Raw genomic sequence first — 144,179 nt, 5'->3', positions numbered from 1 at the left:
GACTAAATTTGCATGCAAACTGTTTATATGGGGTCGATGGCATAAATTAAGTTCTAAAATTAAATTAACGATTCTTTATGCATGGATAGATCGTTCCTAGACGCATATTTTTGGTATGAAGTGCCATCCCTGAAAGAGGGTCTATTATTATCGTAAGCATGGACGTATTTTTGCATCTCATTTGCTCATCCCTCTTCTGGGAAATCTTCCATAAGACGTTCACTCTTCATTATTGATCTATCCACGATTTGTTACCGTCTGGCTTTGCCATACAATATAGACATGGACGATCCCAAAAGGTAGAAAAAGGTAACAAACAACACAGATTAATCGCTAGGCTTACGATGTCGCACAATGATGGTCCCAGCTGAACGATTAGCTGTCCCTTGAAAGTATCCCTCGTTTTGCAAGTAAAAAAATGAAGCGTTGCCGTGGAGGAGGGTAGGCTTCTCTCAGGAGGCAATTTGATCAAAGTGCAGGATGTGAAAAAGGGGTCCCGGCAGCAGCTCAGCTGTGCAGACTGCTAAGCATAGATTACAACCACCACAGTCCTTGGGACTTGAGTCACAAACCATCCACTCTCATTATTATTTAATCATGAAAAGACACCAGTTTCAAAGGAAAAGGATTCTTCCTACCGGAGAAAGTTGAATATTTATTTCCGTCTCATTATTTCCGCTGTGTCATCAGCAAAGCACAACCCACAATGAGTTTTATCAGTCAAGAAGCGGTTGAAACTTCCGCATCGGGTCGTCTGAAACTTTTTACGATCCCTCGCAATAAAATCCCAACCACCGGTTTTAAAATGGTCCATTCAATTCTAGAATCGAAATTGTATCCAGCGTAGTTTTCACCATGTTCTACTCGTTGAACTGTAAAGTCGTAACCATTTCTATAGATCCGAATGGATTCACTTTCAGTGTACATTTTCCCTGATGGTCGCCTGGTAATTATTTTCCGCCATTAGAGAAGCGTAAATGGCTGATATAATCGCTATCGAGCGAAAAGCGGCTGATGCAATCTCCCATTTAGATGACCCGGATTGGTGAAATTAATTTGCAGGATGTGCACTCGGCATTTACATATCCTGTGTGCTGACCATCACAGGTGTAGAGCATATGTGAGGTTCGACGTTGTAGATGTTCCTACGCATTAAGCAGAGAGAATTACGACGATGATGATCCTCTTTGAATGTGGTGTGAAATGCAGGCACCCTTTTTGTGGAGCATCTGTCCGTACACTGTACCAAAACATCATCCTCTGTTCGAATGAAACCGCAGACGGTTGTTTTGTAATCAGATGATGCTCCTCTTGAATACAGGATGAATATACGAGAAGCGAAAGGACTTCAGTTGAAATGCTCTCTGTAGAACGATTGTCGTCCCATATTGAAATGTAGGTATATGGTACCAGTTCAGTTCCATTAACGCAAATCATCCAAAATCATGAGGTAAATCATTCTATCGAACGTCATTTGTTGATCTGAACATGGATAAAGCGTGGAAACCTAAGATAGTCTATTTCGTGGTGGAGCAAGTTTCCTTTATCAACAAACGATTTTTGTATCCATGATGGAATTGCTGTTCATGACTATTCAATATCAAAATGTAAACAATCGAATTATAAATATAATTTAAAATATTGTCAAGTTATCCTATTCTTAAATTGTTGTCCTCTGAGCGCTGTATGTTCTACAACCAATTTTCAAACTAATATCATCCTTATTTGGATGACAGTCATATGGATGGTCATCAGCTGACGACGAATTCAACCATAAGGCAATCATCCGGAATTGGAAAGCATATTGTCAAAGGGCTCGAGCAATGCAATAATCATTCGAAGTATTGTGGATGGTTTCGTTCAGTGTAGGCAGCCACGCGTGTGATGGCACAGATGTATCAGATTTTATCGTTGTCAAGTAATATGCCTAACCCTTTGAGCAGGGACATATTATTATATGCTGACAAACGTGCTATTTTGGATTGCTGTAAGCGATGCTTTGAGCATAACATCAGTAATTGTTAACTCATATACACCCAGTGTCATAAAAGTAGGACAGATGCTCTAAACGCCCAGCGTCCTTTATGTAGGCTATTGCTTCTACTGTTATTATTTTGATATTGATACAAGAAAGATGCTACATGTTTTCGGTAGAGTTGTTCAGCAGACTTTTGCCTCGGTCATGGTGAACATTTTGCTTTGTAATCCACTCGCTAAGTGGTGCATACTTTAAGCCCCCTTTTGTATAATTTCTACGTCAGAGAAATTGACAATTGTCTAAGTGACAACTGCACGTTGAGACAACTTGCAGATGACGGCGTAGTGTCTATGACAGGGCCCAAAGGGACACCTTAGACCTTAGACAATTTGTCTACTTGGGCTATCCAGCTAGGTATCGAATTCTCCACGGAGAAAACTGAGTTGGTCGTTTTTTCTAGGAAGCATAGCCCAGCACAACCGAAGCTTCAACTTTTGGGTAAGCCGATCACTCATTCCATGTCTTTCAAATATCTTGGGGTCTGGTTCGATTCCAAATGCACCTGGAGATCCCACATTGAGTATCTGAGACGAAAATGCCAACAAAGGATCAATTTTCTCCGAACAATTATCGGAACGTGGTGGGGAGCTCATCCGCAAGATCTTCTAACGTTGTACCGGACAACGATTTTATCGGTTTTAGAGTACGGTAGTTTTTGCTTCCAATCGGCGGTTAAAACTCACATCATCAAACTGGAACGTATCTAGTATCGTTGTCTTCGTATCGCGTTAGAATGCATGCACTCGACTCATACGATGAGTCTAGAAGTGTTGGCGGGCATGTTGCCACTATCGGATCGGTTTTCGGAAATGTCCCTCAGGCTCCTCACCCGTTGTGAAGTTATGAACCCACTGGTAATCGAAAACTTTGAAAAGCTTCTTGAGCTGAACCCTCAAACTCGTTTTATGTCATTGTACTACGTGTACATAACACAGGATGTCAGCCCTTCACAGCATAATCCTCATCGTGTATGCTTTTCCGACTTCGGCAATTCAGTTAGTTTTGATTTATCTATGACGCGGGAGATTCGTGGGACCCCAGAACATCATCGTTCCATGATTGTTCCGTCAATTCATGCTGCAAAGTTAGGCCAAGTTGATTCCGCAAGATCGTTCTTCACAGATGGATCATTAATAGAGGCGTCCGCTGGTTTTGGTATTTATAACAAATTTCTTAGCGCCTCTCGAATGCTTCAAGCTCCTTGTTCCGTATATATTGCTGAGTTGGCGACTATATACTATACGCTAGAAACGATCGCCTCACTTCCACCAGATCACTATTTTATTTTTACGGATAGTCTCAGTTCTGTCGAGGCTATTCGCTCTATGAGGCCGGTAAAGCACTCCTCGTATTTTCTCATGAAAATACGAGAGTTTCTAAGTGTTTTATCTGTAAGATCATTTGTCATCACCTTTGCATGGGTCCCATCACATTGCTCGATTCCGGGCAATGAGATGGTGGACTCAATAGCTAAGGTGGGCGCTATGGAAGGCGATATTTACGATCGACAAATCGCCTACGATGAATTTTTCTTCATTTATCGTCAACACACACTCGTCAGCTGGCAGAATAAATGGAGCGAAGGAAGTTTAGGACGATGGCTATATTCGATCATCCCTAAGGTGTCAAACAGTCCTTGGTTCAAGGGGTTGGATGTGGGTCGAGTCTTCATTCGTATGATGTCTCGCCTCATGTCCAATTACTATTCGTTAAACGCTCACTTGTTACGTGTTGGGCTGGAGGACAGCAATCTCTGTGAATGTGGACAAGGTTACCAGGACGCAGATCACATTATTTGGTCTTGTGCTGAGCATCGCGGAGTCGGATCTGAACTGTACGATTCCCTTCGGGCTCGAGGTAGACAACCTAATGTTCCAGTTCGAGATATTTTGGGTAGACGCGATCTGGAGTTTATGAAACTCATATATGTTTTCTTTAAGAATATTAACCTTAGATTGTAAGTTTGACTAACCTTGTGTTAAGTTTTTGTTTTGTTCGTGTGGGGTGTTTTTAATGTTTGTTTCTGTAATAAATGTATAATTACACTGTGGATACCAAATTGAATAGGAATAAGTTCATGTTTTAGGAATAATGAAATACTTGTATCGTAAATCATAACTCAATCCTCCTCCTCCCTCTCCCCATCCATAAAACTGTAAATCTCTAATAACCTCGAGATGACCGCGAGTAATCGGTTCAGTTCCTTTAAATTCAGATTTAAGACATCAATTATGTATAACGCAAATGATAACTTGGCTCTGTAAAGTTTATTCGATTGAGCCTGTACAAATAAATTAATAAATAAAAAAAAAAGTGGTGCATAGAGAAAGTTCGTACTTGCTTGTTTTCTTTTACTTTAAGTTACTGCAACTTTTTGTAAGTTGCTGTTAGAAAATAATATGATTCAGAAAATAAGGGGAACATACTCTTGCTTTTTGTTGTAGAGAATCTTGCAGAAAAGCAAGTTCTGGAAGTTGGTATATTCTTCAATAAATCAATTCAATAGCATAGCAATAGATTATATTGCTAAAAGATCATAATTTACTGTTATTTTGATGTTATGATAGCTTGAAATATGCATTTTCCAGAGAAAAATATTGTTTCTCTATTTTATTTTCTTCAAACTTATTCAAATTGGTATTTTACAAAATGATATTTATAGCTTAGTCTAGCCAATGTAGGTATTCGGAGGAAGATAAAATAATATAATCACTTAATAAGTTTGCAGTAAACTAAATAACTATGCATGTTATTGATTGAAATCATATGAATAAACATCAGAGTAAACAGCAAAAAGAGTGAAGCAATGAAATAAGGTTGTTAACACTCCGGTCATGATGCCTCCGGTTAAATGTGTAACGGCAAATTGGCAATATTTGTAAAGTCATTGCTCAGCAATTTATCGATCGATCTTAAATCTTTTGACACCGAAAAAAAAATTTAAATTCCGTAGTTTCATATGGCGCCATTATATTTGAAGTTTGTCAATAAATGGCTGAGCTATAATTTTTCAAACATTGCAAGTTTGCTGTTACCGTTTTATTTATGTATTACACCATCTTCGACTGACTTAGTCGTACAGACTGAATAACTTATAATTAAACATAAACCTTATCTTTAATCCTATTACTAAACACATTTTTAGACAAATTCAAATCGAACTCATCGCTAACGTCATTGAATGCTCGAAGACACTAGTCGAATGGATTATTATGGCCGTAGTTTGTCCTATGATAAGGAACCGCAAGGAGTGGCGAGTGGCGGAAGCGTCTGGGTGGAGCATTCAGTGGAATCTGTTCGAGAAGTGCAGGATAATCGATGAATCCTTTGATGAGGTCAAAGACAAACAAGCGTTGCATGTTGACTCGCCTGGCAGAAAGAGGTTCGAGTTTAATCAGCTGGCATCGATCGACGTAGGGAGGAAGATTTTCTGGATCGTTCCAAGGAAGTTGACGAAGAGCGAATCTTATGAACCTTTTCTGCACACGTTCGATCGTCAGAGTCTGTGTTATGTAATACGGCGACCAAACTGGTGCAGCGTACTCCAGGATACTGCGCACCAACGAACAGTAGAGTGTTTTTACAACATATACATCGGTGAAGTCAGAAGCGTGTCGACGGATGAATCCTAATACCGAAAAAGCTTTGGCTGATATAATCCCTACATGATCGTTAAACCTCAGCTTTGAATCGATGGTGACTCCCAGATCGCAGATCGAATTTACCCGTTCGACTGTATCTGCGTCCATATAGTACTGATGGTGAGTTTGACCGATACAGCGAGTGAAAGATATTATCTTGCACTTCTTGCTGTTAACGCGCATGCCGTTGTCACCGCACCAGATAAGCATGACGTTTATATCCTCCTGCAAAGCGTCACAGTCTAAAGACGAGGCAATGATGCGATACACTTTGAGATCATCGGCAAAGGAAAGTTTGAATGATGAAAGTTGTATGCACAGGTCGTTAATAAAAATGTTGAAGATTAGAGGACCGAGAACGCTACCTTGCGGTACACCAGACATGATATTGAATGAATGGGATCGTGCAGAGTTAACAACCACATACGCATTTCGATTCGATAAGTACGACAAAACCACTCTGTTATCCAATCGGGGAATCCTATGTTCCTCAATTTATCAGTGACTAGAATGTGCGGTACAGTATCGAACGCTTTAGCAAAATCAATATACACCGCGTCTACTTGCTTTCTTTGTTCAATTTCACGAGACAGTTTGGTGACGTAATACATCAGATTTGTTGTTGTAGACCGATGTTTCATGAACCCGTACTGGCTCTCCGAGATAATCGAGGAAGAGGCATCATGCAAGACCTTGTGGACCAACTTTTCCAAAACCTTGCTTAGGCAGCAAAGTTTAGACACCCCACGATAATTATCCACGCTATTACAGCTGTCAGATTTATGGATTGGTACTATCGATGCCGTTTTCCACGCAGTTGAAAAAGTCCTGTCCTGCAGCGAACGGTTGAACAATCGAGCGATTGGAGATGTTAGTGTGGACGAACATTTTTTCAATAACAGTGGAGGAATGCCGTGTGTCCCAGGCCCTTTGTTCGTTTCTACATCTTCAAGAGATTTTTGAATTTCCTCTGAAGAAAACTGGAGAACAGGAAGCGTGATGTTATGTGTAGTAATATGGGCAAAGCTGTCATGTCGAAGTACAGGTGACACATTAGTGAACACACTCTCGAAGAACGTCGCAAACAGGTCAGCAGCTTCAGCGTTGGTGCAAGCATGAGTTCCGTCGTAATGAACGTTACATGAAATCCAGGTGGAAGATTTCTGTTTCCTAACAAAATCCCAGAAAGAAGCAGGGTTTTGTTTCACACAATATTCAATTCCCGATACATAGTTTCTATATGATGACAAAAGAAGTTCCTTGTACGACGTTTCCACTTCGCGGAGGTTAACTTTGTCGCTATCAGTCCTTGTTAAGAAGAACCGTTTGCGTGATTTCCTGAGATTGTTTCGGAGACGTCTCAGCTCTGTAGTCCACCATGGTTTGCTGAAAACTGTGGTAATGGGTCGCCTTTTCCGAGGTACATGCTCGATAAAAACTTCGTACAGCTTTTCATAAAAAACTGCAAGTGTTTCGTCCACTGTTCTGTTCTACAGTAGAAGATCCCAGTCGATACCAGCAAACGCGTTGTTTAAGAGATCGTAGTCGCATGCTTTAAATTCGAAGTTGAAACACTCGTCTTGGTCGTCCATTGCAGCCAGATCGTCGCTGTTCTCGTCGAGCAGTCAAATGAATGGCTCGTGATGATTGTCAACGGGTAACAGTGGAGTACAGGGTGCGATGACGTCTAGATGCTCAGGTAGGTTGACAAACACGAGATCGAGAAGTCTACCGTTCATGTCATTTTACAGGAAGCATCGTGTTCGGAGTGTTAACAGAACTTAAATAAAACGGCATAAAGCTTATCTTCATTTAATTTCCCTTAAATAATTCTGGAATCCATGACAGATACGTATTTCGACTATAATGTGTAGTCTTCATCAGTGTCATTCCCACTAAAAACTTATTAAAATCTGAGTACTCATCCCTAGCGGATGCAAAAATGTCAAGATCACGTTTTCGCTTGTTGAAGAATTGTATAGATTTTTCTCCTTTAAATCTTTGGTTATTAGTTAAGTAGGTTCCGTGGGCTACAAAATAGTGAGTTGACAACCTGGAACGAGCGGAATACCTAGCCCTGGTCCTCACAAGCTCATACTTCACGCCTCCCCGAGTCATATGATAACAAAAGACTACCAGCTGAAAATGAACACAGCTGGGCAATGTTGCCAGTCCTGCAATAGCAAAGTGAAGAGGTGCGACGCGAACACTGGCGCGGTAACCATAGTACGGTGATAGAGGAAATACTTCACCAAACCTGAGCGTCTGTTCACCATGGAGGTGTGGCTCAAAACGGCGTCTGTTCTCCATGTTAGGAGCGGCTGATCACCGTCCTAGTGCCAGCGTGGGACTCTAAACAGAGCTGTGCACGATGGTCCCCCGATGAGACAGGGGGTTGTGGCAGGCTCAACAAGCCGCCATGGAAAAAAATAAAGTTGCAAATACCGATGAAAGAAATAAGGACCGGAACAATCGGCACAGACCTACGCAACGAAATAAGGACTACGATTGAAAACTTGGAACATGGAACTGCAAATCGATCGGCTTCCCGGGCTGCGATAGGTTAATCTATGACGAACTTCAACCACGCAACTTCGAAGTCGTAGCACTGCAGGAACTTTGCTGGAAGGGACAAAAGGTATGGAAAAGCGGGCATCGAGCAGCTACTTTCTACCAGAGCTGTGCCACTACTAACGAGCTGGGAACCGGCTCTGTAGTGCTGGGTAAGATGCGCCAACGCGTGATTGGTTGGCAGCCGATCAACGCGAGGATGTGTAAGTTGAGGATAAAGGGCCGTTTCTTCAACTACAGTATCATCATCGTGCACTGCCCACACAAAGGGAGACCCGACGACGAGAAAGAAGCGTTCTATGCGCAGCTGGAGCAGGTGTACGACGGCTGTTCGCAAAGGGACGTCAAAATCGTCATCGGCGACATGAACGCTCAGGTAGGACGGGAGGCAATGTATAGACCAACAATCGGGCCAAACAGCCTGAATGCCGTATCGAACGACAACGGCCAACGATGCGTGAACTTTGCAGCCTCTCGAGGAATGGTAGTTCGAAGTACCTTTTTCCCCCGCAAGGATATCCACAAAGCCACCTGGAGATCACCTGACCAACACACAGAAAACCAAATCCATCACGTTCAAATCGACGGGAAATTCTTCTCCGACATTATCAACGTCCGCACGTACCGCAGTGCGAACATAGATTCGGACCACTACCTAGTTGCAGTATGCATGCGCTCAAAACTCTCGACGGTGCACCCATCGAAGTCGTACGCCGCGACCCAACATTGAGCAATTACGGGACGCTGGAGTTGTTCAGGACTACGCGCAGCAGCTGCCCACGGAAGAGCAGCTTGGCGCAGCTTCTCTTGAATACGGCTGGAGGGATATCCGTTCCGCCATAGGTAGTACCGCTGCTGCGGCACTAGGTACTGCAATCCCGGACCGAAGAAATGACTGGTTTGACGACGAATGCAAACTGTTAGTAGAGGAGAAGAATGCAGCACGGGCGAGAATGCTGCAATACCGCACGAGATTGAATGTGGAACAATACAGGCAAGCGCGGAACAGACAAAACTCGGTTTTCCCAAGGAAGACGCGTCAGCAAGAAGACCGAGATCGCGAGGCGATGGAAAATCTGTACCGCGTAAATGACACATAGAAGTTCTACGAGAAGCTAAACAGTTCGCGCAAAGGCTACGTACCGCAAGCCGATATTTGCAAGGACTTGGACGGTAACCTTCTCACGAACGAGTGTGAGGTGATTGAGAGGTAGAAGCAGTACTATGACGAGCACCTCAACGGTGAAGCAGCAGAAAACGAAGGTGGCACGGCAACAGACCTTGGAGCACGCGCAGAAGACGACAGGCTACCGGCCCCTGATCTTCAAGAAGTTGAGGAGGAGATCGGTCGGCTGAAGAACAACAAAGCAACTGGTGTAGATCAACTACCAAGTGAGCTATTAAAATACGGTGGTGAAGCACTGGCTAGAGCGCTGCACTGGGTAATTGCCAGAATTTGGGAGGAGTGGATGGAAGGTGTCGTAAGCCCAATCTACAAAAAGGGTGACAACCCAAGTAACATTGCAAGTTTTATGGAGTTTTAAAAGCATGCTACAAGTCTAAATGATGGTCTAAATAACCCTTATAAAACCTAAATTGTTACTTGGGAAGTTAGATTGCTGCAACTAACGCGTGATCACACTTCTGAGCGCCGGCTACAAGGTACTCTCCCAAATTCTATGCCGCCGCCTGTCACCATTTGCAAGAGAGTTCGTGGGGCAATACCAGGCGGGATTCATGGGTGCCCGCGCTACTACGGACCAAATTTTCGTGATTCGGCAGGTTCTGCAGAAATGCCGCGAATACAACGTGCCCACACATCATTTGTTCATCGATTTCAAATCCGCATACGACACAATCGATCGAGATCAGCTATGGCCGATTATGCACGGGTACGGATTTCCGGATAAACTGACGCGATTGGTCAAGGTGACGATGGATAGAGTGATGTACGTTGTTCGAGTATCGGGTACACTCTCGAGTCCCTTTGAATCACGAAGGGGGTTACGGCAAGGTGATGGACTTTCGTGTCTGCTATTCAACATCGCGTTAGAAGGTGTGATCAGGAGAGCTGGGATAGATACGAGTGGCACGATCTTCAGGAAGTCCATCCAGCTTCTTGGCTTCGCCGATGACATTGACATCATGGCACGGAACTTTGAGACGATGGCGGAAACGTACATCAGACTGAAGGCTGAAGCTAGGCGGATTGGACTTGCCATCAACGCATCAAAGACAAAATACATGAAAGGAAGAGGTTCAGGGGAAGTCAATGTTAGCCTCCTACACCGAGTTCAGATTGACAGTGATGAAATAGAGGTGGTCAATGAGTTCGTGTATTTGGGCTCACTGGTAACAGCCGAAAATGATACCAGCAGAAAAATTCAAAGACGCATTATGGTAGGGAATCGTGCCTACTTTGGACTCCGGAGAACGCCGCCACACGAAGTTGACTGTCTACAAGACGCTGATTAGACCGGAGTACCAACGCGCCCTTGGTGTTTTCGAACGGAAGGTGTTGCGTACCATCTACGGTGGAGTGTAGATGGATGACAGAACGTGGAGGAGGCGAATGAACCACGAATTCCACCAGCTGCTAGGAGAACCATGCATCGTCCACATTGCAAAAATTGAGCGACTACGGTGGGCTGGGTACGTCGTAAGAATGCCGCACGACGACCCAGTGAAAATGGTTCTAGAAAGCGACCCAACAGGAACAAGAAGAAGAGGCGCGCAGCGGGCAAGGTGGATCGACCAAGTAGAAGGCGACTTGCGGACCCTTCGCAGACTACGAGGCTGGCGAAGTGTGGTCATGGATCGAGTAGAGTGGAGACGACTTCTTCGGACAGCAGAGGACAATTAGGCCTTAGTCTGATTAGTAAGGTAAGTAAGGTTCCGATTCTGTACGTTGTGGTTTCAACTAAGTAAAAGCAAAGTAAGCTATTGACAATAACAAACCATTATCATATTGAGCTATTAGAGAAATAGCCGGCGCCGGTGGTGTAGTGGTAAGCGTGACTGCTTTCAAACACCCCAATGGGTCTGGGTTCAATCCCAGCCGAGGTCGGTGGGATTTTTCTGAGGCATAAAAATCTCTGGTCACGTCTTCCTTCGGAAGGGAAGTAAAGCCGTTGGTCCCGGCCCATGTGTGTTGTGAATGGGTGCGATATCCTACGCAGGTGTGGAAGCTGCCTTCCTGCACATTCGGTTGCCGTCAATTGATGGCAATCGATGTCCGTCGGTGATTGGCACTAGATTGCGGAACAGAGACCGACGTTAAATAAAGGAAAAGAAGTATTATAGAAATATAAATTTTAAAAAAGTATTCAATATGGATTCAAGGAGTGTTGAAGTTTAAGTAGTTTACTTACACAGTTAAAATTATTTTGTTATTTTAACAAGAATTTCCATGTACATAAAAAGAGCATGCATTTTCATGTAAAATTAAATTGGTTAAATTTAGACAACTTGAAATTTACATGAATGCAAAATTAAACGTCACTTGAATCTTAAATCGATGACTTTAGATGAGCTCATCTTGTAATTTTACAGGACATTTAAAATAACACACAACCGTCATTGTGCTCGTTGTCTTTTTGTAGAGGAATCTCAATTGCGGGACTTTTGTTTTTTCTACCGAGCTGTGCAAATCCCGACAAAAAAGTTTTACTGAGATCTCAGCAAACATTTCATTTGTTTGCTGATATTCAGCTAAACACTATCCGAAACTCAGCAATCAAATGTCACTTTTGTTGATATCTCAGTGAAACTTATTTTTGTCGAGATTTGCACAGCCGAGCTCGGTAGAAAAAAACTAGGTGTGTACATATTTTTTAACGTAGAATTAAAAAAATCAAAACTCAGACATGTAGTGAAAAATCCCAAACACGGACGCAACAATAGAGCGCAAATCGAACACACGAAAAATTGTGCATGCTCACATGAGCGAGGTCAATGCTCGGCAGGGCTGCCAAAAATACAAATATGCACGTTTTTTATTGGGTAAATGTACACACTTAAAATAACTAATTTTACACGTGACGGAATTCATCTTTGACATAATATATCAGACGTAAACAATTATTTCATAAAACATTAAGTGCTCCGAGTCTGAAAAGTTCGTTACTCGACGAAAAGTAGCTTGGATTGAGTTGAATTGCGTGTCTGTTATGACTCAATTTTATGTCAAAATTGACGCTCAGAGCACCTTAATTTACATGATTTTTTTTAAGTGTGTATATATAGATATGTTGAGGTCTCCTTCCCGTCCTTCTTGAAATTGGGTAAGGAACAGGATATGGAAAATGAGTTCCGTGGTTGATCTGTGGAGAAGTTCTCGTCACCGGAACTTACCTTTTTAAATATTTACTTAAATTTGACAGATGAGAAATTTAAAAATAACTCTGCTATTGAGATTCCTACGTCTGGTTGTATTGGCACCGACAAACCGACGTGAAACAGAAACTTAACTCTTGATCGAGAATCCATAACGGCCGATTCAAATGTGCAGCGATCCCATCCGTCAAAACCATATAAATTTTTTATCTAGATAAACCTATTGTGTTCGAAATAGATAAGACACGAACCAATTCATAAATTTTGTACGCGTTTTCGTGACTAAGATAAATATTTTCCATGAACACGGCGGTAGATGTCAGTTTTGTGCTTTGATTAGAAATTTCTTTGTTATTTGTATGATGCTTTATGTCGGTTTGTCAGTGGTATTGGTGCTATATATGAGAGCGTGTTAGTAAAGATCCGAGGACAATACAAAACAAATCACTGTCAAACGCATTTGGACAAATTTAATTTCATAAATTGTTTAGGTTAGTTAGAGGAAAATAATAAACAACTTTACATGGTGATGCACCCGCTAGTGTGCGTCCGTTGAACGTCGCTAAAGGGTGATACGGTCAAAATTTGGTCAATATCAACTTGACGTATTTCTTTCAATTTTGCATTTAAAAAACCTGAACACCCCTCATTTTGAAGGCGTGTGTGTGTGTAGAATGTTGCTCCTATTTTGATTTTGGAATTCACTCTTCAGTTGTCAAAATGCCGTCCAAGCAAGAAGAGCAGCGTATCAAAATTTTGCTCGCGCATCGCGAAAATGCGAGCTACTCGCACGCAAAGTTGGCAAAATCACTAAAAGTTGCCAAATCAACCGTTACAAATGTAATTAAAGTGTTTGGGGAACGTTTGTCGACAGCCAGGAAGTCTGGATCGGGGGGAAATCGAAAACCGGAAGCCGCTGAGACGACAAAGAGAGTTGCCGGTAGTTTCAAGCGAAACCCTAACCTCTCTCTCCGAGATGCCGCAAATAAGCTGGGTGTATCGTCTACAACCGTGCATCGAGCCAAAAAACGAGCCGGACTATCGACTTACAAGAAGGTAGTGACTCCAAATCGCGATGATAAACAAAATACGACGGCCAAAGCGCGATCCCGGAGGCTGTACACGACGATGCTGACGAAGTTTGACTGCGTGGTAATGGACGACGAAACCTACGTCAAAGCCGACTACAAGCAGCTTCCGGGACAGGAGTTTTATACGGCAAAAGGAAGGGGAAAGGTAGCAGATGTTTTCAAGCACATGAAACTGTCAAAGTTCGCAAAGAAATATCTGGTTTGGCAAGCCATCTGTACCTGTGGCTTGAAAAGCAGCATTTTCATAGCTTCCGGGACTGTCAACCAAGAAATTTACGTGAAAGAGTGTTTGAATAAACGTCTGCTGCCTTTCCTGAAGAAACACGGTTGTTCCGTACTGTTTTGGCCGGATTTGGCATCTTGCCATTACGGTAAAAAGGCCATGGAGTGGTACGCCGCCAACAACGTGCAGGTGGTTCTCAAGGACAAGAACCCTCCCAACACGCCAGAGCTCCGCCCAATTGAGAAATACTGGGCTATTGTCAAGCGGAACCTAAAGAAGACCAAAAAAACTGCTAAGGGCGAGCAGCAGTTCAAGGCAAACTGGCTTTCTGCGGCGAAGAAGGTGGACAAGGTGGCTGTACAAAATCTGATGGCAGGGGTCAAGCGTAAGGCCCGGCAATTCGGATTTGGAAAAGCGGAAGCCTAACTGAATATTTTTCCTGAATTTTATACTAATTGAACTTGAAAAAGAAATTTAATTTGATTTTTTAAATAAACGATTTCACCGATTTACACGCGTTTTCCCTTGACCAAATTTTGACCGTATCATCCTTTAATGTCTATGAAAGCATGTTCATTTCTGACAGACAAATGCTTAAATTTGACAAACACTGAATTGAAAACCATTCGATCATCAAGAAAGGGATTTTCGGCCATCTTTTTTTGAAATGTCTTGAAATATCTTTTCTTACCCGAGCAGGAAAAAATAACTTACATATTAATACCAAATTCAGGTATGAAAATAGCATAACTGGCAACCTGAATATGGTATTAGTGAGGCTGACATAAGAGGTAAAATACCAAAAATAATACCTCAAAAATGTTCTACGAATAACGAACTAATAAATAATTTAGTTATTACAATAACAAACGGACAACAGACGTTTTTTTATGCCAGAATACCAAAGTTTGTTATTTTCTAATACCAATTCAATAACTCTCTAAGGTGTCATTGTCTAAAAACTGAAAGATCATATTTTGTTATTTTGGTATTCATTTGATATTTTACAAAATATTTCGATAACTGAATAATATCAAAACAAGGGTTTATACTACAAGCATACCGGAATCTGGTATCATACCATACCCATCCAACGGGGGAGTTTGGTAAAGAGAGATGATCAAACCGATTTGTACCTTCCTTAAAAAGTTGTCCTTGCTCGCTTTCTATTCTCTATATGCAATTTTCACACTGCCGTACTCTAACGGAACTATAAATTCTATACTTTCATCTCCTTATCTATAATATAAAAATTACCACTTCAGTCTGTTATTTGAAATTAGCATCTTCAACTATGAAAATCGTTGACTTCACGCAGAAGTAATACTAAACATATAGTCAAAGCTGAAAAATACTGTCAAATACCCAACAATATGGGTATTTTTGGAATCCTTGTGACGTGTAAGAACTGAAAACCCATGTCAGAATCCATTTTGAATCCAAGATGGTGGCTGGATGCCATAATGTCGGGTATTTGATAGCATTTCCAAGCTTTTCTATAAGCAAAATCGGCCATCTTAGATTACAAAATGGTGTCAGACATAGACCTGTGCTCCGCCACGCCACACCGCTGCCGCCAACGATTTTCATACGCCGCCGCCACCGATGAAATTGAGCCGGCGCGCCGCCATCGTAAAATCTTTCACGCCGCCGAAAAACTGTATGTCACGCCGATGATAAATTCGTAGCACCTTGCATCTTGAACGCGTTGAAATTAGAACTTGTGTGTGGTGCAGCGATTGTAATTTAGTTTTTTGACGTTTGTTCACACTTTCTCGATCTAGCACACAGGAATGAATCATTTTTAAAAACGTTTAATGCTCAATAAATGAAAGAATTCCTAGAAGTGGAAAGGGGACCCGTACAGAAGGCCGAATCACAAAAGGCCGAATCACAAAAGCCCGAATCACAAAAGGCCGAAGCACAAAATGCCGAAATTATTCTAATAAATTTATCAAAACCCGAATTTGTTGAAAACCGCATCCAAACAATCTGTTACCCTTTCTGCTCGCACAACTGGCTCGGCTCGTTAAATGGTTTGCATTCACAAAAAATTAAGCCAAGATGAAATTAGATATAGAGGTGTTCTCACTTGCTAAATTTTTGGGAAAATCCAGTAAGCGGTAAGCTGCGGGTAAGACAAGGGTAAGGAAATGAGAGATGCGATAGAGGTGAACGGTTTATTTACGCATACACAACATTCTGATTGGGTAGCGAGTTGCGCAAGCAGTTGAATGCGTGTAACTAGAACGATCAGCAAAACCGACCAAGAGAACTATCGCTGCTAATGACGATTTTCGATTTGAGAATACCTCCCATATTGAATTTCATCTTGAACGAAGCCATAATCGTCATTGCATACTGGAAAAATAAAGCTAATTATCACTTTCTCTCTCATTCAGCATCTGAAGCCTTTCTGCTCTTATAACTGAGTCACCTAGTTGAATTGTCCGCATTCACAAAAAAACGAGCATTAAATCATCGATAAACACTCAAACAAACATAAAACTATAGCTACCCAAATTGTATGTTTTTTTTTCATGTCCTGCAACGGTACCTTGTGCAAGTACCGAAGACCCGATGGGCCTGACCCAACTGTCCGCCTCGATGTTCCCTGGGATCCCGCAGTGTCCGGGAATCCATGCGTATGTAGTGTTTGGTGGCGCAACCTTCAAGATGCCCTGGATCCAGGAGTGAACCGGAACTTCCGACGAAAGGACCTGAATAACACTGTGGGAGTCCGACAGGATCAGGATTGGGCGATCCGCATGAACCGTGACGGCATGAAGAATAGCCGCTGCTTCTGCCGAGAACACCGAACATTGTTTTGGCAGACTTCTACTCGTTGGGGAAATGTCACCAGCGATTCCCATTCCGACTCGAGCTCTAGATCTTGACCCGTCCATGTAACGATGCATGTAGTTTGGGTACAATCCGGTCAGCTCTGCTACCGATCTCCTAACTTACTTAAGGGTCCTGTGCACCACCAGCGGTGCAAAGGGCCAACGTGAAAGACTTCCATCCTGGGCGGCTGCTCGCTTTTGCCTTGATCTGGGCCCAGGTCAGATTTCTATCGACTTGCTTAATTTCCTTATTGAGGCTCCGCCGCTATAAGCCCCTGGGTCTGCCTCTGCTGCGATGTCCTGCTGGATTCCAATCCAGCGCTTGCTTGCAGATTTTGTTTCCGCCCCGTCGAAGTGTGTGGCCGACCCACCTCCACTTTCGCTCTCGAATTTCTGTTGCTATCGGCTTCTGATGACATCGACGATGGAGCTCGGCATTCGAGATCCAGTGGTGAGGCCACCAGGCACGAATTATATACCGCAGGCATCGGTTGATCAAGACCTGCAGCTTTTGAGTGTTCTCCGCTGATACACACCACGTCTCGCTGGCGTATAACAACACAGATTTCACGTTCGAGTTGAAAATTCGGATTTTGGTGCGTTGACTTATCTGGTTGGATCTCCATACGTTTCGTAAACTCGCAAAGGCAGCCCTAGCCTTCTTGATTCGTGCACCTATGTCGCTCTTGGTCCCGCCGTCCGACGCTATTTGGCTGCCAAGATATTGGAAACTTTCGACCTTCTCCACTGCTTGCCCCGCTATCGTAAAGTTGGAAGGGTTGCCCGTGTTGATATGCAACGATTTGGTCTTGTTGACGTTGATGGTGAGACCCGCCGCAGAGGAGCGTTCGGCTAGGTCATTGAGCTTACTCTGCATATCAGAGCACAGTTGTGCTAGTAGAGCAACATCATCTGCCAAATCGAAGTCGTTGAGATGCTCCATGGTGATAGGTTGCCAAAGCAGCCCACGGTTCGGTACACCGATCTCCTAAGGGCTACGGAATTGTCCCCGGCTCTGAACTTCTCCTTTATCCGACTGTCAATGTTTGGTGCGGGAGATTTCCAACTCTTATCTCCGTACTAGTGAATCTTGGCCACTGGGGGAGCTCTGCGTTGGCGATTGTACGGAGAACTCTGTCCCCCTCGCTGAGGAGGCAGATTCTGTCGTTTACGGCGGTATTTACTGAAAAAGCAACGGCTTTGTTGGCAATGGCTGCGTAGATGCGGTACCGGAAAGGGATAGTAGACCGGAGATATGTAGCTATTGTACACCGGAGCGAGTATTTGTATTGCATTTTCCGGTAGCGATGTAGGTCAGCTCCAGGCCATACATCAGCCGGCTGTCTACGAAAGCCCGGGCAACACGGAAACGTACTTCTCTGTTGTTGGACCGTTGGGGACGGGAGATTGTGCGGATGAGGTTGATCCTGCTGCGACAGCTGGCCTTGACTCCTTGAAGGTGCTGGTCAAAACTCAGCGACCGGTCAATGACAACCCCCAGCAGTTTCACAGTTTTCTTCAATGGGATAGTTTGATTGCCGATCTTTATGGAAGGTCCGCAGACCCGATGTCAGTACTGGCAAACGTGGCACCAGCAGACAGCTGAAAACCTTTCGAAGCGGCCCTTCTAGCTACGGCGGAAACCCCTGCTTGGACTCCACCAACAAGCACTTGACATACTTTTCTAAACAAATTCTGCATGGACGGCAAATGAGAACGACTCAAAATTGAGTAAGAGTAACTCCACTGGACATGGACTTCTTCTTCTTCGCATTTCAAGCTTATTGCATATCGCACATTAGCTTAATGCGTGCTCTCAACTTAGTGTTATAGATGCACTTCCACAGTTATTAATTGAGAGCATTCGATGCCTATACCATTTTTGCATTGGTATAATTGTGAGGCAAGTCCAATCATACTTATATGTCCAGGGAAGTCGAGAAATTTTCCAACCCGAAAAATTCCTAGACCGGACCGGGAATTGAACCCAGCCACCTCCAGCATCGTCTTGTTTTGTAGCTGCGCCTTTACCGACTATGCTAAGGTAGCTCTTTGGAAATTCGGATTCACCGGGAAAATGGTCAATTCCTGAAAAAAGACCTAGAGATCCGCGATTTTTTCCTAAATTGCATACAATCATGAGCATAGAGGAAATATACCATCACCATAGCTATTTTGCAACCAAGTGGCCAGAAAACGGTCCTCTGGATATCCGGAATCACCGGAAAATTAGTCAATTCCAGAAAGTAGACCTAGAGATCCACGATTTTTTCTAACTGGATTTTAGTGCTTTAGCAGAAGTTTCTTGGGAACTTCTAAAAAATAAAGACCATTTTTCAATCACATCGAGTTAAAACTTAATGCTATTTTAGGACATGTCCCTTCCATTTCGATGGCTTTTCCACAAAAGCTGAAAATGGGTTATAGCTCGATCCCAGATTTTTTTTTTTCATTCAGAAGGATTATCCCTAAATAAAATCCTTTCCATGTAGTCACTCTCTCCTCCTAACACATCACCATCAACTTGCATCCATTCCTCCGTTCTCTCTTTACTTCATGCGTTGGTAGTTTATCATCAACGTGGATGCGTGTGGCACCACTTGATTGCCGTTCCTACATTTTGGAGCTCGGAAGTGCGTGTGCTTCCTCGGCATCTTCATAGGTACCTACATAGATGGAACCCAAGTGACGTTCGGCAAATATTAATACAGAGAGGTAACGGTTTTGGCGGAGGGAGTTTTAGCCGGTATTATTTTCTCTGGACACCATTTGTGGTTAGTATTCTTACTACCATAAGCTAGGCAGCTAGGATTTGGGAAAATGGAATACCGGCAAAAAGCTCTATCCGCAAACAACGGTACCTCTCTGTTTGAACCCGCTCATTCATCGTCCAGATCGCTACGGAGCAGTCGGGGAATGCGCCGCAGGTCGGTGGCGGTGAAGAGCGTTATTATTTATGTCGCAGCTACATTATCGTCATGATTAATCTTAATCTTTTTTTATTGAATTTTGACATATTCTCTCCGCATGTGGTGCGTGTTCACATTGCGTACGTGACAATCCCGGATAAGACATTGTGGGACGTGAGTGGGTGGTGTAATAGTACAAATCATGTCGCTCGGTTGTCGTCTTAGTGCTGCACTATTTTTCTCCGATAACACTTTTTTTTTATCCTGAAGGAGCCTTGTTTCAACATTCCAGACCAGACTGGCTGGCAGGCAGAAAGGAGGCCATTAGGAGCCTGATGACGGACGATGACAACGTTGGCTTGAGAGTGAACATAAATTATACGATTTCCTTGTTTTTCCTGGACTCATTCAGTCATCGTTCCATCGGGGTTCACATCACACTGTCTCAACGGGAAGTGGAACGTAACTACATGGGACAGGCGGAGGGATAAATCCTACACATAAATATTGACCTGTCTCTCGTTCGAGCACTCATTTATTCATGATGGGACAGTGAGCACTCTGAGCTGGCTTTGTCTGTTGTGGCTTTATGGCCACTCCGCCTGGTGTTCAATTTTGCAAATTTTATGGGGTTGCAATCTGATCAGTGTCAACGGCTGGGTGTGGGATTGGGGTTCGATTTGGTTACCATCAAATAACTGGGTCAAGTGAGCGATCCGTTCGGATTGACAATTGAATTGAATTGAAACAGTGTTTGTTGAGCCATTCAGACGTACACTAATTGTTATCAATGCTGATGTTCATGGAATGGAAGGATTACAGGATTCAATAGGCTGCATAAGCATATCATCAACAATAGGGAACAATCGCTTTGACCCACAAAGACTCCAAATTACACAAGCCTTCAAGTTTAAAACTAGGGCGTTTGCAATTGCATATCCATTATTAATCGCTCCTGCAGTAATGCCTGTTGAATTGTGAAGATAATTTAAAGTAAATTTAAGATTAAAATTAAAATTTCTTTACAGAAGGAATACTTTTGGATAAGCTTCACTGGGTAAATTGCCCAGCGCTTATCTTCTATAGTGCAAGGTAAAAGTGGTTGTTGCTGATCACATCACATGGGCTTGTGCCTAATCGTAACTGATAGATGTTGGGCGGAACGCTTTGGAATGTTTATAAAAATAGGGTGCACGCTTTATACAGTTTAGGATACATTATTGAGTGCTTTCGAGAACGTAATTTCATTTGAATAGCTTGTTTAACCAGAGATTAAACAATCATCGCATCGGTCATAGCTAGCTATTATGGAAGAAGTAATATAGCCTGAACAATGCGTAAATAGTTAATCGAAACATTGAACGTCGCGTGAAAGTGAAACTTGATGAAGGCCTAAGTGTTATTTCATAGCTTTTAGTTTTTGGATTTGAAAGATCGTCGGTTGTAGTGGTTTGCTTACTGAGCAGAAAAAGGCAGCTCCAGGTCCTTTAATATTAAAGAAATTTATGCTCAAATCGCTTGTCATCGTCATCGGTGCCGGGTTTGCATGATTAAATCAACTCGATATGATATGTGATATGAGAGGTTCGGTGGCCTTAGAACGACCGTTTTTGCTTACTGAGAAGAACATCATGAGTCTAATCTCAGGCTCATCCACATTCAAGATTCTTCAATCGCTTTATTTGTTCACTACATGGTAATAACAGCAACTCGATGATTAAAAAGGGCCTCGTTTGCCTAGCGGCGTGCTGTGCAGAAGACCTTGGGTTCAATCCCTAGCTCCTTCACGTTATATGACTTTTCTTGACTTGCGTTCTGGCGTGGCCGGCGTTGGTATTGCCTAGTTTGAAATCACCAAGTTTTAGAGATTGAAGATGAATTCCAGTCCCAAGCATCGTCTATTAGTTCTCTGTGCAATTACAGCTGATTTGGCAATAACATAGTAGCAACTATGAGCGTTCAACCCTGCTCATCCTCATGCTCATCTTAGACTTAGTAAACTGAAGTAAATGTTAAACTTCAACATTTAATGGTTCTGATTGTAAAACTATTTTCTGGAAACGGAATTTTTCATTAATTTGTTTGATAAGGCTCAATCGAATTAACATTACAGAGTCGAGGTTTTTTGTTCACTGAACAGAACATCTTAAAACTATAGTCAAAGATACAACACAATAAACACTTTATCTTCCGCTATCCAATAAGCCTCCTTCATCAAAATAGGATTCGCTTCCAGTGGTTTCATTGTATGGCAGTATCGCCAACGATGGGCAGAGCGCTTCCATTGCAGCAATGGACGCAAAATGCTGTCATCACTCACACACTCATCACGAAACGGTTGCTTTCCAAAGTCGACGACGCTTCGACCGAAAGAACTGCTGATGAAGAACAATGAGGAGGACCACACAATGGTTGCTGCCGAATAAACAGACGATCGCGTGACACGCATCGAGAGTGGCCTGGTTCTGTCGACAGCCGAGTGAACACTGTTCTGGAAATGGATTGTCATGTGTTAAAATCATTTGCGGAAATAAATTTGTTGCGTTACCAAAATATCATAATTTTATCGCAAATAAAATAGAGCATCGGCGGGCGTTGACGGAAGATGACCGGAGACAATCCGAACGTAGGTATTGAAAGTTGGTGTTGGTATCTGCACGAGCTTTTCGGGGGCGATGCACGTCATCTCAAGACCGTACAGTAGGCGACTATCGATAACGGCTCTTGCAACCCGGAAACGAGTGTCGCGATTGTTAGACCGGTGGGGGCGAGAGATGGTGCGGATCTAGTTGATCCTACTGCGGTAGTCGTTCTTGATCGCCTTAAAGTGCTGCTCGAAGTTGAGGGACCGGTCAACAAGTACCCCCAGAATACGGACCGTCTTCTTCAGTGGTATGGACTGGCTTTCAACTTTAATAGGTAGCCCGCTGACACGGTGCCGGGATGGACACACGTGGCACCTGACGCTTTTGATGGCCGAAAGCTAGAAATCTACCGCGCTGGCACACCTGGCTACAGCGGAGACTGCTGCCTGGGCCTTGATCCTGTTACGTGGTGCTGTTGGGCCGGTAGTTAAGATAAGTATTTCGTCAGAATACACGAAAATGTAAACATTTTTCGACAGTCCTCCGAAAACTCCGTTCATGGCCACAAGGAAGAGGGTAACGGCGATAACTGAAACTTGTGGGACGCCCGTCGCTTCTCTGATCGGACGATCGGTCAGGAAATTTTTGATGAAGTGGACACAGCCCCCAGTTGACAAGCTGCTCTAAGACGAGGGCGTCCACGTCCTGTTGAAGGCCTTTGATATATCCAGCGAGACGATCTCGGTGTGGAGACTGCTATCGTTGGCACTCGTGAGGACCTTCCCTAATGTTGCGAAATAAGTTGACGTTCCGTACCCTTCACGGAAGGCGTGCTGTTGATGGTCTAGCAGGTTTTCAGCTTCAAGGAAATGCTTTAGCCTCCTGTTGACTATTCGCTCCAGGACCTTGGACATAAAGCATGTCAAGACAATTGACCGGAACGTGCTAACTTCACGGGTTGTTTCATTGGCTTTTGGGATGGGAATAACTAAGCTCTCCTTCCACGACGCTGGATACGAGTTGGTGAGCCAGAGCTTGTTGAAAAGCTCCAGCATGCTTAGCTGGCCTGGCGTTGGTAACCTCTTGAGTAGAGGGTACCCGATTTCGTCAGGACCCGCCGACTTTCCGTTGCTGCAGCGGAGGGCATGCTGTAATTCCTGCCAGGAGAATGTCCGAGTTCCCAGCGTCAGAAGAAACAGAAAAAACTTGCAATGGATGACGTCGAAGGCTTAGCTTTCCGCTTGAATTTATCTTCGACTTCTCGGTGGCTGCGAGATCGGCAAACTACGAGCCAAGTTCGTCCGCTACAATTGCAGGGTCAGAAACCGCTTCACCGTTAATCTGTACGTGGAGCGATGTCATGCGCCGATTCCCACTGAGGGCGTTGACTTGCCTCCATAAGTCGGCCGAAGATTGTGACGAATTCATTACTTCCAGAAAGTCCATCCAGCTGGTTCGTTTGGCGACACGGATTTCTTACCGGCATTTATTGTGCGACTGATGGTAGTGACGGAGAGCATCCTCGCGGTCGGGATCTCCGATAGGAAGGCGCTTTACTCGGCGAAGTGCTTTACGCCGGGCTTTAACGGCTTCCACACCTGCGTAGGATATCGCAACCATTAAAACACACATGGGCCGGGACCAACGGCTTTACTTCCCTTTCGAAGGAAGACGTGACCAGATCCAAAAACCCCACCGATCTCGGATGGGATTGAACCCAGACCCACTGGGGGGAGAAAGCAGTCACGCTTACCACTGCACCACCGGCGCCGGCTCATAATAGCAAACCTGCTAAATGCTTGTCGATTTTGTGACATAGCACGCCTGTGCCGTTTTCGTGATGTGAAATTTTTACAGCATCGCCAAGCATCTTGCAAGTATGGTATTATGACTTTAAGAAAATATTGCATTTTATGATTTATATAAAAGTTCAAACTGTAAGTATCTGCATCATTCTGTACTGGTTATCATCAAAATATTTTCCTATTAATATGAAAAAAACTGAATAAAGGGTGATACGGTCAAAATTTGGTCAATATAAACTTGACGTATTTCTTTCAATTTTGCATTTAAAAAACCTGAACACCCCTCATTTTGAAGGTGTGTGTGTGTAGAATGTTGCTCCTATTTTGATTTTGGAATTCACACTTGAGTTGTCAAAATGCCGTCCAAGCAAGAAGAGCAGCGTATCAAAATTTTGCTCGCGCATCGTGAAAATCCGAGCTACTCGCACGCAAAGTTGGCAAAATCGCTAAAAGTTGCCAAATCAACCGTTACAAATGTAATTAAAGTGTTTGGGGAACGTTTGTCGACAGCCAGGAAGTCTGGATCGGGGGGAAATCGAAAACCGGAAGCCGCTGAGACGACAAAGAGAGTTGCCGGTAGTTTCAAGCGAAACCCTAACCTCTCTATCCGAGATGCCACAAATAAGCTGGGTGTATCGTCTACAACCGTGCATCGAGCCAAAAAACTAGCCGGACTATCGACTTACAAGAAGGTAGTGACTCCAAATCGCGATGATAAACAAAATACGACGGCCAAAGCGCGATCCCGGAGGCTGTACACGACGATGCTGACGAAGTTTGACTGCGTGGTAATGGACGACGAAACCTACGTCAAAGCCGACTACAAGCAGCTTCCGGGACAGGATTTTTATACGGCAAAAGGAAGGGGAAAGGTAGCAGATGTTTTCAAGCACATGAAACTGTCAAAGTTCGCAAAGAAATATCTGGTTTGGCAAGCCATCTGTACCTGTGGCTTGAAAAGCAGCATTTTCATAGCTTCCGGGACTGTCAACCAAGAAATTTACGTGAAAGAGTGTTTGAATAAACGTCTGCTGCCTTTCCTGAAGAAACACGGTTGTTCCGTACTGTTTTGGCCGGATTTGGCATCTTGCCATTACGGTAAAAAGGCCATGGAGTGGTACGCCGCCAACAACGTGCAGGTGGTTCCCAAGGACAAGAACCCTCCCAACACGCCAGAGCTCCGCCCAATTGAGAAATACTGGGCTATTGTCAAGCGGAACCTAAAGAAGACCAAAAAAACTGCTAAGGGCGAGCAGCAGTTCAAGGCAAACTGGCTTTCTGCGGCGAAGAAGGTGGACAAGGTGGCTGTACAAAATCTGATGGCAGGGGTCAAGCGTAAGGCCCGGCAATTCGGATTTGGAAAAGCGGAAGCCTAACTGAATATTTTTCCTGAATTTTATACTAATTGAACTTGAAAAAGAAATTTAATTTGATTTTTTAAATAAACGATTTCACCGATTTACACGCGTTTTCCTTTGACCAAATTTTGACCGTTTCACCCTTTAAATCTGGATGATTTTAAACTTTAACTGTTTGACTGGATTCGTCCAAAGAAACAGGAAGAATCCAGGTTGAACTGGAATGTTGGCATCACTGCTTCTTGTATATCTCTCCATTAAATCTCTCCAAACACACGTAAGGAACATCGGCTGATTGCCACGGATGCCAAGGCCACCACCACGTGAGTTGGTACTAAATATTCAGGTGGTTATGGTGATTACAAAATACCGTGAATAGAATGCCAAACAATGTTGATGAATTAATTCGGTTAAATGGTAAAGATTGATGATGGTTTAAAGGCAATGTATCTTAAATTAATGCTAGTTAAATGTATTGTCCCTATTTAAGTAAAGAACCCGCTCCAACCGATAAAAAGGACATTTCAAAGCTAAACACGAGAAAACCAACGGAGCAATTTGCTCTGCTGCTTGATTGCTTCCCTTAAGTAACGGCAATTTACTGCAGCAACTCGCAGATGGAAAAGAAATCGTTCACGTCCACAGCAGTTCCAGAGCACGCACGACAAAAGGACCAGCCACTTCGTACCACACTCTTTCAACCGCTGCCTCTTCGATTCACAATCACCAACAACCGGAAACCGGAAAAAAGACAAATCCTCACCGAAGCTCAGCTCTCCCAGGCAGAAGCTCTTTTTCTCCTTTGTTGTGTCGAGAAATCTTGACGATTCCCGTCATCAGCTCCGCCGATGCCACCACACAATCAACCAGAACCCGAAAGGGGGTGGGCGGCCAAAAAAAAAAGCCACTTAGGATGAATCTCATCTTGGAGGGAATGGTCAATTCCGTCGTCCTCGTCGTCGTCAACACTCTCTGCCACTGACGTAAGACGGAAATTTATAACTCAAAAGTACTTGAAGCTTTGGTTGTTAGTGTTGGAGGAGGGAGGGATATCCTTCCTTTTTCCTCTTTATAGTTTAAGAATTCACACTACCAGCCGGTTGGCTGGCGACATAGGCGCCAAGCTAGAGGGGGCATGGCACTTTTGCCCCTTCCCAATAATTTTCAATAGGGGCAAAGTATCATTTTGCCTCCAATGATTTTCGTACATTTTTTAAATTTTTGACAATTCTGTCCAAGTAACAATGATGGTTTTGTGAGGGTTCTGTAGACATTTTTTTTTTTCTTTGATTTGTTTTCCGTACTGAGTACCAATGCTACCGACGCCAGGAAGGCAGCTCCCACATCTGGACCCTACCTATCGAGCCATCAACTGTCATGTACCGGGTATCAACAAGCTTTACGTGATCAGAGATTGTATGCCTCAGAAAATCCCGACGGCGCTGACTGGGATTGAACCCAGACGCTTTGGGTTGATGGGCAATCACGCTTACCACTACATCATCGGCCCAACTGTGGCTACTACTCACCATCACTGTGGCTATTCTCCGACAGGTGTCGAACAAGCCGTGGTTCAAGGGTTGAGCCGTGACTTTATACGTGTGATGTCGAGGCTCATGTCCAATCAATACTCGTTAGACACGCATTTCTTTCGAATCGGGATCGCAGCCAGCAATTTGTGGGCTCGTGGTAGTGGTTATCACGAGATCGCCCACGTGCTTTGATCATGCACCCTCCATTGTGTTTCTAGATCCGAGTTATCCGCATCCCTCAGGGCCCGAGGAAAACAACCTATGCGGCCCGTTAGAGACATCTGGGCGAGCCGAGATCTCGACTATTGTTTTATTGTTTTAATGTTGTTTTACATCAACAGACTGGATGATGTCCCAATGATGTTAACCTTATCAACTATAGTAAAAATAAATCAAGTATGGTCATAACATAAAAAAAATATCTCTTATCGTCAGTTACTCCTTCTGGTGAAAAACAGAAGAAAACTTTCAACGAAGCGCATCACGTCAGAGATGAAAGTCGAAAACAGATGCAACTCTGTTGAATATTCTCTGCAGTCCACAAATCGCACCGTATGATCCATAATTTGTGCGACGTAGCACGTAGTCTTAGCATAAGGTTATTACGAAGCGGTCGGGGTTGAACATTCAGGTCAATTTGCCTCAGGATAGCCTCGCACCCAAGTAACATTTCAAGTTTTATCGAGGTTTTATAGCATTATACAAGTCTAAATAATGGTCTGCAGAATTTTCATAAAACCCAAATTGTTACTTGGGCAATATGTCCTTCCTTGTAGGATATCGGCCACGGTAGGGCTCTGCTTGAGTTTCTTCTAGTCCGGAGAAGTTCTAGGTTGATAATTTGACAACGGCTTTCGTAACTGGGTAATCGAAACGGATAATTCCAAGACAATCTACGCAACGCAAAACGAAGAAAGTGAAGTTGAACAGATTCAATTCTCTCGGCACCGTTGTTGTAGATTGGGTTCCAAACTGCTGAACAATTCCCAAGCGGCGATCGAACAAGCGTACAATAGAGAAATTTTAGACAGTAGATATCGGTGAAGTTATTTGCTATGCTAAAAATGAACCCTAAAGTTCTTGACGCCTAATCGACAACATCCCAAGTAACAATTCAGTAACCATTTGGCATCCACTCTGATTTATGGTGGTTTTAAAACGGCAATGAACAATCCATTTAGGTTTGTGTGGGGAAAATCACAAATCCCAATTGATATTTTCTGTGTCAACACACGATATTTTCTGCAAAACGTATTAGTTGACCATTAAACAGCCACCCACGATTTGTACAATCGCATATGCTATGCTATGCTATGCTATGCTATGCTATGCTAATGCTGCAGATTTTACTGAAACTGATTCGGGCATATTTTCATTCAAGCTTCAAGCTAAATCTTACAAAATCTTATAATGAAGAGAGGGGAGGATGGTCGAAAAATTTGATAAAAACCCCTTACGTAATAAGTGCACGGTCCCTTACAAGACGCTCACGAACTGGTTTTTCAATTAAAGTTGTAGCATACAAGAATGGCAGAAGGTACCTTAACATCAACATCATCAGTTCTGTCTGACTCACTATCCCTTGCCATTTTGTAAAAGGATCTATTATCAAAAACATCTTGCCCCCCTCCCCCCAGAAAATTTCATGAAGTTGGCGCTTCTGGCTGACGAAGACAATTGCAAATAAATGAAGTGCACGCTTCAAAGTGGCGGAAGGCTGCTGCTGCAGATGCTGGCTGTGATGATTCTCATTTTAGGATTTGGAGCAAGCTGCAGGGGTAGGGCGAAATAGATCACAGACAAGGGATGGCTTCGAGTGTTGAACACTTCATGCCGACGACGACGACGACGGAAGTGGACATTACACGGTTGAGTGAGTGCTTTCAATTGTCCGGGTTCCGAAGGAAATGAGAACGAAGCCGTCTGTTGCCGACATAAAACTAATATTCTCCTTGTGGTGATTAAATTTGCATCACAGCTGTAAGAAGTAAAAAAAAAAACAGCCCGAGAATGTTAATTCCACAAACTTTTTTTTTATCACTTCAGCCCTTCTTAAGAACCCATAAACCCATTGACATTATGACAGTAACGATCAACATACGTTCTTAGCGTGGAGCAGAACAAAGAAGCGCTTCGCAGAAGCAGCGTAGCGGGAGGTTTAAAAGAAAAATAATCCGCTTAAAGGGAGTGAAGAAAGACTTTTTCTTTTGCATCCTCACGGCGACGCATAAATTTCCGTTGGTTGACGAGCCAGAAGCTGGTAAGAGTACCTAACTCCTACCCCTGCCCACAGCAGTACGAAAGATTTGCTTACGCAATAATCATCGTCTTCCCATGTCGCGGGGGAGGAATTCCGCAAAAATTGCGATGGGAAAGGATGAGCGCTCATATATAAGATTTTGTCAAATTTGTGATTGTCAAAATATTTCATTCGTCATGCTTCGCATTATTCTGGTGGGGAAGATCATATGGATACAGAGAAATGCTCTCAGTTTTGATAGAAATCTTCATGCAAGACGAAATAATATTAAATTAAATTTGAGAACTTCTAAATTGCACCTGGAATCAGTGCTGCAAAATCTCTACAGTACATGGTGATATTGACAATTCTGCTTTGGTTACTCATTTGAGCTAACAGTCACAGTCAAGGCAAACCATGTCAATTGTGAATGACAATACTGTCAGTGACAAACATGTGTAGATTTTTATATTAACTAATTTTTTAACGAAATCAAATGACTTGAGCGACAAAATTACATGAAGCCGTTAATGTTAACCAGCAACTACGTCCTGAACTGCTTGGATAACATTAATGTGACACAAATGTATAATATTACCAAATATTATAAATTAACAATATGGTTCACTTCCAGAATTTCCATATGTTTCTGAAAAGACGCATAAGTAATACCCTCTCCCGGTGAGAAAGGTGACTAAAAATATTCGTGGCCGTATTATTTAAGCGTGTAATCAATTCATAAGTAGGTCAAATAAAAGGTGTGGCAAAAAGTATTAGCTTTCTCATGCATGTTACACGCTTACCCTGACGTCATACAATGTCATGTTCAGTCGTTCAGACTGTAGTTGATATTAATAACGTAGTAACGTAATATAATATGATATCAAAAATGGCTAAATTACGTGATATCTGCTAAAGTTTGAATGTACTGTTAGTTTAGAGGCAAACCAAACCAAATAAAGAAAATGCAGATTATATCTGCCATCCCTCTTTACATACCACATTGGCAACTGACAGGAAGAAAACTTTCAGCAGAATTGTTAACTCGATTTTGGGTAATACACGGTTAGAAAAAAGTACCCAAAATTAAGTTCTTTTCACTCATCTCGGCACTATAGTGCAGGAACCCAAAAGTAGGTAAAGCGGGTCAAAGTAATTTTCATTTACTTGTGTGCAGTTCGTATGGAATTTTCCACTGGCTTTTTAACCAAAAGTAAGTTAGTTGTACCCAACAGTAGGTAAATATGATTATACTCAACGTTGGGTTCCCACACTTTACTACCCTTGTTGGGTGGTTTTGCTTCTCCGTTTTTGACAACATTAGAAGGAGAAAAGGAGACAAACTAGTCAAAAGTAGGTAAAAGTGAACTGGCCGTTGGGTACTTTTTCTTACCGTGTAGATTAACAAACACGGTAAGAAAAAAACACTCAACATTGAGTTAAAAAAGCTCAAGAACATTAAAAAATAAAAAATAATTAAATTTTTGTTAAAAGTACTCAACCGTCATGTTTTCACCGGTATTTTTGGATGAAAATCATAGCAACCTGCGCTGCCTTTGATGCTGTCATTTTTGTGTGCTTCATCGCCTTCTCTCGTGGTCCATTATTGGCGTTAAAGGCACCGTCGAAAAATTGTCTCTTCTAGAAAAGATTGACAGTTTCTCATGGGATTTTCGGTGAAGTGAAAGGAAAATACGAAGTCCGCCATGTTTCAGACGTTTACTTTCACTCAATGGATTATTGATGAAGATTTCTCAAAATTTAGTTTTCATCATTAATTTAATTTTACCTAGCCCCATGGAAGCCACATGATGAGTAAAAGTGCTAAACTAACTGACATACAAAATTACCGAGGAATTGCTATTATTTCCTGTATCCCAAAGCTTTTCGAAGCGATTGTCAATGAAAAACTATTCAATCAGATCAAAAACAGAATCACTAACATGCAACATGGTTTCTTCAAAGGACGATCAACTAATACAAATTTACTTGAATTCGTCAACTATTCTTTGGTTGCAATGGATAACGGAAACCATGTAGAAGCACTCTATATTGATTGATTGATCGTATTGATATAACCATGCTTCTTTTCAAATTACAAAAAATAGGAATTGAACCTGGACTTCTCAAATGGCTTGAGTCATATTTAACTAATCGCCAACAAATAGTGAGATTCAAAAGTGAAAAATCAAACCCTATTACTGTTACTTCTGGAAGCCGCCATCTTGGATTTCAAAATGGCGTCAGACATCGATTTCCGGTCCCTACACGTCACCCTGATTCCAAAATTACCCATATTGTGGGGTATTTGACAATATTGTCAAAAACCTCTTTTTACGAAGTAAATCGCTAATAACGAGGTTTTTTTTACGAACTAATTTGATTTACGAACCCCCGTTTTGGTTCGTAAATGGAGGTTCCAGTGTACTCTAAAAATAAAAAATAAATGTTCAGGAAAATATATGACTGGCTAAAACCTATCGAAAAAAAAATGATGGCTTCTTGGACCCGGAATAGAGCCGGTTTGCCAATCTATTCCAATTTTTAGTAGACCATAATTTCGAACATTTTTCTACTCACTGTGAAAATTTCAGCCAATTTCATAGTTCAACAAAAAAGTTATCCCCATGCAAACAATGCTATTCATATGCCTTTTCGTAAAAATGAAAACCAGGGTAGTTCTGATCCACATCCGGTCTGGAGCCAAGATGTTCCCAATACTCCAAAGGTTTTACATTTTGTACACGAAGAAAATCGACCAACTAAAGGGCCAACTAGCGCCACGAATATGAAAGTGGCTCGCTCTCCCATACATTTTGTAGATTTTCGCCATACAAACTTCAAGCCGTTTGAGCGAGGCGTTCCCGTGAACCAAATAACTTCAAATTTTGGCAGGGTGTTTCTGATCCCCCATACTACCATTCCAGGGAGTAGCGTTTGAAATCTCAGAATTGACCTATTTTGAAACACTCTATTGTGCATTTAAAAGATCATGTGTTTAAACACTTCGATCAGACATGTGATTTTTTTTTTTAATTGTACTAGTAATCTGTGTTGTTTTTTTTTCCTTTGGTTTGTTTTTTCCGTCGATCTTGTTTTCCGTGCTGAGCACCAATGCTACCGACGTGCCAGGAAGGCAGCTCCCACACCTGGACCCTACCTATCGAACCATCAACTCATGAACCAGGGACCAACGGCTTTACTTCCCATCCGAAGGAAGACGTGATCAGAGATGTTATGCCTCAGAACATCCCGGCGGCGCCGACTGGGATTGAACCCAGGCCTGCTGGGGTGAGAGGTAATCACGCTTACCACTACACCACCGGTTAATAATCTGTGTATTGTTCAATAAAATTAGATCTAAAGACGTTCCGTCCATATGAACGTAGGGTAAATGTTGGCTTCGGTAATACCTTAACCTATTATCGTCAGGAGGGTAAACAAAGTCTTAGAGCACTCAAATTTGACCAATAGGTGCTCTGAAACACAATATATCCACATGTCAAAATTGAGCTCTCAAGGACGTTGTTTACCCCACTAACGATAATAGGTTAAGGTATTGCCGGAAGCCATCATTTACTCTACGTCCATATGAACGGAATGTAGTTCGATCTAATTTTATTGAACAATGCACCCATCATCTTGATAGCTATTAGAAGTTAACCGAATATTCCATATAAATGCTTCGAAAGGCTTTAGAAGCCCTGTATCAGCGTACCTTCTAGCCAGAAAGATCTCTTGGCTTTTCCCAGATAGTTTGTCAAGGTTTAATATTGGGCGATAAAACATCATTCAAAAAATTACCGGATAAGAGCATTCAACTGTATTTTAAATCGTAGCACATCGATTTTCTTTTCTCATCCTCAACACCACAATGTGGGCAAGTAAAATCGTTGATCACAGGCCAATTTGTCAACGGACTACGCATTTTTCACACCATATCATCGCTGGGCCATCTGTCGCTGCATCCAGCATTCATCTGGGGGGGAAGGTTGACTCCTTTCAACGAAATCCGTGATAAACTCGTCATATAATGTCTCTTCCGATTTTGTGCCTTGTATTGAAAAAATGCGAACCACTTAGAAGCCAACAAAGAAGCGTGTATTCTATGGGGCACGACATAATCGAGAGAAGCGATTTTTTTTTGATAGAGAAAAGGACATAACCTTTCTCCGTTCTCTCGGCAAAGGCCGGAGGTGCTTATCTCAAGCAGTTGCACAGCAAAAAAAGAAATCACCCCCATTTCCCTTTGGCACGTTTAAAAATTTCCCATTCCCTCATGAATTCACTCCCATTCGGTAGCTACCGGGGGTGGAGATATCGATTTATCATTAGACGCTTTTTTATGCTTCACCATCATTTGCTTTCTTATCGAATCGGTTCCAGTAAGGAGGGTATTCTTCCCCGAATCGAAAATCAATCAAAGTCGTTTTCGGAAGATGAGGTCCTTGTTTGGAGGCAAGGTCAAACATTCACGTACATGCACGTGGTGATGACCAACGACTATCGTAGTTTTCCCAGGAATCAACTTACCCACACGGTATTGTGATCCGTCCATTGCTGGAACTGATTTCTAATTAATCTTTGTTGTCATAGGACCGGGGCATGGAAAGGTGCCACACTGGAGGCTATCATATGCGCTTGTTCGTTCCCGGGAAGCACAAGGTGTGCAAATAATTAATTATTTGGGGTTCAACGAGAGCATGGTCTGCTTGTTTACTTTGACTGACTAGCGTTGACCCGGGATTTACAGATTATTTACACGAGGAGGATACTATCGATTGGCTTTCGTGGTCAATAGCTATCTCAATGGCTGTTGGCGTTGGATACACAGTTGAACAAGGTTGGTATGGGTCAGATTTAGTTGCATTTTTAACGTGGTAGGGGAAACATTCCAAAACTCATGGACCGGGGCCTTACTTCGTGTGATCAGAGATTTTATGCCTCAGAAAATTCCGTTGGCACTGACTGCGATTGAGCCCAGGCCCTTTGGGGTGAGAAGGAATCATGCTTACCACTACACCACAGTTGCCGCTATAGTTCAGTACGTGAACTAGCATGTCTGCTAAAAAAATCCCAGAATTAGGCATTTAAATTCTACATCGGGCGTTTTGCCCCGGGTGACTTTTGCCCTGTTCTACCCTACTATAACATACCAAATCGTGGAAATATCGAAATACGTTTGAATACAAATGAACAATCGTTCGGAAGAGACATAATGAGAACCTAACAAACCAACGCTTTCAAAATTAGTCTCGCTCCCTCAAAGGGGAGAGGGTGATGGGTTACTTTTTCCTGAACTTCGCGTTGTACTTATAAGGATGCTTGTTTAGTCCTTTTCCCTTATCCTTTGTAGTAGTTATAATTTTGGCTGACTGCCACAGATGTCTAAAAAAACATTTAATGAATGAAGCACTCCACCAAATTCAGGCATGTCTCGACTACAGTTCTATGTACAAAGTCGCATCTCATGGCTCCACTGCTTTTCGCTGAAAAGCACCCAATTTTCAGTGGAGGTGCTTTCTAGAGTGCACATTTCAGGCTCGCCTTCGTGGAAATGCTTTTGGTGTTGTAAAGAGGCGAATAAACTCTTTTCTTCATAATAATGCAGCAGCTGGAAAGGATGTAGGAATGCAAGTGAGTGTGTGTTTGCGAAAGCCAGGTCTGGTGGGAGTAGCATAAGCACATCCCCTTCTTAATGCCATATTTACGATGACTGAATTAAAAAGTGACTGCTCTGGTGGTGGAAGAAGGGACTGAAAAAATAATGGGAGAAGGACGACAGCTAAATGCTTTTTTTTTAAATACTTTTTACTTGGTGAGAGTCATTTCAACGATGCTAGGGGTGTTCAACAGGGTAAAAAAATTCAAAAACCTCTCACCCTCTCATCAACAAAATAGTATAGTAATAGAACCTCAAAAGCGAGATTCATAAACGTCAACAAGAAGAGCTTCTGGTCAGAGTGCAATGTGGTAGATCTTAACGTACCACGAAAAGGTGATCTACCCAGACTACGGGGCAACACAGGATACCTTAGACAACTTGTCAACGTGGGCTGTCCAGCTAGGTATCGCATTCTCCTCGGAGAAAACTGCTTTGGTTCTAGAAAGCATAGCTCAGCAAAACCATCGCGATCACTCATTCTATGTCTTTCAAATATATTGGGGCTGGCTCGATTCCAAATGCTCCTGAAGATCCCACATTGATTATCTGAAGCGGAAATGCCTACAAAGGATCAATTTTCTCCGAACAATTACCGGGACGTGGCGGGCAGCCCATCCGCAAGATCTTCTAACGTTGTACCGGAAAACGATTTATCGAGTATGGTAGTTTCTGTTTATTCAGCGGCTAAAACGCACATCAGTCTCGAAGTGTTGGCGGGTATGCTGCCACCCTCGGATCGGTTTTCGGAATTGACCCTCAGGCCGGTATGAAGTTATGAACCCACTAGTAATCGAAAACTTTGAAAAGCCGGTCACCTATCGCGGCAACCTGCAACGAGAGTGGAATGCTTCCTTTCGATCGACTGACCACACAGACTAGGGCCCTTGCATTAATTATGTCACGCTAAATCGAGGAGAAATTTACCCCCCCCCCCCTATCGTAACGTTTTTCCTATACCTAATGCAATGCTTGTCACAAAAACTTAGACCACCTCCCCCCCTCCCTAGAGCGTGACATAATATATGCATCAACCTCTATCTGTAAGCGGGTAATAAGTTTCGCCGAGAAGACAGTTGGTCCTGACGAGGGAGTTTTCCTCCTCACTGATGCAAAACTACTCTTTTCTGCAGTTATGGGCAGAGCACCGGTACAGAACCGGTACGGATTTCTAAACCATAACCAATGTGCTGATCTGTTGTACCGAGTGTTTGGTGCTGCTGTCGGTTCGGTTTGGTAGTTGTAAGCAACACCGCACCATGTTCACCATTTCGCTGCACACGGTGCGGTTCTGATTTTCCAGCACCGGTGTTCGTGTTCACAAATATGATGTTTTGAATTCAAGATCGATCCGGTACTGTTGTGTGTTTATGTGCGTGGTGCGCATTATTTAGAATTGCCAGTGATGGCATATAACTAAACAGAATTTGTATTTGATGAATAAAATTATGCAGTGTCATGTCGAAATAGCGGTTTTTGAATACAGAAAAACTGTGAATTCGAATGATGTATTACGCAATGTGGGTATTTCCAGAATCGGGGTAACGTGGAGACCGGAAATCGTCGACCAACGCCATCTTGAAATCCAATATGGCGGCTTCCGGTTAAAGAAAAAAATTGAAACACTGTCAAATACCTTTAAATATGGGTATTTCCAGAATCAAGGTGACGTCCTGAGACCGGAAATCAATGTCTGACGCCATCTTGAAACCCAAGATGGCGGCTTCCAGTTGAAGGAAAACTGGGAAATGCTAGCAAATACTCTTCAATATGAGTATTTTCGGAATAGGGATGACGTATAAATACCGCATATCAATGTCAGACGCCATTTTAAAATCCAAGATAGCGGCTTCCGGTCGTAAAAAAATTGGGAAATAATGCCAAATATCCTTAAATACGGGTATTTCCGGAATCGGGGTGATGTCTAGAGACCAGGAATCAATGTCTGACGCAATTCTGAAATCCAAGATGGCGGCTTCCGGTGATAGAACAACTGGGAAATAATGCCAAATATCCTTCAATCTGGGTATTTTTGGAATCAGGATGACGTTTACATACCGGGAATCAATGTCTGACGCCATCTTGAAATCCCGGTCATAGAAAAACTAGGAAATAATGCCAAATATACTTCAATATGGGTATTTCCAAAATAGGGGTGATGTCTAGAGACCAGAAATCAATGTCTGACGCCATTTTGAAATCCAAGATGGCGGCTTCCGGTTATAGGAAAACTGGGAAATAATGCCAAATAGTCTTCAGTATAGATATTTTTGGAATCAGGATGACGTATACATACCGAAAATCAATTTCTGACGCCATTTTGAAATCATGCTTATTTCAGTTACCATGGGACGTAATTTGTGATTGGGACTAATCACAAATTACGTCCCATGGTAACTGAGACCGGGGCTGGTCCCTTTCAAATTGTATCATTATTTATGTACGGCCTTAAATTTGAAATGACGTTTCACATTCATCTAGTGATGGCCGATTTTCATTCGAATAGTCGATTAATCGATTAACGAACCGACAAGTAAAATATGTGTAATCGGTTACATCATGCTGATATAAGCATTACCTTCTCCAGAGGATCATCACCCATCGTTTCAAACATATGCTGCACTCTCATTGGTGGAAAAATGACAGCACAGCGAACAAAAAATAATCGATTGGATGTTAATCAAATAATTTAAAAAATGGGACATCTCTGATTTTGGTGTGATTGCTTTGATAAAAAATGAGCGCAAAATTTCATCTCTACCGAAGGGGCAGCAAAATCACAAAATTACCTTGCATACGGGGGGTATTCATTGGATGAAAGGGACCGTGAAAGAGGACACTAAAATAGAAAGTTTTCTTCCGACTGTTTCATCTTAGTATTCTTCTTTGGAAATACTGTCTAATACCCTTCAATATGGGTATTTCAGGAATCGGGGTGATGTCTAGAGACCAGAAATCAATGTCTGACACCATGTTGAAATCCAAGATGGCAGCTTCCGGTTGTAGGAAAACTGGGAAATAATGCCAAATATCCTTCAATATGGGTATTTTTGAAATCAGGATTATGTATATATACCGGAAATCAATGTCAGACGCCATTTTGAAATCCAAGATGGCGGCTTCCAGTTAAAGAAAAACTGGGAAATAATGCCAAATATCCTTCAATATGGGTATTTTTGGAATCAGGATGACGTATATATACCGAAAATCAATTTCTGACGCCATTGTTAAACCCAAGATGGCGACTTCCGGTTATAGAAAAGCTGGGAAATAATGTCAAAAATCCTTCAATATGGGTATTTTTAGAATCAGGATGACGTATTAAACCCGGAAATCAATGTCAGAGCACTCTTGAAATCCAAGATGGCGGCTTTCGGTTGTAGGAAAACTGGGAAATACTTGCAAATACCTTTCAATATGAGTATTTTCGGAATCGGGAAGACTTATACAGACCGGATATAAATAGAAGACGCCATCTTGAAATCCAATATGGTGGCTTCCGGTTGCAAAAAAGCTCGGAAATACTGTCAAATGCCCTTCAATATGTTCGGAATCGGAATGAGGTATAGAGACTGGAAATGTATTTACGAAGCAATCCTGAAATCCAAGATGGCTGCTTCTGGTTGCAGAAAAAACTGAAAAATAATGTCAAATACCCTTCAGTATGGATATTTTTAGAATCGGACCGACGTAGAGACCGGAAATATAGAAAGTTGTATTTTTGGATTAGGAACGACTTACACACTTAGATTATTTCACCAAAATCTGTGAAAATTTACCGAAATTTCAACAGCAGAACGTTCGGTTAACAGTTCGGTGATTTTTCACAGATTTTCTGTATTTTTTCACCGAATATCTGTGAAAAATTACAGGAAATCTGTGAAAAATTACAGAACTGCTTACTGAATGTTCAGCTGTTGAGATTTCGGTAAAATTCACAGATTTCGGTAAAATAATCTAAGTGTGTAGTGACCGGAAATATAAGCAACCGGTTTTTTTTCGGAATTGGAGTGTCATATTGAGCTAAAGTTCTCTACTTGTGGATATATTGTTAATTCAAGCTGAACATTGCATTAGGTCCTAAGCAGCATTGACAGATTCTCCTAGTCGACTTTCTCTTTGTATCCCCACGGCCATGTAATTGAACTGTCTTTATTAGTGATCAAAGATTAGTGGTCAAATATCCGTTGTTGTCGATCTTATCTCATTACTCTAGTTGAAAAGATTAGCATTCAATTTTACAGACAACACATTAGCCAGGTTTACGTCGGTTAGTCTCAATCGCTCAATGTTTGCTAGTATTTCCCAGTTTTCCTTCAACCGGAAGCCGCCATCTTGGATTTCATAATGGCGTCTGACATTGATTTCCGGTCTTTATACGTCATCCCGATTCCAAAATACTCATTTTGAAGGGTATTTGACAGTATTTCCCAGTTTATCTGCAACCAGAAGCCGCCATATTGGATTTCAAGATGGCGTCTGACATTGATTTCTGGTCTTTATACGTCAAGCCGATTTAAAAAATACCCATATTGAAGGGTATTTGCTAGTGTTTCCCAGTTTTCCTGCAACCGGAAGCCGCCACCTTGGATTTCAAAATGGCGTCAGACATTGATTTACCTTCTCTAGACGTCACCCTGATACCGGTAATACCCATATCGAAGGGTATTTGACAGAATTACCCATTTTTCTGCACCGGAAGCCGCCATATTGGATTTCAGGATGGCGTCTGACATTGGTATCCGGTCTATAAACGTCATCCCGATTCCGAAAATACCCATATTGAAGGGTATTTGACAGTATTTCCCAGATTTCCTACAACCAGAAGCCGCCATCTTGGATTTCAATATGGTGTCAGACATCGATTTCCGGTCTTTATTTGTCATCCCGATTCAAAAAATATCCATATTGAAGGATATTTGACAGTATTTCTCAGTTTAACTGCAACCGGAAGCCGCCATATTGGATTTCAAAATGGCGTCTGACATTGGTATCCGGTCTATAAACGTCATCCCGATATCGAAAATACCCATATTGAAGGGTATTTGACAGTATTTCCCAGTTTTCCTACAACCAGAAGCCGCCATCTTGGATTTCAATATGGTGTCAGACATCGATTTCCGGTCTTTATTTGTCATCCCGATTCAAAAAATATCCATATTGAAGGATATTTGACAGTATTTCTCAGTTTAACTGCAACCGGAAGCCGCCGTATTGGATTTCAAGAAGGTATCGGTTATCGATTTCCAGACTATAGGCGTCACCCAGAATCCAAAAAATACCCATATCCAAGGGTATTTGTCGGACTTCAAAATGATTTCCAGTTCCTTCCCTACCAATATTGTCTATCAAAATATTTGACAATTGAATTAACAACTGTCGCTTGGTACAAATATTTCACTCACCTTTTTGGGAGCACAGCTATTTAATTCATGCCAATGTTCTGCACCAAGAACGGTGTACCCGGGTTTGGTTACATATAATTGAACCGTGCACACGGTTCAGATCTCGTTGCCCATCAATGCTGTCCAGGGTCCATTGGTGCGGAGCCAGGAGTTAGAGTCTGGCAATTAAGAAAAAAATTGGTACAGGATCCAACTCCCCCGCACTATTGAAATCGTTAGCAGAACTTCAACGAACCGTATACAACGGTCATACAATCCTGTATTCCGAAGGCTCCGCAGCCCGCGGGCGTGTCGGTATAGGAATTTCAGACTCTCAAATGTCTGTATGCCACCGGCTACCGGACGTCTTTTCGGCAGAGACTGCCGCTGCTTTCATCGCCGCGGGACCCGACAAAAACCGCGGTATTACTCGGTTCCCAAGTGACAATTTTGGTTGTATTAGGGTTCTGTTGGCCATGATTTAGACATGTAGAATGCTATAAAACCGCGATAAAACCATCAATGCTACTTGGGTTTTCTCCGAAAAGCCGGACTACTGGAAAACATCAAACACTTGTGTATTGAACCCGATCCGATTCCACACAACCCCACAAAGATCAACCTTAGCTTCTCACCTGAAAACGAACATGGACGACTGGCAATACCAGACCCACATTCTATTTCTCTTATGGATATCGCCAACGGATGATTAATACGGCAGCAACAACGGGACGGCAGTCATCCCGAGCAAAGTCGGTTAACAAAATGAAAGCAAATCGATATTAAAGATTGCAGTTCCTATCATAATGAATACTCATTTTGATTACAATTGTCACGACATTAGTCTGATATCATATTGTGCTTTCATTATGCAGTCAAGACATTTTAAATGAAAGCAACTTAACTTGAAGTTCTGCTGTTAACGTCTTGTTTAAAATTTAAGTTAAGCTTATCTGTCGTTGAACTAATGATTATTGTTTAATTGTTTTGTTTAATACATTTTAGGTCATTCGTAACCAACTCGAGGTGACATTTGAGCTCAAGTCTTTCAGCGTGAGAAGCTTGGATGCTAACCATTTACACCAGGCCCGTATTCAGTCAAACATTATGAATGCAAAATCAGTAATCAAATTGATTTCATTGAAAGCAGGATTAGTTTTCCGTTTGATTCAACAGTGTAAAATTTTGCTCTCATTTTTGATGTGTTAACCGTTAAGTCAACCAAAATGAGATCAAATGGAGTATTCAAAATAAGTTACATCATAACAGCAAATTCTGATTTCAATTTGATCTCTAACTTTGCTCGGGATGACAGCAACTACGACAGAAACAACTCGGATAAAACTGTAACTATGATTTTAGAGAGGGCTCCCACCTTCTAAACTCTGTTATTAGGGGGCTTCCACCCTAAACTCTGTAACTAGGCAAACTCCAACTACTCTGTAACTTAGGAGCCTCAAACTACGTAAGAGACGAACCAGCCCAAGGCTGAAAGTTTCGTTAATAAAGAAAACTAAACTAAACTTTGAAAAGCTGATTCCTCAAACCAGTGATTCCATTGCAAATCGTTTTTTTTTTTTTTTTTTAGAAAGAGAAAGCATAGTTTGCTATCTTTTTTTAATCTTCACCGATGGCAGACGCGAAAGGACTGCTGCAAGCCGTTGTGGAAGTTTCGGTTGCATTCGAGTGTAAAGCAAAAATCATTAAACTCAATCTCACCACAGTTTGGTGAGATTTGCAGTTGGTGAGTTTTGTTAGCTTGATATTCCGAGCTGTGATATCCATTGGCGTAGCTAGAAAATTAATCTGGAGGGGGCCGAGGGGGGGCCTGCTGCATTTTTTAATTTTGCAAATTGCAATCACTCAAATTGCGTCCAAGGCAATTTATTTTTGGGTAAATTTTTTTTCTGTAACCAATAATATGACATTGAGGCTTACTATTATTTTAATGGTTAAACAATAAATTTGATTATATTTATTCCATAAAAACGATAAGGACCTCGATTGGGAGAGCCGTAAAAGCTTACTGATTTTGAACAAGCAATGATCGTTTGTTCATGTTTTTGTAATAAAATCACAGTCCAGATCTTGTAAATGTAAGCATCTCAAAGTTAAGAAAATTCTCAGAGTAAGATAATCTCATGAATTTTGTAACTAGCAATTTTTTTAGATTTGGAACATTTCACCATCAGTCAAATCTCAGGCATAGGAACCAACATTAAATTCTGGGAGTTTTAATGTTATAATTTTATAAAATTTTGACTGTTTTAAGGTAAAGTGCACACAAAATAAATTTAATACATTTAGAACGTAGGAAAATGTTCAAAATGCACAAGGGTCTTACGACTACGTCTGTGATTTCTATATGGGGGTACACTTTGTGAAACCCAAAAATAGAACATGTAACGAAATTATGAAAGATTTTGAACGTTAATAACTCAGCTGCTCCTAGACCAATTTCATTAATGTTACCACCAATCGATCAGAAAGATTTCTACGCATCGGAAGCAAAGCAAGAAATTATTTAAAAATGGGGAATATCAAGCATTGTTAAAAAGCGTCGAAAAAACTAAAAAAATCACTAATTGCGTACATGCATATGCTGCAGATGCACAATTCTTAACATTGTTAATGTTACAATAAAAATAGTTATGTTTGTAAGATTTTGCAACTAATAAAAAAGGATATCTCTGATACAAATTGTAAGCATAAATTCTTTGAATACAAATGTTAATAAAATTCAACGAATTTAGATCAATTATAAGACTATAATAAAATTGCAATATCCTTTTCCTGGGTAGTAATTAAATCAAAATTCTAGTATATTAATATTAAAAACAAATAAGAATTTAAATACTAATTGTATGTTTGACCTAATCAAAAGCTTAAAAAAAAACTCCACAAAATAAATATACCTTTTAAAAAATGTGGACGAAATTTTGTTCAAAATAAATTTAATGGATTTAAAAAAAAATCGATGTCATAGGCTTCGACAAGTTTTTAATCTCCTGGTCTTCAAAATTCGTAATTCACGATCTTAGGAGACTTACGTAGATTCTGAGAAATAAAGAAATAAGAAAGTAAGAAAAAATTAGGAGTCAAAAATTTCGAAAAATATTGACATGTGGCAAACATTGTGAATAATCAGGTTATAATTTAATTTCATCGGGGTTTTAAGATAACGGATTTTGAATGTCATGATTCCGATATTTGAAGTGAAAAAAAGTAATAAAGCATTTATCCAGAACATTTTTTTTTTATTTTAGAACTAACTAACAAAATCAAGATTTAACTATATTTCTAATCGAAAGGAATGAACTCGAAACTTGCATGAGTGTGTTCCTGTTTATAACTTGATAGTAATTTAACTTATTTTTACAAAAGTTGGGATGTTTATAATATTCAAAATTTAATTAGTTGTATCAATTTATTATTTACACAGGAAAGAGCTTTTTCAGGTAATTTATTTAATCAAAAAATACACACAAAAAGCATGGAATTTTTTATGTGCTGATCCATGCAAACTATCCGTCAGCTGAATCCCGGGCATACAATTTATCGAAAAGAAATAAATTTATACATATTAGGTATATGCAGAAATTGAAATTTCTTGCCGGAATTTAGCTGCTGGAGTGCAAATTTGTGACAATATAGCTAAACCACCAAAGTACGGGTCTACCTTATAGAGAATGTACAAATATGGCCATAAAATCAAGATTCATCATTTAAGATTCCATCTGATTCCATTAGATGGAAAACTTTTGAAAACTTCCAGATCAACCTACAACCTACCAAATATCCAGTGAACTTAACTAATATCTTGGACCATATGGAGATCTTACGAATATTTCCTGATGTCTAGGAAGGATGTTTGAAAGAATATCTTGTAACTTATACAACGTTTCCTGAACATCTACAAAACTTAGGGTTTACAAAATTTTCTCAACTTCTACGAAGTTCCCTAAATTTATTCCAAATTCCATATTTTTTCCGTTTCTTTAAATGCTACAAACTGAACATCTAGAAGTTAAAAGACACCTAAGACATCTACAAATATTCTTGAACACCTAGAAAGTTCCTTGAATTTGGCGAAGTTCCCAAAACCTCCAAGAAGTTCATGGAGCCTTTTTGGAGTAAGATCTCTGAAAAACTGCAACGAAGTTTCCTAAACTGAAGCGAAGATTCCTGAAGTTCTTAGAAGTTTACTGAACTATTTTTAGATCTTTTAAAAAATTCCTTACACTTATATTAAGTTTTACGCAGTTTTACGCGATCAATAATGAGCTTCCCTAAAATAAAATAATGTTCCTTTAACTTCTACGAGCTCCTCAAATTAAAATGAATTCTCTACTCCTACGCAGTTTTCAGAACTCCAACTTCCTTTTTCTACGAATTTTTCTGAAGGTCTATGAATTTCCCAGAATATCTACCAAGTTTACTTAATTTCTACGATCTTCCCTGAACATCTACGTTTTACGTTACGAAGTTTTACGAAGTTTCCACATGTTAAAGAAAAATTCCTGGGCTCATGGCCAGTTTTTAGAGCTTGAAGACGTCTTATTGTCATCGATTTGATATAATGTAATTTCTCAAAATTGTTTCTTCTAGTCCAGAACATAACAAAAGTAATCAGCATAAAGGACTTTAAAAAATCTTTGTTGGTGGTCCAATTTTATGAATCACTGTTAAATAGTAGCATTGAACTTAACAAGGTTGACAAAATATAGGTGAGTCATAAACAAACACCAAAAAATCTGGAGGGGGCCTAGATAATTCTGGAGGGGCCTGGCCCCCCTGGCACCCCCATTAGTTACGCCAATGGCGATATCACAGCTTGCAAAATTAACCGCAGTAGTTTGCTTGTTGATTTTTGTCTACGAAAATCAAGCGTGATCTTGGGCGTTGGTGAGATTTGATTTTTTGATATTTTCCCAACACTGCCTCAAACTCGTTTCATGACTTTGTGCTATATGCATAACCCAGGGTGTTAGCCCTTCACAGCATAATCCTCATCGTGTATGCTTCTCCGACTTCGGCCTCGACAGAACTTGATCTGGTGCGAGTGCGGCGATAGTTTCTAGCGTATAATGTATTGCCGTCAGTTCAGCAACATATACGGAACAAGGAGCATGAAGTATTCGAGAGGCGCTATGAAATTCGTTATAAATACCAAATCCAGCGGACGCCTCTATTAATGATCCATCTGTGAAGAACGATCTTGCGGAAGCAACTTGGCCAAACTTTGCAGCGAACAATGAAGGAGCAATCATGGAACGATGATGCCCTGGGATTCCGCGAATCTCTTGCGGCATAGATAGATCAAAACTAACTGAATTGCCAAAGTTGGAGAAGCATACACGATGCTGTGAAGGACTAACATCCTGTGTTATGTTCAGCTCACGAAGATTTTCAAAGTTTGCGATTACAAGTGGGTTCACAACTTCACAACGGGTGAGGAGCCTGAGGGATAATTCCGAAAACCGATCCGAAAGTGGCAACATGCCCGCTAACACTTCGAGACTCATCGTATAAGTCGAGTGCATGCATCCTAACGCGATACGAAGGCAGCGATACTGGATCCGTTCCAGTTAGATGATGTGCGTTTTAGCCGCTGACTGGAAGCAAAAACTACTCTAAAACCGAAAAAAAACCTTGTCCGGTACAACGTTAGAAGATCTTGCGGATGGGCTCTCCACCACGTTCCGGTAATTGTACGGAGAAAATTGATCCTTTGTTGGCATTTTCGTCTCAGATACTCAATGTGGGATCTCCAGCTGCAGTTGGAATCGAACCAGACCCCAAGATATTTGAAAGACATGGAATGAGTGATCGGCTTACCCAAAAGATGAAGCTTCGGTTGTGCAGGGCTATGCTTCCTAGAAAAAACGACCAACTCAGTTTTCTCCGTGGAAAATTCGATACCTAGCTAGATAGCCCAAGTAAACAAATTGCCTAAGGTATCCAGGTCGACCCCTTTGGGCCCTGTCATAGACACTACGCCGTCGTCTGCAGTTTGTCTCAACATAACAATGAATAATGAATTTTTGATTGATTTTTGTGCAACTGAATTTCGCAAGGCAAAACTCAATAATAATCGAATAATCTCACGCATGAGATTTGAGTTTTTGAATTTTTCCTAACATTGGGTGTCAGTGCACAATAAAGAGTGTTCACTAGAGCATCCCTAACGGCATGCCTGAAGAGCTTGCGTTATCTTTTAAAACCATTCATGTGTTCACTATTGTATTGAAATAAAAAAGCGCCGAAATTTCACCGGTACTCCGGTACACCGAGGGAAGGCCTCTGATTCACTTCAAGAATAATTAGATAGCAGACAAGTCGCAGTCACGTGTAACAGTAAATAATGCGAGCAATTCTTTTTTCTTCATCCACACCTACACATGCCTTTGAATTTAACCACCAGAAAGTTATACAGCCAACTGGTCTAGATATCAAGAAGCTTAAACGAGTGGCAGTGACGTGCGATTTTCACGTCACAAATGAGAGCCCAGGATTCCCAGGAAGTAACAACGGTACATGGGGTCGGATGTTGAATGTCCAAACCGGACAGGATCCAGCTTTGCAGTGGAATAATTACCACAATCAACCGCAGACCGCTCCGGACGGTTTGTGCTGATGACGGAGATAAGTATGACCGTAGAAGATGATTGGGGGGAAAAATCCATTTTTCCCAACCTTATCTTGTCCAGCATCAGAGACCCCTTTGTCCCACGCAGAACACATTGGCATAACCAGCATACCATCACGTCAAGGATCGTGCCTTTCTCTCTCGTCGTGTATTTTCCAGCTATTTCTTTTTAATATTAATTTCATTCCACTTGGCCAGAATCCTGACATCCATTTTTGTCCCTTTTTTCTCCGGCAATTCATCCTGTCGCCATTATACCTACTTCATGATTGGTTCATTAAATATGAATTCCGATCCTGGTGGGGTCCCACCAATCATATATTGAATAAACAGTGTGAGTGACGTCGATGTTGAAGATGACGACCCATCAGGATCAGTGTTTTATATGATTCGACTGTTGTGAGGATGAAAAGAAATGGGTTTCTCAGCTCAGTTATATTGGTAGGAATGGGAAAGGAATTTAATTTGCTGCCTGGAGTGGAACACCTGGGTTTGCATTAAAATCTTCTGGAGGAAGGCATCGAGTGTAGTGCGATGAGGTAACGTTATCAGCATGATGGAAGTTAGAAATTATTACAACTGTAAGTCACGAGTGTGTGCACGTTCGTTCATGGATACTCAAAATTGGGTGAAAACCCATTAAATTTCATTAAAACAGGACCTACTCTAAATTTAGTAACATAGCCAGAACTAAATTTCGAGTAAAGTGGCAAGGACTCATTCCCATAGATTCCAAAATATGAGCATGAGCATGAGCATGAGATTGACCGCCCATGGTTGCTACTCTGTTATTACCAGATCAGCTGTAATTACACAAACAACCAATATACGATGCGTGGAACTAGCAATCATCCTCAATGTGTAAAACTGGTTATCTCAAACTAGGCAATACCAGCGCCGGCCGCGCCCGAACGCAGGTCAAGAAATGAATGGGTAGGAATGTGTTGACGTGACACTCGCTTTGATGGAAACCGAGAAATCCTCTGCACTTCCACGAGGAATTACTGGGATGTTGGGTAAGAGGGTAGGGTTTGCAGCAGGGTTCGTTTTGGTAAACGATAAGCTGAATTGATGTCCTAATGATCATATAACGCGAAGGAGCTTGGGGCTAAACCCACGGTCTTCTGCTCAGTAAGCAAAAATGTTTGCCACTAGGCAGACGAGCACCTTTTTAATCACCGAGTTGCTGTTATTACCATGTAGTCATATTAACAAATAAAACGATTGACGAATCTTGAATGTGGATGGGCCTGAGATTAGACTCATGATGTTCTGCTCAGTAAGCAAAAACGGTTGCTCTAAGGCCACCGAGCCCCTCATATCACATAATACCGTTGCTCAAATTTGTGTATCCATTCAAACCCGGAACCAACGACAACAACGAGTTTCGCAAAATACACGATACACAAGCGATTTTACCATAAATCTCTTTGATATGTAAGGACCTGGGACCGCGTTTTTCTGCTCAGTAAGCAGGTCACTGTAACCGACGATCTTTCAAATCCGAAAACTAAAAACTACGAAAAAGTACTTAGGCCTTCATTAAGTTCCACTTTCACGCGACGTTCAATGACAGGGTCCTATCCAGGATTACATCTGAAAAATCCAAATCTGGCCAACGCCCACCTAAACCTGTTCTAATCCACCTGAAATGACTAACGAATAGAAGACTTTGACTACCCAGCCATGCAATAGTCTCATTCCGTGCCTTATGGCAACTTGATGATTCTATTGCGCTCATCTTTTGGCACCACCCAGGGGAGACTTGGTCCTGTACCCAATGCTTAACTTATCTTCATTCCACTCAGCTACTCGCAATCTCTTGTGATAAAGTGGGCGGAATATTATTATATGAGACAATTCAATGCAGACGTCTTTCCAAATTTGGCAGATCAACAGGTAATCGGTGAGTTACCACGATAGTTGCTATTCAACAACTCGACAACGTCCCATCGTCAACGCCTGCTATGAGAATTTCCCATTGCAGACGTCAACGAAACGACGTCATCGAGCTATCGATAAACTACCCTGGTTATCGCCTGGTACCTTATAGCACGATGCTAGGAGACGAACCGGAAGAATCGATGAGCTACCTCTCTCCAAAAAAAAAACGAGTTGTCGAATTATGTACTGAAAAAAACCTCATTGAGATCGATAGATGCACAATTATTCCACTGTTTGCTCTGATCTGATTAATATTCTTATTAAGAGCTATATAAACGTTGACTGTCTTCGCAATTCAACGCCAGAAGATTGATCTAATAACAAACTGAATAAGTGTAATTTGCACATACATACGTTGACGCTTTAATTCGTCTATTTTCAATTGATTTAATAACATACTTTATTAGACGTCTTAAAAATGTTTTCTATCTCCATTAAAAGATTCCATTGCATTGTTTTACAATATTGCTGAATAAAGGTGGATACAGTTAGTATAATAGCTTTTATACCACTATGCGTCCATGTTTTAATCGCATGCCTTGTAAATGTTTTATAAACGACGTATTAGATTCATTATTCCGCAACACTGGTTCAGTCTAGCAACAAGACGAAATAGTGGTTACCGTTTCCGCTTTCCAAGTAGAAGATCGTGAGTTCATTTCCAAGTTCAACCGTTTTTTTTTATTTGTGTTCTGCGCCTAATTAATTTAAAAAGTAATTGTTGGTGCACGAGACGCAGACGTAGATGTCACGGTTCTTTTAGCGAATCCATTTATTATGCGAATGCTTTAAAGCTAAAATATATAACACGATTGTAATTTACAGAATACTGATAGTTATGCCCTAGGAGTACTCACAATTCTGTGACTCTAGTCGCAATACCCTGCGTCCTAGTGACCTCCCTGTGATAGCCAACTGTGATGACCTGTTTTTAATTAGTTTATCGTCTTAGTCATAAGTCAAACATTAGAGTTAACGTTTACTTACTGTCTGTCCGTATTAGAATTAAGATTATCATAAATTTTAGTTCATTTAGTGGAATGTTCACATGAATCTAACCTATAAGTATAATTCAAGTAGAATAAGTAATTCACCGGTATTTTTCTATAATATTTTGCATGAAAACTCACGAGACATTTGTAAGCACAGGAAAGGATTCACAAATGTTAGGAAATATAGCGTAATAACTTCAATAAATTCACTTTTAATCCGAACAACTTTCATTGGCATGCCATTCATTCTAGCACATTTGACTTGTTATTTTCATCTAATGAAATTTCTACCCTGCATCGGCAAGCCTATTGTGTGGTTCCGGATCTATCAAACTGGTTCAGCATCCCTACAGAACATTTCGTTTGGAACGCTGACGCTTGTAACGCCTCCCGCTACATCCCCCTCTCCGTAATGCTGCTCCGGTCCAGCAGGATTACCTGTCGGAAGTACATCAATCACGGCGAGTTTCGCCACGGGACGCCGTAGAACTCCTGCAATCGTCTGGACGTCTGCCTGCCGAATACGACCATCTTTTCCCCGGGATGACCTCCACTACTTTACCACGAGGCCATTTATTCCGGATGGCTTCACCTACGATGAAGACTAAATCTCCTTCGTCAATGGGTTTCGCTTCGTCATGCCATTTAGTTCGTCGAGCCACCACCGGCAGATATTCCCGGATCCATCTCGTCCAAAAGAGATCCAGAACATAGCGACATAGATTCCATCCATTTCGTAGTGCCCCACCTTCTGTTGTAGGCACTTTCTCCTGCTGCTTGACTCCATTCGAGCTCAGGAGAATGAAGTGATTCGGAGTTAATGCCTCCTGGTCCACTGTCTGCAAAATAAACTCAAATAAATTCCTTCATAAAAAAGCGTAAACAGTATATTTAACCCGGCTTCAAGAGAAAGCTGTGTAGTGATTATTTGATTACCGGGAAAAGGTTGAGTAAGCGCCTTTCAAGTTCACACACAAATAAACAGCAGGATAACAGCTGTATAGAAGCGTTAATGGATATGAAATAAGAGCTTGTCCCAACCGTCCCAACATCCATAAGTAGCTGACTAAGTTCGCCAGATTTGCTTGTATAGAGGTTGAGAGTAAAGGTTTCCTCATATATTGTATAACGTTTGAATACAGCTTGAGGCTGTATAAATGAAATGAGTAAAGCGTTTACATTGTGAAAATTGTTAGTTGGGGGGATATTCTTGCTTTTGAAGAATCAAAGTGACAATCGACTCGCAGATGGCAAGCGAGTGAAAATGGTAGTGATGTTTTGCTATCTGTCAAATCACGTGGATTTTGTTTTTAGTTCATCATCATTTTTGTAACTGTGGATCTGAAAGTTGGGTGCCGCATGACCAGTTTTAGCTTTGCTAGGATTTGCCAATATTTTTTTTTTAATTTCAAGGTAGATTTTAATTTCAAAATGAAAACAAAAGAACAAATATTTCGAAAGCTTTCAACAGTAAAAACTGAAGATTGAAAATTAAAACACGTCCATTTTTTTGGCAAGATTTTCCTTGATTTGTTTTCCGTCGATCTTGTTTTCCGTGCTGAGTACCAATGCTACCGACGCCAGGAAGGCAGCTCCCACACCTAGACATTTGGAAGATGAGAGTATATACAATGGTTGCTATGATGAGTTTTCACCGTTTGCTCTCCAGTTTTCAAAGTGACGTCCAAGCAAGAGGAGCAGTGTGTCAAAATGTTGCTTGCGCAGCAAGAGAATCCAACGTTCTCACACGTCAAGTTGGCAAAATTGCTGGATGTGGCCAAATCGACCGTGACAAACGTTTTAAGAGTGTTCGGGGAGCGTCTGTCGACCGCCAGGAAGCCTGGAAGCAGCGGCAATCGTAATCCGGACGTGGCAGCGACGACGAAGAATGTGGCGGTGAAATATAAGCGGAATCCTAACCTCTCCATCCGGGACGTCACTGGAAAGCTAAATGTCTCCCATACTACTGTGCAGCGGGCCAGGCGGGTTTGTCGACGTTTAAGAAGGTGAAGGTGGCGAACCAAGAATACAAACAAAACACGTCGGCAAAGCGGTTCCGAAAGCTGTATACGAATCTGCTCACAGAGTTCGACTGTGTCGTCATGGACGACAAAACTTATGTGAAAGCGGATTTCAAGCAGCTTCCGGGACAGAAGTTTAATACCGCATCATGAAAAGGGAAGGTGGCTGAAATTTTCAAAACCATCAAACTATCGAAGTTCCCTAAAAAAACCTCCCGTCTGGCATATCATATGCACAAGTGAGCAGTAAAGTGATCTGAGGCATAACGGGTCCCGGAACTCATCGGCAATTTTGAAAATAAAACCCAGTTGGCGATTGGCTCGGTTGTTAGGTTGAGGTTGTTATAATGGATTTTGAAGGTGAGCCCGCAGTCCAGAGTAACACCGAGATCCTTTATTTGTTCTACACGGGCAATGCAACGTCCAAAGAGCACATAGTCAAACATAATTGGTTCGTTTTTACGGTGATAGGAGATGACGTTGCATTTTTCGATGCTCAGGCCCATCAAATTTCTCGTGCACCAGTCAGCGAAAATACATAGCATACGCTGGAGATCCCAATAGTCCGAGAGGCATTTGATAATTTTGTAGTTTTTTGCGTCATCTGCGTAGAAAAGACGACATCCAGATGGTAACAACAGAGCGATGTCGTTTAAAAAGATCGAAAACAGCAGAGGTCCCAGGTTGCTGCCTTGCGGGACTCCCGAGTTGTTTGAGAAAACATTTGAATCCGTCGCGCCAATCTTGACTCGTACAGAGCGATTCACTAAGTACGATCTGAACCATTTCACAGCCGTAGACGAGACACCTAGTATCTCCAACTTAGCAAGCAGGATTTCATGATCCACCCTGTCAAAAGCGGCTTTTAAGTCCATGTATGCAGCATCAGCTTGCCATCCAGCATCCAAGCTTCGCAGACAGTCAGAGGTAAACTGCACCAGGTTCGTGGAAACCGATCGCTTGGGGTAAAAACCATATTGGTCCGTATCGATATAATTTTTACAGCACATAAACAGAGCATCATTTACAATAATCTCGAAAAGTTTAGAGCAGGCGCACATGGAGGTATCCCACGATAATTAGCGACATTCCGTTTGTCTCCTTTTTTGTGAATTGGAAACAGATAGGAAAGCTTCCAGCGGGAGGGGAATTCACTTTGCTGTGCCGAGAAATTAAAAAGTCGCGCAAGTGGAAGGCAGAGGTTGACTGCACATCGTTTTAAAACTGACTAGGGAATTCCGTCAGGACCAGCGGCGAATGAGTTCTTCATTTTGCGTGTTGCGGCTATCACCATGTCTTCAGTGATGTGAGGTATGTCAAAACTAAAAACATCACGTGGCATCCCGGAGGTTGCGACCAACACCTGTGTCGGTGAAGCGGAAAAATCGTGGAAGACTTGTTTGAATTGACGAGCAAACAAGCTACATTTTTCACTTTCGCTGCAGGCCGTATCAACTCCGAGGAACATGGAACAAGGCAGCCCGGATTCTTTCCGTTTTGAATTTACAAACGACCAAAAACCTTTCGGGTTCGACCGAAGGTTCGCTTCCGTGCTAAACTTAAAATGATCTTTATTTCTTGTGTTTGTGTGGTTTACATTTATGAATTTTTTCAAGTGACACAGATGCGTCTTTTCAACTTTAGTTCATTTGAGATTTTAATTATTATTTACAGTTACTAGTCCTATCAGGTCTATTTTCAAGTATGACCACCTTGGTGGGATTGGTTTGATTTGAATTGGAAAAAGGAGACTACTTATAACTACTATTTACAACTACAACTAACCTACAACTACTATATGCACCTAACCTACTATATACAAGTTGCTTATCAAAGCATGTTCTGATAAATTACATTTTTCTGCAAATTTAGTCTTAATTTCGTTAATTCTTGAATCTATTTTGGCAATTCCTGCCTCTTCGTGTAAATTTGTTATTCTAGTGTCGAAAGGACGATCAAGAACCATCCTCAGCACTCTATTTTGTGCGACCTGAATTTTGTTCCTGTGAGTCTGTGCACATGATTCCCACACCGGAGCTGCGTAGAGGATCGCAGGTGCTATGATTTGTTTGTAGACGGCCAGTTTGTTTACCCTTGAGAGGCGAGATCTGCGGCAAATCAGCGGATACAGACTCCTAACCAAGGCGGAACACTTGACTACGGTTTTCTCCACATGCGAGCGGAATAGGAGCTTTTCGTCAAACAACATCCCGAGATAGGTTACTTCGGCGGACCACTCAACCCTTGTGCCATCCATGATTACAGTACAAGAGGGAGCCGGTTTCAGTTTGGGCGATTGCCGATGGAGGAACATGATCGCTTGTGTTTTGGAGGCATTGATTTTGATTTTCCACATGGTGGCATAATCAGCAAAGGCGTTAAGGCATCGTTGAAGTTTGTTCGTTATTTCGCGAGGCATCCTTCCTTTGACGGCTATTGCGGTATCATCTGCGAACAGGAAAAACACGCAACCGTCACCGAGGGGAGGAATGTCGGAAGTGTAAATGCTGTTAAGCAAGGGGCCCAGCAGACTGCCTTGCGGGACTCCTGCTGGGATGGAAAACGTGTCTGAAAGACAACCATTCAACGATACCTTAAACGACCTTTGCTGAAGGTAGTTTCGGGTGATTTTAACCAGATGTAATGGGAAGTTGAAGTTACAAAGCTTGTACACAAGTCCGTCATGCCAAACATTGTCAAACGCCTTTTCAACGTCTAACAAGGCCATGGCTGTGGACTTGGATACAGCTTTGTTACTTCGGATGTTATTCATCACCCGTACTAGCTGATGATTGGTAGAGTGCCCCTTTCTGAATCCAAACTGTTCCGGAAGGAGAATGTTGCTTTCCTCCACAAACTTGAGCAAACGATTGAGAATGAGTTTCTCGAACAATTTGCTCAGCGCTGAAAGGAGGCTGATTGGTCTGTAGCTTGAAGACAATGTTGGATCCTTACCGGGTTTGCGGATTGGTATGATTTTTGCTACTTTCCAGATGTTTGGAAAGTAGTGCAGTTCCAAACATCTGTTGAAGATAGCGGTTAGAAGAGACTGCACTTTCATGCTGAGTCTCTTCAAGATCAAGTTGAATATGCCGTCAAACCCGGGGGCCTTCATGTTCTTGGTGCATTTCAGCGCTGAGCAAATTTGTTGTACTGTAATCATATCCACCGGAGGCACGACACAAGGGGAGGCATCTAGGTTTTGAACGCATTGCGCAACCTGATCTTCGAGCGGACTTTGGATAGACGAGCCAAGCAAATGCGATGAAGCGACATGCTCGCCGATCGCATTTGCTTTCTCCTGTGGGGTGATTAAAAGCCGATCGTCATCATTTTCGACTCTGAGAGGTGGAACGGGTTTGGGATGAGTTTTCAGCACCTTGGCTACCTTCCAGAATGGACGGGAGCGGTCATCCAGATTCTGGACAACACGCCCGAAACTTTCATTTTGGAGTGAGTCCATTCTGGAAGCAATCTGCCTGTTCAGATCGGCCATTTCACGTTTCCTCGCTAGATCTCCAGTCCTCTGAAACTGGCGTCTACGCACATTTCTCAAGCGAATCAGAATTGGGTGTGGGAATCAATGGAAACAAACTTACCCCTCACAGGAACTTGTCGAACATACGTCTCGTCAGCCACGGATATGGCCTGGTGGAGCCCTTCCAGTGCCCGGTCGATGTCCTCTACGGTGTCAAGTGGCGGATTTTCATCGATGTTTCTGTCGACCACATGCCCAAACTGCACCCAGTTGACATGATGGTAGTCTTTGCGCAGGCTTTGAGCAGGTTCCACGTGGGTGCCGACTTCAGCCACCACCGGTTGATGGTCGGAACTGAGATCGTTGATCGCCATCGGTTTGGATAGTCCAATGTTCGATAGAAAAAAGTCCAACGTGGAAGGGTTTCCCGCCGGAGAGATGAATGTCGGTTCATCAGGGAATTTCACTGTATACAGCCCATGCTGCGAGTGGTCGAAGAGCAGACGTCCGTTCTGATTCCGCTGATAGTTCCGCCATGCTTCGTGGCGGGCATTTAAATCGCCCCCAATGACGAATCGTGAGCTCGTGCGAGTGATGGTGGTCAGATCATGCTTGAATTGGATGCCTAATCCATTACTGGCAGCACACTGACGAGGGCAGTATACGGCGACGAACCGGACGTTTCCGGTTGGTGATTCCACCTCGACACTAAGGGCCTCGATGATAGAAGTGCGAATATGCGGCAGCGTGCAGAACTTGATTCCTTTCTTGATGATGATCGCAACACCACCCCCCCTGGAGTCAATACGATCAAGCCGGATAATGTGGTGATCAGGCAACCAAAAGCTGTCACCGGATTTAAGATGGGTCTCTGTTAGGAGGCCCACGTCGATACTATGCTTGCGGAGGAAGTCAGCAAGCTCGAGTCTTTTTGCTCTTACAGAGCATGCGTTCCATGTGACGACAGGTATCGGTTTAGACACCATACTGAATAATAAACTTACCGAGCACTTGGATCTGTTCGGGCTTGCTGCGGCACTGGCGAAGAGCGCTGGTCATGTCGACGAAAATCTTCATCAGCTCATCCGCAGAGAAGAGATCGGGATTGGCGTTTTGTGCTGGTGGTTGTCTCCAGAATCCAGGGGGGGATGGAGAGCTTTGTCCAGCTGAGGCACCAGACGTTTCTTGGCGGGGGCCGGATTGCACCCGTGGATTTGCTTGACCGTGTTGCGTAGCAGGAAGAGGCGGGAAATCCTCCAGTCTGAATGCCAGCGTATTTTCCTTCTTTCGTCCTGGTTGATTTCTTGTGGACGCCTGCTTTCGGATCCGTTTGAAATCTTCGCGTTTGGGGCACTGTTTGTCGGACCCTTGATGAGCGCCATTACAGTTGGCGCATTTGGCCGCTTCCGACTCGTCGACAACACACTCGGAGGAGATATGGTTTTGGGCGCATTTTCCACAGCGCGGCTTGACGAAGCAGTTTCGGGTGCCGTGCCCGAAATTCAGGCAACGTTGACACTGGGTGACGTCGTGACGGCCGCCACGGTATGGCTCCCATCGGACAATGATGGAATTGATGGAGCGGATAGCCTTCAACGCATTGAGCGTCACCGTTCCCTTCTGGAAATGCACCAGGAAAAGACAGTCTGGATACCTTTTGACGTTCTCGTCCCTCCTTGTCATCCGGAAGACGGCAGTTGGGGCCAGCTTGTAGCGGTTCTTGATTTCCGCTTCAATCAGCTTCGGGTCAAAATTCGGTAGACCCCTGATGACGACCTTGAATGGTTTCTCGCCGGGAATGTCGTGGGTGAAAAATTCCACCTTGGTAGTCCTCAGGTGGGCAACGACCAAGTCATACTCCACTTTCGTGCGGAGCATAACCTTGGTGCCGACTCTGCCCAACTTGAATTCGGCTTTAACGCCCAGCGAAGCCAGATCTGCGATGAGATCGTTAAGATGGGCATTTTTTACTACCAACGGAGGTAGCTTTACTTTTGCCGTGCTTGTGTCGGCAACGTCACCGAAATCTCCGACATCACTACCGTTTGTCGCAGTAGCATCGCCGCGAGAAATCGTGCAATCGGACTGGCTCCGATTCTTCTTCCTCTTCTTGCTGCGCTTTCCTTTTGCAGCTGGCTGGGTATGCTCATCGATGGGAAGAACAGCAAACCTGTTCGATGTGGACACACCGGAGCTTCCTTCACCGGCGTCCTGGTCCTTCACCGGGCTTCGCGAGCGATGCTTCCCCATTTCGGGGCACACACACACGCGCGACAAATCACGTACGAAAGAGCGCGAACACTATCTCAAAAAATATCTTTCCGAACAACTCACGAGAGCGAGCTTAAACCGAACTAAACTGCTTGCCGTTCAAGCAGAGAATGTCTTTTCGCTTCCGTGCGTCTCACATGCCGATTATAGAGGAAGTGGTTGTAGTTTCGGTAGCGACGACTTGCAAAATTAATCTGTTGCTTGTAGAACGGTGAGCGAGAGCTGCAGTACCTTCGGAGTGCGGCGGAGCGCTGACGTTTTAGTTTACGTAGGCGTGGGTTCGACCATGGAGGCTTCTGCCGGGGATGTCTTGCTGGGACAGTGTGGAAAATAACTTCTTCCAGCGCAGAGCTGAAACAATCCACAGCATCATTGACACTAGCGGCCGTTTCGATACAGTGCCAATCTATTTCCGCAAGCGCATTGTTCAATGCAGTTTAATCGGCACGGCGGAAGTCCAGAAAGCAGCACTCGGAAAACGGTATATATTCAATTGGAGTGGATAAACTTAATGATCGACGAGAGCGGGATGGTCGGCATCTAGATCGATCAGTGGCTCGACCGGTAGAGAAACAGAAGTGTCTGATAATGCTGAGTCATTTGCCAGAACAAGATCTAACAAACGTCCATTACGGTTGGGAGAAATGTTCGCCTGAGTGAACCCATGAATGTTAAATCCGTCCAGAAGTTCACAGCAAGCAACCGGCATATGCGATAGCAGAGGATCAATGAATGGTGTGCCACTGTCAGAGAAACGCCACTGTAAACCAGCTTGGTTGTAGTCGCCAAATAGGAGAGCGGGAGAATTGGGGCACAATTGAGACGAAATCGAGCCAACGAATTAACGTGCTCATGGATGATCGTGCAGTCGTTTTTTTCGGTCGGGGGGGGGGGGGGGGGGTAGGTAGACTGCGCCTACACTGAGCTTGGTTCTTGGCAGATCCACAAAAATCCAGATTTGCTCTAGCAGACTTGAAATGGGCTGGTCAGTTTCGTTGTGACGGCGATCAGAACCCCACCACCACGCATTTTTTCACTGTTTAGGGGAGAGCGGTCGGTTCAGAAGATGGAATAATGCGATCCAAACAGCTGCGGTGAGTAAATCCAGGCATCCAGCCACGTTTCTGTCAGAACAATCAAATCGTACTCAGCCTCCGAGACAGCCAGGAAAAACGGTTCGATTTTAGTCCGCAGCCCACGCACATTTTGGTAGTAAATCCGGAGACCACTCAAGATGCCACTACACGAACTGGAAGTAGAACTGTAGAACCCCACGACAGGAATTGCAAACGAAGAGTATCTTTCCAGCTGATAATGGTTCCTTCAGATTGCGGATATTAATACCGCAACACTGCTGGCTGATGTGGTAGAATGTTTCGCAAAAACCACAGCGTAGCGGCTCGAGCTCGTTGATAACGAGCTGACATTCTCCGAATTGTTTTTGGTCCATTCTGCTTTGACGGGGCTGCACAGTGAAAAGATGGAGACGGGTCGGGATTCGATGATGCGAGGATGACGTGTTGATTACAGCAAACGACAGCACGAAATTCATCGATATTCCACACATTTCGGAGAGATTGTCGAAAAAAGGATTGTTTACGCACAATTTTGAACACTAAAAACCAGATTTACCCACACAAATTCTATGGTAAAACACGAACGAAAACAAGGCGAACAAGGCGAACAATTGACGTCAATATAGACCTGTGCTGTTCTGACCGGACTTGGCGAGCTGCCACTATGGGAAAAAGGCAATCGAGTGGTACGATGTGAACAACGTGGTTGTGGTACCCAAAGACCACAACCCTCCCAACAGCCCAGAACTATGCCTTATCGAACGATTTTGGGCCTTGGTCAAACGGAATCTCAAAAAAAAAATATATTAAATCCATGGAAAACGAGCAGCAGTTTAAATTTAACTGGCGTTCGGCGGCGAATAAGGTTTTATAAGAGGAAGGCACGACAGTTCGGATTTGGCAAACCAAACGAATAAACGAACATTTTTTCCTTTAAATATATGAACTGAACTATTAAAAAAAAAAAAATAAGAAGATTTTTGTGATATGAATTTTGACTGAAGGAATCGATTTTTTTTTTCGTGTTCCAGTCTTTAAAAACAAACAAAAAAGCGAAAATTCATTATTTTTTTCTCTTTGCTTCGTAAAACAAAGCATTATTCCCTCTCCCGTTTGTAACATCACGATATTGCTGACCCCCCTATAACCGTTACGTAATGTATGGACGCAGCTTATTGGATAATTATCTGAAAACTGTTTTCTTGATCTAGCAATTTAAAGAGAAAATCGATGAAGAGGATCAATCATTGCAATTAGACCCTTTTGAATGCTCATTGCAGTTTCCTTTTCAAATAATATCAGAATCATTCAATAAACTGATAAGTTTGCATACCTTTTATGGAAACTCTTCCACAACGAACTTCTTCATCTTACTTTCATTTCTGGTTTTGAATCTAACAGTTTTCATTTGGATTATCTCGTTAAGTTAATTCTAGTTATTTTTTACATTGTTTCAAGCACAGATTCGCCATCTACCGTAACCGTGTACTTATCCCACTTCACAAACGAAAGCTATCGTCAGTTTCTCACGTTTACCACTAGGAGACACTGCCTTACAAGCTCTCGCTTCGAAGCTTTTTCATCGATTCCAAACGCATGCGCCTTACTCGTTCATCGATCCAACCATCCGCCAAACCGCGTTTCCATGAGCCCACATGGCGACGTCGAAATCAAACCAAACCGGTAGCAGTAATGTCCAGTCCAACTCAGGAGAAACTCATTCATTCGGAAGATGGCTTTAACGTATACCTGACGAAACAAACCACTTCGAACATCGGTTTTCGCTGGGACTTTCCCGTACCACTGGAAGCCCCATTCGATCTGTTCAAGGTGGAGAAATGCTACAGCTGCAAGCGCAACCAATGGCAAGTGGTGCACTGGGGAACGGCCTGGTCCGCCACGGTACGCAACCTGGAGCAGAATCTGTGCTACTCGTTCCGGATCAATGTGCTGTGGCAGAACGAGGAGGACGAGAGTTTCGTGTGCGTCCGGAAGTCACAGATCTTCAAATCGTTCACCCTGCCGGACGTCCCTTCGACGATGTCAATTTTCAGGGCGGTGAAAAAGAGTCAACCGGCATTGATAAGGAAGCTATTGAGTATCAAACCGGAGCTGGTCAACGTCCCGGTTAATGAGGAAACGTTGCTATATCAAGCTGTGCGGAACAACAATCTGGAGGTGATCGATTTGCTGCTGGAATTTGGAGCGAATGTCAATCTCGGAGTGCCGAGCAATTCGGAGACTCCGTTGCATGTGAGTATGACAATTGACGGTTTGAAAAAAAAATCATATTATTAAGATAACAATCTCCGTTTGTGCAGTTGGCCATCTACAACAAAAACATCAAGATCGCTAGACTTTTGATCGAACACGGAGCGGATATTAATGCCGGAAATTGCATCGGAATGACTGCCGGGCACTATGCAATCGACACTAACGACCTGCACACGCTCAAATTTGTACTTTCGCACGGTGGTAGCACCGAGGCACGCGATCGCTGCAGTTGGACGTTGATCTTCCGGGCAATCTACATGCATGCCAGCACTGAGATCATCAAGCACCTATTGGAGAGGAAGTGCCGGTTGAAGATTCGTGACAAAAACCGGCTGATGCCACTGGATTACGCTCGGTTGACGGATCAACAGGAGGTCATCAATCTGATCAAGCGAAGACTCAAGATCTAAGTGGAACGCCATCGCACGGCATCTTTATTATTATTTACAGTGTGTAAAATTTCTAGCACAATTTTGTAGCACTTTCACGTTAGCGAGTGCTTTTTTAAATAAAACTTATCTAACAATACTTAACCCAAAAACAAGATTTTAAGCAAGACGCACTGCGAGATGGTGGGATATTACAGCGCTCTTCGGAGGAGTATTAGGGGAGTAACTGCGGAGAGCAGAGTTGCCATCGTGTTCGTCGCACTGTTGGCACTTTTGCCTTGCTCCTCCCAGCCGTCATCGTGGCTGTCTCCATGATGATCGGGATGGTGGTGAGCCTCTCGCTTTCTCCGGGATTCTTCTGGATATTCTTCCACTGGTTTGATGATCGACAGCTTCGTGGAGATCGGTTTCACGCTAAGGTCTTTGCTATCTTGAAGGTTGATTCCGCCGGGAACGAGGGGGTTGGCGTATTCGGACACTGGCGTCTGTACGGAGTTCGGTCCACGGACCCCGTAGATCGGGTGCGAGTCCGGGGCAACGTAGTCGGAAATCGGTGGAATTTCACCACGGAACGGTCCGAACTGAGGAGTGTTGCGGATGAATTGTTCCGTGTTGGAAACGGATTTTATCGCTTCTTGCCGGACGTTGCTTGGCGAGTTCAGCAAGGACACATCCAACACGGCTTTACCATCATAGGAAACGACCGATCCCTCTGGGTAGACCTTAACAACATTTTGCGTCGTCGTGGGGGGTAGGTAGAACGAATCAACTCGATCGTCAGCCATTGCCATTTTGTCTTCACCTTCTTCGACGTTCATTTCCCTCAGATCTCCAGTCAATCTATCCATTGCATCCTTCCGTTCCTGCGCCTCGGCTGACTTATGTGCCATAGCCATACTGTCTAGTGGTGATGGAATGAACATCGGTTCAAATGCCTGCCTCTGTGGTTCTCCACTGCCGATCATTAGCGCATCGCTTTCGATCGCCTCATCAATGTCGTAGTCCTGTCGCCGTTGAATCATGTTTCCGTGATGACGCATCTGGTCGTCGTACTCAGCGTTGATGACTCCATTTCGGCGATGGATCGGTTTGAAGCCACTTTCCACCACTACGGAGCTCGGTTCGAAGCCACTGCTTGACATCGAATCAGAGGAAGCTCTGTTCTCGTGGACGTCATAAGGTATTTTGAAGATGGGTTTAATGTTCAGGGGTTCCTTCATTATGGGTCGCTTGGTCAGTCGGATCGGGAGAGTGATTGGAGCAGGTTCGATTTTCTTGAGATTCATGGTGAGGTACGGTGACACATCGGGGACCATATACGGGACGGATTTGGCCGGTTTCATTAGCATCATTTCCATTTGCTGTGGCCCTTGTGACTGTGGTGGTGGAAGGCCTTTTCTAAATGGTTTGATTTCGGTGGGTTCTCCCAGAAGAAGGATCGGGGCAATCGCTTTCATGGGTAGTTTGGACTTGGGCATGAATGGTCGCATCAGAGGGTTGACCGGTTTCTGGTAGTGGCTGATGATCATGGAGGGTTGTGGAATGTTGTACGGACGATTGGGACGGCCATTGACAGGGCGTCTTTCTACGGCGATCGGCCGTCGCATGGGTAGCTTTACGGGTCGGAACATGGGTCCACTGTTTGGCGGTCGGAGGTAAACTGGCAGGCCTGAGGACGACAGAATCGGTTTACCGTGGTGCATGATCTCCGATTGAGTTAGAGGTTGATGTTCGTTGACGGTGTGGTTCGCATAGGTCTGATTGCTCTTGAGCTTCTCTTCAAGGTCTTCAGCGGCTCGAATGCCTTCTTCGATAATCTTGGACATTTCGGGATCATTCTCCAGATCCAGCTTGAAGCTCTCCGTCGGTTGATCCGGGGTCATCTTGTGATTTTTGATCAGTTCGTTGTCACTCTTGTGCACGAAATTCTCGTGCTGCTGAAGGAACGAATCCGACGGCAATAGTTTCGATTCGTGTCGAATGGAAGGCTCTGCGTTGATACCTTCCTCATTCGGATCGACATAGACTTCGTCGATCTCGCTTGGGGCTGCCACATCGCACGAATCATGAACATTGATGCGCCATCCGAGATAGCGATGGGTGAAGCACTGGTAGTAGACGGTGTCCGGAGTGTCGGCATCCGGTGTCCAGGAGATGACTCCGGGTTCTCCTGAGTCACATTTCAGGGTGAGGCTGCGTTGGTATGCTCCGAACGACGGGTACGAATCAGCTGGTGGACCATCGGGATTTGGAGTCCAATTGCAGAGACGACCGACGCCCGTTGGCATCAGTTGACCATTTCGGGTCTGGTGGACTCCGGCGAAGATGCGGATGTTCTGCGTTAAAGAAGCATGATAAGTATTAAAATTTCAAGAAAGCAACGAAAGAAGCACCTACCTTTCGAACGTCCTCTTCCTGGTGCTCGTAGCCTCCAACGGAATCATCGGTAATGTAGAATGGATGATACTTGGCTGGTGTTTCCGGGTCATGTCCACCCTCAACCACAAACGTGTAGGTTTTTCCACGAACCACATTGATCTCCGGGATGAGCAGTCCATTGATGTACCATGAAATACCCCAACCAACATGACCTGTGGTAGAAATTTGTCATGAGACTAGTAAATCGGCAGCAAATTTGGGTTACTCACCAGTGATTGCCGGGTATCCTTGTTTGCCTCCAGTGGGTCCCATTTGTGCGTAGAATACTCCGTCCTCCGGTTCGTAGCATTGGACTGGAGGAATTTCCCAAGCGCCGGCCTTCGCTGGTGGTCGAGCCGTAGCCGGAGTGTTCGGACGCTTCATTGCATCCGCGCGACGATTCGGTTCCAGGCTTTGTAACTTCTGCGGATTCTCCTGGTGCTTCTGCTGGTCCGCCTCGGGTGTCGGGCAGTTCCAGTATGGTTGACGACCAAAGTCCACCTGTTTGGTGTTCTTCAAGTATTGCGAGTGGAAAGAGACCTCGTAACGCTGGTTCAGTGGGCCGATAGCCCAAATGATTGCTTGAGATCCATTGGTGAAAATCGGTAGATCCAGGTGATCGGACGCCTTCAGAGGCCTTTGGTAGGTCACAATCGAGTATCCGTTAACCATGGCAGCGTTCAACAGCCGGATAGAGCTACTGTTCTCAGTGATCCTCGTGTCTGGGCAGCTTCCCCGAGCTCCGGAACATTGCGACTTGGCATCCAGGTAGTAGTCCTGAGCGTATCCCTTTCCGGTAGCCTTGTCAACCCAAACGACCGCTACGTCAGCTCCGATCATCACGCTATGGGCATGATCCGGGGAGACTCCAAACGACATGTACTCGCCATCCTCTGTGTTGAAAGGCATGGGAAGGAGAGGAAAGAGAATGGGAACATGTCAGTCGCTATCATCATCATCATTATTTATCGCCAGGGTGAAGCTGTTAGGTAACAATTAGATAACCAGCGGCTTTCAACGAAGTCAACGGACTTTAATTACAATGTCGTTATGCATACCCCTCGACATTCTGTGTGTATTCATTTTTTTTTTTGCGCTGGATACAGGTCACGAGAGTGCATAAAGCAGTTAAACTGCGCTCACGAACGATCACCTCGGAGACCGCCGGGTGTTGAGCGCGGGTAATAAATTGAGCTGCGTCTCGCTGTTTATGGGAGGAGAATGACATCGTTTTGACGTGTTCGCGCGCGCCCGCGATCTCGATTACGTGATACCCTCGTCAGCACTTTCTCGCCACTAGCCAGGTATAAGTATTACTGCCCCAGTGACCTTTGCGTCAAGTGACGAACGACGACTCGGTTACGAAATTTCCCAATTGAGCCTAATTGGAGAACCGTAACGAGAGCCGTTCGGATTTGCATTCGTATCAAGGCTAGATAATGAACAACTGTTCCGCAGTTTGAAGTGGTTTTGATTTTGGCAAGTCACGGTCGAGACGGTACCACACCAATTAAGAACCGTTCTACGATGGGAGTCGAAAAGGAAAATGATGATGCTACTTACCCAGTTTGGCTACCAGTTGGATGACGATGCTCTCGCCGGCGACGGCCCATCGCACTTCGAACGCCAGGTCATCCAGAAGCACTTCGCAGTTCAGTTTGGACTGGTTGTGTGTGTTTGTTTGTTTGTGCGTGGTTTGGTCGAAGGGGGAAGAAATTGGAGCAGCGTATGAGTGATGACCCGTAGGGGATAATAATAGGAAATGTAAGAACAAGAAAGATGCGATTTCGGGACACAAGTGGAATGTGAACAGTGGAATTTAGAACAATAAGCTATTTACACGAAGGCGGTTAGTCATGAGGCAACTAGATTAGCTGCTGGTAGGAAGAGTGTTTGACCATTTCCAGGCCAAATTGCAAAACAAAAAAGTGAATTTCAGGCTCGACCTTCTCCGGTGGAAACTTTCCACAATTGTTTGTTATGGTCAATCATTCACATTTGAGCTCAAATTCAGCCTTAATGGGGTATGCGAGTTCAGCAAATCATGACTCGAAAACGTCACTTCTAATCGAAATGACGTCTGAGACAAATTTTTAGAAAAAGTATACATGAAAGAAAATTTAAAGTAAATTTGGGTAAACATTTTTAAAAAAATGGTTAAAACTTTGAGAGCAAAAAATTTACCTCTTAAAAAAAATCAAGATGGGCAATGAACAACTAACGAAAATTCCTAAACATCATCTTTTACAAACATTTTTGAACTATTTGTCCTAACATTCTTTTCGTAAAATTTTGCGCTGGAATCCATTTTAAGACATTCAAAATGGTTTTACGCAGTATTCACTAAAAATATGTTTAAATAAAAAGTTTAAAAATTCGTCCAAAAGTTGTTGTTTAAGGATTTTTATTAATGTTTTGGTGTTCAACGTGAAACTTTCTTAGAAGGCATTATTTATCATAAGCTTTTAGTTTTAACCACTATTAAGAATTTGGTACACAAAATTTATTGAAATTTTCCACTGTGGATACTTTTCTTCTTATTATTATTTTTTTGAATGTAGTGACATCTATCACTGCAGTGGCTATGACTATATGCCCTTTATTTTTTCCTGAAAAGGAATGATTTGTACGTACAACTTTGTCTCAGACGCCATTTCACTTAGAAGCGACGTTTTCGAGTTGTTGTTGTTGAAAAATCTCGAATACGCCATTTTTTAAAGATTTTTGCAAAATTCAAGGTAGCTCAAATGTCATTGATTACCCACATAAAACAATTACACAAAGTTTCATGCAAATCGTAGAGGTCCGTCAGATCGATTCGACATTTGGCGTGGAACTGATCATTTGTGGTTATACCTTAGCTTCTGATGTTCGAATTAGGTTATGTACAATTATGGTTGATCTATGATAATTTTTAAAGGCCAAAAGAGCTGGCAGAAGATGAATAAAACATTATTCTAGCACAATATCGGATTTTTCAATTGGATTTTCCGAAAAAGTATCCATTTTCTAAATTGGCCATAAATACCTAACATTATTTATTTGCTTCTTAAATTGTAAAGAGGGAAGCACAGAGGATTTTTACAAAAAAACTATAAGATAAATGTACAGTTTGAATAAAACAAGCAACCAAAATTCCAGTTCAATGGGTTGGTGGGGGTAGGGTTTATTGCACAATATCTCAGTAAAAATAATCTCCAGGATGTCTGTGAAAAAGGAAATCCATTAAGGTTTTAGGGGAAGTTTTCAGGATTTCCGGAATAAGTTCCAGCCCAGCAAGTTTTATCATGGTTTTAAAGATTGGAGCCTCCCTTAGCTCAGTCGGTAAAGGCGCAGCTACAAAGCAACACCATGCTGGAGGTGGCTGGGTTCGATTCTCGGTCCGGTCAAGGAATTTTTCGGGATGGAAAATTTCTCGACTTCCCTGGGCATAGAAGTATGATTGGACTTGCCATACAATTATACCAATGCAAAAATGGTACAGGCATCGAAAACTCTCAATTAATAACTGTGGTAGTGCATCTAGAACACTAAAGTTGAGAGCACGCAATAAGCTAATAGAGTAGTTCCACACAGATTCGCAAATTGTTTCGGATCGATGTTTATAGAATTACTTGTTATTTTACACAGTTGTTTATTACTGTCCAAAATGTCATTTTACATACTTGGTTCCCTAGTTTTGTACACGACTAACGCTTGAAAAGGGCTAATGCAAAAATGATACGCATCAATAGAAAAGTTGCGGACAAGTGTTGTTGCTTTTCAAGAAAAAATATACACTGTAGAAAAATATTTTGTTATTTACAAAAAAATCAAAATTATAAAAAAAATTAAACTGCTCCAATCGCATATATTTTTTTCTATTTATTTTTTTTTATTTATATTGTAGTTTAGATAAAGTGCTACTTATTGACAATGTGCGTTTGCTGGACAATTCATAAACAAAAAAGTTATGAATTATTGGAAAAAGTACTATTTTCCAAAATACTACCTACAGTTATAGAATATCTTTGAAATGGTGTTATTATTAAAACACATTAAATTTACAACAAAAAAGCTTCTAATGCTTAAATTGCCCAATGTTGTTATTTTCGAGATACTCGTAGGTTAAAATTCTCTTATCGCATAATTTGAGCAATTTTCACCCTTTTGAGGTGTTGTTCGTGAGTGTTTAACCTTGAAAATATTTTCAACGAAAAGCCCAATCCATTTCCTTAAACTTTGCTGTCCACAATTTTTCAATCAGACGCACAAGTCTCTATACAACAAGCGTTGAAAATCAAGTCACTGAATGTCTGGTACCTAATTGCATACTTAGGTACCATCTAATTCTTCATTGATGCCTAGCAACTTGGTAAGAATATTTATTTCGGTAGCAAAAACTGATATTTAAAGAGCTACCCAAGCATATCTTCATCAGTCACTAACAGTAAGCAGTCTAAGTCGTTATCTGTGGAAAATGGAATTAGTTTGAAGGACGGTGATTCAGTCCTGTTATACAAAGTTTCGTTTCTGTTAAGGTAAGCTTGTAATACAATATAAATTTTATAAAAATACCAAACAGAACTTGAACACGATTGGATATTCCAGAGAAACAATGAATTCCAATTTACGCATCTGCGGATCTTGCCATCGAGAAGTTGAAAGACGGGCTAGAAGAGGTGAAAAACAAATCATCGCTGAAAACTCGGAAACTGTTGTTGGAAGGGTTTTGCCTGAATTACGCAGCCTGTCAACGATATCATCAACAATATCAGTGGCACAACTGCAACAACTGATGATGAACTTTCGCGATCTGTTAACATCGAGCATCTTTTCCAACTAGGACCGTTGGAGGACCAAACAAGTGCAACACAGGATTTTGAAGAAATAATTCTTCAATTGAAAGAAAAATTTGGCAGACAAGATACCACAAGGAGTGAAAAACTACAGATTTTAACTGTGTTGCCCAAGTCATGGACAATACAAAAAATAATGGATGAATTTAACACCACAAGATACTTCGCAACAGCAGCTAAAGAATTATTTGAAGCTGATGGAGCACATTCAGCAGTTCACAGAAGATCGGGCCATGGCTTAAATGATGCAACGAAGGAACTTGTTGTTCAATTTTTTGAGGACGATGAAACAAGTAGGGTGATGCCTGGCCAGAGAGACTACGTGTCAGTGAAAAACGATGGAGAACGGAAAGCAATACAGAAAAGGTTATTGATGACGACACTTAAAGAAGCATACAAAAGATTTGACTTAAAGTCTGACTGAAAAACAGCATATTGTTATCTTATATGTGGTGAGGATTGTCCAGACTTTTCGTCAATTGAGGATGTTTTAACACAGCAATTAGAAGAAAAAATGATTGTTCAACTGTCATTCGAACAGTGGGTAACTACTGAGAGATGTGATATACAAACTATTTCTAACGAGCCTGAAGATTTTGTTTCATATTTTTGTGAAAAATTACTCAAAGATTTCATTAAAACAGAACAATCTAAATTCTTAAAAACAACGGAAAACAATTTGCAAGCAGGGGAACTTTTAGTCATTTGTGATTTTATGAAAATTACTCCTGCAGTACGATGAAGTACAATCTCATCATTGGAATGTACAACAAGCTACTATCCATCCATTCGTTATCTATCTATCTATCTATCTATATCTATATATATATATCTGTCTGTCTGTCTGTCTGTCTGTCTGTCTGTCTGTCTGTCTGTCTGTCTGTCTGTCTGTCTGTCTGTCTGTCTGTCTGTCTGTCTGTCTGTCTGTCTGTCTGTCTGTCTGTCTGTCTGTCTGTCTGTCTGTCTGTCTGTCTGTCTGTCTGTCTGTCTGTCTGTCTGTCTGTCTGTCTGTCTGTCTGTCTGTCTGTCTGTCTGTCTGTCTGTCTGTCTGTCTGTCTGTCTGTCTGTCTGTCTGTCTGTCTGTCTGTCTGTCTGTCTGTCTGTCTGTCTGTCTGTCTGTCTGTCTGTCTGTCTGTCTGTCTGTCTGTCTGTCTGTCTGTCTGTCTGTCTGTCTGTCTGTCTGTCTGTCTGTCTGTCTGTCTGTCTGTCTGTCTGTCTGTCTGTCTGTCTGTCTGTCTGTCTGTCTGTCTGTCTGTCTGTCTGTCTGTCTGTCTGTCTGTCTGTCTGTCTGTCTGTCTGTCTGTCTGTCTGTCTGTCTGTCTGTCTGTCTGTCTGTCTGTCTGTCTGTCTGTCTGTCTGTCTGTCTGTCTGTCTGTCTGTCTGTCTGTCTGTCTGTCTGTCTGTCTGTCTGTCTGTCTGTCTGTCTGTCTGTCTGTCTGTCTGTCTGTCTGTCTGTCTGTCTGTCTGTCTGTCTGTCTGTCTGTCTGTCTGTCTGTCTGTCTGTCTGTCTGTCTGTCTGTCTGTCTGTCTGTCTGTCTGTCTGTCTGTCTGTCTGTCTGTCTGTCTGTCTGTCTGTCTGTCTGTCTGTCTGTCTGTCTGTCTGTCTGTCTGTCTGTCTGTCTGTCTGTCTGTCTGTCTGTCTGTCTGTCTGTCTGTCTGTCTGTCTGTCTGTCTGTCTGTCTGTCTGTCTGTCTGTCTGTCTGTCTGTCTGTCTGTCTGTCTGTCTGTCTGTCTGTCTGTCTGTCTGTCTGTCTGTCTGTCTGTCTGTCTGTCTGTCTGTCTGTCTGTCTGTCTGTCTGTCTGTCTGTCTGTCTGTCTGTCTGTCTGTCTGTCTGTCTGTCTGTCTGTCTGTCTGTCTGTCTGTCTGTCTGTCTGTCTGTCTGTCTGTCTGTCTGTCTGTCTGTCTGTCTGTCTGTCTGTCTGTCTGTCTGTCTGTCTGTCTGTCTGTCTGTCTGTCTGTCTGTCTGTCTGTCTGTCTGTCTGTCTGTCTGTCTGTCTGTCTGTCTGTCTGTCTGTCTGTCTGTCTGTCTGTCTGTCTGTCTGTCTGTCTGTCTGTCTGTCTGTCTGTCTGTCTGTCTGTCTGTCTGTCTGTCTGTCTGTCTGTCTGTCTGTCTGTCTGTCTGTCTGTCTGTCTGTCTGTCTGTCTGTCTGTCTGTCTGTCTGTCTGTCTGTCTGTCTGTCTGTCTGTCTGTCTGTCTGTCTGTCTGTCTGTCTGTCTGTCTGTCTGTCTGTCTGTCTGTCTGTCTGTCTGTCTGTCTGTCTGTCTGTCTGTCTGTCTGTCTGTCTGTCTGTCTGTCTGTCTGTCTGTCTGTCTGTCTGTCTGTCTGTCTGTCTGTCTGTCTGTCTGTCTGTCTGTCTGTCTGTCTGTCTGTCTGTCTGTCTGTCTGTCTGTCTGACCCTTATAGACTCGGAAACTACTGAACCGATTGGCGTGAAAATTTGTATACAGGGGTTTTTGGGGCCGTGGAAGGTTCTTATGATGGTTTGAGACCCCTCCCCCTTCTGTAAGGGGGGGGGCTCCCATACAAATGAAACAGAAATTTCTGCATAACTCGAGAACTAATCAAGCAAATGGAACCAAATTAGGCATGTGGGGGCGAGTGTGGGGGTATAAGGAGATAATCATAGGGGGTAGCCCCTTAGATAATAGGGGGGAGGGTTGCGTACAATATATCATGCCTTTTTTTTAAATCGGCGCATAAACTCAAGCTAATATTGAATCCCGAGCAAGACCGGGCACACTCAGCTAGTATACTATAAAGAAAACTCGCAAGTGCTTTATTTTAGTTTCATAATTATCTCAGAAGAGTTGACACATGATGCAGTAGCTGGTAACCTGTTTATTTTCAAAATGATGACTTTTTTACGTACAGATCAGAGAAAAATAGTGAAGAAGTTTATTTTTTGTCTGACGAGCTGCTTCACAGTACAAAAACCGTAAGCATTCTTTTAGTCTCTGCAAGTTCAAGTCTATGTATAAATGCTGAATGGCATTTCTTTGCGACATCCCATGGCAAAGGACCGTGTGATGGTATTGGAGGTACGATAAAGAGCATGGCTACACGAGCCAGTTTAGCCAGAGAACGTGAACATCCAATAAAAAATGCCAAAGAATTATATAACTGGGCAAATAATCGAAAGGAGGAAGAGTTGACGAGTTTACCATTTGGTTTTGTAACACCAGACGTAACTCTTCATTGCGTATCTTCGTAACGGTTGATTTGAATATTATCAGTTCCGCAAACTACTCGCCGCAGCGCTGGAATCGGATCAATTTGACGTTTCTATACATTCTATAGAAGTTTTATGCAATATTGTCTTAGAGTTAGCGAGCAAGCTTGTTTTCCGCGAGAAGTCCGAGATATGTCGTTACTGAGGTCCTATGTTTTGATATACTATGTTTAAAAAAAAAAATTCAAAGAGTTACGTCTGTTTGTCGGTGATAAAACTATGGCGGCAGAGCTTAATGAACAATATTGTGAAGCAAGAACGATACAAGGAATGCAAAAATTTCACTTCATTTATTCCTATATCTGAAAATAAAGTTAAAGCAAAATTGTTCTCAAACTGTTCAGATCATGATGCAAAGGTTTTTAATTTGTTTAAATAGACGTATTAGGTATTAATGTAATTATATAATGTGAACTAAATAAATACCTAAGAACACTATTTTATTTAATACATTTTTATTTATGAAATGAATGCCATAATTTGCGAATGGTATTACAGATCTCGGATACTCGATTTTACGCAACTGGGAACTCACCCATGCACACTAACACGACGAGCTCCCAGTTACGTCAAATCGACGATCGAACGCATTGTTTACAAAAGCAGATAAGTCTTTTGAAAAAGTAACCCAGGTGGGGTTGTTGCGACATATTGAAAAATAAGGTGTATTGTCAAAACTAGTTATGCTACGAACCGCAATATGAGCAAAAACTTAAAAAAAATCTGAGGTGGGTGGTCTTGGACAATTCTGGAGGGGGCCTGTCCACTTTGCCCGTTCCTATTGTGTAGCTACGGCACTAATAATGACCCGAAAAGGCTGTCAAACACTTCTTATGGTTGTTTTCTATTCCACCGTGGTCTATGAAACTAGCTAGCCGTATAAGGGGCCAAATAGGAAAATACACTTTTCCCATGTGGTATCTTACTCATAATTAATTATATCATGAGTATGATTAAAAAACTGATTTGAAATGAAACTGCTGGTGCTTGCTTGTAGGTGAAAGCATAGACAGAGCATGGAATAAAAAAAGATTAAAAACCATTGCATCGTCTGCAAGGTCAACTTCGAACATTCGCTGCGATGTTCATGAACAGATGATGATAGGAAACGGAGCTAACATTCATTGTAATATTTTTTTGGTTTGCGAGTGCTTAACTTGGACTGAAATGGTTAAGGAACTTTTCATGAACGTTTGTGTGATAAAGTTTTAACCTTATGTAATATGTTTTTTTGGAGGTGGACCTTACAAATAATGGGTTGTTAATAACCAATACCATTCAAAATAGTTGTTTTCTCAAAACATTTTCGAAACGAGAACTACATTAGAACCTTTTAACTTATGGTTGGAGAACTTTCATGGTTTGAGTTATGATAGTCAGTAAGGTCCATGGAGGGTTTGTAAGATCGAGCAACTTTATGTGGAACATATTGCGAATTGTTTGTCTGTAAATTACTGATAACCAATTCGCAATATACTCCACGTAAAGTTGACCGATAGTACAAAACCATTAATGGAACTTTCTGACTACCATAACCATTACCATTAGAGTTCTCAAATCATAAATTAATAGGGTCTAATATAAATCTTTTTTTTTTCAAAAAATGTATGGAGAAGACAAAATTTTGGAATGGTAATGATTCTTAACAACCCATTATTTGTAAGCTTCACTTCCAAAAAAAAAACCAAAATACATATGGGCTCACTCGTGACTGCCGAAAATGTTATCAGTAGAGAAATTCAAAGACGGATTGTGGCAGGGAATCGAGCCTACTTTGAACTCCGGAGGACGCTCCGGTCAAATAAAATTCGCCGCCGCAAGAAGTTGACTATCTACAAGACGCTGGTTAGACCGGTGGTCTTCTACGGCCACGAGACCTGGACTATGCTCGTGGAGGACCAACGTGACCTTGGTGTTTTTGAACGGACGGTGTTGCGTACCATCTACGATGGAGTGCAGATGGATGACGGAGGAGGCGAATGGACCACGAATTGCATCAGCTTCTAGGTGAACCATCCATCGTCTACACTGCAAAAATTGGGCAGCTACGGTGGGCTGGGCACGTCGTAAGATTGCCGGACGACGACCCAGGTAAAATGGTTCTTGAAAGCGACCCAACAGGAACAAGAAGAAGAGGCGCGCAGCGGGCAAGGTGTATCGACCAAGTAGAAGGCGACCTGCGGACCCTTCGAAGACTACGAGGCTGGCGAAGTGTGGCCATGGATCGAGTAGAGTGGAGACGACTTCATCGGACAGCAGACAAAACTACAATAAATCCAACATTGTTACGGCGAGCTTCTGAGAAAAGCCTACTGGACTTCTGATATATGCTTACAAGATTTTGACAGACGCTCCCAGTAGGGTTAACGGAAGCCCACAGATATTCTGAGCAAAAATCTCAAAATCCACAACCCACAAAGCCCACAAACTCTAAAGGAAGTCTTCAAGACCACACAGTTCGAAAAAGTAGTGTAAATTTCTGTTCAGTATGATGCACATAAATGGAGCGTCACATATCATATAAGTTTACATTATATATCATGTAAAGTTCTGAGACATTTCATGTAATGTAGCAAATATTGTACACGGTTGCGTGAAATGAAATATAAGTTTACGTGAATGAATGTTTACATCACTATTAAAATTCAGAATTTGTATCTGTGCACTTCTAAGGAAGGTTCAGTGAATTTGTGGAGGAATTCTACTAGACTTCAGTGGAATTTCAACATAGAGGGACAAAAGGTTGAATGGGCAAAAGATCGAATGGATGAAAGGTTAAATTTAACATAGATGGTCAAGATCTCGAATGGACAAAATGTCGAATGGACAAAATGTCGAATGGTGAAAATGTCAAATCTATTGTCCAACATTGGGGGTACAAAATGGCGAATAAACAAAAGGTCGAACGTACAAAAGCTCGAATCAACAAAAGGGTGAATCGACAAAGGGTCGAATTAACAAAAGGTCGAAATGGACAAATGGTCGAAATGAACAAAAGGTCAAAATGAACAAAAGGTCAAGTGGCGTTTTGAACTTACGTGAATTCTGAAGTAAGTTTTCGTTTATGTTTAATATCGTTTGTGGTTCCAGGCGGACTAATGGGAGTCCACAAACAATTTGTTCCACCGAGCCTCTGAGTTTCAGGGTCAGTATTTTTTTTTTTTTGACCTCGGGAAGGTCCCATAAGCTCTGAGGTTCACACCCAAGTAACATTGCAAGTTTTATCAAGGTTTTAAAGCGTTCTACAAGTTCAATTCATGGTCTACAGAACCCTCATAAAACCAAAATTGTTACTTGGGCAAGGCCCTATCTTCAGAGGCGATTCCTCAGGAAATATTTCAGAATATCTGAAATAAATCGATAGGATTTCTAAGGATGGTGAAATGGAGTGTAGAGAAAGTTTTGAATTTTTCAGGTGAGGTCTTCTGAATTTTTAGATTTTTTTTTTATAGAGATCGACAGACGTATACAGGACTCCTCAAATGGGCTTCAAATAGTAATCCACAATATCTTGGGGAAGTCTTCAGAATATCTGAGAATAATCCACATGATTTATAAGCGAGATCATATGGACTTAAGGGAAAAGAGCGACATTTTCCATGCCATTGACAGATAATCGTACATAAACTCTACTTTAATTGTATTATTTCCTAACAGCAGTCCAATATTCAAACAAGGTAGTCAGAGGTATGTATACAGGACTTAGTAGTGAAGTTCACATGAATACAAGAATTGGAACAATTCCAAACTCCAAGCTAAATCAGCATCAATTAGTAGCCTAATCGACTATCGGTAACTCCTATCACAAGACTTTCTAAGATTCTCCAGCGGGTTACTCTACGGAAACGTAAATTACATACATTACTTTAACAGTTAAAAAGTCTTAAACTGAATAAATAATTGTACTAATTCCAAAAAACGGCAAGAGCATCATGATCAGATACTCATTTAGAAGGGAAATGTTAGTTAACCGGAAATAGATCAATACAATTTTTTCCCAAAATATGGAAAGTCGCAGAGCTTTATCGTGGCAGAGGGAACTACTCCTGGACAAGTCGTAAAGTGAGCGCAATAAAAAAAAAATAAAAAAAAAATATCATTATTAAATCAGACGCTATAAGGAGAGGTGTGGTAGAAATAATTAAATTAAATCTATCATCGAAAAACCTCATGAGAAAAACTTCAAGTCCCCTCATCCATTAATGTTTGAGTTAGGTAGATTTTTTTTTTATATATATCTTTATTAAAGTTAGGTAGATGACTGTGCGTTTAAATAGTATTGTCGCATTAATGGCCCTTTGCTCAATTTCTATTTCACAGCCGTACTCTAGCAGAACAGTCAACCTATCATTTTCAGAACTTTCTCTAGCTAATAAATTATCACAATAAATTATCAGACCTAAGCCATCTGGATGAGGGAGAGATGAACTAGCCTCAGGCTAAAAATCTCTAAAATAAAGAAAAAAAAAAAAAAAAAAAAAAAAATCTGGATGAGGGCAGAATAGATCATAATTCTCGCCCTACGGTGGTACTATTTAGTGTGAATTTCAACTGTATTAAATATGAGACACTGATTATCTACAGAGTTTCTGTATTCCATAAAGCTGATCATGAGACCACAGCCTTTCCGTCCATCCAGTTTCTTGGCTTCGCCGATGACATATACATCATGGCATGAAACATTGAGAAAATGTCGAAGTTCAAGAGAAGATAATGTTAACCTTCGACCACCGGTTCGGATTGACGGTGACGAAAGCTAGGTGGTAGAGTTGAGATCGTGTATCTGGGCTCACTGGTGACCGCTGATAATGACACCAGCAGAATAATTCAAGGACGCATTATGTCAGGCAATCGTTAATACTTTGAACTCCAAAGGGCGCTTCTGTTGAATCAAGTTCGCCGCGAATCTATGGCTAAAGGTCGAAGGAGAAAGGTTTGAAAGACAAAAAGTCGAAGGGATAAAAGATTAATTGCTCAATCGTAGTTTGAAACATGAAATGGAGGATAGTAGAATGGAACGATGCGCAGCGGAACACATAATCGAAACATATCAGCAACTTAGGCCACCCATCACAAGCTTTTCTAATGCTTATATGGGTTCTAGAAGTTCAAATTAAAAATTAACCCCTTTAATACGCACGAAGAGACATTAACATTAAGAGGGGTCCATGGCAACTTTTATTTGCCAAAAAACTACTCATATTTTAAAGAAGGTGTTAAGCAAAAGTACACCAGTTAAAGAAAAAAAAATGATTTATTTTTTAATATTTGAAAAGTAAGGGAAATGGATGTAATGTCGGCCTAAATGTCCCTTAATTTGGGCCCATACATAAATTCAGCAATTTACTAAATTTTCAATTGCGACCAAAAATATCCATTAGTACCGTCCCAATGACGCGTTCATCTTGATAAAATTGATAAATAGCAGATTTTTAGCGATGGGCCCAATCTTAGATCCATAGGCTAATATTAGAGCAATTTCCCCTATATCAAAAATAAAAAAAAAAACGCATTTTTCTTATATTCTAAAGAAAATACACGTACATAAACATTTTTGTGGGTGGCATAAAGTTGGACTTAAAAAACCACAATACATCGACTCTTTTGGTTTTGCTGAGGGTCCAATTTTGTTTTATGTTGAGATGGAAAAATCATTTGTACATGTAAATTTTCTCAAGAATCTAAGAAAATTCTGATTTTCTTGTATTTTTGATAATTTTTCCCATTATTTTTATAAAAATAAACGAGCCGAAAAACAAATTATTTTTGGGGCGGTAAACTTCCCCTTTACTTCAAAAGCGAATATTTCAGTGAGGCTACTCACAGCTAAAGCTTTATTTAATTGCTTTACATAACACATTTCCTTTTTGACATTTTATAAAACTTAAAAGTTATTTAGTGTGTTTGCCTTTTGTACATTTCCACCTCTTTAGCATTCCACAAACCCCTTTAATTTATTTTGAGCTCCTGGTCATTCGATGTTTTGTCCATTAGACCTTTTGTAGATTTCACATTAAATTTCAATCGACGTTTTTCCATGTACATCCGACCTTTTTTATCACTTCGACCTTAGTCCTGTCGACCTTGTCCATTAGACTTTTTTCCATTCGACCTTTTGTCGATTACAACCTTTTGTCTCTTCGATGTTTTGTCCCTTTGATCTTTTGTCCATTCGACCTTTTGTCCGTTGACCTTTTGCCCTACAACCCGTGGAGGACCAACGCAACCTGGGTGTTTTTGAACTGAAGGTGTTGCGTACCATCTACGGTGGAATGCATATGAAAGACGGAACGTGGAGGAGGCGAATGAACCGCAAATTACATCAGCTGCTGGGAGAACCACTCATCGTCCATACTGCAAACATTGGGTAGCTACGATGGGCTGGGCGTGTCGCAAGAATGTCGGACGACAGCCCGTTGAAAATTGGTTCTAGATAACGAACCGACTGGTACGAGATGAAGAGGGGTGCTGTCGGTAAGGTGGATCAGCCGGATGAAACATTTTTACTCAGTCTATGAGTAACCGTGGTTTTAGCGAAAGTGAGTAAACGGAGCTCAAATTTAATTCAGATCCTACGGCCGTGTGAAAATCAATAATTTGAAAAATTTCGCTGGAAGTTCCAGTACTTTTAATAACATATCAGGCCTGAGTAATTTGGTTTTTGCCTTACTAATCGCTGAAAGCTTAGATTAAGTGGTCCAAACTTGTTGGTTAACTAACAACAAATAAGCATTTCATCACAGACAAACAGAAATAACACTCATAAGTTGTTCATAGAACAAGAATTTAACGGTCAATTTGAAAGTATCTCAGTTGGTAGTACTGCCACCTGTGGCGCGCATAGTAAATTCCCTTGTGTTTGACGTTTACACACTACCGCCATCTGTTCAGCGTACTACACACTACAGTGTACTCAACAGATGGCGGTAGTGTTTTAGCGACGATGTTTAAAATGGGAAATATTCAATGTGTTATATCTGTTTGTCTGTGATTTCATTATTGCATTTTATCTTTTCAGTGTTTTGATTTTTTTCGTATTTGAAGGGGTTAAGAATTATTCTAAAACAGTTGGTACGTGCAGGAATTTCCACTATTCCATAATTATTTTTGTCAAATTATTAGTTTTGTGTTTATGAAACTGACCATGCCTGTCAAATTGCTAACGATCTTCTTACTGTAGCTCTATTTTTGTCTGTATGCGAAGACAGATTATTAAGAAGATTGGCAACTCTCCCGTTTTCTCATACGACTGCTATAAGACAGGTACAATCGCGCCGTCTGCCGCTCAAGGGTTAATACTCCGAACTAAAGAGACTGGATTGGGTAAAGAGGCGACCTCTTATCCATTTGACATTTCCTATGACTTTGACAGATAATCGATTGTTCCAATTTTGACATGTCGTCTCTTTATAAAATCAGGCTCTTTACTCCGAACGAATGTGATAGCAACAATTCTAACTCCAAAAGAAAGGTTTGTGTATTTTCTTTGCATTACTTTCGCTGAAAGCTTGTAAAGATAATCATTTCCGTGGTTTACGGTATGTTCTCATAAATAATGCTAATATAGGTCCTCCATTTTATAAGTGCTTATGATTTCAAATAATGTTTAAAAAAATAGTTGTTAACACTAGCATTGCTAAGAAGAACCTAATTCAAGGCTTAGGACTTCTGGTTACTTGGGAACATATGCCCTTAAAGTAATGTGGATGATAGTCGAGCGACCCTTGAAAATTTGGTGATTATCACAAATGCCATCAAGGCTATTCAATCTTTTCTTTTTGTCAGCTTGTTCATGACGTGCCAATAAATCTGACTATTGACTAAATGTATCATCATATTTTAGGACATAAGAAATTAAATTATAAATAGTAACCCGTTAAATATTTTAATAAAATGTAAATTCATACAGCCGCTCTGTTCTTGACTTCTTGTGATTCCTGGTCTTCAATGTAATTTTAGTATAAAATTGGAATTATGCCGCATTCATCCTCATTAACTTCACTACTATTTTCCGCAAAAATCCTACAAACCCGTTAGACTGATAGAACCCCTCCGAAAACTAAAACACAAATTTCATCACACCAGCAAATTTTACACAACATTACAACTCGAATGACCCTCCACCACCACCACCACCAACGACCCGGTTTGGAAAACCGCATTATACTTACAAGCCCCCAAAATTTATAGCCGATCCACTAAACGAGCACGTGTGTGTGTGTGTGTGTTTGTTTGCATTTGCGTTCTCACAGCATTTCAATGAGAGGTTCTCGCTCCAGCAGCCGCAACAACAACAACCACAACAGATTGTCAGCGCTAGTATGCTATCTAGGCTAGATGAATAGGATGAATGGCTAGTAGTTAGGTCTTAGATAGTACATAGCAATGAGCCCTGCATAAAACAAAACAAAAAATCACGCTGCTGACCATTTGTCGCGTTCAGTTTGTTAATCGCCTGCTAATTGTCGTCGTCGTTGACGTCTATTTAGATTGTATGTATGTACAGCTGTACAATGCACCCCCATTGTTGTTTGTTTACATTTCTCGCGGCGTCTGCTTTTGCCACTTTTCCACCCGTCGTAATTATCGTCATCATCAATTACACTTCATGGTGCGTGTCACAATCGTTTTTAGTTTAATTGTTTTCCCCCGATCGCTGCTGGATTGGATGTTGCAGTTTTTCATGTGACAATAGCACAATGCGCCCCCGTTCTCATTGTCGTCGCGTGTAAAGTCGGTGTTGTCAATTAAGCAACAGTGGCGTGCGCGGATGATAGGCTGCTCGCTGCCTGCCACTTTTGTTTGTCTTTATGAATGGTTGCAACAGGTGGTCGGGGGAGGATTAGTTACGAATGACGTTTTGGTGTGATTGGTGCTTCCGTCGCTAGGTGGCAGTCGGGTAGTGTGCGGTTATGCGGTGGAATTGGTTAATCGAGGGTGCTGCTTTGTATACAAATGGTGATGGTAAGTGGGATAGACTATTAGAGCAATAAAAACGAGCAATTTCTCGGTACACGAAATCGTACAAGAACTGTTTATTTATTACATTTGCTTTTCTTGTGCGTTTTTTTTTTTTATTCAGTGATTACTATTAAGGAGGGAAATAAAACTGTCACTTCCAAGAGCCTAATACACTACTATCGGATAAAAATGGTTACTGAAATGAGGCTTGGTGTGGATTGTTTACAAGCTATTTACAATTTAATGTGCTGGTTTTTTTGCGTTTCGTTTGTTAGCTGGTTTGCGATTTCAACTTCCTCCTCATAAACACAGGCCCATCTGGCGGTGTTTACCTCACTGTTTTCCAACTTTAAAACTACAACCTAATAGTGTAATTACCGCTAGTTATTATCGTAATCCACTTAATTGATTAATGGTACAACAAACAAGATTTATTTCGCAGAGAGCAAACGGAAAGGAAAACTGGCCCCGTCAGAGGCAATTTATCAATCTCCGCCGTTGTCGGTCGTTTGTTGAGATTGTTACCCGCGCGGTGAAAAAGGAAACGACCAAACACGGAGGAAAACTTACAAAACTACAATTCGTACTCTAGCGAATGGCAGATGGACTTTAAAACTAGTCGTCGTATCGGAGCACCACCAACCAAATCAGTAGAACAACGATCCGACGTACTCCAAAAGTCCCTGCTCGCGGTTATTGTTGTTATTGTTATTCTGTTGTTGGGCCGGTTGGCGGCGCCGATTACTGTTACCATTAGTTACCTGGGGGCTGATGCCCAGCATCTTCAGCGACGGTGGTACGTTGATCTGGTCCGGGATGCGAACGTGTCCGAAGTCGACGGTGAAGGCTTCGCACCAAACTCCAAAGTGACCGACGTCGAACACGGTCAGGTCGCCCGGCAGGGTCAGGACAATGGTCTTTTTGTCGTAGCGACGCAGGGGCGTTTCCTTGCCGTTTTCGTCCGGGATGCGGATGCCTTGGGAGGTGGGCTTGGAACCACGGCCAACCCAGAATTTAGCGTCTGGTGAATGCAAGATAAGAGCGTGTTTAGAAGCGATGGGCGGTTCTGATAGATGAGGAATTTTGAAATTTATGGTTGACTTGTGTTGGAATTGCTCGAGGTTCCTTAGTGGATCAAATGAGTTTGGTGAAACGTCACTTATTAACACATTGTAGAGCACATTATTTGCAAAGAAATCTTCCACCAAAATGTTTTTATTCATTGACTTTTAACTAAAATTCGATCATTTACTGGCAACCTAACTTCATTCGGGCAACATCTAGTCGTAGGTAAGCTATTTAGGGGATGTTCAAAATCCTGGTGGTAAACGGAGTATGTCTGGCCGATGTGATTCCCTGGTACTAAACATAATGTGTGTATCCAATTCTCATGTGATTTGATGTGGGTCTGAACCCATTTTATTAACTTACACTACTTGAAAGGTATGACTATCTATTTTCAACCGGAACAGACAAGGAACCGATTGGAGTTGTGGGTGGCCAATCGGAACGATAAAATCCGAGAAAGGTGGCTCTGTGGATTCACCGGGAAAATGGTCAATTCCTGTAAGTAGACCTAGAGATACGCGATTTTTTTCTACATTTCATACAATCATGAGGATAGAGAAAAATACCATCACCATATCGGTTCTGCAACCAAGTGGCCAGAAAACGGTCATCTGGATATCCGGAGTCACCAGGAAAATAGTAAATTCTTCAAAGTAGACATAGAGATCCGTGTTTTTTTTTTCATTCTAGATTTGCTTACAATTATGAGCATAGAAGATTTATGTCATCATCATATCGATTCTGCTACTGGGTGGCTGGAATGCGGTCCTCTGGATATCCGGAATCATCAGAAAAAAAGTGAATTATTAAAAGTAGACCTAGAGACCCACGATTTTTTTTTTCTAAATTGCATACAAGCAAGAGCATAGAGGAAATATGCCATCACTACATCGATTTTGCTATCGGGTAGCCAGAAATCGGTCCTCTGGATATCCAGAATTTCTGCAATCAATGTCAATTCCTGAAAGTAGACCTAGAGATTCGTGATTTTTTAGAAAATGTAAAGAACCCTCAGTTAAGAAAATATATTTCAGTGCCATATTGATTCAATCCCCTGGTGGCCATACAACGCCCGTCTGGATATCCGGATTCACCGGGAAATTGGTTATTTCCTAAAAGTAGTCCCAGAGATCCACGATTTTTTGACGTAGGACTACGTCTGTGATTTCTATGTGGGAGTAAACTTTGTGAAAACCGAAAATGGAACATGTAACGAAATTATGAAAGATTTTGAACGTTAAGAACTCAGCTGCCCCTGGACCAATATAAATAATTTCATCGCCAATCGATCAGAAATATTTCTATTTCGATATCAATGCTTTCAACTGTTGATTTTCAACAAGAAACTATTGAAAGTGTTTAATGTCAAGCATTGTTCAAAAGCATTGAAATAACTAGCAAATCCACCAATTACGTACATGCATATGCTGCTTCCCCAACACAGTCATCAGAAAATCGTTTCTAGACGAAACATGTCGAAGTAGCATTCGCCTCCGATCTTCGGGCGCGTGCAAATAGGAAGGATGCAATTGCGTAATATTTTGCACACTCATCGCTATATTTAGAGCCACACACCCCCAACAACCACACAAAATGCTCTCCAGAGTTGTAATCTTATAACCAAACTTGGAAGCAGGGGTGCAATTAATTTTGATCGATTCTCTTCATCGTTAATAATTCGACGGCAAACACATTCATTGATACGTTTGTTGTTCTGGATGAAATGGTGCGTAATAGGTTTGTGAAGCCATAGTCATCAAAAGAGGAAATCGATGAAGAAGCATCGGACCGCTTTTGGTAATTGGGTTAAACCAAAGATGAATACTAAGATGAAACTGTCGGAAGAAAAACTTTCTATTGTAGTGTCTTATTTCACGGTCCCTTTCATCCAATGAGAACCCCCCGTATTCAAGGTAATTTTATGATTTTGCTGCCCCTTCGGAAGAGATGAAATTTTGCGCTCATTTTTATCAAAACAATCACACCAAAATCAGAGATGTCCCATTTTTTAATTACTCGATTAACAACTAATCGATTATTTTTTGTTCGCTGTGCTGCCATTTTTCCACCAATGAGAGTGCAGCACATGTTTGAAACGATCGGTGATGATCCTGTGGAGATGTTAATGCTTATATCGGCATGATCTAACCGATTATAAATAGTTTACTTTTCGGTTCGTTAATCGATTAAACGATTATTTGAATGAAAATCGGACATCACTAGATGAATGTGAAACGTTATTTCAAATATAAGGCCGTTCATAAATAATGATACAATTTGAAAGGGACCGGGGCTAATAACAAATTACGTCTCCATGGTAACTGAAATAAACACGAGTGTTCACCGGTTGGTTAAACTTGCTGGTTGCAGTTCTGCTGTTCGACATTTTCGAAGGACCACAAATAAAAACATGAAAATACTATATTTTCTAGGGATGCCTAGAAGTCCAATTATTCGATTAACGATCAATCGTAAAAAAATTCCAGCTATTCGATTCAATATTTATCTAATTTTCAATTATTCGAGCGCGTAACCGACATCCCTTCTTATTTCTACTCGTTTGATTTAGCACAGTAAAGAAAATAAATAAAAGTACTGACTTATCTGAAGCATGACGTGAAACAGGATCATAAATTCGTTGAAAAAAGTGTTATGCGTCTTTCTGCTAAAGACTAAGATTAACCAACTTGTTGAGAGAAGGAGTTTAACGAGAAAAACTAAAAAGGGGAGGAGCGTTAGCTGGGTGGACACTGATATTCTGCGGTCTTCCAACCTGTCGCAGATACCAGTTCAACCCATGTCCAGCAGCAGACGGGCCGAGACTTTTGTGAGTGCCTAAAAATTTAACCGAACAATATGGGGTTGTCCGGTCCGATATGCTGATCCAGCTGCCTACACGCCATCATCATCTTCCAAATGCTTTAAGCCTGTACTACCATCGACCCGTTCAAATTCATATAAAAAAAAAAATTCAGGGCAATCATAGTCATTCTAAAGAGTATAAACAGAAAGAACCCCGCACAAATTCCTATTTATACACAAAACACAAGCTCCTGCTGCAGTTAACAAATAACATTTATTATGTAAACCACGTAGTCCTACGTCACCATTGCGTAAAACCCCATTGGACTGTCCCTTGTAGTTTTTTTTTCTAAATTGCATAAAATCTTGAGTATAGAGGAAATATGCCATCACCATATCGATTTTGCTGCCTTGGAGAAAACTTAAGACGAAGAATGGAATCCGAATGTTTAAAGTGCCTACCATATCAATTATGCTCAGAATTCTGAACATTTTGTATAAAAAAAAAATGATAGCTCCAGGCCACCAGATGTTTGAATGAACATATTGCTGAGATTTCTCCATTTTACACAAGGCGCTGTGCCATTTGAAAACAATCGCTGGGTTCTATGACCACTTTTACGGTGATTCCGGAAATCCTTTTTCTTGCATATTTCCTCTATGCTTAAGATTTCATGCAATTGAGAAAAATCGCGGATCACTAGGATTACTTTAAGGAATTGTGTTCGCAATAGCGAAACTTCCTAACGTTCACCACCGTCAGCCGTGTCAACGCGCCACTCTCCGTCAAGAAGCATTTACAACACTCGCCGAGTGTTGTGTGTGTATGCGTTACGAATAGAGCCGTCGTAGGGAGAGAGTGAGAAGTACAGCCGACCGTCGCTGGCTTGGTCGAATTAACAGTGAGTTTCCATCGACCAATCACAGAGCAGAATGTATCATAAATGTAACTTTTTCGTAGTTTTTTGATATTATAAAAGCAATAGCCGTTTTCGAACCATTGTTTCTACAACCATCTGGCACTGATTTTTAATCAGTGCCTCAGACTTGGCTACTTCCCCTCGTGTTGGAAGTCAGCTAAAGTCATACCCATCCGGAAACCTGGGAAGGATCCGTCCTCTCCTTCAAGTTATCGACCAATCAGCCTTCTCTCAGGGTTATCAAAACTGTTCGAAAGAGCACTGTACCACCGGCTCCTAACATCTGCCGATGAAAACAACTTGTTACTCGAGGAACAATTTGGTTTTCGGAAAGGCCGTTCGACCGTCCACCAGCTGACTCGAGTAACAAACATTCTCAGACGGAACAAGTCTGTTTCGAAAACATCTGCCATAGCGTTGTTGGACGTTGAAAAAGCGTTCGACAATGTCTGGCACGCTGGCCTGGTGTTCAAATTGCAGCAGTACGGTCTTCCAATGTTCCTAGTGAAGATCATAAACAACTATCTATCAGACAGGACGTACCGAGTCTCTCTGAATGGCATCACATCAGATGCTTTCAACATCGGTGCTGGGGTTCCACAAGGAAGCATCCTTGGCCCCATCCTGTTCAACCTGTTCGCCTCCGATATGCCGGCTCTCCCTGATGGTGGATCGTTGTCTCTGTTCGCAGATGACACATCCATCGTCTACAAGCGTAGGGTCATCGGAGCTCTGCCTGCCAAACTTCAGAGAGGCCTGGACGTCCTGTCTGAATATTTCAATAGCTGGAAGATCCGTATCAACGCGGTAAAGACCCACACTCTAAATCTCCTAGACTTGTTCCGTCGGAGAATAACAAGATCTGCCTGAACGGCACAGTGGTGGAATGGTCCAAAGAGGTCGTGTATTTCGGGCTAACACTAGACAGCAAGCTTCTTTTCAGGGACCACGTTGACAAAACAAAAACCAAGTACAACATCTTGATAAGATCGTTGTATCCACTTATCAACAGGAAGTCAACCCTGTCCCTGAAAAATAAGCTTGCTGTCTACAAACAAATCATCCTTCCTGTAACCGAGTACGGTATGCCAATCTGGGAGAGTTGCGAAAAATGCCATCACCTTAAACTCCAAAGGATCCAGAACAAGATCCTTAGGATGGTCCTTAACAGTCCCCCGTGGACTAGAAATTCTGAGATCCACCTCCTGGCTGGAATTCAGACATTAGAAGAACGGAGAGTATTCATCCTGGAAAGGTTCAGAGACACCTGTCTGAGATCAAATCATCAGATCATACGTGATCTAGCACGTTAGGTTAAGTTATACTCGTAGTTATGTAGGTTATCACTTTTTTCAATTCAAATAAAACACATCCCCAAAGGGATATTTTGTAAACTAGTTGAAAAACGCAAATATTAAATTAGAATATCAAATTAAACAAAGATGAAGAGCCAAGTAGGCTAATCACTTAAAATGATAAATCAATGTACTACCATCATCAACAGAAATAAACATAATTTTACTACTACGAACCATTGTTCAGTTTTATACGAGAAGCCGAAGAATAAACAGAGAAAAACGTCAAATCCAGTGTTTCTGTTTTCCCAAGCGAGAAGAATTTCCATGTTCTGACCGGATTCGCCGATATGTTCCAGCGTCGTCTCGAAACAGCTTGGGCCCAACCTTCGGAAACAGCGTGGTTTCCTCTCACTAGGTGTATATAGCTCACTACATTCTACAAAAGAGTTGAGTTCCTTTCAGAGCTGATTAGCAAGAATTTTCGGTAGACGAAGCTTATCGCTGGGTGAATTGGAAGCTAGCTTTGCTGAGTCGCATCATCGCAATCGGTCGTTAGCGGGCGTGTAGTGGTAGTGTACCATTATCGCCAATTCGTTTCGACCATCCAGCGTCGGCAGCGGTGCAAAGGGCCTACGTGAAAGACTTCCATCCTGGGCGGCTGTTCGCTTTTGCCTTGACCTGGGTCCAGGTCAGATTACTATCGACTTGCTTAATTTCCTTATTGAGGCTCCGCCGCCATGAGCCCCTGGGTCTGCCTCTGCTGTGATGTCCTGCCGGATTCCAATCCAGCGCTTGCTTGCAGATTTCGTTTCCGCCCCGTCGAAGTGTGTGGCTGACCCACCTCCACTTTCGCTCTCGAATTTCTGTTGCTATCGGCTTCTGATGACATCGACGATGGAGCTCGGCATTCAAGATCTAATTGTGAGGCCACCAGGCACGAATTATATACCGCAGGCATCGGTTGATGAAGACCTGCAGCTTTTGAGTGCTCTCCGCTGATACACACCATGTCTCGCTGGCGTATAACAACACAGATTTCACGTTCGTGTTGAAAATTCAGATTTTGGTGCGTTGACTTATCTGGTTGGATCTCCATACGTTTCGTAAGCTCGCAAAGGCAGCCCTAGCCTTCTTGATTCGTGCACCTATGTCGCTCTTGGTCCCGCCGTCCGACGCTATTTGGCTGCCAAGATATTGGAAACTTTCGACCTTCTCCACTGCTTGCCCCGCTACCGTAATATAGTTGGAAGGGTTGCCCGTGTTGATATCCAACAATTTGGCCTTGTTGACGTTGATGGTGAGACCCACCGCAGAGGAGCGTTCGGCTACGTCAAAACCGACTTTGGTTTTTGAAATCACACCCCTAATGTTGCCTTTACGTACATGGTATGTTTGATTTAAACATATCTAGATAGAGCTGGAATTAGGCTTAACAGCTTTTGTAAGCAATGACTTATCGTGATGATTTTTAGGAACTCAAGGCCCGCCCACGTAAACCAACATTACCGCCAGGTAGGGCTCACCCTACTTAATGGTGATGTTGATTTGCGTGGGCGAGCCTTGACTTTCAAGTCATCATCGAAAGAAGTCTTTGTTTACAAAAGCTGTTACGCCCTAATTACAGCTCTATCTTGATTTGGGAACTGACATCCGATGGATGACCTTGACAAATACTCTTTAACCAATGTATGGTTGTCCTGAAAAGTACCGTTTTGTCGTGATAGTTGAGGAATGCTGAGCTATTAGGGTTTTAAACACAGATGAAGCTGGTGGCTGTAAAATGTTTGGAATGAGGGTGATTTGCTTGGCATAGATGGCCCACAGCGGACTCACGCAGAGCTACTGATTCCGATCAATAGCGGTGCGGCTTCTTCCTCCTTCTATGGATGTTCATGTGAACTGCAGCTCACTGCTTGCAGGAAGCCTTTCGTTGTGTATTGGAGAACACCCAGACAACCAGAAGTCGTATAACAATGTACAGACAGTATCGTAAATAACTACAGTTTAAGTCAATATCGCATATAAGTATGACATACATCGCATTATGTTTAAGTTAAATCTTATAGAATGCAAATTTCCGACTTATATGCGATGAATCATTTTTCCATCGTACTGTATCACAAATTAAATCGGATTACATCGTAAGGCTTTTCAAATTGAAATTGTTATTACAGATTTAATCGTATATAATGTCAAATCAACTCGCTTAAAAAGAAATTAAAATTTGCACGTATATGGCCTCCACTTTTGTAGGTATAGGCCCTTGTTTTGCATTCTATACGATTTGTTTGTTTGTATATATGTTTGTGTATCACAGAAACAACTTTGAATATACGTGCATTCTGGTTGTCTGGGCAATGTTCAACGCCACACGCCAAAAGCACTGTTGCTGCAAGCTGATGCCGATGATCGGATACCACCAGCGGATACCGATCAGCAGTTGAGGCCAGCCTTGGTAGCTAGCTGCTTGCAGGGAGCCTTTTGTTGTGTACTGGAGAACACCACCACTCACCACGTGGTGATTGAATAAACACAGTTTTGTGAGACCGGGTGGAATTCAAATTTGAAATCTGTGTTAGGAAAATTGCTTTTCACAGGTAATCGGTGATAATTTTAATTATCATAGTAACAGTTGCAAATTCGTGCAATTTTCAACAGTGATATTTTGAAAAACAATAAAGTCTCAAATTTAACAGATGCGTTGAAATATATCTGATCGATTAGTGATAAAATTGTTGAAATTGGTCCAGGGGCAGCTGAGTTATTAACGTTCAAAATCTTTCATAATTGTGTTACATGTTCCATTTTCAGTTTTCACAAAGTGTATCCCCATATTAAAAACACAGACATAGTCCTAAGTCAAAAATTGTGGATCTTCAGGTCACTTTCAGGAATTGACCGTTTTCTCGGATATTCCGGATATCCAGAGACCCCGCGGTGACAGAATCGATATGGTGATAGCATATTTCATCTATGCTCATGATTGTATGTAATTTAGAAAAAATCACGAATATCTAGGTCTACTTTTAATAATTGACCATTTTCCTGGTGAATGTGGATATCGTTTAATGACCACCGGGGGACCAAATCAATATGTCACTGAGATATGTCTTCTTAACTAAGGGTTCTTCACATTTTCTAAAAAAGCATCGATCTCCAGGTCTACTTTTAAGAATTGACTATTTTCCCGGTGATTCCGGATATCCAGAGGGCCACCCGGTAGCAAAATTGATATGTTGATGTCATAATTCCTCTTTACTAATGAAGTATATGTAAGTTAGAAAAAATCGCGGATCTCTAGGTCTACTTTCTGGATTTAACTATTTTCCCGGTGATTCCGGAATTTCAGAGGACAGTTTTCAAGCCACTTGTTGTTGCAAAATCGATATGGTGATGGTATATTTCCTCTGTGCTCATGATTCTTTGCAATTTAGAAAAATCGCAGATCTCTAGATCTACTTTCAGGAATTGACCATTTTCCCGGTGAATCCGAATTTACACAGAGTCAACTTTCACGAGTTTTATCGTTCCGATTGGCCACCCACAACTCCAATCGGTTCCTTGTATGTACCGTTTGAAAGTAGATAGACATACCTTTCAAGTAGTAGCTCAATCTTAAGATGTGGTGACCAAAGTGCCGAGAACCAGTCATGTCAACATGAATCGACATGCATTTTGCTCGGGACTTTTCCGGGTTTTTCCGTTCCAGCTGGCCAACCACAGGTCCAATCGGGCTTCTATCTATTTAAAATAAAATAAAATAGCCATATCCTCCGATTGGTGGCTGAATCATAACGATGGGGCATCGCATTGCTGAGAACCAGCCATGTCAACTATGAATCGACACGTATTTTGCGGCCTTGGTACTTTGAGTAGGTTTCGATGGCTTGGGATTCCGTCAGTTAACCGGACAGTCAAGGAAAATCGGCCCCGCACTTTTCCGGGGATTCCTGTATGTAGCAAAATATTTTGTTAAAACAGCTTTTGCTAAAAACATTACACTTTACATTCAGTATCTAATCCTGTTAAATAATATATAGCTAAATTTCCAACAACCATGAATTACAAAAGCTTCTACCTCAACTGTCCACTAAGAGCAACTGATATATCCTACCTGGCGCTTCTCCATCGTAGTTAAAGTTCGGAATCAGCAGCGTCTGCGCATCGACGATCACAATGTTATCGGAGCTGACGTCGTGCACTCCGGCCAGCTGCCCTATCTTGGTCGGTCTCGGAAAGTCCAGATCATTCCGAATGACCACATCGCCGAAGTTGACACTGAAATCGTCGCACCAAATCGAGAACCACCGGAGGTCCCGCAGGGTCTTTCCCTCCGGAAGTGACAGGGTGATGTCTTCGTTACGATACTTCCTCAGTATACCGGAACGGCCGCGTTCATCCCGTAGCCGGTGGGCTCCCTTGTTGCTGGGAGCACGGGTGTTTCCCACGTAGAAGTAAGCAGCTGGGGTTCGATAACCGATCGGAAGGGGTTGATGTAAGATTGACCTGTATTGAAACTGATTTGAACGGAAATCACTTACCTGGGCCTTCCCCATCGTAGTTGAAGTTCTTCAGGAATAGAGTCCTCGCATCGACGGCATACACCGAACCTGACACTCCATGGTGCAACTGGGTGAGGTCGCCAATCTTGGTACCGTAGTAGCCCTGCAAGGCCTCCACGCTGGTTGCGATGCTGCCTGTGAATTAGAAAACGAGAAATTCCCCATTTAAACTCAATGCATAAGAACTTCCATAAGGTTGATTTCGAAAATTTACAACTGCCCGTTTCCGCTGTGGACCACCGAAAAAATTGCTCTCTCGTGCCGGAGCGTGTTTTCACTTTCCCATGATAGTAGAAAGAGAGAGGGATGAGCCACGCTATGCTCGCATGACCACACGCAGCGAGGTAGGCTCTGTTTAGCCCCGAAAACCACACACCATGTAAACATAGGCCAATAAAAATAATCGGGTTAACGACTTCCAGTGGCAGTCGCAGTCGCAATCGGTAGACCGCACGGAGACAGCAAAGTGAGAGTGTAAACAGCGGCGGCAGTGTGACAGACTAAATACCTCCTCGCGGTGGTAATTTTCCCGGAACGCCTTGTACGGTCTTGAATGAGGCTGGTGGGACGATGAAAATGATTTCCATATAAGCGTTATAGAGACGCGGCGAGCTGATTGGCTCGAAGAAGAAAACAGTCATCACACCGAGAATGGTTCGCTGTGGAAGCTTTCGCTGATTTTCCGCTTCGAACGGGCCTCAATCTAGCGGAAAAGTGATGCAAACAACGTTCCAACGGCTTCGAGGAGGTCTGAGTAGTGCCCGGTGTCCGGAGGAGAAAGATGTTTGATTGCAGGAAGAACAGACCCCTGAAAGGGGGGTAATAAAAACAAAATTGATGACGGGTGTGGTGAGAGAGTGGGCCTGGGGGGATGAATTGCCTAATCGGAGCGCTCTAATCGTTTTGAGTGATTGATTGTGGTGAGCTCGCTATGTGATGGAAGGGGCTAGTTGCCGCTTTGTTGGCAATTGAATAGCTTTGAAAATTGGACGGACGGACGGACGGACTGCCTGAATGCAAAGTGGATTGCCGAAGTGACTGTGATCGCAAATGCTTGCGAAGCGCCCTGGGAAAGGAGTTCAATGGCTGCTATGCAGCAGCTGCTGCAGAGAAGGGAACATTGGGCGAATGGCGATTCCTTCGGAGAGTGGTGAGGTCAAGTTCGTCAAGGTGGAATAATAGAAAATGTTTTGCAATTGCGTGGGAAAATTGTGTTGTTGCTAATGTGTCGTAATACAACTGCTGGAGATGGCTTGAATTATCGTCTAAATTATTCAATTATACCATTTCGTGTACCCAAATTAACAGATGCGAGATCATGCAAAATGAAGTATCATGACTTTTAAATTCTATTACAATCTTGTTTTAAACTGAATTGAAGTACAGTAATGCACCAAATACCAAACGGTTCGTGAATCCGTTATTTAGTATTTTGCGATAAATTTGTATTAGAGTGGTTCAAAATAACGATGTTGCAATTGATTTTAAATCAGGTCCTGATCAACCTCCCACAATCTGAGTTTATTTGAATGTGAACTCATACTGCACTGTCCCTTTGAAATGTATGTGGAAACTACTATGGGAAAGTGCACTTTATGTTCTCAACGTCCTAGCCCTTCGCCATAATGATTTAGGGAAAAGCTTTCTATCTGCTCATTCGCTACAACTTTGCTGAAGACAACTTTTTTTTATTAGAATTCAAGGTAATTAGGCGTTAATTGATTTCGATTATTGACTACTTTCAGCGCAACACAGCATCTAGCACTTATGACATAGTAGTCTGGAATGTTTTCCCTATTCCTCGCGCCAAGCACACCAATGTTGCCTGCTGAGCAGTTTAAAAAGCATGTCAGAAGAATCCTAACTATCCTGACGTTCAATTCAAATGCGACCTTCAGGAAAGATACAGCGAAGAGCTAACAATGAGAACGATAAGTTCACATTTCCTATAGCAATTCCCATATAAACTTCAAAGGGCCAGTGCACTATGAGTTTGCATAAAAATGAGCTCAAACTGTGGGAGAATTACCTGATTTGAAATTGATTCAGCTTCGTGGAGCAAAATCGATATTTTGAACCGCTCTAATATATATATGTGATTATTCTAGAACAAAATCCATAGATTTGTGGACTTTGTAAGGGTCTGGACCTCGAACCTTTATGGTATTGCCTACACTAACAGCAATCATGATCAGGAATAGCTCAACAACCAAAAATTCGGTGTCCTGAGACTGACCCTAAAGCCAAATATTATAAATTAACAATATGGTTCACTTCCAGAATTTCCATGTTTCTGAAAAGACGCATACGTAATACCCTCTCCCAGTGAGGAAGGTGACTAAAAACATTCGTGGCCGTTTTATTTAAGCGTGTAATCAATTCATAAGTTTAGTCAAATAAAAGGTGTTGCAAAAAGTATTAGCTTTCTCATGCATGTTACACGCCTACCCTGACGTCATGACATTGTACTACGTTCAGACTATAGTTGATATTAATAACGTTATAACGTAATATAATATGATATCAAAAGTGCCTAAATTACGTGATATTTGCTAAAGTTTGAATGTACTGTTAGTTTAGAAGTAAACCAAACCAAATAAAGAAAATGCAGATTATATCAAGAGCAAATTTTCATTACGTCGAATGTAACAAAGGTAAACAAAGTCGAGCTATCATTGTCAATCGGTGCTCCTGCTATTACACTATATACTGTCCGAATATAGGATCACATCTCATTTTTAAATTTATTTACCAGTCGAATTGCTTTTTGACGTAATCACCTTCCGATCAAAATAGTTTTCGATGTTACTTAAGTCACCCGATTTCTATGGAGATGCCGTTTGCCTTAAGTAATAGCACTGAGAAACCCGTGAAAAGTGTACTTTCGTCGTTTCGCTTTCTCATTATTAAAGTGAATAAATCGAACTGTTTGTTGCTAAGATGATTTCGGTGGTCCTAAAATGATGAATGGGCTGCACGTAAGGAGACGTAATTGATAATTCTCCCGAATATCCTGGTAAATACACTTTGACTTAAGTAACAATAGGGGCCACCAAACGACGTATAATAACTTTTGACTCAAAAACCAGTATTTTTTAGCATGAAAGCTAGCGATTTGCTTTTGTATGATTAAAACCCGGCTAAATATGTTAAACATTGCTATCACTATGAGATTATATGTGTTTAATTGGAAATAGGAATAACTTTTCGGTCATCAAAACAAAACTTTATTTTTCTCGGATCGGTGCGAATGTTACTTACGACATAATGAAAATTTGCTCTTGATATCTGCCATCCCTCTTAAAATACACGCTATTTCAAAACTACCCAAATTTGGGTAGGATCCACCCAGATCCGTCAAAACTGAACCTACCCAAAAATGGGTAAACTGTGTTGGGGGTGACAAGTTGACAAATGAACAACGTCGATCGGATTGATGTCAATGTTGTTCATTTGTCAACTTGTCACTCCCAACACAGTTTACCCATTTTTGGGTAGGTTCAGTTTTGACGGATCTGGGTGGATTCTACCCAAATTTGGGTAGTTTTGAAATAGCGTGTACAACATTGGCAACTGACAGGAAGAAAAATTTCAGCACGCTAAGAATCGTTTACTCAATTTTGGGTAATAGATTAACAAACACGGTAAGATAACAACACTCAACATTGTGTTTGTAAAAAGCTCAAGAACATAAAAAATAAAAAAAAAATCGATTTTTGTTAAAAGTACTCAACCGTCATGTTTTCACCGTTGTGTACTTTTAACTTATTTTTAGATGAAAATCATAGCAACCTGCGCTGCCTTTCATGCTGTCATTTTTGTGTGCTTCATCGCCTTCGTTCGTGGTCTAGTTCGTGGTCCATTATTGGCGTTGAAGAAAAGTTTTTTCTTCTAGAAAAGATTGACAGTTTCTTATGGGATTTTCGGTGAAGTGAAAGGAAAATACGAAGTCCGCCATGTTTCACGCACAGTCAGACGTTTACTTTCACTAAATGGATTATTGATGAAGATTTCTCAAAATTTAGTTTTCATCATTAATTTAATTTACCTAGCCCCATGGAAGCCACATGATGAGTGAAAGTGAAATCAATTTTTAAACTAACTTTAAAGTACCCATTATTGGGTAAAAAATACCCATTTTAAAGAAAAGTGACTTAACTCATTAAATTAGCAATTTTATACCCATTAATAAGTATCTGTTACCTATTAATGGGCAACAGTTACAAATTAATGGATACAACATCTAGTACTAGTTTAGCCACTTTTCTTCAAAATTGAACTTTTTTTACTTATAAATGCGTAGTTCCAAGTTAGCGTGTTTAGTACCTCGTTCCCCAGCAACATGTGCAAAGGCATACAAGCCAAATGTAAGCAATGCATTTAAACGTCGGTTGTTCCCGAATTGCAACATGCCCACTCAAACTTATAGTCACTATATTCATAGCCTGGCGGATAGAATCTAGATCTATCAAAAAACGGAACCAATTCAATACATTGTTGACCAACAATTAAAAAGGTACTATCAACTTTTATAAACAAAACGTTGATTATTCTTTCACGAGAAAACGGTTTCCGAAATTTTGTTCGCAATAGTGATGTGCTCTTTTCTGTTGTTGGCAAGGTTGCAAAGACTTATTTCAGCTAAAACAATGTTTTTCTAAATTATGAAATAATTAGATGCCATGATCAAATTTTGAATTGGTAGGATACAAGAAGAGATTGCAAAGAATGTGTTTGACATATTAAACCTGTTTATTTCACTTCATGAGAGTCACAATCAGCGATTTTTCACAAACTCACTCACTCACTCAGCGATCAGCAAATCGCTGATTGTGACTCATAGAAAGCAAAATTTACAGGTTTTATGTTTGCAACGCATACTTTGTAACCTCTTCTTGTAAGTTACAAGTAAAACATGCCATCATACCATCTTTTGGTTTTATTATTCCGAAAAACATTATTTTAGCTGAAATGAGTCTTTGCAACCTTGGTTGTTGGTCGTAATTTGCTCGATTGGTTCCGCTATTTGACAGCTCAATTGGTTCCCGATATTCTATCCGCCAGACTATGAATATAGTGATTATACTCAAACTTACTACACTGAACCAATATCAAGAACAACATGTGAAAAGGGTATACAAGCTTTTTGTAAACAAACATTCTTATGCCCTTTTCTCGCCACTCCCAGGTCAAAACCATCATAGGTCAAAACAAAAACGATAAAGTTGAGTGTTGTGGACTGAACTGTGGAGAATTTTTATGGCTCAATTTGCTCTTAGGGAACATGCATAAATGACGTACCATTTGAGGGGGGAGGTGGGGGTTTCAGAATTTGTGACCGGCCATGTATTGGATATAGCCAAATACGCTACGAGGGGGGGAGGAGGGGTCTAAAATTGATCAAAAATATGCTACGTCATTTATGGATGCTTTCTTATGCATTTTCAAAAAATTCAATAGCAGTGCATACTTTGTCTTCAAATACTGCGTTATGTTTCAGCAAATTATTGCGGGACAATTTGGCCAAATGAGGTGCGTCGAATGCACAATAGATTCTCTTTTTATGAAAAAGAAACCATGGTCGTTCTATGCTGACTCCGAGGCTGACTCAGTAAAGCTTGAAAAGGGAACGATTAATCGAATTCTGGTCACAAACTAATAATTTGGGAACAAGTCCTGTCTCAGTTACCAGCTTCAAACCTTCGTTGACAATATTCTGCAACCGCTCTGATTTCAATGAACTTGTATTAAAAAAAATAACCAATGGCCTGCTTAAATCCTGATTTGATGGATTTCACCATAATGGTAAGGGCTGCACTGGCTCTTTGGTTCATTCGGAATCAGAATTTGCAACATATATTAGACGTTGTGAAACGCTCATCTCGTCGATAAATACACTGACCAGTTTCTCGTCCTCTGGCAGACCAGCTACTTTGAATTTAAGGAGCTGTAAAATCGTCGACGATAATCCTTCTTTGATGTTCAACCTGGATAGCCACGCTATTCTGATTCTACCCAGATACTGGGTAGACGATACCCATTCTTATGTGCAGTAAGGAGTTGGCAGAATCTGAGTAAACCAGATTTATTACGATGAGTAAAATGTACCCAGATTCTGGGGAAATGGTTATAATTGCTTGTTTAGAATGGTGCCGGTATAAAAGGGAGATTTTTGCGGTGTCCAAATATCCTACAATACTGTGGACCCCCGTTAATCTGAATGGGGTTTATTTTTATTTCGAACTTCTTTCCTACAATATCTTACAATACTGTGGATCCCCGTTAATCTGAACGACACTTCGTGCATAATAACGGGGTTTATTTTTATTTTGAACTTCTTGTGTGACATGACCATTAAAAATTTATGTTTCTGGTAGCCTTATTTACGGTTTTGTTTTGATTCTGCGTTCCATTTTGCATCGTTGCATCCCGCTTTAAGGCTCAAGCGCAATTAATGCGGAAGCGGAACGGCAGCGCGAAAAGTGGAAAAACCCATTCTGAGTAAGCCTACTTGTCAGATTGAAAACTATTTGGAACCAAATTGACGCCGGTTAGGCATCTTGATGCCATTTGTGACAATTGTCAAACTGCTCATAAAGACGATAATGAATAAAAACTGAAAACATTCATGCATTTCCAAATGGTTTCCTGCCATTCCCATACATTTGAAAGTGACTAGCCCTCTGGATGTGGATGATGTCAAAAACAACTAAACATCAATTGTGTACATGGGACTTTACTTACTCTTGGATTCATAGGGTTTTTGATCTAAATTTCGTCCTACTAAGCACAACGCGCACTTTAGCTCTCTTTTCTGAACGAGTTTTAACTAAAAATGGAATATTTCTGTCAAAAATGACTTCTAAATTTATTCACCTTTCCATACGTGCCGTAAGATTTGATAAAGAGTCACAAATTGTTGAGATATTGTTTAAAATCTAACACTTCTTCTTGATTCTAAATTCGTTCTACGAGTTTCAATTCCGTCCAAACGCATTGAAACGCCATTAGATTTTCTTCGTCTTACGGATAAACGTAGAAAAAAGGGGCTCGCTAGGAGCGCTTCTTTTATTTTGAGAACAATAAGCGTAAATATTCATACAATGCGCTCTAACAGGATTTATGTTGTAGCTAATGAACTAACGCATCGGAAAAAACCTATTATTGATTTGTGCATGGTGAAATCATTGATATTATTGATCTTTTCTGATCGATAGAACGGAAATGGGCGATTACGACGAAGTAGTGCTCTACCCTAGTACATAGTTGGGTAAAATAAACTTTTTTCTTGATTTGTTTTCCATACTGAGTACCAATGCTACCGACGCCAAGGAAGCAGCTCCCATACCCACCCTTTCGTGTTCAGAGATTTTGTACCTCAGAAAATCCCGGCGGCGCTTGAGATATAAACTTAATTTTGGGTATTTTTTTCTTACCGTGTGGACAATTTTACTCAACAGTTGTTTTTGATAGCCTTGTTGCGCTCAATTTACTGTGTATTAGTCACCTTTCGCGTCACTAGAGCCGCTAGTGTTGGGAAAAATCGAGTCTTGGAGATAATAGAAGAGTGAACCATAGTGTTAATTTATAATATTTGCTAAAGCCCTTTCCTCACAAATCGAAGGCCACCCACACAAACCAACCAACGATTATGCGGGTATGGGGAAACTTTCCCCTACCCGATTATGCTGTTGATTTGCGTGGGCGGCTATCGATTTGTGAGAAAAGGGCTTTAAAACGCTTTGTTTTACAAATGCAGATTTGCCCTTTTCTATTGTTACTCCAGAAACATCTCTTATAGATATTCAAGTGAACAATGAGATAGAAAAAGATTTCGAGCTATGGTAGTACCTAAATGTGCATGGGAAATGTGGTCGAAGCAGTCTAGATACCCTCTGGGGGAGAAGGAGGATTGACTGTATTTGAAATGTTATCTGATGTCAACGTTAAGTATTAAGAGTACTTATCAACAATTATTTTTTCTTCCTGGTGAGGAGGTTTCGTTTACAAAAATTTAAGTTTACACCGAGGGGGACGACTCTATCTACGATGCAGAAAAGATTGTGTTTTGCTGTGGCTATCTGCGCGCACGCTGAGTAGATAGAAAGAAGATTGATGACGATTCTGAAGATTTCCTGCAAAAAGATGATGCGCGATGCAAGTAGATGCGAGAAATGAAAGAAGATTTTTCGAAGATTGATTCGCTAGTGTGAGATTTGTTGAGCATCTAGACTTGAGATTCAGATGTGTCGCTCCCCTCGGTTTACACAGGGTTTTGTAAATTATCCTTGTTTCGACATAAGCTTCCATTGCCATTTTCAATCATCATGATATCTCTTTCAGTGTGATTATTTGAGACCTCAGAATTGATTATTTACTACCCAAGTAACATTTTACGTTTTATGAACAGGGACACTGGTCAAGACAGCTTTGCCTTTATTGCATCCACCAAAACCTCATTAAGACTAGAATCTGTCTAGTTGGCCCACCCTGAAGAAGATTCTAAAGAGTCCATTATCGAGACATTTCAAGAATGACTAGCTGCAAAAAGGTTAATCATTTGAAATCATTATTAAAACTACAATAAATGCCATGTAGCATCAATACTTGTGCCATTCGCCTTTGACACTTACTAAGCGCACTACAAATAAAGCATCAATCAAGATAAAAAGGGATACATAAATATCATCCGATCTTGCCGAATTCATTGTTCAAAACTGAATCGGTCAACAATCCACAAAAAAATTGCTCATCATTAATGTGAAATAATTACCAAAATTATCGAAACAGTTCTCGTATTGTGGTGTATTTTAAGGTGACAGATTTAATATTATGTGAAATTTGCATCGAAAGATCGAAAATAATAAGTTCGCCTTCGGAAAACGTGGATTTTAGTTTTTTTTTAATTTTAGAAACAAAATATAGTTATTTTTTTATATTAATCATTGCCCCAGCCGAGATAACTTGATGATTTTCGTAATCTCTATTACTCATCATTGATGAATTGATGAAAATAAAGATATTTTCAAGGAAAAATAGCTTGAAAAACGAAGAAAGTAAAAAAAAACAATGGGAATAATTACAATATGGCGATAGCATAAACATTAATTATCCACAAGCCATTTGTAAAAAAAATCTGTTTTTCTTTCATGAAATTGTTAATAAATGAAAAACGTATTAATGCGGCTTTTATGACGGTAATTTGCAGATAAATTTGTTTTTATCTGAAGCAATTTTGCTTGATCCTATTCTGTTTAGTTTTATGACGGCATTATAGATGGCAAAGTTGCCTGGAAAAGTTAAACGTCAAAATTTGTTTATATTTCGAAGTTCTAATCCAGCGTTGGATCAACGAGTTGTGTGACATCCTCGGTAAGGGCGATTTACTCTGAAAGTATATCTACATACCATGGAACAGGTCGAAGCTCAATCGTTCCCGAAAAGTTTCCCTTCTCCCGATGAAGGTTACGTGCGCTTAAGGTTCAATTTACTTTGATGCTTTTTGGAAAATTTCAAAAGCAGTTTTTTTCGACGCATTATTTTAGATTGCAAAAAGCTCGCGTCATTTTGTGTAAAGTATCAAAAGTAATCGAATAGTGCGAGTTTTTTGCAATCTGAATTAATGCGTTGGAAAAAACTGCTTTTGAAATTTTCCAAAAATCGTCAAAGTAAATTGAACCTTAATTGGAATATTCAAAAAAGTTGACCCTTTCGCCGAATGAAACTGCCTCTATGGTTCGGAAGGTAGTCAATTTTCAGCTTACTGACAGCTTCTGAAGTTTCCTGTCAGTAGTTTTCCACAGTCATCATCATCGAAACGCAATTTCTGGAAAAGGCTGGTCTGTTTTAATTCAGAACGGGACACAAAAGCCATTGACAATATTTTGTGTATTCCCATCATTTTCCGTATGCGTGATAATGTTTGCACCATCGTACAAATAAGGTTCCCGTTTCACCTGTGCATACAATGCCTTGGTTTCTTTGCATGCACGTAACCTATAGCTCATACCGTAGTAGGCTGTGTAAAAAAGAAAATGATTTGCTTAGTTTGACAGTTGCACCATGACGAAGTGGCAGTGTATTCGTGATTTGTACCACGCGCAAACGTCATTTGAATCGCCGTGGAAGTGTCCCGGTGGACCGTCAACAAGGGTTTTAAACTGAGAAAAGATAGGACAACTATCTGCGAAGGTGGCCACAGGTCGTCAGAGGTCAGCTCGGGTTCCGAGGGTTATCGCTGCTATCAAAAGGAAGATTCGGGTGAATCCAGTGCGTTCAATAAGGAAAATGGCAAAGGAACAAGGGATCAGTGAGTTTACGGCACGGAAGATCGTAAAGGAAGATTGCGGGGCGAAGTCGAAGGCACGGACAGAACTCACAAGATTACCAACCGCATCCGGGAGCTACGAGTCGAACGATGCAAGAAAATCTTGAACTTTCTTAAGCGAAAAAATACGGTAATCCTGTTCACCGACGAGAGCATGTTTGCCGTTGATTCCGTACCAAATTCCAGACCGACCGGTATATTAGTTCTCTTCCGGTAAAAGACGTGGCCGACGAGCACAAGAACGTGTATCTGACCAAGCATCCTGCTAGCGTTATGGTGTTTGAATTGGTGGCTTCCGATGGCAAACAATGGACCAAGTGTTCATTCCCGAAGGCGACAAAGTCAACACGGAGGTCTACATCGGGATTTTAAGTAAGCATGTTCTTCCGTGGATCAAAAAACAGTACGATCCGAAGGGCAGCCCTACTTTTGCTCAACAAAACAGATGAAATTGTCCTTAATAAGTAAAAAAAAATCTCCTTAAAATAGATCGGGTTGCTCCTTAAATGATTGATCAAAATACGTTAAAAATCTTAAAATGCTCAGTAAATTTTTAAAGTACGCTCCCTAAAATAGAGAAAACTGTACATTAAGCATTTGAAAATAATCCTTAGTATGCACCGCTTTGCACCATTTTGAAGTGTAATTGTACCATATATCATCGGAAAAACTGCTGTAGAAAGGTTAATAAGTACCATGAAATCAGCTGAAATGTTCAGTAAAAATGCACAAATGCACATAATGATTAACATAGCTTAAGACTCTGAAAAACATCCCCCTTTTGCATAAATAAAAAAAAACTCGAAAACGAAATTTTTGAGATTTTTTTAAATTTTCACATTGATCAATGGTGCAAACATTATCACGCATACGGTATAAGAGTCTAATTTGACTTCTGTGTGAAAGTGCTTCGTGAGCCGGCTGCTCTGTTATTGTCGGAGCTGCTGGGCCTCCCAGGAAATTCTGGAATTGGATTCCTTTTCCCTTCCGTCGACAGCATCGATAGAATTATTCCTCCTACTATCTCTCGCATAATCACTCGACTATTCTTCGGCATTTCCTTTCCGGCCCCACTTGATTTATTTTTTTCTGTGTCTCTAGGTGGATCCATATTTTTAGCTTTTTGTTCCCTATTGAGACCGAACGGTTTTATAATTGCTTTTATATTGATTAAACACCATTATGGAGTATTTTGTCTAAGGAAGCTTATGCTTGACTAACATAACAGTTTTATAAAGGGATAGAGTGCTGAATATGTTCAAAAACCATTGAATCAAGTTTGACGAGCATTTTTTCCACTGATTATTTGACTAGTAAAAATTGGAAAATATATTGCGCCATATTTTTACAACAGCATAAAAAATCAACCATCACACCGGTCCAGAAACCGCTAACAAAGAGTTCAAGCAAAGAGTCAAGAATGAGCTCCGAAAACAAACTCCCCCACTGAACCCCCGACGTTCTTTGGTTTGCAACGAGGTCACGGAGAAGCGACCCACAAGTGCTGATCCTGGATACTCCTCTAATCACATATACAGACAGCAAATCGTTCCTAGAGAGGCAATATGTTAATTCAGTTGAAAAGTATCATCAGTACGAGGTGGAGGAAGCGGTCAAGGGCTTGGTGGATATCATCTTGATTTAAGCAAGAAAGGTGAACCAGCAGCACCATGCAATTTCATCCGGTTGACATTGCTTATGGGTTCATTTGGTGAGTTCGTTCCTATTTATTCATTCACTTGTTATCAGATTGTCAACAGCGTTAAACAGAGCTGTTAGCTCTATAAACAGGTGCAGAATTAGGTGAGAGGGGTTGACAAAATTAACATTACTGTAAATCATATATTTTAAAACATTATTTATATATTGGGTTGGGGAGTGGCAGCCTAAGCGAATCAAAGGATTTGTTGACTGGACGAGGGTTCGTGGATTTGCCAGTCCCTTGTCACGTGATTAAAGATGGCTATCTGGTTGTTTTGTTTTTCAAAGGTCTTCCATGAAGCTGATTCGACCGGCTGCAACAAACCATCAGGCAGAACTTTAGAACCGGTAAAGTATCTGCAGACATTGGCACTGATGGTGGGTTCCATTCACATCACATCATCACATCATGTTCAAAAACCATTCAAATCACATTAAAATTCAACAAATAGTTGCAATTTCCAACCCTACGACTGGATGCCTTCCTTCAGATAAACAACTTGAGTGCGGTAAAATTCTATAGAATTGTTTAAAACACATCGTCGGTACATGAGCGAGCCGGCGATCATCTCTTTTTACCAGTGGTGGCGAGGGGAATACCCCTCACCATCACTCTCCAACGGGGGAGTTTGGTAAAGAGAGAAGATCAAACCGATTTGTACCTTCTTAAAAAATTGTCCTTGTCCGCTCAATATACAATTTTCACACTGCCGTACTCTAACGGAACTATCAACTCCATACTTTCATCTCCTCATCTATCGTATAAAAATACCCCTTTAGTCTGTTATTTGAAATTAGCATCTTCAACTACGTAAATCGTTGACTTCACGCAGAAATAATACAAAAACTACTTTGTAATGATTTGCATTACTTAGCCTAGGATTAGGAAAACTTCCTTTTGAGTTCCTATGTTATTGTTCTTAGTGTCGGAATTTCTCCAATAATAACAAATTCGCAGTGTCAACTGTTTAGTTTGTGCAAACTTTGGTGTTATGCGGGTCCGACATATGTTTCTCATAAAACGCAAAAGATACATCCTTGAAGCCGAGTGATCCGATGTCGTAATTCAATAAAATTTTACGTAAACTTATTACCAACCCCTTTGCAATCCCTCAATTAACCCTTACCCAGCCCAAGCGGTCGCAACCATCCGCAGTACACACAGTAGCAATCCCTACGTGACAGGGCACCGAGAAAGGCCCGGGTTCATTTCACGACGATCACCGCAATCAGCACGGTGAGCTTTAATCACACGGCAACAACGCGGTGCAATCAAGCCAAACCAGTTTGACCAGCAGTGCAGCGAAGAGAGATGGTAGGGTAGAAGAATCTTGCGAATCGCACCGGTCGCGGACAAGCATCTCCGTCAGGGTCCGCGTGGGGGAAAAAGTGATTTGTCAAAAGGTTAAGCGCTGCATGCCTGCTTTTATGAGAATGTGCGACAAGACCTGTTGAGCAACTGGCAAGTGAACGGTCCATCGGTCGGCGCAGGCCCCGTTTGATGATGGACAGTTATTTACTTTGGCAATTTTTCCATTTGAAACGAGTTAACATATTTGAAAGTAAAAGTTTATAGCTGACGACAAATGGGAATGTACGATTGCATTTCTAATTTGCAGAAGGTTAGAAAAAGATTTCAGGAGTTAAACGGCCAAAAATAAGCATTTCATTAAGCACAATAAAGAGAAGTGGTGTAGGTCAATCTATACTAGAAAACGAAACAAAACAAACCTGTTTGACTTTGAGGCACCCTCAATGGAGCAGTAAATCTCCCACGACGCTGCCTCAATTATGATAATACCTTGAATCACTAATGTGACACCGCCCAGCTGTCTGGTTATCACAGCCGAGACCATCAATGCTGTGCGTTTGCCATTCAAATAAAGCTCCTCACCCTTTGTTAGCCACTCACTAATCTCAGGTGACTCGTCGCAAAAGTCAAGGTCCACAAGCTAGTAAATTTTGTATAAAAGAATATGGTGAATCTCGCACCCGAGCGCCAAATTGTCTAGCTGAGATCCACAGAGGTATCGCCCGTGAGAATCCGAAACCGGTTGGAATCCAGTTCTTGCAGCACGGCAGAATGGTAAATTCGGCACATCATCAGCGGCGCGCAGCGCAACGAGCAAACTGACCGCTGCATCGTGGTGACCGAATTTCACAGACGCCTAATTGAGGTTTGTGGTGCTCGATTGTGTCATTACCGGCAGAGCACGTGGGGAGGAGGGTAATCTTTGATGCCGAGGACAAGAGAAACGGTGATGGGTGCCGACGAACGATTAATTACAGTAAGCTCTACTCAGTGGGAAGGAAGAGGGTCTGAGAACGCAGGGAAATCTTGCGAAAATTACTTAGGTCGTTTGTAATGCTATTATACTTTATATATAGACTGTTTCAATTTGTAACTAGAACAGAAACGCACCCCTTGCAATGGTCAGTTGCCGTTTCATTATTCAAGCACTGTTTTGCCCTTATTTGCAACTGCTCGACTATTCTGTTTTATATTTGAGCAGATTTGACTCACAAATGGAACTCTGTTTCAAATTTCTTTGGATGTGTTTATAGATTTTTATCTCAGAAAACTTCATAGTGGTGGAGAGAATTTAATAAAATTGGGGATTTTACAGAAGTTTTGAGAACTTCTGAGAAGATTGGGTATTAGAGTGATGCAAAATTATAAATTTTCGCTCCACAATACTTAAACGATTCCAAATCGGATCCTGACTAACCTCTCAAAATTTGAACCCATTTGGTGAGAAACTGAGATCGCACAAACCATTTGAAGTTTGTATGGGAATTACTATGGTTAAACCAAGATTTTTGTTCATGTCTATCTAATAATTCACCATATCGGTCTGCTTTAAAATCTTTCAACTGTACTTGTAGGAAATTTTCCCAGCTACAACTTCGCTAAAGATCACTTTTTGATTAAATGCAAGGATCGAAAATTATCAATGGTTCAATGCGCTGATGTCTTACCATCATGCTCAATCAACTACTCAGCAGGCAACATTGGTGTTTCTAGGGCGTTGAATAGGACACAAAAATCATGGCTACTATGTCACACTGCAAAATACAGTGTTGCCTACAGAGCAGCTGCTTGATCATGTCATAAGTTTACCAATCTCTTAAATAATTAATAACTTTTTCCTGTCTCGTTTTACATAGAAACAATCTTGAGCAAAGTTGTAGCTAAGAAAATTTTCTTTAAGAATGGTTATCAAACTGTTTCGCAACTCAATATGGAAAAAGACCAGAAGGCAAAGAACAAAAAGTTGAGATTGCCCATAGTAATTTACATGCAAACTTCAAATGGCTTGTGCGAAGTCTGTTTCTAACCAAATGAGTTGTAACTTTGGGAGTCTAATCAGGACCCAATTTGAAACCATTTAAGCACTGTGGAGCGAAAAAGTCAAATTTTGCATCAGTCTATTGGGTATATTTCATAGAAGTTCGGAGAACTTCATAAAAATGCGAAGAGCTTCACACACAAACCGAAGAACTTCATAGATAACTCTAAACTTTTTGGAACTGTTGAGGTTTTTCATAAAAGATCGGGGTAAATCATAGAAGTTCTGGGTGTTCCATAGTATATTATAGAACTTCATGGAAATGCATGGATCTTCACAGAATTGCATGTATGCACTTGCCTCTTTTACATCAAACATTCTCTCATATGATACCTGGCTGCTCAGAAATTATTCCAACGATCTTCATGTGCTCTAAGATCTCCATGAAGTTCTCTTGACATTTTTTGAAAACTTCAGATTGATAAGGTATTATTCTAAAGATCTTCAACTATCCACTATTCAAATCACGTTTATTAGATGTTCTCTCATGATACCAAGTTGCTCAGAAATTAATGCGAAGACAATCAGGTGATCAAAGATCCCCATGATAACTTAAAATTACCTTTCCAAGACATTAGGATGGATCATGAGCATCATTTTGAAAAACTCCAACTATCCAACAATCCAAATCACATGTCTCAGATACATGCTTGGCATGCACAGTTGTACACACCAACTGCTCATTTGGTAATAACTTTTGACTCAGATGTTGAAATTTTTTTTTTTTTAAGTAATTGATAGATAAGGCTCATAGTTTACTATAGATATGCGAAGATTACGTAATGCTTAACATTTGAATCAACACTAATCAATTAAATTCCGAGATGTTTATTAAGCACTCCTCACCTCATTTTTTCAACGCAAAAACAAATACAGTTTACTACTAGCATTAAACTCTACTTTTTTTACAGATCTATAACAAGCTTACACTCTATTCTATCTACTGGTTCAAAAAGAACTATGTTCCATCAACTGTGTGCAAAGTTATTAGCAAATTAGCAGTTCGTGACCAAAACTGTGTATGCCAAGCATGCTCAGGTATTCTCTTTTATGGTACCAGGCAACTCAGAAAATATTCCAAAGTTCTCTAGATACTTTTTCAAGACTACAGTTCGATCAAGTACCATTATTTCAAACCCTCCTGATACCAGGTGACTCAGAATATATTCTAAAGACCTTCAGGTGATCAGAGGTCTCCAAAAACTTCTCATGGTAACCTGGGATCTTCAGGTTGGTCAAGTATTATTCTGAAGATCTTCAACTGTCCAACTACTTAAACCGTATCTCTCAGATATTCACCCACGATACCTGGTTGATCAGAAATTGTTTCAAATGCCATCAGGTGATCAGCGATCTTCATAAATAATCAACAATTTAAATCACATCCCTAAGATATTATCTTATTTGAAACCAAGCAACTCAGATTTTTTTCCAAAGATCTTCAGGTAATCCGAGATCTCCATAAAGAACTTATGATATTTTCTAAAGTCTTCAGGCTGTTCAGGTACTATTCTGAAGACATCGGATTTCAGATTCTATTCTGAAGATCCTAAACTGCCCAACAATGCAAATTATGTCTCTCATATATCCTCTCAGGAAACCAGATTACTTCAAATTTTTCCAAAGATCTTCATGTCAACAAATATCTCAAAAAAATTCCCTTCATATTTATTTCAATGCTTTTGATTGATCAAATATTCTGAAGATGTTGTATTGTCTAATAATACAAACCCCGTCTCAAAAATATTCTCTTATGATACCAGGTTGCTCCAAAATTATTCCAAATGCCATCAGGTGATCAGATTTTTGCTTAAATCACCGAAGCAAACAAACCATGAACACGCACACATATGTAAGGAAGAAAACCACACACCGTTTAAAACTGTGCGTTGCGCTGCTCGTGTTGCAGTTTCATTTTTGACATTTTAGAACTACTTTTTTTGGGGTGGCTTTCTCAGTCTTGTAAGATTAAACGATTGGTTTTCAACGTGCCCGACGTTTGGGCCTTTTGGTTGTGGTCTTTATTTAATACTAGATTTACCTATGGAGGCCAATATAATTAACACCACGATTAGACAGAAAATAACACTAAGACAATGTAATTCGTTTTAAAATTCTTTGTGAATTAATATGCAGCATGATGGGTTTGACTCTGTAGATTTCCTCGGAAGAATCTTGAACAAATCCAATGGTGGCCAATATGGTCCTGGGCGCTTGATTTAAATATTATTGTTCATTAATATCTAGGGACCTCCCTTAGCTCAGTTGGAAAGGCACAGCTACAAAGCAAGACCATGCTGGAGGTGGCTGGGTTTGATTCCCGGTCCGGTCTAGGAATTTTTCGGGTTGGAAAATGTCTCGACTTCCCTGGGCATAGAGTATGATTCTATTTGCCACACAATTATACTAATGCAAAAAATGGTACGGGCATCGAAAGCTCTCAATAACTGTGGAAGTGCATCTAGAACACTAAGTTGAGAGCACGAAATAAGCTAATATGCAATATGGATGTTTGGTGCAGAATTTTGGACACTACGTGGCGCTAGGCGCTAGTGTGCATGTAACATTTAGCATTTTTGTATTTATTTTATCTCGTGACCGCGACGACATAGAAAGACTGAGTCTCCAGAAAAGTTGTTCAGAAGACCAAAGGCGTCTGGAAGATTGCGAGTAAAGCTCGGAATTCTCTCCCTATGAGCATTTTTAAATTGCTGTATCTCGTGATCCCGACCACCTAGAAAGTTTGAGTCTTCAGCAAAGTGTTTAAAAGGCCAAGGGCGCTCAGAAGGTACACAGCTTAATTTGGAATTCTATCACCACAGTGGCACTAGTGTGCATAAAGAATCGAGGACTCCTGACATTATTTTATCTCGTGATTCCGATCTGATAGAAAATTCGAGTCTGTTGTCGAGCAATGTTGTTTAGAAGACCAAGGGCGACCGTAAGATGGTTAGTTTTGTTACGTGTCGATAGTAAGTATGCAAAATTGAGTACTTTTGTAATCATTGTATCCCGACCACCTAGAAAGTTCGAGTCTTCAACAAAGTTGTTCAGAAGGTCAAGTCTGAGCGGAAAGCGGTTAGTTCGTTTCGCAATTATGTCACTACAAGGCACTAGCGTGCATGGAAAAATGTGAAATGTATCGGAACTGAGAAGTTTGAAATCGCTTGAATATGATGAGAATCAATCCTGGAAATTTTGAAATCACTTATGAATGAAGAGCATCAACGTGTACGTTCCAAAAACCCTCAGATTAAATTGTGATCATAGTCTTCGTGGCTGAAAGTACGTTATGTGATGATGACGATGATGATGATGGTCCCAAATCTTACCCCTACAAAGGTTTGAGCTGGACGATTTATCTTTAAGATAATTAAATACGACAATATAACCAGGTTAGCAAACAAAATAGAACTGGTTTCAGTTACAGATATAAATTCCCTCTAAAGTTTACAGTTGCTTCACAGCGATATAAATGTGGAAAAGCTCAGGCGTCCACCTCTTAGTTCGCCTTTTTGAAAACTTACAACTAACTCAAGGTATCATCAAAATAAGCTTCAAAGTTGCATTTTTGTTTTTTATCAAATTTAAATTCAGTCCTCTATATCCGTAATACGCGCAGGAGGCTCAAACCATTGCAGACTACTTTTTTTTTTATTAATCTACTACTATTAAATCAAATATTAAAAATCCATCATCACCATCGTGGCGAACAAAAATAGTGTTTGCAGTGCTACAATAATTATTAAAAAGTCATTATGACAGCTATCCATACAAAATAATCCGTTAGAGATAATTTCGTCAAGATGCATAATTTGTCAATTCATAAAAAAAAAATCACAGGATAACTGTTCAAACTGCAGTTTTAACGTGTGAAATGCAGTGTTCTTCACATTCTGTAAGTATTGCTGAACGTTTGATATATCTAGGCATCGAATTGAAAACATTTATTCCTTTAAAAAATAATGAATTTTGTGAAGCACAAGTCAAGAAATGTCGTGTTCTTATTTCAGCCGCCTTTCTAGTATTATATCTATGAAAATCACTTCCTCTTTCAATTCGATCACACAAATATCGAGGCAGCAAACCGTTAACTACTTTAAAAATGAACACCATAGTCAAATATACAATTGTTTGCTTCACCGACAACCATTGTAAGGCGTCTAGCATCAAAGTTGAGGAAGTGAATCTATTAAATCTCTAAATCAAACGCATTTTTTTTATTCTGAAAGTGCTGTAATCTCGATATTTGTGTTTCATTGGCCAGAAATAAAATGGAAGGGCAAACGTCTAGATTGATTTGAATAACTGTATTTTACTGGCAATAGTTAAATCGTTTTTTCAGTCGAGATAGAATTCCATACTTCTTGGCAATTTCCTTGATGACATTGAGATATTTAATCTCCCAAACACGATCAATAGTCTCATCATCAATTACAACAGAGACGTTCGCATTTACTCTATTCCGCGAAATTACCATAAATTTAGTATTACTTGTATTTAATTTCAACTGCTTATACTTCAACAGTAGATGGTTGATGGAAGAGAACGCAAATCTTCATTCAAGTGTAAAACGGTATCATTTTTATCCTTAGCTGCAATGAATAACACAGTATCATCTGCAAAAATATTAATGTCGCAAAATCGTAAAACACGTCGCAAGTCATTAATATACATAATAAATAACAGGGGCCCTAATACACTTCCCTGGGGCACTCGAAGCTTATTTCCCACGGGACTGAAAACAGAATCATTAAAAACAGTCCATTGAGTTCTGTCAGACAAATAGCTTTCAAACCATTTATATGCAGTACTCGTAATTCCAAAGTGCTTGGTTGATCTTAACAAATTGCCAAAATAAAAAGCGCGTTCAAGATCCAAAAAACAGCAACAATTGTATCTTTACACTCCAAGTTATTTTTCCACTTCGCTAATACCAAATTAAACACGGTTTCACAAGAATGACCTTCACGTTATCCCGATTGTTCTGGTATCAACGAACTATTACTATTTAAATACTCCAACAGTTGGCATTGAACAACAAATTCTAAAATTTTCTCTAATGCGTGCCACATGTTGATGGGATGGAACTCTTCAGCTTTAATCGTTCCAGCAACTTTATGAATAGGGAACACTAAGGATTCCTTCCAAATTTGTGGCACATGTCCAGTTTGCAATGATTCATTAATAAGGTCCAGCAAGATGTGGCCAATGACTTCAGCCGGTTTTCCTAATGAACAACAAATAACTCTAAGTCCATCTAATGTAATTGGGTGAAAAACTTCAAATCTACAACTACTATTAACTGGCTGTTTTATTTCGTCAGGTTCATCGACCAATTCAATGCATTGATTCATCAATGAAACACTGTCTACAAAATAATCATTAAACTTAGCTGCAATTACTTGTTCTGACTGTTCTAATGTGCCATTAAAACTTATAGACCGCGGTTTGCAATTACTAGGTTTTAATAAAGATTTCAAAATTTTGCATAACTCTTTGCTGTTATTTTGATGCTGATCAATCTTCCTTTGAACATATTCACAATGGGTTTTCTTTATCGGTTGTGAATACTTATTACGCGCGATTGTGTACCTATTCCAATGATTTTCATTATTTGATGTACGAAACTTTTTGTACCATTTGTCCCTTTTCCGTTTAAGACGCAAAAGATCCAAATTGTACCAGCTGTTCGAGTTCTTCAAAGCAACAAACTTTTGCTCAACTAGTTGATTAGTACACGTTTTTAAAGCGTTATTAAGAACAGCTGTAGATTCATCTAAGTTACCGGCCGCGAATGGAAAATCCACGCTCCTCTCAACAAGATTCGAAACAGCTTGCTTTGAATATTTCCTCCAGCACTTAAATTTTACAAAATTATCGTTATCGTTAACATGGTCTAAGACATTAATCACTAAGGTCTCATAATCGGTTATTTTCAAATCAGTATCCGTAACTTAACAACTGGAATCAAAATTGGAATAAACGTGGTCAATTAAAGTTCTACTGTGCCTGGAAATACGCGTATATTCATTTACCGTTTGTTTTAAATTAAAAAACTTAGCTAAACGCTTCAAATGATTCGAATTATGGTTATCACGCCAATTAATATTAAAATCACCAGCCAATATATTTAATTTACTAGAATCAAGGAATGTCTCGAGCCAGTTCTCTAAAACTTCAACAAAACGTTGGTCACTAGAACTGGGAGAATGATACAAAACACCATAGTTGCCCATCTTCATGCCACGTACAACTTTAATGCCCAAACATTAATTGCCATCAATAACTTCATTGGTACGAAGGTTGAGTTGAACTGATTCTTTGACATAAATAGCAACACCGCCAGTGTGTCTAGAATGTGATAAACAAGCAGCAACAATATATCCCGGAATACTATACTGATCAAAAGCTTCGTTTCTACAATATGAGTTTCAGATAATAAAACTAAAAGAGGACGTTTTTCCTCAACAATCTGACGTAATGCTACGTAGTTTGTTGACAACCCCGCAATATTAAAATTCAAAAAATCGAATTGATTCACATTCCTGGAACTTGGCTGCTATTTATTGAAACGCAAGCTGCTTTTCTTCTGGTCAAAAAGTATTTTATAAAGCGAACATTCAGAGCTAAATGCGGCATGGTTGACGTCCAAGTTCATTTTGCGTTCTTTATTCATGTTCAAACAATTAATACATTTCAATACAGTTGACGTACACTCCGACGTTTTGTGTTGTTGGTTGCACCTAGAGCATCTCTCATAATTTTTGCAATCCATGCTCCTGTGCCCAAATTCTCCACATTTGAAGCATCTCAACACATTAAGCGCGGGAACTATCGAGCACCGATCAAACTAAACTTGTTATAAGTGCAGCGTGGATTTTCAAACATGTTAACTACTTTTACTTCATTTATAGCGATGTCTTTTGACTTTTTAAGTAGTCAATGAAGACATCGGATGAATTGGATCCTCCTTTCTCTTTTGTATATTTATGCAAATGTTATATATATAATGAATCATCACTTATGCTGAGACACCCTCCGCCTCTCATGTAAGAAAACGTTAAAATTTTCCTAACACCTTCTTCCCTCTCTAAGCGCTTATGTAATCATTTAATGGTCCCACCAAGGCACCATATTCGAAGCGGGTCATAAATGAACGCACTCAATAATGTTCGACTATTTTCAATAATTATTTTTGAAATGTTATATTGCAGTTCATTTTTGACAAAACTGCTTATTATAGTACGTTCAGACTACAGAGTTATAACATGTTATAGCGCTCTCTTGATGGTGGTTTCTGTGTTGCAATTAGTTGACAACCGTTATAACATGTTATAACTCTCCAGTGTGGACAGCGTTTTAAGGACTGAACCAAATTAACCACATAAAAAACCAACAAAATTGCTATTTGGACTTTTTACTAACGAATATTTAAGAAGATTTCTGTGTGACCGAATCATTAAATCCACTGTGGAAAAATGAAGCGTTTCACACAGCAATTGAATATTCTTTAATTGTGCATGAAAACCATAGACCCAACGACTGCGAATACGAAGAAGTCTTTGAATACGAATTAGCAGACTATGAAAAAATAAGATTTAAATTAAACAGTGTCAATTTGCAATTAATTTTAAGGAATGTAGGAAATTTCGAAATTGGTATAGACGAGTTCTACAAAGTTTTAACAGAAATAATTTCGGAAGAAATTCCTTTGAAGAAAAAAAGACGCAACAGAAACACACAAAATCACACACAAAAAACTTGAAAAATCGGAAGCAAAAAGCAAATTTTATAAAAAAAAAAACACAATAATTAGAATAATTTATTAATTTATTTGGATGTATGCGATTAACTTACTTTAGGTATCAGTACTGCATTTGAAGAATATAATGCAAAAACAGAACATGAAATAAAGTCCTGTTCAAAGAACTTCTTAAATTACGTAAAAACCAAATGAAAATCTGAAAATTTTCCTTCAATAATGCATCTCGACGAAAATGTCGGTGATAGCTCGGAAAAAAACTGTAATCTATTTGCAAATTTTTTTCAAGAAATCTATAAGACATTTTCTGAAAAAGATCGCGACCGCGATTATTTTGCATTTTTTCCAGAATGTTCAAGGGACATTTTCCTCAATCAACTTCAAGTGCAGGATTTGCAGGATTTAAAAAATTTAGACTCCTCAAAAGGTCCAGTATTTATTAAATGTCCAGCAATGCTCCATTGTTCTGGATTTTTAATATGTCCCTGGAATCTGGAACCTTCCCAAAAACTTGGAAAAGCTCATTCCTAGTGCCTATCTTTAAATCTGGCTGAAAATCTGGTGTACGTAATTATCGTGGTATAGCCATTATCTCTTGCATTCCTAAACTTTTCGAGACAATTGTTAACGAAAAATTATTTCTCCCAATCAAAAATAGAATTACTGACATTCAATGCGGCTTTTTCAAGGGTCGCTAGACCTCGATAAATTTACTTGAATTTATAGACTATTCATTGAATGCAATGAATAATGAAAACCACGTAGAAGCTCTCTAAACAGACTTAAACAAGGCATTTGACCGCATAGACATACCAATGCTACTTTTTAAATTGCAAAAAAAAACTGGAATTTAGTCAGCTCCTAGCTCCTAAAATAACTAACCGCCAACAAATAATTAAATTCAACGGAAAGAAAACGAGTCCAATTCAAGTCACTTCAGGCATCCCCCAAGGCTCTCATTTGGGACCTCTTCTTTTTATTCTATACGTAAAATTGCTTATTTATGCCGACGACATGAAGATCTTTTTGGAAATAAGAAATGAAGAAGACATCAATATATTCCGGAATGAAATACACATATTCTACATATGGTGCAAAAAAAGTCTACTAGAATTGAATGTAAAAAAATGCAACTTAATATCACGGTGCCGGTGCAGGAAAAGAACAACTTCAAATATTTCAATTGCACTAGGAAATCAAAATGTAAAAAAATGTGAAAGAGTTAGGGATTTAGGAATTATCTTAGACTCTAAACTAACTTTCATAGACCATTACAACACAATAATTCACAGGGCAAATAACATGCTAGGCTCTATCAAGTGCTTTTGCTATAACTTTCAGGACCCATACACAATTAAAACACTATATATTGCCTATGTGAGGTCAATACTGGAATATTGCAGCATTGTATGGTCTCCTTTTTCAATCACGCACGAAGAAAGATTAGAATCCGTACAAAAACAATTTCTATTATACGCTCTTCGTAAATTAGGTTGGACATCATTTCCTCTTCCATCATATGAAGCACGCTGCATGCTTATAAACATACAAACATTAAAAGAGCGTCGTGAATATGCAATGGTTTCATTTGCAAACGATATCGTTTCGCAACGCATTGACTCCACAGAACTTTTATCAAAATTAAATTTCTATGCACCTACTCGGCAACTCCGAAATCGAAATTTATTTGCCATACAACATCATCGCACAAATTATGCAATATATGGGCCATTAAACCGCATGATGGCCTCTTACAATCAATACTGCGAAACCATACAATGTCTCGGCATAAACTAAAACAATATTTTTACTCCATAAGGCATTATAACTCATAAAAAATAGGAAAGCTGACACTGCTTAATTTTTATTAAAGAAAAAAATATACTTTTAACCTTTTGTCCAAAGTTGACGAAATAAATAAATAAATTTAAGAAAACAAAACTGTATTCTTATATGTACTAGTCTACGTTGGTTGACGAAATAAATTAAAAAAATAAAGAAATTGTTTCTTTACTCAAAATATTAGCTACAAAAGGATTTTTACGTCGACGACTATATTAGAGGATCCGTAAATGTCGCCCCATCGAGCTTAGAAAGAATTTGATATCGTTGATGGCCAAAGGAGGATTTCCAATCCAGAAATGGTGCTAAAATCAGCCTGAAGTCCGGTATTCCTGAGGATAATTGGATCATTGTCGTATTGTTACGAGGACTTGGATGGCGCCAAGGCCATGTTTGCTGGCAGTTTGAGGAGACAAATGCGGTGAAATATTTCAAAGGCAAGTTAACCATCCCTTTACTTATACCACCCAACGGATCATCTTACATAATTGTGGGGCTCATTGCAACTTTTGTGGTCGTGCGATTGGCGATATACAACGCGACGTAGCAACACTTCGACAATTGAATACTATAGATGTCCAAGGCTCCAAGCACGAATTGTACGAGCTGTACAAAAGCCTCAATAGCAAAGCTGCCCAACAAGCTATTGGATCAGAAATGTCGCAGCAAGGAATATCCTGGCATTTAATTCCACCCCGTGCCCCCAATTTCGGTGGATTGTGGGAGGCAGCAGTACGCTCCGCCAAAAGCTGCCTGAAAAAGGAAGTCGGTACGAACCAATTGAGTCATGAAAACTTCTGCACCCTGCTCGTACAAATATCGGCTGCCCTTAACTCTAGACCTCTAGCTTCATTATCAGACGACCTTAGAGACCTCGATGCCTTAACACCAGCCCATTTTTTGATCGGGACTTCTATGAAAGCCCTCCCAGATCCCGATCTTACAGCTATACCCACTAACCGCTTAGCCCACTATCAGCAACGGCAGCAGATGTTCCAGCGATACTGGCAGCGTAGGAGTCAAGAGTACATCACTGGACTTCAGGAAGCAAGTAAGAATCGTCTACCAAGCACCATCCGTGTTGGCAGCATCATGATTCTTCGGGAGGACAACTTACCACCACTTCAATGACCCCTAGCGAGGATAACCGAGGTTCACCCTGGCGCAGACGGAGTTATACGAGTGGTGATGATCAAGACGTCTAAAGAGACCTACAGGCGCCCAGCCAACCGCATCTGTCCGTTACCCATCGAGGATTCTGCGAGAATTTAAGCAAATTTTTTGAACAATATCTAAAAGCTAGGTTTGTTTAGGTATGTTGAAACCTAGTTTCAAGGAGGGCGGAAATGTTGGATGTTTTAGTATTAAGCGATAGTAGAATTATTTAAAATTGAAATTTACAACACTGGTTGATACAGAACTGTTATACATGCACCACATATAGAAGACAGTCACTAAATACTTACACTATTAGTACCTAAATGAACAATCAACACGAATATAACACGAAAAGATAGTAAATGAATTCCTAGGTATGATAGACAGATAACAGCACAGTGAATTTAGTTAGCGAACGAATAAAGGCAAAAATATATACACGCGCACTTTACAAACCGTACGAATAAAGTGTATTAAACTTTCGTCCCCAAATAAAGTGCTTGGAAGTGGAATTGTTTCAGTTCTATTGTATTTGTGGAAAGAAAGGAATCGAGCGGAGCAAAAGGATACCTAGGATATTCGGAAAGGATCGGAATTGGAAGGAAAAAATAGTACACAACGTAGGATCTAAGGTACATGACGGTGGATACAAGGTGTCTATTTGGAGCACGGAAAGGCAAACGGAGTATTCGGCTCAACCAACAAACCTAAATCCCCCAACAGGGATTATAGGCAGTAAAGTAGTTCTCTGCCATATTATCTTAAATTTGATTTGAGGTGGATAGTATTGCTCAATTTATGATTTCTTGAAGCAGATTTATTCAGGTTCAACAATACCCACTAGTTTTCAGAATACAGGGAAATCCGAGCAATAAATTGAGAAAAAATAGACTGCACGATTGAGTTAATACAACTCGTTGAAAATTAACAATGCACACTAATCCTGTCAGTAAGTTTTTACTTGGTTTTTGAATTGTGCAACTGTTCGGTTGAAGTTTGAAAATCTGTGGATCATAAATAAGACAATTTATTCCAAACTTGTGCAGACTTAGTTCTCGATTTCATTGATTTCTTACTAATACCGGTCATTTGAATTTTTACACCAGTTCAAACACCCAGTAAAAAATACTGAGTCCTGTAAAATAATCCAAGTATGTGCATGAGACTCAGCATTGCCAGAAACGACATATTTCTGTCAGAAAAAACTTGATCCTGCTTAAAATGCGACAACTTCATCCAGGGAAGTTTTCGGATCATACTCAACACGAAAATTGCACACCACCAGTGCCAATGCAAGTGCGATAAACGACTGCGATCGCTTGATCGAGGTTAAATCAACTTTTTTCATCTTTCATTAATAGACCTATCGGAAACTGGTACCGCACCATTTATCTTTACCTCATTTCGCCTCATTTTTTATATCTCTTTCGCTTATGATTTTTTCATGAACGCATCTCGCTCAGCGCCATCAACTAGGGGACGCACTTCCTCCCAACAGTTGGCCCCAAGGTTCAACTATCGAATCAAGTTGTGACACAGATAAATTTGTCCCAAACCTCGGACACTCGGAACCAGTAGCCATTCCAATTAGTGTAAATTTGAGCTCATGTATATTGATGATTGCTTGATTTTCGATTTTCTTTTAAAGACTTCAACCCTGACGCGCATAGCAGAGCGAAAGAAATGGAGAGATCCAGAAAATTTGAATAAAACATCAATTTTCAACCTCGGCTTTTGCGGGCTATTATCAGTGCTTCTTTTCGATGCTCGATCGCTATTTTGATCCCCCATGGTCCACGGTCACGGTGGTGCGTATGTGTTAGTGCATGTGCTGAAGAGTAGTAATAATCCAAAACGAAAGGAAAATCTGACCCATATTTAGTTTTTTTTTTTGCATTAATATCTTATTTTTCTGGTTTGATTGCTATGCGGTGTCGATTCTTTGATGCTTGGATTGAGGCCGTTTGACCACCGTTTGGAGTAAAATTAGAATCGGGAAGTTGTACTGTAAAATGGTGATGAACTCGTGTCGTGGGGCTCCAGACAGGGATCATTTATCAAACTGCTTATTAGACCATCAAATCCACCGAGAAAAATTGACACGGCACGGAATTTCCCCCCTTGCAGAGCGCACACGCATCCACATACGGTACACATAGTGGCTACTCGTAGCGATGACCCCAATAGAAGGCATGACTTTTCTTTCTTCAGTGACACCATTTCGTTCAAATCTCATGACTATGAATAATGGTCTCAAGTCTGACTGACGGCGTATGAAGATCAACGAGGTTCAATCGTATTCAACTTACATATCGCAAGTGCTCCAGCCACGGCGATAAATCCTCCTCTAGACAGCATCTTAACGGTTTTGTACCACTCCGTCCTACTCTAGTTCTTCTTTGCCAGACTCGCACACACACACACCCAAACTCAACTTCACTTCACTTGGACAAGCACCTCCGCGTCCCGAAAACAGCACTACTATCACTTTCCGATCTGTCGGTCACACTCCCAACTTTCACGCCGTAATTTCAAATCTCCCGCGCTAGAAAATCCAGAATCTCACTTTCGATCGAAACCTCGGTGTCGTTGGCCCTTCTGGCCATAAAGCACACCCACTCTCCGCACTCAAAACACCCAAACACTCTCCCCTGGGTCCGTGCCACAATTTGTCACGCACTAGTTTCCTATGCCGTGTCGAGGGAGAAAACCATTAGAAGTCCATCCAGAGCCTCCGTGCGCGTTGATGGGGCCTTCAAGTCCCGTTCGAATTCCGTCCGTTTCGCGCGCCACTCCAACATACACTGCTTCGTCTTCTTCTATATCTTCGCACTCAATCACGTAGCCCTGGTCCAACAAGGGGTCCCATAGGCCAAGAGAAGATCCACACCGTTCGAAAGCTCACAACAGACTAAATCCAACCGCTGGGTTGCGGGAAAATATGTACACTCTGACGGTCCGCAGCAGCAGCAGCAGTGGCAGTGGGCTCCGATCGTTCGGATTGGATCGAGAAAAAAAAGCTCCGATCTTTGACGAGCGAAGCAGAGTTGAAAGTTTTGCTCTGGAGGCTGCAGCGGTCGACCGTCGTTGATCATGATGGGGTTCGTCGCTCGGGGTTGTTCTAGGAGACTTGGTTTGTGCTGTTCTAGCATGATAAGAAGAAGCATGATCAATCAAGAAAAGGCACTTGATCGTGACCTTATCCGCGGTGATCGCTGTGAAATCGGATGGGTTTTGATCGAGGAAAAGTTGTCTTGGCGGGTAGGATATTACCGTGCGCGTGAAGTCGGGATGGGATGGGAAGGAAAGGAAAAACAACAATCGTTTCTATTTTTTTTATGCGCGATAAATGCTGTGTTTGAAGATGACCGTGACAGTTACGCTATAACCGAGGAAGATATGATGTAAGATTTGCTTCGGAAGTGCAATGTTTTTTTTTTTGCAGATGAGGAGATTGTCTGAGCTGTTGAGTTGGGTGGTATTCAAGAATGGTGGCATAAAACAGATTCAAACAATCATTAGCGCAGCGTTCCAGTCATCGAGGAATTATTGAAATGACTCATAGTTTGGTTGGCATCGGACTACATAAAAAGGTTTGCAGATTTTTAAACTTTTTACTGATTTATTTGAAGAATAGTCAAAAGGTCGTTAGTATATTTATGGACAATAACATCAATCGTCAAATGTCTCGGGGTCAAAGTAAGATAGCCTAGTCGGTAAAGGCACGGTATTACTAAGTTGGCGGCGGTGGGTTTAATTCCCGGTCTCGACTTCCCTAGCCACAAAACATACAAATTCATACAGTGGTTAGCATAGAGAGCTCTCAATCAATAGCTGTGGAAGTGCATCTAGAACACTACATTAAGAGTCGGTACAACGCTCGCTACAGAAGTGTAAAAAGGCTAGAAGAAGAAGAACACATTTGAGGCCATTCGTTGCTTGTTCGTGGATGAGATTTGAACTCGTGACCTTTAGCCTAGTAGCCTTGCTCAAAGTTAGTTGCTCACTTCGCCCAGACATACAATCTTGAAATTATCTTCGAGATACATTCTTATTCTCTCGTATTCCTTGCTTCCGTTTGTCATGCTCAACATGTCGTCCACGTACAGCCAGTGCTTTTGTAAAATTTGAACTAAGTAGTCGCATTTTTTTCATTTCAACGTGTTAAAAATCGTGGCGTTAAGAAACATTCGATCTAAATGATCGTACGTTTTACCATTACCATCATTATAATGAGTGATATAGGGGAAATGGATTTAATGTTGCTTACATGCAAGTTTTCTACCTTTTTCGACTTTTATTCCTCTTCGACCCTTGTTTGGACCCTACCCAAGGTAATCCTGCTTGGATATCGATTTGAAAAATTCCTCTTCGATCCTTCAGCTTCTTATAGTTATCTGTTGGGAAGTCGATTTGAATAAACGTTTTACTGCCGCCATGTTGCCTAAGCGCAAAAGAAAAGGGCAATATCTTGATCCCTCTTCTAATGAAATTAATTTGAGCAATCAATTTTATTTTCTTACGGATGATGAGAATAATCCATCATCCAGGAAAAATTCTAATAAATTTTCCCGGCTTAGTGCCAAAAAGGAACAGACTCCCCCATTTGTGATAACCACTTCCGATTTCTATGCTCTTTGCACGGAACTTTTGAACTTCGTGAAATTCAAGTTTTCACTGTAAATTGGCCGTCGGGGTGAATGCCGTGTATTGGCTGAACCTTGGACGGATTCAAACGTCTACTCAAGTATCTTACTGAGAAGCAGCATATTTTTTTAAAATCCTGATGAATGTGGACGTCTTAGTGGAATACCTGTATAATGAGAGAGAGAGAAGTATTAGTAATTTTCATTTAATTCCACTACCTTATTTGCTTATCTTTGACAGATACGCGTATTTCGTCTACAATGTGCAGACTTCTTCAGTGTCTTGTACTAATTTGCGACTGAAGAAAAACATCGTATTTACCGAATATATATTAACACAGGTACATTTTCACTTAGAAACTCGGTAAACTTAAATTTAATTTTCTATAGTAACAGGTACTCCGCTGAAAAGCAAGGTGTGTCCGTTTCCTTGATCCCTGTTGAGTAAAGTTGAATTACGTTGTTTGTTGATCTCGAAGCTTTCTGCAACATCCAATTTCCATGGTGTAGATACGGTTCGCAAAATCGTGATGTCCTCCGTCGATAGTTGGTGGTCTTATGTGAAGATGTGTTCTGCAACCTTTGATTTGAAATCATATGTTAGGCCTTTTTCCTCTTGCTTTTTGGCCTTATTAACCTCCGATATATGTTCTTTAAATATAGTTGCTAAAGGTCTCTTGGTTTGTCCTTCATATACTTTGTTACAATGATTGCAGCTTATTTTATATACACCTCTGCTTTACCTAAAACATTAACTGGGTCTGTAGTGAATCCTAACAATGATTTCAACTGGTTATGTCTACTGGTGAAAACTTAATCTAATCCGAATTGTTTTAACAGTGGTCTTAGCTTACAAGTAATATCTTGGTCAAATGGAACGGACACTCTTTTCAATGGTTCAGGTGCTGCGGTGAGGGTTGTAAATAATCTTCTTTGTAGAATTCTCGCTTTTTTATCGATGATTGCCTGGATTGTGGACTCCTTGTATCCGTTGAGTCTTGCTGTTTCGAAGATGTACTGTAATTCCTTAACCTTTCCTGTATCGCTGAGTGGAAGAGTCTGCATTCGATGAATCATGTGGTGAAAGGCGGCCATTTTCTGCTGGAACGAATGGTAGGAAGTATAGGGGATAACTCTTTTGGTGTTTGTTGGTTTCCTGTAAACTTCGTATTCAAGCGAGGAAGATGATGACGATTCCCTGATGACTAGTAGATCGATAAATGCGAGTTTCCCGTCTTTTTCTAACTCGTGAGTGAATTTGATATCCTTGTGAATTCTGTTGATCTCATCTAAAATTGGTGGAAGGGCTTCCCGTTTACATTCGAGTTCGGGACATCGTTGTTGTCTATAGCAACCGCGTACGCGTTCGGAATATTGTTGTGTTTTGGTGGTATTTCGCGATCGATTGATCCAAAAACGCCACCCGCAGCTAGTGGCTAGTGTTAACTAGTGACAAACATTCAAATCCGATCATTATCGGTGAAAATTTGGGTGATAATAGTGCGATAAAAGTGCCTCACCGCGTGGTTACAGTGGAAACAACAAACGGCCATCGCGTCGTTCGACGGTTGTGTGGTGTGGTCCATTGAGGTTTCTTTGCTTTGTGACCCGAGTGGCAAGAGGTACACAAGAGTGAACAAATCGATTTTTTTGGTTTTTGGTGAAAAGTTTTTCACTGAAAAGGGAAGTGACGGGAGTCACTTTTTTTGTGATTTCGCTTTGTAGGCGTGACATTGAAGGAGCGTAAGGTAGGAAAATCTTTTGTTTTTCTTTATTTTACCGTCTCTGGAGTAAACAACGGGTGACCGTTGTTACTTTTTACCTTTTTCCAACGTCCGCCGTGTTAGCGCGAGAAAGTGGTAGAGTAGTGTAAGGCGGTAATGACGGCCGCTAGTAGTGGCGACCCTGGAGGGTCAAGGGAACAATGGCCAAGGTTAGGAAATTCAACGCGTGAATTTGGTGCACTGTCATACCTTCTGTTAACCAGTAAGGATACAGAAAAGCCTTTAAAGTCGGATCCTTTCATTGTTGGAAAGTCGGTAGAAGATGCTGCAGGAGGGTCAATTGAAGGAGCATCGACAGAAGCTCAAGGAACTCGATACACGCTCAGAGTTAGAAATCAAGTCCAGGTTAATAAGCTGCTTAAGTTGTCCACTCTTTTGGATGGTACTGAGGTCGTCGTTCAGCTGCATCCCAACTTGAATGTGAGCCGTTGCGTTATTTCGTGCTTTGAGGCGATCCGCATGGAGGACAAGGACGTGCTACTTGGTCTCATTAGCCAGGGGGTCATTCGAGTCCAGCGAATCACTCGCAAAGAGCACGGTAAACCAGTCAACACGTCAGCCCTGATCCTTACGTTTAACAGGAGCAACTTCCCGTCGCATGTTAAAATTGGTGTCCTCCGTGTCGCTACCCGTCCGTACTACCCTAATCCTCTCTTGTGCTATGGTTGTGTCCGATACGGCCATCCCCGTATCCGATGTCCTGGTACGAAACGTTGCCTTAACTGTTCTGTCGATCATGAACTGGCGGAGGATGAACAGTGTGCAGCAGCTGCCCACTGCATCAATTGTGGTGGACCTCATCGTCCGAACAACCGTCAATGCCCTGTTTATAAGAAGAAAGTGGAAGTGATCTGTCTAAAAGTGGATCATAATCTGACGTACCCTGAAGCACGCAAGCGAGTCGAAACAGGGACAGGAAGTTACGCCGCAGCTGCAGCCCAGCAGACTGTCGACCGGAAAAAAATTTGGAGGAACTGGAAAAGAAAATGGAGGAGAAAGACGCCCAAATTGCTCAACTTCTTGAAGTGATGAAGAAGAAGGACGAAAAGATCGACAAATTAATGGGACACATTAAACTGATTCGAACACCGCAAGTTCAACAAACCCTGCTAGCTCAGCCGAGTAAACCGATCCATCCTTCTGAAAGTCAATCGAACCAAGCAATCGATACGAACCTGCATTCTCAACTCATGAGAAAATCCGGAGAATCGCAGATAGGCGCACCGTCGATGCATCTCAGAAGTAGATCGCCAGCGACAACGGAATCTAAACACAACAAGAAGAAGAAAATGCATGACAGGAGCAACAACACCTCACCCGGCCGACAAAGCCCACCGCTAAAGAAGCCCGTTGAAAAAACACCGACATCCGACCAGGAAACGATAAGCGTCGACGAGGATGAGATCGAAGAGACGCCCCCTAGTCAGCATCTTCGATAAGATTCATTCCTCCAAAAGTTTACCGACCAGCAATACTTACCGGACATGCGAAACGGACAACGACATCGATCGACTTGAAGGGAGGGAAAGTGTAGTACCCCCTTCACTCTCACAGGAGAGAGCGCAGCAGGCTGGAGGATCCATCCGGGACGTCTTACCCCAACCCGTTGATGGAGAATCCCCCTCTGCGGTCGATTATGAAACATTAGAGCAACATACCACTTACCTACCTACCATAATACCACCTCGATATCACTCGCTTACATCCAATACACCCATATGGCCATTTTCCAACGAAAGCAGCCATCAGCATGTAGTGCCAATCGAAAATCCACCGTCAGCCAACACTAGCTACCACAACATTGTGAGTGCCACCGGCACTATTATTCCTAGTAACCGGTTCAGGAATTTTTCCGCCGGTGAAGTTCGTCGTCAACAGCAAAGTCGAGATGCATCTCCACCGTCAGCATTACTGCAACAGACAGTATTCCGAAATCGGTGTGGGGAGGGAGAGCGTGAAGTAACCTCCCCCCTTCCCAGGAGGGAAGTGGATGTTCAGGGGGACGAGAGTGGGACCAGTCACGAATGTCTTGCACCCTATGTTTCCTCCTGGAATCCGGCCGATATGTCAAGTCAAGTGCGTAGACCGTCAGCATCATCTTCGTTATCAGCAACAGTCAGCAGTAGTCATCCCACGAAATGTATTGCCCTCCAGTGGAACATACGTGGTCTACGTGCCAACATCAGCGAGCTCAAATTGTTCATCAGCCAGCATGAACCGTCCGTTATAGCGCTGCAAGAGACAAAAGTGGATAATCGTGTGGTCGCGCCAGACTTTGCCGGCAAGAACTACACCCTGCTTCTTCAAACCGGTAGTCGTCGATACTGGCAGCAAGGAGTGGGCCTTGCCATCCGTGAAGGGGTTCCATTCGAGCGCATCGATATCAATTGTGATATTCAAGCCATTGCCAAGCCATTCAAGTCGATCTACATATCTCCGAACTCCCAGCAACCGTGCCAAACAGAACTAAATGATTTCTTGGAGCGTCTGCCCCCGCCAATGTTGGTACTTGGCGACTTCAATGCGCACCATCCCGCCTGGGGTTCTACGGCATCGAATGCGCTTGGCCGCTACATCGCTGAAAAGACACTGACGGAGCATCTGATAATCCTGAATGACGGATCACACACGCGGGTGGATCCAGCAAACGGTTCATGTTCTGCCATAGATCTTTCGATCTGTTCAGAGGTGCTAGCTCCCAGATTTATCTGGCGAACACTTCCGGATACCCACAGCAGGGACCACTTTCCAATCACCGTCTCTTCACCTGAATTCTCACAGATCGCCAAGAAGCGAAGAAGATGGCTCTACGACCAAGCAGATTGGACATTGTTCGAACGACTGACTTCCAGCAGCATCAAACCGGATGACGAGATTGGCGTTGATGAGTTCGTAGATCAGATATTATCAGCAGCAACCGCTAGCATTCCTCGAACATCAGGACGAGTTGGTTCCAAATCGGTACCATGGTGGTGCCCGGAAGTGAAAACGACGATTAAGCAGCGTCGAAAACTTCTGAGAGCACTGAAGCGCAGCAGAATAGCAGGATCGGACACAGCGGATGTTTTGAAGCAGTTCCAGGAAGCGAAGGCAGCGGCTAAGAAGGCAGTGAAGGAAGCTAAGGAACATTCGTGGAAGGACTTTGTCGGAAAAATATCACCTAGCAGCACAACGGCAGAAATGTGGCGGACGATGAACACCCTGAGAGGCAAACGACAATACAGCAAGGCGGTTATCAAGCGACCCGATGGCTACACGGAGAAGGTGGAAGAAATAGCAGAAGAACAGGCCGAGCACTACTGCGAGAGATCAGCGACCTCAAGCTATCCCCAACTGTTTCAAACAGCGAAGGAAAGAGCGGAACGGGATCGCGTGGATTTTCTTCCGGACAACGACGAGATATATAACGCGGACTTCACCCTGGATGAGCTTCTGTGGGCACTCGACAAAGGACGTAGTGTCTCTACAGGTCCTGACTCGGTAGGGTATCCGATGATCCAACGCCTGCCTGTATCCGTTAAAATCGCGCTGTTGCAGCTTCTAAACAGAATCTGGCGTAGTGACGTTTACCCTATCAGCTGGCAAACCGGAATAATAGTGCCGATTCCGAAGCCAAACTGTTCTGAATCTGGACCTGCTGCTTTCCGACCTATCACGTTGACCAACTGCATCGCAAAGGTGTTCGAACGTATCGTGAACCGCAGATTGACCACTGAGTTGGAGTCGAATGGACGACTGGATAAGAGGCAGCACGCCTTTAAAGCTGGGAGAGGCGTCGACACATACTTGGCGGAGTTGGATAGGTCATTGCCAAATCGGGACGAACACTGCTTGATTGCATCGCTTGATCTGTCGAAAGCGTACGACACCACTTGGCGGTACGGTATCTTGCGTTCTCTGCGTAAGTGGCAGATGGGTGGGCGCATATTCAACGTACTGAACAGTTTCCTCACCGACAGATCTTTCCTGGTGAACGTGGAAGAACATTTATCGGGTGAAATGCCATTGGAGAACGGAGTCCCCCAAGGATCAGTGTTGTCTGTCACGTTATTCCTTATAGCGATGCAGCCGATTTTCAGAGTGGTGCCGCATACTGTTGCCGTGCTTCTCTATGCGGACGATATTTTGCTGGTGGTACGAAGGAGTAAGGAGCGTCCTCTGTATATAGATCTACAGGCTGCAGTGAAAGCTGTCGATAAATGGGCGAAAAGCGTCGGCTTCACAATTTCCGCGACAAAATCAAAAATTTTCTACGGCAGTCCCAACGCCCGTCGAGAACCCAGCAACGATATATTCATCGACCGTACAGCTGTACCGAGGACGAATCAACTGAAAGTTGTTGGTGTCAACCTTGACCGGTCGCTGTCCTTCAAACACCATTGCAAGGTAGTCAAAAACACGTGCGACTCTAGACTGCGGATCTTGAAGATAATCGGGGCTAAACTTCCGCGAGGGCAACGCGATTCTCTGTTGGGTATCGGATCAGCAATCGTCACGTCGCGACTTATCTACGGTATCGGGCTCGTCAGTAGAGCGAAGGATTCGGTGGTGCAGACTCTTGCACCCATCTACGACCGGATGGTCCGGTTCGCCTCAGGGGCGTACGTCACCAGTCCGATTCCAGCGATTATGGCTGAAGCAGGCACTTTGCCATTCGATTTAATGATTATGCAAGCCATAATTCGTGCTGCAATTCGTTTGATGGAGAAGGATTCCAGGAATATCGATCTTCCAGTTGTGGAACGAGCGTCCGATCGCCTGGCGACGATTGATGTAGAGCTTCCAAACATCGCTGTACGAACACGTCTAGCCAGCCGAGAGTGGTATGAACCCAAGCCGCATATTGTTTGGGATGTGAAACGGAAGGTGAAAGCTGGGGACCCCCCGAATACAGTGCGTCCCATCGTGCAGGAGTTGCTGGCTAACCGGTTTAACCGTGCTTTGGCTATTTATACGGATGGTTCTAAATGCGAGAAAATAGTTGGAGCTGGTGTATTTAGTAGCAGCATTCAGCAAGCAGTAGGTCTTCCGTCACAATGTAGCGTTTTTTCGGCGGAGGCCTTTGCAATCAAGTCGGCCGTCATCGCTGCAAGAGCATCAACCGAATGTGTTATAATTCTGTCTGATTCGGCAAGCTGTCTTTCGGCCATAGAGAGTGGTAGATTGCAGCATCCGTGGATCCAGGAAATCGAGCGCTTACTACGTGGACGGCCGATCCACCTTTGTTGGATCCCTGGTCATGCCGGAATTCGCGGTAACGAAGAAGCAGACCGTCTAGCCAGTGAAGCACGAAACAGTCCACCAATCAACGTCGCCGTACCAAGAATTGATTCCATCAAGAACATGAACCAAGTCTTTCGTCGGCTATGGGAAGCACGTTGGGCACAATTGACAGATGTGAAGCTGAAGGAGGTCAAAAGGGAAACGAAGAAGTGGATCAATCAGTACAGCTCTGCCGATCAACGCATACTCACTCGTCTGCGCATTGGTCATACTAGGGTTACGCATGAATTTTTGCTGAAGAAAACAGCTCCGCCAGCATGTGAATGCTGTGGGACCGTTGTTGACGTTCGTCACATTATTCTGCACTGCAGAAAATTTGAAGCGGCCAGGACGAAATACGAAATCGATTCCACAAGCCTTTTTACGGCGTTACGCAACGACGATGATTATGAGAAGCGGTTGCTGAAGTTTCTGCATGAAACCAAACTTTATCGGAAGCTTTGAAGGGCGAAGATAGAATGGAAAGGAAAATGCAGGATATAGGAAGAAAACGAAGCGGAGGATGAAGAACAAGCAAGCGATGCAGAAGAAAAATGAAATCTGAATGGAAGAAGATGTCGGACAGGAAATGAGGTTCATGAAGAAGATGCTGGATGGAAATCGAAGAAGATAAAGTGGAAAAGGATAAAGATGAAGCAGAAAACGAAAGTACTACACACAGAGATTATTTTACTGGGGTCAGTAATTTTTTACTGGGTTTTCAAACAGCTGAAAAAGTAATTAAACTGAAAATAACGGTCACACGTAATGCAACGAACAATTTTAACATATTTTATTTTTATCATCAAATAAATGTAATAAGAACACAGTCTGTATAAATTTCAAGAAAAAATCACTTTTGTACAATTTTTTACAATTTTTTTAAGTTTACTGACTTTTTCAGCTGTTCAAAAACCCAGTAAAAAATTACCGAACAGGGAGGCCGTGATTTTGTGTGTACAGAAGACATGAATGAGTATGAAGATGCAGAAGAATGAAGATAAATATGAAGCGCAAGGAAGGAACGGAGAAATCGAAAAATGAAGATGGTGAATATATATATAGAAGTATAGAAATTTATGGAGAAGAAGTGTAAACCATGAGATGAGCATGCAGACGATGAACCAGGAAACGAGCAAACGATAAGAAAGCTAAGTGAATTTTGAATTGTATCGTAAACACTAACACTCACCCTCACATCACTCTGAACACACCCACACACTGTTACACAAAAATCAATTCAACTGTCAATAATAAAGAGCAACAACAACAACAACAATAGTCAACCATACCTACTGAACCACTAAAGCATATGTGTGGCAAAAGGTATGATCATTAACTTGAAACACGTCAAATTTAAGTTGAATAATAGCAACTGAAAGAGTATTATATAGCAATGCAAAATTATATACAACAAATGGTGACAGTAGCACATTCCTTTCATTTTTAAGTGTAGTCAACACAATGTGGATACAAGTGCGCGATTTATTTCAATGATCATTTGAACTTTATTTTAGTTTTAATACTTCCGACGTCACAGCAGTCAACTTCTACCGGAAGCTATTCATAAAAAACTCCTCTTGGTTGTGCCTACACGAAAACCAAAAATCTATTACAATGAATGTTAGTTCCGTTTCCTATCATCCTCTGTTCATGAACATCGCAACTAATGTTAGAAATTGACCATGGAGACGATGTAATGGTTTTTTGTTTTTTTTTTATTTCGTGTTCTATCTACGCTTTCGACTATACCAGCAAGCTATTTATGTATACAATTGTAGAACGATTCACACCCTTGCCTAGAATCTCTCCAGCAGAAAAAGCATACGAAGTCTAGTATGCGAGAAATTGAGCCCTTGATGTTTGCTTTTAGGCTATCCATATTCGGAAGCATGGAGAGAGCAGTGGAGAAAGCACAGGTCTGATAATCGCAACGTTCGTGGTTCGAGTCCAGTCGGCAATCTGTTTCCTATTTGTTTCGACATAACTAATTTACCTCACTAATACACTCTACATGTTTCGGTCTCCAATTTTCTTGCATTGGACCTCAGCTAGGTATATCGCATCCCCGGTTCATGCGGTCTCCACTAACATCCTCTGATGATGAATCACACATAATTGTAAGCGAATCTTACGTCCCCCGGTTGGGTGTACTGCTGGCGTTGCTTGGGATTAGAAAGGTAGGCAGTGAATATAGAAGAACTGAAAGGCCGGAAATGCAACGAGTGACACTAACGACATTTAACAAAATTGTGCAATAGATTCCCTTTCTTCTATCAGGCTATCAAAATAGTTGTAGCGCATTGCTGATTTGTGGAGTAGTGCTAACCTTAAATTAGTCTTGTTCAATCTTTATATCAGCTAGCTTATTGAGGTTGAATTATGGGGATATAATTCGCTTTATGATCTACTAATCAACTATATATTCAGCCTGTTGTTCAATCGTGACAATAAGCTTTGCACACCTTAAATGAACCAAAAATCAGCTTCTGTTCTTACTGTTCAGCTTGAATTGTTACTTGGGGATTTTTAGGTGCCTTTGATGGAGTTCGGCATCGGAGATTGAGTTGTGAGGCCACCAAACACGAATTATTATCGCAAACAACGGAAAACCAGCAACTGGCAAAAACATCCAGTACTTTCTTAATAGTCGATCTTGGTAGAGATTAGCTTTCAACCAAGAAGACTGATATTTATATGCTCTTGAAATGGTGTAACAAAGCTATGAAACATTCTACGAATCCGTAAAGCGTCCGAGTTCTATCGATTAAAACCAATTAATGCAATTTCCGACAGATTTTTAAAGCTAACAGAATGACAACATTACAAAATACCAACACACGTCCAATTTCGAGAGCAGTTCCGTCTAATCCTTCACTGTTCATGATAGATTAGAGTGTCGTACGAGAAGCACTCCTTCTCCCTCCTTCATCTGATCCTATGACCTTTTGGGTAAAAATCCATTCTGCTCTGCTGAAATGAGAAGCACCTGTATATACGTCTTGACTCGCGCATCTTGGGAAACCAGTTTTCGGGCATTTCTAATTAGCTTGCCTAAACCAGAAGTGGAACCAATCGAGCACCAGTCGCACACAAGCCAACGAAATCGTGTCATCTCATCTTTTGTATAATTTAATGAATGCTAGCCAGGCTTCTTCCTCATCTTGCATATACAGAAGATTAATCAGAGGGTACTTTCAAGCTAGTCATCTCGATCAGTTCTTCCACCTGCTTCACCCGGCCAAGCTGCGTTTGAGGATCATAGTGCAACGTCAGGCTATTGTGGTTGGCAATGAGGTGATTACGAGCCTAATCCGTTCTCAGCCCCACTCGCTCCTGCTGATTTTGCCAATCAGGAAGAACGCTATGACTTGATCATGATTTGATTAACTATAATAGAAAAATCACCCTTCAAGGATGCGTTCTCGCGGTGGTATTAAATTATACAATTTACGGTGTGCTTTGCTTGGATCTAGCAAAGTAGATTCATCGGACGAGAGCAGCGCTTTTCGGGGGAGGAGCATTGGCGTCATGTTGCTCTAAGACCGCACTGTACGCGCGCTTCAGAGAGATCAAGGTTCAACCGAGGGGCGCTTGCACTCTGGAGGTTGTAGCTGAGAAGGCTAGGCTTTTGTGATGGGTGGCTCGGTGGCCTACATTCGGTGGTGTGCTGGTCCGCCCGCCTGTCCGCTTGGTCAAATTGACTGTTGGTTGAAGCCGAGATGGGCAAAGGCCGGATGAAGACAATTTTAGACAACGGTATCCGCTGCCGTATGGTCGAAGGCGAAAATTGGCATGTTGGGCTTGGGAGATGGAGGAAAATGAAGATCAAAACAGACAGCCAACTAAGAAAGGGCACTTTGGACGGGGGGCAAAAGTGGTGCAAAAAAAGAAGTTACTCTTGATGAAGGTCTAGGTGCCTCACATTGTAGTTGCGGTAGATCGAAATTTTCGTGGGAAGCGGAAGAGGCATACAATTTTGGATCCATGCCTCAACACTCCTTGCGAAGAACCGCTCAAGTTCGCTAGCTTTGCGTGAGCTCGTTTGTTTACCCACACGGTTATTACATTAGATTGTCTTAAACTCACGAGACCAGAGCCCTCGAGTACGAAATCCAAGATCCAATTACGTCCAATTAGCAAGGGGAATTGAAGTATCAACAATCATGCTTTGTCTCTTGACGAGCAGCAACGGTAACCGACAGCAGCACTGACTGCAGGAACCACACTAGACCAACTACGAGCGTCCAATTTGCATTGAATGCCCATAGCTACCTGTGAATCTTCTATCTAAGCAGCAGCAGCACAAACACTTCAGAACGCCAGGCCATGACTCAAACACGCGGTTGATGCAACCACTTGTCTATGAAACGATGAGAGAGATGGAGGTGAGGTGGAAACACACCTAATTTAAATATCATTAGGCATCGCATCGCATCATCTGCGCCGTAAGCGAACAGCAGGTACTCCCGTGCAACCGTGGCGAAGCTTCAGGTGATCTTTAATAGGTGCGACATGCCACCTATCACGATCTGCCCCAGCAGCGAGCGCAGGCTAGACCACATTCTAACTAGAAAAATATATCTGTTTTATCTCTAGACTTGAATTAGCCTCGCAGGCTGTTAAGAGGGATAGAACCGCTAGACGACTTCTAAGCTTCGCTGGTGGGAAAAAGGTGGTGCAGTGGAGGCAATCGTATGTACGGTGTGAGGTCATGGCCACGACCGCCCGCCAACGATCGGGTGTGATGTGCGGCACGATTTTACAATGTTAGGGCCCAGTAAACGGATTCCTGGAACGTGGAACAATCGGATGGTGCATTAGAAATTTTATAGTTTTAGAATTACATGCTTGGATTCCATAATTTTTAATTCAATAAATTGTGCCACCTTTTGCGTTGCATTTGCAGTGTATGTCACTGTTTTGTGAAATGGGCAAATGCAGCTTAATTCCCCTTGAGCCAAAATGATTTTTCATTATGGTGAAGACGCTCTAAAATCCTTTCTATTGCATTACTATGTCCATTCTGTAATTAATTGGGTAATTGATATTTAACTGCACAGTTAATCTGAAAAAAAAACTGATAGAAACCCACTACTAAAGCTCTAATAGTGTCGGGAATTTTTGAAAATTGATGTACATCTCAGAGCTATTGAGGTAGTAAAAAAGGTTTAGTAAAAAGCATCAAATGCAAAAAATGACAGTTTTGACCCGACCCTTCCCGATATGTATGAAATTTTGCACATGTGTTGGTTGCTACCTAGAACTTTATTTTACATTAAATTATGACCACTGTTAAACACTCAGTTTTTGAAAGGACGTATTGAGAAGAATTGATATTAGTTTTATTATTAATTGCGTATTAAGAAAAAAAAATATACGTTCCACAAACCTCAACCTTAATCAAAAAGTGTAGTTAAGACGTGCTTACATATGGTGGCTAACATAAGGTGTAATTGCAAAACATAAATCTTTTGGTTGCATAAAACTATTAGACAGTTCAATTAAACTTTTAAGAAGATGCCGTCTTCAAGTTTATTGAACGCCATCGACCCACAAACCATCAAATGATGAAATGGAGCCAGATGTGGAACAGCCTTCTACCAGCGGTGTGCTGGTGACCCGTAGATATTGAGACTGAAGTCTACTGTAAACAGAATCAGTTTGTCCCACAATATTCTGTCATTTAACAATGGAATCATTGCAATGCATATATCACATTACGGTGAAATAAATAAGAAAAACCTGCCAAACAACATGTAATAATTCATCCAATATCAAACTTAGCATTTAAAAACTGCCCTACAAATATGGTTTTATCCGATTAATGCATTGGATTTGAGAGTAAATTTACTGTGCTGCAATAATTTCGTGTACGCCCTTGGGTGTATCAATTTGGAAAAAAGTTATGAAGTCCTGATAGGCTTCCTTCCGGTTCGAGTTATAACCCCAAAATATGAGCATGTGCTAAAAAGGATGTGTCGAAGGACAAAAGGTTGAAAGGCAAAAGGACAATGGGACAAAATGTTGAAGGGACAATCTAATCATCTAAAAACTAATAGAACAAAAGGTCGAAAGGGTAAAAGGTTGAGGAGACAAAAGGTCGAAAGTAAAAATTGTTGGAGGAACAAAAGATCAAAGTGAAATAAGTTTGAAACTGTAAAGCATCAAAATCCAAAAAATCTATTTTTTCAAAACTGCCTTTTTTCAAAAATACATAACTTCTGAACTTCTTGACCGATTTTTACGATTGATCCTTCAAATAAAAGATGTTTTAATGTAGTTTTAAGAAAAATTATGAAACACTCAGAGATATTTGATTTTGTCGGAAAAAAATATACGTTACAAATGCTTTTTCTTGATTTTCACCTCGCAGTCTTCAGCAACTTCTTATTTTAGTATTTTTAATTGAAAGATCATTTAATTTTACATAACATATCAAAAAATGCGATGTCGGAGAAGAAGTTTTGGAGATACAATTTAATAATGATTGTTCTGCAATATATAGGGTTAACTACCCCATTTCCGGCCTATTAAGCACAACCCGCTTTTAGTCGTTCTTAATGCACCGCAGTTTAGCACCAAACGGTATGTTATTATTACTCATGGGTTTCAAATTTATTTACCTTTCCGTACGTACCGTAAGATTTGATAAAGAGAAACCAAGCGCTGAGATATTTTCAAAAGTCTAACACTGCTTCGTGACGCCAAACTCGGCATACGGATTCTAAACTCGGCCTAACGCATTGAAACGCTATTTATTTTATTTATTTCGTCAAGCAAAGTAGACTACATACAATGGTTACAATGTTTTACTTACATACTATGCATTATTTCTATAATGTTTTAGTTTGGTTTTAATGTCTTCTTTTGACATAGTGATGCTAATGACTTCACAGTGTTGATTATACTGTCGCATCATTCGATTGAAGGGGCCTTTTTTTGCGTAATTTGTTCTGAGAATAATTTTCGTGTTCTTAGATGCCGACAGGGTGTGTAGAAGTTTAATTGTGAAAGTATTCCTGATGATTCTATGCGATGTGAAATAATATCATTGATGAAGAAAAGCATTGCAAATTCGCGGCAATCTTTGAGTGTTTGTAAGTTGATGAGCATACAGCGTGCTTCATATGATGGAAGAGGAAATGCGGTCCAATTCAATTTCCGAAGGGCATATAAAAGGAATTGTTTTTGGACGGATTCTATGCGTTCCTCGTGTATGGCAATGTACGGATTCCATACCAGGTTACAGTATTCCATAATAGGTCTTACGTATGTAATATATAATAATTTGATAGTGTGGGTCTTGAAAATTATAGCTGAACCTCTTAATGAAGCCCAACATACTGTTTGCTTTCGTTATGATTGTATTATAATGTTCTACAAAAGTGAGTTTGGAGTCTAGGATCACACCTAGATCCCTTACAATTTTACATTTTTCTACTTTTTGGTTGCCTAAAAATATTTCAAAAAGAGGTGTTTCTACTTTTCTGCTAAATACAATTGCGTTGCATTTTTTTACATTAAGTTGGAGCAGACTTTTACTACACCAAGTGTTGAATAAGTTGATTTCATTCTGGAATCCTTCAGTGTCGCTAGAATTACTTTTTCCATGAAGAGCTTCATGTCGTCTGCATATATAAGAACTTTTATTTTTTTAAGTATGTAGGAAATGTCGTTTACGTACAAAATAAAAAGAATTGGGCCTAAATGAGAGCCCTGGGGCACCCCAGAGGTGACCGAAATAGGTTCTGAAAGTTTATTCTGAAAACGAACTATTTGTTTGCGTTGCGTTAAGTATGTTTGGAGCCAATTCAGAAGTCTAGATTCCATTTCTATTTTTTGCAATTTGAAGAGTAATAATGGTATGTCGGTTCGGTCAAATGCTTTACTGAAGTCAGTATAAAGTGCTTCCACGTGCGTGCCATTGTCCATTGCGTTAAGAATGAAGGTTACAAATTCAAGAAGATTAGAGGTAGCTGAACGACCTTTAAAAAAGCCGTGCTGTTTGTTTGTAATTTGATTTTTTACTTGCTGAAATTTTTTGTCTTTTACGTTTGATTCAAAAAGTTTTGGGATGCAAGAGATAATGGCAATTCCACGATAATTACGGATGTCAGATTTCTTGCCTGATTTGAAAATAGGCACCAAATGAGACGATTTCCAAATTTCAGGGAATTTCCCATTTTTCAGAGACATATTGAAAAGACGTTCTAAAGGAAGGGTAAGTTGTTCTGAAAGATTCTTCGAGAATACAGGTGCAATTCCGTCAGGTCCAGATCCTTTAGATGCGTCCAAATTTTTTTGAAACGCCAATGAATTCACTTCGGCCTATCGGATGAAGATAAAAAGTGATTCGGTCGGAGCGCTTCTTTTGTTTTTGGGAATAATGGGTGCAAATCTTCATATCACGCGTTCTCATTGACTTCGTTCGGTAGCTTATAAACTAAAGTATCGTACTAAACGCATAATTGACTTGTTAACTCTGAAATCATGGATTTATTTGAAGTTTTCTGCTCGATAGGCCCAAAATGGGCAATTAGGCCGAAGTAGTTCTCTACCCTACACCACACGTGCATAGAAACGATGAAGACGCAAGGTAGTTCACAGCAGTCACAGCAGCTGTGACTAACGAAATCAATGAGCAACTTACAAGCTGGGTGCAACATTCAGTTCAACCTGCGGGCTGTCCATAAACCACGCAGACCAAGTTTAAACATTGCAGGTGGCAGGTGCCCAATTAAAAAAAATCAAAATGAAAAAAGTTGTACATGAATTGAAATTTTTCCAACACCATCAAATTACCCGCGTCAAGGGGTTCGCAAATAGTTCACTCACCGAAATGTTCATTAGATAGTAAATGAGTTCTCTGAATCATTTCGGGCGCCAAAGCTTAATTCGATAGCCAAACGAAGAGTCTAAGCAAACCACGCGTAAACGCACGGACATCGACCTGCACAATTCTGCTTTCAGGATTTGTTGACCCGTCCCATCCTTTCATGTACTTCGGGCGGGAAGCGAATTGGCATATGCGTTAACTTGATAGAAGGAGAATGCTTGCCTTTGTATTTTTTTTAAAAACGGGAAACTCGTAAGGCAGCCCTAATAAAAATAACCATAAGAGAGAGCTTAACGACGTGTTCGGGGTATCATCCAAACCATTTGTGGGATAGTTTACCCATCCGGGATACAGTTCGTTTATGGTATTTGTTTATTAGGGTGACGGGTTACATTTGGCGCCCAACGTGTTTTTGTTCACTATCAGGGTTCATGACGTTGGCACGAATGGCGACTTGAATGAATGTGTGAGTGATTGTGTCGCATACGCGAGGGGTGTGTTTATGGTAAATTTGCGTTTGGTAGTTTAAAGAAGATTTTCGTAGTCGGTGTTAATCCGATGGTTAGAAAATTAGGTTCTGCAGCGTGACGTCACAAATGAACTCAGTGTTAGCCGGCTGAACCTTTTTGACAGTTCAGTGGTACTGTTTACAAGCACTTAGTCGTTTTTTCGAAAAAAAAATTTCTAAAATTTCTGAATTTCAACTTGAAAATTTTCGAGGAACAGCGCGTTGCAAGGATGTTGCTCGTGAACATTGCAGAAATGCTGTTTACATCTCACTGCAGTCTGAAAAATTATCGAGAAAATCCACCCAAGAAAAAATCGACTAAGTCCACGTAAACAGTACCACTGAACTGTCATCAGATTGAGGTTAACCCCGACGGTGCAAAACCTAATTTTCTAGTTTAATGTTTTTGCGTTTCAAGCTTACGGAAAAAAAAATTCTGGAAAGAGTTCTGGGTAGGTTTCCATAAGCTAAAGCAGACCCCCATTTAAGGTGAATTATACTGAATCCGTCGTTCTTAGGATTTGACCTGAGGTTTGGATGTCAATATAATTCATCAGTTATCTTTCACTGCGGTGATAGTTTCGAAGAAATCACACCTGTTGCTTAGTTGTTATACTGAGGTTGGTGCTGTATTCTTTTTAAGTTTTTGGGTAGTGATTGTATTATTTATGGCTTTTCCAATTAATTACGAGATTATGGAAGGCCCTTTGGATAATTCGTGCTTCGCTTACCAGCTCGTCGTTTTTGAAGTTTTGGTTGTTGAATGTTACTGTACAGTTGGCGAATGAGATTAGAAAGTTTCCGTAAAGTTTTCGGTACACAGGTTCATTGAAGAATCTGACTTTTATCGTTGGAAATAAGTATTGAATTTTCGGTGATGAGTTTCTGAGTTGTACTATTTTGTACAATGTAACTGCATGTCGCTTTTTTCCCATGAATTAAGGAGGCCAGACATTCGTCACGTAATTCATTCAGGAACGATGATTTTTGAACGAAGTCTTCCGGTTTCCTTGTTGTGTAAAGGTTGTTGTCTCTTTTTACTATGTGGGTTGGATATTGATGCAAAATATGGTTGTTGATCACCAGTGGGCTACCATCACTCAGTGGGTAGATTCTTATGATACTGGATGTCGTGTTCTCCAATGAGGAACGTTGAGTAGGTATAGCAAGATGTCTTCATTCATTGCTAATTTCGGGGTGACGAACTGGAGTGCTTCATCCGGGAAATTAACCTCTACTCCCTGGTCTTGCAGAAGAGTTTTTATAGAGTTCAATTCCCGTAAGGATAGAATTTTGTTGCTGACTAGTGAATTCTTCGTGAGGGTGATTGCGTCTTGGATGCTCTCCAGGATATGATTGATGCTATCGATGTTGAGTATTGCTGTTATCGTCTCGATTTCGTCCAAAATGAGTTTATTTACGTAGGAGTTTTCGATTATTCTGTTGATGGTATTGGTCAGGTATGTAATCCTCTCGTTTAGTTGCATGTTGGTTTTGAGTTGTTCATTATTTTGTTCAATCAGCTCGTTCATGGTGAAGTTGATCAGCTTTAAGTCCTGCGCGTCTGGGGTACCAGCATTGAATTTGAGACCTGTGCCTATGATTTCCCATCTTCTGCTTCGGTGTCGCCTTGGTTTTAGCCCGTAGAAAGTGGTGTACAGCTGCTGTATTTTAGTTTTCACTATGTGTGTTAGTGGATTAGTAGTTACAATTTTTTGATGGGAGATACTGGCTAAGCTGTCTATGGCGTTTTCGATCAGTGTCAAATTAATGGGGTGTATAATTTTTACCGTTCCTACTTGAATTTTGCATGACTTTTCATTGATCAGTAATAGTGGGTTTTCTTGAAGGTTTTCAATAACAAGATGGTGTGCGGTGATAACTGTAGTGAGCGTTATGATGTACCATAGAGTTTTCCTCTGAAATACAATTATTTGGTAAGGGGTTAGTTAGGTTAAAGGTGTCGTAGGGGTGGTTTTTATATAATAACGTTTAATTTTTCCGTCTAAGATTTTCTCCTTCGTTTTAATTTTGATTTGTGAATTTTGATATCTTTTCTGTCAATTATGGTTTTTCTCCGGCTCGTTTTTACAGATTGCTTTTTGAATTTACTTCTCCTTTTGTTAGAGATACCTGGAATTTTATTGTAAATTTGATCACCTGGTTCGAAAATTGGTTCGTCTTCTTTTTCTTTATTCTTGGAACCTATTGTTTTTACCTGATTGGCTTCTATTTTCGCGATTATCTCGTCGTAAATCTCGTTCCTATGTTCAGGTATTCTGTCTAAATTCATGGGTCTTTATTCTCCATCTTTTATTCCTCTAAACACTTCTACCGGTTTTAATTTTGTAACTCCATGTATGGTGGAATTATACAGAGTTGTTGGCAATCTGTAGATTTCTTTATTGGAGAGATCGTTATATTTTTCTTTGACACCAAGAAATATTTCGGAGAGTGTGGAATGGAAACGTTCAACTGTTCCATTAACCTCACTATGATTTGACGGGGTATAATAAATTTCTACTTGAAGTCTCTGAAGGAGTCTTCTAATTTCGATAGAGCGGAAAGCCACTTCATTATCGCAGACTATCAACTTTGAAGTTCCATAGGTCGAAATCAATTTCACCATGCCTCGCTTGATATCGGGGATTGATCTCGACCTAGTCGGAATAAGCATAGCAAATTTGGAAAATTTATCAACGGCTGACAAAAATAGATTCGGTGATGACATAAAAATGTCTATATGCAGAATATCAAAGGGTTTTTTGGGGATAGGGGTTTCTGCGAATTTAATTTTATAGGGGCTACGCTAGTATTTGTTCTGCAGACAAGTATGACAAAGATAAACAATTGAATTTTCTTACGCATTTGAGGGAAGTAGTATTGCCGGGTGATCTCCTCATAGTTTTCAATTGCTCCTTGGTGTGCTCTCTCGTGAGTTTCTTCGATTAGCAGGTTTTGGTCTTCTGCTGTTCTAACGTCCTGTAAGATATTTTGTTTTAGTTTAATTTTAAAAGTCTAGGCTGTTGCAAAATGGTTCTTGTAGGTTATTTGTAATGTGTTCAACCACTCCTCGGGGCAGAGAATGCAATTTTTTTTTTTTCCTTTGGTTTGTTTTTTTCGTTGATCTTGTTTTCCGTGCTGAGCACCAATGCTACCGACGTGCCAGGAAGGCAGCTCCCACACCTGGACCCTACATATCGACCCATCAACTCATGAACCGGGGACCAACGGCTTTACTTCCCATCCGAAGGAAGGCGTGATCAGAGATGTTATGCCTCAGAACATCCCGGAGGCGCCGACTGGGATTGAACCCAGGCCTGCTGGGGTGAGAGATAATCACGCTTACCACTACACCACCGGCGCCGTTAAAGAGAGAGAATGCAATTGACCCTCGTGGGATGCATATAGTCTCGGAATAACCTTACCTCTACTGGAACTCCAAATGTTGCTCTCGTAAGAGTCCTCCTGTGAATCCCTGGAAAAATTGTTTCGCAAACTTCCTCGTTGCCATCTCCTTTTTCGATTAAAATTTGATTTTTAAAGTAGTTCAATGGTTTTTCGGTCATCATAATATAGTTACTATCATCTGATGATGCTGAATGCATCGTTTCGTCATCTGACGTTGCATCTTCTTCTGACGTTGCATCTTCACCATCGGCAACAACATTCTGTTTGCCCGGTGTATGTGTGTGTGTGTGTCATCCTCTATCAATCACCCAGCCGGGGGCGTTGGACAAGTAGAACTGCGAATAATTTGATCAAATCTCATGCTCCGTAATGGTGCCCTTTATGTTGTGAAGACTAGTACTTCAAAAAGGTAACTATTGAGGCAAGACAGGGTGTCCTCAACAAGTTAAGGGAACAAGATGCACTAGATGTCCACAACAGGTACAGCAAAACATCACATAGACGCCCTTATTCACACTAACTACTCAGGGGGTAGAAGGTCAAGAAGAGCCACCGCCGCCAACTAAAGCTTAAACCGGGTACCTGGGACTCCCACGATATACCCGCGGCAATGGTCAGCAGACGATGCCCTGTGCGTATTTAGTATGTAATATGTTTTATTTGGATACACAAAATGTTTGAAGCCATGCGTCATCTAAACCATAATTTGCATCACCACAAATCCCCTTGTCAACAATCTTCAACTGGAACGTACTCACCAAATCACTTCACCCGGGAGCGCATTCCCGATGCTTCCACGCATATTTTTCTCTCCACTCTAACCACACAACAACCAAATATCACTTTTCTTCACTTTTCTTTTTCAAGACACTCCATACACAAAAGCAATGCACATCGCAAAACCCTAACAATAGATCAGCGCCGTGCCCATCACCGCGTAAATAAACAGAAATTAAAATTTTCACTCGCGATGCCACAAATTTTTGGTCCGGGAGAAACAATCAAACCACGCAGCGCCAAATCTTCTGATGCTTGCAATTTTGCAAACATGATGAATCATGTTTTCTTTCTTGGTTCTAAAACTTCTCGGAAAGCGAGAAAACCACCACTCACACACGTATAACCGTCCGGGAGGCAGATTGCCAGCGCTAATCCGACAAATGCAGCCGAAAGCTATGAAAGAGAATGCACGCACAAAACAGAGAGCAAATTTAAACACAACCGTATCCAAAGGCGTTCGAAACTCGGTTGGGTAACGTTGATAATCGACGTTCTAAATAGTTCATTGAGAATATTATAGTACGAAAATCGTATTATCAATCGCGGATATTATATAACACACGGTGATGAAAGTGTGATATTTATTAACATTGGGGATGGTGCGATTAAAACGGGCAGGTACGTGTTTCGTGGGTAAAAACGTAAAATATCAATATTTTCTTCTTTTTCTTTTTCTTTTACTTTATTATGAGACTTTCAGCCCTGAGTAGGTTCGTCTATTGATATCAATGTTTTTATCGTGCAGCTCTCATTGCTATCTTATTTCATGATAATCGGAGCACTCCGCACTTTTCTAAAACTATCAAGTGATGCAAAAATAAAATAACAAGTGACACCATATGAGGATGGACGCGTTTCACAACATTCTGTTTGCCCGGTCTGTATTTAATCTCATAATCGTAGGCCTCCAGCCTTAACTTCATTTGTATTAGTCTGTCGTTGGAGGTTTTTAGATTTAAAGCATATGAGAGAGGTTTATGGTCGTTAAATAAGGTGAATTTCCGCCCATACAAATATGGCTTGAAATATGTGCAAGCCCAGTCGATTGCTAAGAGCTCCTTCTCAATTGTTGAATATTTCTCCTCGGTTCTCGTTAGGGTTCGCGATGCGAAGGCTATGGGTTTGTCTTGGCCAATTGGGCCTTGCGACAACACTACTCCTAATGAGCAATTTGATGCGCCCGTAGTAAGCACGAAACGCTTAAAAAGGTCTGGATACTGTAGCACGTGGCTACTAGTTAAAATACTATTGCATCGGTTGAATGCAGAGATGAATTCGTGGGTATTGTCAATCTTTTCCCCTTTGCGTAGTTGCTGAGTCAGTGGTTTAGCTATCTTTGCAAAGTCCCTAATGAACTTTCAATAATAGCCAACCACTCCTAAAAATCCTCTCAGTTCT

The 144,179-nt window shown here is 41.3% G+C and overlaps 2 protein-coding genes across 2 annotated transcripts; one reads left to right on the top strand and one right to left on the bottom strand.

Annotated features, from left to right (window-relative positions):
- The first annotated feature begins 60,339 nt into the window (after positions 1 to 60,339).
- On the top strand, positions 60,340 to 61,357 carry flip (flippy). Its single transcript, XM_065227073.1, has 2 exons — positions 60,340 to 60,900; positions 60,969 to 61,357. Exons 1-2 carry the CDS (start codon positions 60,340 to 60,342, stop codon positions 61,329 to 61,331), a joined length of 924 nt encoding a protein of 307 aa, XP_065083145.1. The 3' UTR covers positions 61,332 to 61,357.
- On the bottom strand, positions 61,329 to 120,467 carry Skeletor (DM13 and DOMON_DOH domain-containing protein skeletor). The gene is made up of 8 exons (XM_065227072.1): positions 119,861 to 120,467; positions 91,388 to 91,543; positions 90,961 to 91,308; positions 81,520 to 81,779; positions 65,292 to 65,391; positions 63,959 to 64,621; positions 63,708 to 63,901; positions 61,329 to 63,646 (listed from the first exon to the last, which is right to left on the bottom strand). Exons 1-8 carry the CDS (start codon positions 119,907 to 119,909, stop codon positions 61,502 to 61,504), a joined length of 3,915 nt encoding a protein of 1,304 aa, XP_065083144.1. The 5' UTR covers positions 119,910 to 120,467; the 3' UTR covers positions 61,329 to 61,501.
- Between the last annotated feature and the right edge of the window lie 23,712 nt (positions 120,468 to 144,179).

The sequence above is a fragment of the Ochlerotatus camptorhynchus genome, unplaced genomic scaffold (genome assembly GCF_037179485.1).
Source record: "Ochlerotatus camptorhynchus isolate MF236.1 unplaced genomic scaffold, CSIRO-AGI_Acam_v1.1 ptg000266l, whole genome shotgun sequence".
Lineage (NCBI taxonomy): Eukaryota > Metazoa > Arthropoda > Insecta > Diptera > Culicidae > Ochlerotatus > Ochlerotatus camptorhynchus.
This window is presented reverse-complemented; position numbering and strand designations above follow the sequence as displayed.

Excerpts from the sequence above, each read along its gene's own strand:
- flip (XM_065227073.1), top strand. The coding sequence starts at position 60,340 with ATGTCCAGTCCAACTCAGGAGAAACTCATTCATTCGGAAGATGGCTTT. Across the intron at positions 60,901-60,968 it reads ATTCGGAGACTCCGTTGCAT|TTGGCCATCTACAACAAAAA; the intron begins GTGAGTATGACA and ends CCGTTTGTGCAG.
- Skeletor (XM_065227072.1), bottom strand. The coding sequence starts at position 119,909 with ATGCTGTCTAGAGGAGGATTTATCGCCGTGGCTGGAGCACTTGCGATA. Across the intron at positions 64,622-65,291 it reads CCAACTGGTAGCCAAACTGG|AGGATGGCGAGTACATGTCG; the intron begins GTAAGTAGCATC and ends CTTTCAACACAG. Across the intron at positions 63,647-63,707 it reads AGGAAGAGGACGTTCGAAAG|AACATCCGCATCTTCGCCGG; the intron begins GTAGGTGCTTCT and ends TCTTTAACGCAG.